The 144,179-nt window shown below is 43.1% G+C and overlaps 3 protein-coding genes across 4 annotated transcripts in view; 2 read left to right on the plus strand and 1 right to left on the minus strand.

The window, feature by feature from the left end:
• LOC308289810 (scavenger receptor cysteine-rich type 1 protein M130-like) overlaps positions 1–14,172 on the plus strand; it is an 18,043-nt gene extending 3,871 nt beyond the window's left edge. Inside the window, exons 2-13 of the mRNA XM_080731571.1 lie at positions 2,516–2,539; positions 2,719–2,940; positions 3,386–3,691; positions 3,784–3,996; positions 4,107–4,310; positions 5,514–5,828; positions 7,246–7,446; positions 7,558–7,776; positions 10,084–10,395; positions 10,766–11,077; positions 13,618–13,648; positions 13,752–14,172. Of these exons, the coding sequence (XP_080587697.1) occupies positions 2,516–2,539; positions 2,719–2,940; positions 3,386–3,691; positions 3,784–3,996; positions 4,107–4,310; positions 5,514–5,828; positions 7,246–7,446; positions 7,558–7,776; positions 10,084–10,395; positions 10,766–11,077; positions 13,618–13,648; positions 13,752–13,758 (2,366 nt within the window). The 3' untranslated portion in view covers positions 13,759–14,172. The remainder of the gene's footprint in view (positions 1–2,515; positions 2,540–2,718; positions 2,941–3,385; positions 3,692–3,783; positions 3,997–4,106; positions 4,311–5,513; positions 5,829–7,245; positions 7,447–7,557; positions 7,777–10,083; positions 10,396–10,765; positions 11,078–13,617; positions 13,649–13,751) is intronic.
• Positions 14,173–34,569: 20,397 nt separating this feature from the next.
• Positions 34,570–68,545, plus strand: LOC308289538 (bifunctional polynucleotide phosphatase/kinase-like). The gene is made up of 20 exons (XM_080731244.1): positions 34,570–34,808; positions 36,192–36,312; positions 38,316–38,362; positions 39,191–39,400; positions 40,653–40,727; positions 41,695–41,820; positions 43,850–44,020; positions 47,965–48,044; positions 49,092–49,149; positions 49,672–49,779; positions 51,260–51,331; positions 52,077–52,125; positions 53,131–53,201; positions 53,620–53,712; positions 62,187–62,283; positions 63,055–63,116; positions 63,868–63,977; positions 65,689–65,776; positions 66,087–66,154; positions 66,540–68,545. The coding sequence occupies exons 1-20, from the start codon at positions 34,716–34,718 to the stop codon at positions 66,658–66,660; spliced, it is 1,920 nt and encodes a 639-aa protein (XP_080587370.1). The 5' UTR covers positions 34,570–34,715; the 3' UTR covers positions 66,661–68,545.
• A 156-nt stretch (positions 68,546–68,701) lies between these two features.
• On the minus strand, positions 68,702–100,845 carry LOC308289537 (complement C2). 2 transcript variants are annotated; one of them, XM_080731243.1, is made up of 20 exons: positions 100,760–100,845; positions 100,407–100,475; positions 99,456–99,553; positions 98,191–98,338; positions 96,465–96,650; positions 95,410–95,589; positions 93,610–93,711; positions 92,767–92,900; positions 84,889–85,027; positions 83,573–83,707; positions 82,803–82,907; positions 80,941–81,078; positions 79,866–79,978; positions 75,847–75,961; positions 74,986–75,133; positions 74,126–74,199; positions 73,573–73,694; positions 72,836–72,968; positions 70,580–70,629; positions 68,702–70,277 (listed from the first exon to the last, which is right to left on the minus strand). In XM_080731243.1, exons 2-20 carry the CDS (start codon positions 100,456–100,458, stop codon positions 70,107–70,109), a joined length of 2,343 nt encoding a protein of 780 aa, XP_080587369.1. In that variant the 5' UTR covers positions 100,459–100,475; positions 100,760–100,845; the 3' UTR covers positions 68,702–70,106. The 2 variants fall into 2 exon arrangements, with proteins under 2 accessions (XP_080587369.1, XP_080587368.1); XM_080731242.1 differs by having other exon boundaries at positions 75,844–75,961.
• Between the last annotated feature and the right edge of the window lie 43,334 nt (positions 100,846–144,179).

Raw genomic sequence — 144,179 nt, forward strand, 5'->3', positions numbered from 1 at the left:
TGGCAGCACTGTTCTGGATGTACTGGAGCCTCTGGATGCTCTTGCCAGGGAAACCCTGATGAGAAGTGTGTTAACAGTAGTATAGCCTTGAGGAGATAAAGAGGTGGACACGTTTTTCGGCATCTGGAAGGGTGAGTGTGGGACGGAGTCTGGCTATGTTTTTGAGGTGGAAAAATGACGTTTTGACGAGGTGTTTAATGTGGGGTTCAAAGGTCAGCTGGTGGTCAATTTTTACACCCAGGTTGGTGATAACTGGTGAGAGGGGGAGGTTCTGGCCGGAAAATGTGATGCTGGTTATTGTGGATGATTTGACCTGATTTGGGGTGCCGATCAGAATGGCTTCTGTTTTGGAACTGTTTGATTGCAGGAAATTGTGAGCCATCCACACCTTTATCTCCTCAAGGCAGGTGGTAAGTGTGGATGCTGATGGGACGACAGGGGAGCAGAGGGGAGTGGGACAGTCCTGAAATACAGTTGGGTGTCTTCAGCATAGCAGTGGAATGAAATCCCATGCCGGCTGATGACACGACCAAGGGGGAGCATGTATATTGTGAAAAAGGGTGGGGCCGAGGATGGAGCCTTGGGGGACAGGTGACGGGCTGTGTCCGGGAATAAACTGTTTACCACCACTTGGTGGTAGACAGGGACAGTTATCGTCTAAACATGTATGTACTATGCCTTTAAGTACAAACATGTTGGCATCTGAATACACTTGCATGGTACCAAGACTACAAGTGTTCACATTTTCTAAATTTTCAATGAACTAACCCACACTGGCAGCGGCAGACCTGCCGCGTCGATACGCAGCTGTTCTAATTTTCCAGCATTGCCTCGCGGAGAAAATGTTCTCCCCACCGGGGGAAATGGGATGCGCCGCCGTCAATACTGAGACGCGCCGCTGCCCAGCCGCCCGTGTCCGGTGTGCGTTCCCCTTTAGCAGATGAAAATAGCAGATGTAAAAAGCTCACGACATGTAACTACATGTAACAAATGCGTTTCTGAGCTTGTCGATCTGCTATGTTTGAATTAGTCAAAGCACAACATATGGGATTAATTGCTTAATATATCTGAATCTACAAAGTAAAGTGTAATCAAATCATTGTAGCAGATTGAAACAAATAAATTTGCCTCTTTAATGTGTAGTGGAGTAGTAGTAGTATGCCCTGAACCTCAAATAAACAAAACTGTGAAAAAAAGGGGGAAAAAAAGAAAAAACATGGAATGACTTGAGTAAAGTATCTAAAATTGTACTTGAGTAATGTGTCACATAGTGCAGTGTTTCTCAAAGTGGGGTCCGGGGACCCCCAGGGGTCCCGGAGCGGGTTCCAGTGTGTCCTCAGGGGATCCGGAGCTGGTTCCAGTGTGTCCTCAGCTTTTTTAAACCTTATACAAACATAAATGGGGGGTACATACATGAACATAAGTTCATTCAAGGGTTTGAGGTCCACAAACATAGTGTGCTCTTCACCAGGGCTGAAGTTGCCTTATATTTGTTCAGTTCTGTTTGTTATTTGCTGAGTATAGGCCTTCTGTCAACATAGTGTCGTTCTCAAAGTGGGGTCCGGGACAGTGTCACAGTCATTTCAACCACTTCAATCTTCTATTTATGAAAGATTACATTTATTGCATATTACGCTATGTAGATGTGTAAATCTTTCCCCCTAGGACAGTGGTTCTCAACCTTTTCAAGCCACGATCCCCCAAAATAAACATTTGAACTGGGGACTCCCATCCCGACAAGCACTTGGAATTGTAGGAGTTGAGGCATTACATTTAGTTGTGAGCTAGTTGATCAGCTATTTTCACAATGTTTGCTTCTTTCATTCTCACTCATCATTTGACAATCTGGCCAATGGTTGACCAGTTTTTATTGTACAGTTTGTTGATTACTTTTGCTGCAGTAACAGTATTTTTTTCATTTATTAATATTATTTATATTAGTTATTACATTTTTATTACAAAATAATCATGGTTGAAAACCAAGGCCCTATTAGAGTTACAGTATGTCACGAGGAAAACGTGAGAGGATTTCCAATAGGACAGATCAAAAATAAAAGTACAATATTGACGTTCAACGACTTGAACCCTCAGCATCCATATTCTGGGTAGAACATACGCCAAAGTGATAGCCTGGCGGATGTGCTTGGGGCAATACCAGTCTGCAGAAGAGACATACCGGTAATAATGTCACCTCACATGGCCGGAAAGAGATTTGGTACACCAAGTACAGAGCAACTCCGGTCCGCTCGATTAAAGGCTTATTTCCCTTTCAAAAAACGTTTGGTCATTTTATCGTCTAATCAGACTTGTGTGAACACCCCCGAAGTTGCTTGATTCAGTATTTAGATATTTGATATTCTTTTGATCAGACACACCCTCTTCCTAACAAACTCATTGTAACTTCAAACTCAATTTTAACCACGGTAGATTCAATAATCTCTCCTCAATGTCTCCCCACCCATGTATACTGTCGGCTGTCGCAATCTTATATATTGAATATTTTCTTTCTCTTCAGCTCTCCAGGTTCAACCAACACCAGGTAAACAAAGATGAACCATCAAGAAATTATACATTGTAGCCTAAAAGGGTTTCTTCTGATCAAAGTAATATGTTCTCTCCTCCCTCTCTCTCTCTCTCTCTCTCTCTCTCTCTCTCTCTCTCTCTCTCTCTCTCTCTCTCTCTCACACACACACTGTTTATTTGGTCGTCTCTGTACAGATTTCAATTTCAGGTTGGCGGGAGGAACCAATCACTGTAATGGCAAACTGCAGGAGAAAAAATGGGGAGAGTGGGAGACAGTTGAGGATAAGAAGAAGGTTGTATATAAGCTGAAAGCGGCACATGAATTGTGTCGACAGCTGGACTGTGGCACTGCTGTTTCAGCAAAAACCATTCCGGTCGAAGGGAAATGGTGGACCATCGTGGAGGTGATCTGCTCAGGTAACAAACAACGACTTCAACAATTGCTTTTCTGTAACTCGTGCTGCTACTGCCTCTTGACGACAGATTTCCCTCTGTGGGATCAATAAAGGTAAATCTATCTGTCATATACGGTAGCTCAGCGCAGCTCAGTTTGTATCAATGCGCCTGTGACATTAGTCCAGGTATTACGGTAGCTGACAGGCGCCAAGCAGACACAGCCGGTAGTACATGTATGTATCGTCATGTGATAGATAGACACAGAGAGAAACACAGACACGTTTGTACCTGCAACTTGTTTAATAAAGCCACGTTCATTATTCGTTTAAAGAGGACTCCTTCCATCTTTTACACTATCTATCTAGAAAATTACATTTAAATTATTTTGCAAACTCTCTCTCTCTCTCTATCTCCCTCTCTCTCTTTCTCTCTCTCTCTCTCTCTCTCTCTCTTTCTCTCTCTTCAGAGTCAGTGAAGTTGGTGAACGGGACTGGTTCTTGTTCAGGAAGAGTGGAGGTGAAGTCTAATCAGTCGTGGGTCTCAGTGTGTGAAGGTGACTTTGACCAGCAGGATGCAGAGGTGATCTGTAGGCAGCTTGGCTGTGGAACTCATCCAATCCTCCTGGGGGCGCTCTATGGAGAAGCCAGTGTTCCAATGTGGAACAAAGAGTTCCAGTGTGAAGGCAACGAGTCTGTTCTCCTGGACTGTAGAACCTCAGACTCAACTAGAAACACCTGCTCACCCGACAAGGCTGTTGGACTCACCTGCTCAGGTAAAACACCAACTACACTTTCACAACTAAAACCTCTCTTCTAATCAAAGTCATATTATTTTCAACTGTCTATTCTGTTGTAATCTGTATAGGGGTCAGGTTGGTGGGAGGAACCAGTCATTGTCAGGGTAAACTAGAGGAGAAACCTGATGGAGAGTGGAGAGAAGTGCATAATGATGATATATGGAAGGTGATGGAAACCCATCAAGTGTGTAGACAGCTGGACTGTGGCTTAACAGGAAAGGGTGATTTCTTTGGGTTCTGGTTCCAGAAGGGTTATCGTGACGTGGAGGTGACGTGTTCAGGTAACAATGACTTCACATTGACACACATATAAACAGTGTCCACCAAACTGCGGTTCAAATCTTCAGGAGGCCAGTCACTACTCAACGAAATGCTCATGTCCACACTACAGATGTCAGGTTGGTGGGAGGAGCCAGTGACTGTACCGGTGTACTGGAGACAAAACACAGTGGAGTGTGGGGACCATTGACTGATGAGTATTATCACTTTGAGCACTTTGAGCAGAGGACAGCAGATGAAGTGTGTCGACAGTTGGACTGCGGATCAGCTGTTTCAACAAAACTGTGGAACACCCAATTGCAGATTATCTGTTCAGGTAAAAAAAAAAAGAAATCACACCCAATGTGAAGTGAGCGGTGGTCGTGCTTGCATAACGTCTTCAATTGGTAATTGGTGATGTAATACAGGCTACACACACGCACATTGCTATGGCAAAACGCTGAGGAAAAAGACTAGGATATAGGTCTAGGATGTAATTCGTGATGTAATATGGCTACACACACACACACACACACACACACACACACACATATTGCTATATGGCATAACGCTGAGGAAAACACATTGCTATGGCAAAAGGCTGAGGAATGGTGGCTACAGATAGTGGCTACAGATAATTGGTGATGTAATATGATGTAATATGGCTACACACACACACACACACACACACACACACACACACACACACACACACACACACACACACACACATATTGCTATGGCAAAACGCTGAGGAAAACACATTGCTATGGCAAAACGCTGAGGAAAAGACGTTGCTATGGCATAACACTGAGGAAAACACATTGCTATGGCAAAACGCTGAGGAAAAGTGGCTACAGATAGTGGCTTACAGATAATTGGTGATGTAATATGATGTAATATGGCTACACACACACCCATATTGCTATGGCCAAACGCTGAGGAAAACACATTGCTATGGCAAAACGCTGATGAAAAAGGCTACAGACACACGCACAGCCACGTATAGGAGCGGTTTACCACCGCTCAGAAACAATGACATCTATGCAGTTGCACTCGGTTGGCGCAGTGGTACAGTCCCTGCCCACCGCCACCGAGGTTGTGGGTCCGAATCCACCGTGGAGCATCTGGCTTTGTTGGGCGTCTACACACAATTGGCCCATGTTCGGGGAGAGAAGCCGGGCGGGTTGGGAGATATGAGCTGGGGCCGCGCCTGTCAGCGGGGATTGTCGGGTGGGAGGAGTAGGACGAAGGCCCTACGTCCTCCCGGTGGGGGCTCCTCACTGGCAGGTGACTCAATAGAATAGGCCTACTACAGCAGTGACAACACATGAGAAATGAAATGTATGTGGGAAGGAATTCATTGGCACAACGATTACATTGGGGAGAAAAGGTGTCTAGAAAAGAATTGGCTAAATCATTTAAAACAAATCTATAGTGTACTTCATCTCTCTCTCTCTCTCTCTCTCTCTCTCTCTCTCTCTCTCTCTCTCTCTCTCTCTCTCTCTCTCTCTCTCTCTCTCTCTCTCTCTCTCTCCAGAGTCAGTGAGGTTGGTGGATGGGACTAGTTGGTGTTCAGGCAGAGTGGAGGTCAAGTCTAATCAGTCGTGGGTCTCACTATGTGAAGGTGACTTTGACCAGCAGGATGCAGAGGTGGTCTGTAGGCAGCTTGGCTGTGGGGTTCCTAAAGTCCTCCAGGGGGCGCCATATGGAGAAGTGAATGGTCCACATGTCCCAATGTGGAACAAAGAGTTCCTGTGTGAAGGCAAAGAGTTTGTTCTCCTGGACTGTAGAACCTCAAACTCACCTAGAAACACCTGCTCACCTGACAAGGCTGTTGGACTCACCTGCTCAGGTAAAACACCAACTACACTTTAGGTTTGGTTTCTTAATGTTCAGGTTCTGTGTTTTTGTATATTATTCTGAAAGTGTATTTTGTGTTTCTGTACCTTATTATGACAACATGGTTTTGTCTTTCCTGCCTTTGTGTAGTTGTTTGCCTGTCTTATAATTGCAAATGTAGTTCACCTGTGTCCTGTTAAGTTCCAGCCAATCCCTGTGTTGATTGTCCCTCTGTAGTTATTTTAACGCATTCACTGCAAGAATATTTAGAATGGTTCAGTTGTTGCTGATATAGGGATTGTTAAGTTTATTGGATCAAAATGTAATTCTAATACAAAGTAATAGCTATATGTTCTTTGATTTTGGCCATATGGCTGCCATCTTGAAGGAAACAGTGATAATATACTGCACAGTATACAATGAGATGGAAGGAAGCTTCTGGCCAATTCCAAAGTTCCAAATTTGAACTCTGCATCATAAAAAATGACTGATTTGACACCGAGATCACCCATATCAGACAGTCATACAAGTGACGGCTGCCATCTTGAAAAATGGCAGCCATCTTGAATATTCAATGACAACTTTTCAATTATCCATAGACATTTACCAAGTACTACTGTATGTATGGTAAATATGTCTAAAATATTATATTATATCCATTAATCATAAGAAAACAGTTGTTGCTGGCGGCCATTTAGAAAAATGGCTGCCATGGGCGCCATGTTGAAAATTCATGATGCCTCCATATCCAGTTCTTTTTGGAATGCCTTTGTATTACTAACTGAACGATTGTTTTGGTTAACTGCTGCACTAATTTAAACATAGCCCTCTCTGTCAGCCATTGTTTTTCCTTATTTTAAAGGAGGACTTCACCACTTTTCAACCTATCTTCATATAATAGGTCCTCACTAATGTTTATAATAAAATAGCGCAATTTTTTTCTACTCTGTCCAAGTCTCCTAGGAGAGCTGTGGGAAGTTCAGAATCCATCGTCTTGTGACATCATCATTTCCCCGCCAAAAAAATTAATCAATATTTTTGAAAAAAATATTTAGATTTTTATTATCGCAAGAACAATGGCTTCCACTTTAACATTGCAACTTTTCAGGAATAGAAAGCCAGCCGTTTCTATTAGCTTGGATTCCCAATCGATGATGTCACAAGACGATGGGTTTCTGACCTGCCCACAGCCCTCCTCAAAAAAAAAGAAAAAAAAAAGAAAAAAAAGCTATTTTTTAGTGAGGACCAATTATATGAAGATAGGTTGAAAAGTGGTGAAGTCCTCCTTTAAGTATATTTCCACCCCCGATCGATCATCCGTTTCCATGAATGTCTGTTGGATCAAAGACTCTGCAGTGGTGGATCACCACTGGCCACCCGAGCGCCGACAATATTCATTTTTTATTTATACCAGTGTTGTCTTTGTCCAGATTACAGGTTGGTGGGAGCAGAAAGTAACTGTGTTGGTCATCTGTACGAGAGACTCAACGAAGGGTGGAGAATTGTGCGGAAGAATGATCACATATGGAATCTGATGCTGGAAAACCAACTGTGTAGACAGCTGGACTGTGGCTCTGCTGCCTCTGGGATATGGTTCTGGAGCAAACCAGGAGTTGAGTTGACCTGTTTAGGTAAGAAACAATGACAGGCATCTATGCCCAAGTGTCTTATCACCAAACTGTGGTTTAAATCTGCAGGAATGTCAATCTCTACTCAACAAAATGTTCATGTCTATACGGCAGATTTCAGGTTGGTGGGAGGAACCAATAATTGTAACGGTATATTGGAGAAGAAAGAAGATGGAGAGTGGGTTACAGTTCGGGATACTTATCGTCACTTTAGTATAAAGGCAGCACATGAAGTGTGCCGACTGCTGGACTGTGGCACTGCTGTTACAGCAGAAAGACTTGAGGATATTCGGGGTTATCGGGTGTATCAATCCACCAAGGTGAACTGTTCAGGTAACAAACATTGACTTCAACAATGACATAAATCTACACAGACTCTTACTTCATCCATCTATCTATTTACTTCATCTATCTATCTATCTATCTATCTATCTATCTATCTATCTATCTATCTATCTATCTATCTATCTTCAATCAATCTATCCGCATAGATCTGTCAGACAGACGTTGGGGAATTTAAGGGGCACGTTTCTACTACGGCAACGTGAGGCGGGACTACGACTGCTATGATGCAATCGCCGTTGCGGTCCAAGCTCTTCAGCAAAGAGTCGTCGGCGACGGGGTCCCACCTCTTTCACTGAACGCTTTGGTTCCCATGGCGACGCGTACATATACAGCAGGCGTTGTAGGCCCAACGTGGAAAGGGACCTTCTGGCGTAGTACAGACGGCTGCTACGGCAGCAGGTTGATCTGCCGTCGCCGTACTAAGCTTAAATAGCCTAGTGTCTCCGCAAGCAGTTGTGGCTGGGTGTTTTTTTTTATTTTTTACATGCTCCGATATTCGCTCCGATATTCAGCAGAAAAAAAACGCAGCAGTGTGCAAATACTTTAACTCTGGGTTTCCCAAGCGGCCGCTCTAACTCTGAGCTACTGTGGTCCTATGTATTCAATTCATAAACATGGCATACATAAATTAACACAATAAAACATGTCATCAACAAATACAAACAAAAGAGATGGACAAAAGTACGATGACCCATTTAAAAAAATAAATGTTGTACCAATTTAAAAAAAACAGTGTTTCAGATCCTTGGATGGTGGCGTCAGTAGGGTGGCCACCAGCAAGACCTCAGAAAGGAGGACACTTTTCCGGGGCGCGCTGTATGGGTCCCCCAAATTGATATGTAGTCGCGGACCCCCTTCTCAAAATATTTTGTGCCAGCTAGGGACCCAGATATTATTCCAAATGTGTACACTTTTTGATAAAAAATTAATAAATAAAATAAAATAAATCAAGCTCATAGCTTGTAGATCGTCTATTTACGAATATTGTGTAAAATAGGTTTAAAGTGGTTTAAACTAAGACTGGGTAGCCAACCTCCTTTATTTATGCACCCAAAGACCCTTCTTGAATTTATTTCATTTTATTATGGGCCTACAGTATAGACTGTATATTTTTTGCAATTATTCTTGAGTTAAATTGTCCCATTTGAAATCTATTCCACATGACTAGCATCAGAAATAATAAAACAGAGAGAGGGGAAGAGAAGGGGAGACCTGTGGACATATGGGTAGGCGCCTACTAGATTGCTCAGCTGCACTTGTGTTACTAGAGACTAGAGGAAAACCTATAGCTGCAGAACATTAAGTTATTGCCTGTCAGTCAAAGCATGCATTGCGTTCTACCTTTCCTTTGCTGACATCAAGCCGTTACGCACAGTGCTGCAAAGTGCATGATACTCTTGAATAGCTGCGCTTCTTTATCAACTAATTTACCTTGCTCCATGTTGGCTAAATGACGTTTCGTTTCGGCGTCTTTTGGGCAAATCTGAGCTGCAGTTCATCCTCTACAACTACTTAACCTTGCCTCAACAGGCTTTCTAACAACTACTCGCCGTCGGTTTTATCCACAAGCGTGGGAGGAGCGACCGGAGCTTTCAGTGTGAGTAACAGTAGTGCAACTTGTGTTTGCTGTGTGTAAACGAAATACACACACACAGCACGCGACAAGCTGCTGCGGTCCGTGTCGCGCTGTGAGCTTGTATATCTGCTAAACGGGAGATTTGCGGAGATGTGTAAATGTAGCCATTAAGCAAACACATGCACTGTAGCCCAAATCCCTCTGAAAGCCGGACAATTAGGTGTCCGACCAGAGGCTGCGCTGGGCGGAGGACTGTCCGGCGTAAATCCGGACGAAAGGCCACCCTAGGTGTCAGGGTATTCCACATTTAGGGGTCTAATTTCTGCCACCTGTTATACCCAGGGGGCAAAACACCCTTTTTCTTAGAGACTTGGAGACCTGCATGAGAGCTGCATTTGCCACAAACACATTTGCATTTGCCACAAACACGATCTTTATGGACTACCCTGTCAACTTACTGCTGGAAATCCAATATGGCCGCCTCAATATTGGCCCCTCAGAAGATAACTTTTCAACCAGATGGGCTAGAAATGAAAACTTGGTGTTTTCATTGGTCTATTTCATAGTTTATGAGCAAGAGAAACTCAATGGAATATGTCACTCACTTTGAGAAGTAACTGGACAGATATGAGGGTATTGATGAGTCTCTCTCTCTCTCTCTCTCTCTCTCTCTCTCTCTCTCTCTCTCTCTCTCTCTCTCTCTCTCTCTCTCTCTCCAGAGTCAGCGAGGTTGGTGAATGGGACTAGTTCAGGCAGGTTTTCAGGCAGAGTGGAGGTGAAGTTGAATCAGTCGTGGGCCCCAGTGTGTGAAGGTGACTTTGGCCAGCAGGAAGCAGAGGTGGTCTGTAGGCAGCTTGGTGGGGGAAGTCATGCCGTCCTCCACGGGGCACCCTATGGAGAAGTGAACGTTCCAATGTGGACCAAAGAGTTCCAGTGTGAAGGCAACGAGTCTGTTCTCTTGGACTGTAGAACCCCAAACTCAACTAGAAACACTTGCTCCCCTGACAAGGCTGTTGGACTCACCTGCTCAGGTAAAACACCAACTACACTTTTACAACTACACTTCATGGCTGTCCTTTAGTCCATTAGTTCATGTCTTCTGATACATATTCCCACCCTGTGAATGTCAAATAAATAGCAGCAAGCAGGAGAAATAAAGGACATCATCTCCTGTAAACCAGAGAGGATCCGTGTTGTTCACTATACACTCACTCATTATTGTTTTAGTCCGTTTTTATTCAGCTTTCCAGGTTCAACAAACACACCACACAACATACTGTATAAACAAATTTAACTTGAAACAACAACTAAACATTATTGATTGTAGCCTGAAAGGTTTTATACTAATCAACGTGATATTACTTCATATTATTTCTTCACTTTTCTGTTGTCTCTGTATAGAGTTCAGGTTGGTGGGAGGAACCAGTAACTGTACTGGTGCACTGGAGCTGGAACTCCAGGTGGAATTCAGGAAAGAGTGGAGACCAACATTTGATCGGTATAGTGACTGGGACATGAAGGCATCACATGTAGTGTGTAGACAGCTGGGCTGTGGCCATGCTCTTGACACATTTAGAAGAAGAGTTTCTGAGCACCATGCTATATGGCACACCATATCTACCTGTCGCGGATCTGAGTCCAAAGCGGAGGACTGTATACGTGGATCGGTTTCTTCTGATCTCACAAACAACGTGCGGGAAATAACATGTTCAGGTAACAAACACTGTTAGAAATACAGAATACTAGTAAGACACCTGAGGGTGACTTGCGACCTCAGGGTGACGTGATTGGCCAACCACAGAAAGGCCCTATCGCCAACCCCACCTAGGGTGTGGGAGCTGATGACGGGAACACGCTGCCCATATTTGTCCTTAATATTGATAACATAATATCCTTAATAATGTCCTTAATATTGACAATATAGGAATCTCCACATGTGCATAAAACGTACATAAGTAATGCCAAGCAGGGCCTTGGTGAGTTAAGGCCTTGGTTTGATGCCTGTGGATCTCCATATATGGGCATAAGGGGGTACCCTAACATTCTCATTTTCGGCCTGGGATTTATGACATCAGAAATCTCCATGTATGGGCATAAACGTTTTTTTTTTTTTTTTCTGGGAATGACCATAGGGACTTTTTATTTTATCCTTTATTAATAATAATATGTATCCATATACATACAATAAATTCTATGCCCATACATGGAGATGGGCATTAAAAAAAACGTACATTCATTAATAATGCCAAGCATTTTCGCCCTGGAATTTATGACTTCAGAAATCTCCATGTATGGACATAAAAAGTTTTTTTTATTTTTTTGGGAATGGCTATATATGGACTTTTATACCCTGAAAATCTTGTAGCTTGTCTATTATATTATTAATATTGGTTGCAGGATCGCAACCAACAACATCTTGTGATGTCACGTGATGTCAGTGAGTCATAGTGATGTGGTACAGAATGACTCATATATGGGCATAAAAAGTATGTCATGTGACATCACTTCCTGTACAGACAGTCAGACAGACAGCCATTTACTCCGGCCTAACAATGGCTACTGTCTATGACGGTAGTCCCATATGACATGATGGACTGGACTATCTCCATATATAGTGTTCTCCACATCTCCATGTTTAGGCCAAACAGGTTCGCTCCATTTCTCCATGTATAGGTCCATATGCCCAACGTTGAGCTTGACAACGAAACGTTCTTAACACAGCTGCCCCTATATTTACTTTAGAAAATATGTTAAATTCTAAGAACGTTTCGAGTACCGGTTTGATACAAGAGCGAATAAGCGCTACACTTCTGGAATCCTGTGCGTCGACTTAAAGTCGGATCCAGGCCTAATAACTTTATCTGGCCGCCCCGTTGCCACCTCCTTGTTACGTTTTATTTTCTCCAGGTGGATGGACATTCTTTCATAGGTGATCTAAGTCCTGCCGCCCCGTATCAGATCGGAGCAGGATACCGCACATTGTACCTCATCCACCCTTTCTTCTCTCTCCTTTTGGTATATTTATCCTCCTCCTCCTTTTTTTCTTTTTTATTCTTCTCTTTTTTGTCTTTCTTAGTCTTGTGTATCCTTCTCTTTTTTTGTCTTTCTTAGTCTTGTGTAGCCGCCCCGTACAGGAAGTGATGTCACGACTCACTGACATCACGCTGACATCACTTCCTGTACAGCCGGACGGCCGGACAGAAGGTCAAACAAGCGACAAGGTTTTTCAGGGTAAATGCGACCTTCGGTCGCAATTATTGCAACCGAAGGTCGCATTATACCCTGAAAAACCTTGTAGCGTGTCTGACTGTCTGGCTGTACAGGAAGTGATGTCACATGATGTCAGTGAGTCACAGTGATGTGGTTCAGAATGAACTACGAGATTTCTCAGGGTATAAAAGTCCATATATGGTCATTCCCAGAAAAAGAAAAAACCTTTTATGCCGATACATGGAGATTTCTGATTTCATAAATCCCAGGCCGAAAATTTGAATGTTAGGGTACCCCCTTATGCCCATATATGGAGATCCATAGGCATCAAACCAAGGCCCTAACTCACCAAGGCCCTGCTTGGCATTATAACGTATACGTTTTTTCTCCATGTATGGGCATAACATATATTGTATGTATATGGATACATATTATTATTAATAAAGGATAAAATAAAATAAAAAGTCCATATATGGTCATTCCCAAAAAAAGAAAAAAACTTGTATGCCCATACATGGAGATTTGTGATGTTATAAATCCCAGGCCGAAAATGAGAATGTTAGGGTACCCCCTTATGCCCATATATGGAGATCCACAGGCATCAAACCAAGGCCCTAACTCACCAAGGCCCTGCTTGGCATTACTTACGTACATTTTATGCCCATATATGGAGATATATGGCCAAGAATTGGCATGTCACCCTGAGGTCGCAAGTCACCCTGAGGTGTCTTACTAGTTTCATCTTGAAGGGGTCTCCATATATGAGTAACTGGTCCCATATACATCACTGGCCATCACTGGCCAGATGGCCAAGAATTGGCATGTCACCCTGAGGTCGCAAGTCACCCTGAGGTGTCTTACTAGTTTCATCTTTATGTCTGTCTGTCTGTCTGTCTGTCTGTCTGTCTGTCTGTCTGTCTGTCTGTCTATGGAGAATTCTGGCTACGGGCATACAAACCAACCCGTTGCACTGATAGAAAGGCTCTATATGCACTCTTGTCACACTCAAACTGATTTATTTTAACATTTTCTTTTCCTCTCAGGTCCCCCGGTTCAGCCAGCACCAAACCCTAGGTAAACAAAGATGAACCAACAACTAAACATGACAGATTTTAGCCTAAAAGGTTTTCCTCACATTTTTTTTTCCATTACTGTTTATGCTGTTGTCTCTATACAGAGCCTGATGACGTCAGGTTGGTGGAAGGAACCAGTAACTGGGCCGGTATACTGGAGATAAAGCACAATTGACAAACTAGATTGGGAACGATGCAAGGCAGGAACAACCAGCTGGTTATGCAATATGTGCACTCGTTAGCGTATATCTGGAGCATTATTGGGCTACATAACCTGTGGAGTATTGTTTGTTTGTGGTCAGGGCAGTGCATACAGAAGAATCAACGTTAACCTTCCTAGATATATATATATATATATATAAAACAAGAAAACACCAATAAGATGTAAAATCCCTTTTGTAGTGTGTGTGTATGTGTTTTGCTGCATGCTAAATAGTAACTATACAGCTATCTGCAGCTCCTTGTTAGACTGTTGTGTGGGGAATAAACACCCGAAACTCTAATAAAAATCACCCAAAACTGGATTTTCCAAAGACTCATTTGTTGCAACACCCTAGATATTGGTCAAATTACACCTCTGGTCTGTCTGTCTGTATGTCTTTGTCTATTGTATGCCCATGCATGGACATGCCTGTATCTGTCTGACTGGAGACATTATATTATATACTGTAAATAATATATATATATATATATATATATATATATATATATATATATATATATATATATATATATATATATATATATTACACTGACTGTATCTCCTTCATAACTAGAGCTTTAAACTGGCATCATGTGATCACATAGATCATAGAGCACATAGAGGTGGGTGTGGCCATATGGAATTTAATGAAACATGGCATTTCAATCTGTGTACCTTTCGCTCAGTTGATTTCTCAAGAGAATCAAGGTTTTATTGTCACTTGCTACTCTACAGGTACAATAAGCTAAATGCAATGTAGTGAGGTTATTATAATATGAAAAAACTAAGATAAAGTAATAAGAATATAATGAGAAGAAGAAGAAAAGCTAAGATAAGGTAAGAATATAATAATAAGATCTCATCTAATGTGATCTTGTCATCACCATCAGTATATAGAACAGTTAATAAACCTCTTAAATGCATTTTACAGATTATATATATATATAGGTCTATATATATATATATATATATATAAGAAAGGCTAGATGGCGCAAGGCGGAGTTGGCGACGTCGTTCACTGGCGGCCATCTTAGATCAGTGGAACATTCCCCCCGGGCACGCTGTATGGTAGTGCATGTAAGATGAGTGATCTGCGCACTTAAATACTCTTTACTCTTTGAAATCTTGACAGATTTACAAACGGTTTGGTTTATTACAAACATTATTAACGTGGCTATGATTCAGGCTGGTTGATATGTTGAAATTTAAGCTTTTCATTTTGAACACATCCCTCCATATATGGAGATAACCGACGAATCTCACTAAGTCTGACCTCACAAGCCCCATATTTGGACACGAACAACATATAACTCCATATATAGAGACATAGCTGCTGACATCAGTATGACATCACACTGCTGACATCAGTATGACATCACACCGTACACAAATGACCCTTATATAAGACCGGCATTATCTACCGACAGATTAGATGCAAGCAGGATCTCGACTCTGACACAACTCATCGGCTCAAAGGCTGGTTCTCCCTCCATATATGGAGATAACCGACGAATCTCACTAAGTCTGACCTCACAAGCCCCATATTTGGACACGAACAACATATAACTTCAAAACCTCCATCGTGTCCAAATATGGGGCTTGTGAGGTCAGACTTAGTGAGATTCGTCGGTTATCTCCATATATGGAGGGATGTGTTGGTTATCTCCATATCTGGAGATTCAACCTTCAACGATTTTGACATCTTGTTACTAATCTGTCGGTAGATAATGCCGGTCTTATATAAGGGTCATTTGTGTACGGTGTGATGTCATACTGATGTCAGCAGTGTGATGTCATACTGATGCGGAGATATGAGCAGGGCAAAGGTGTGACGTGTGACGTGTGACTGACGGACGGACGGCCGGTGGAGGTTTTGATACCAGTAAGACTCCCTAATCGGGAGATAAGCGACCGTTGGTCGCTTATCTCCACAAATATCACAACCTCCACCTCTCACGTCATACGGGCAGCCATAGTTACACCTGGAATGTTGAATCTCCATATATGGAGATAACCTACGCATCACACAAAGTCTGACCTCACCAGCCCATACTTGGGCATGGATGACTTATATCTCCATATACGGAGATGGCCATATATGGAGATACGATGACATCACAGAGTCCACAGCTGATGATGTGGCGTGATGTCATACAATACACATGCCAAACTTTGCAAACACACTCCTTGCCTGCCAATCCACAACCTCCACCTCTCACGTCATACGGGCAGCCATAGTTACACCTGGAATGTTGAATCTCCATATATGGAGATAACCTACGCATCACACAAAGTCTGACCTCACCAGCCCATACTTGGGCATGGACGACTTATATCTCCATATACGGAGATGGCCATATATGGAGATACGATGACATCACAGAGTCCACAGCTGATGATGTGGCGTGATGTCATACAATACACAAACAAGCCCTATATAAAGGGGCAATTCTCACCAGGGAAGAGAGCATTCCCCACTAGCTGAGTATCTTAAGATGGTTGGATGTGATGATAAGCTATAAGCTTAGTTGATCCTGGCGATAAGGTCTGAGTCGAGGAATGCTCTCTTCCCTGGTGAGAATTGCCCCTTTATATAGGGCTTGTTTGTGTATTGTATGACATCACGCCACATCATCAGCTGTGGACTCTGTGATGTCGCCACATCATCAGCTGTGGACTCTGTGATGTCATCGTATCTATGAGTTGGGGAAAAGTGTGACGTGTGACCGACAGACGGACGGCCGGTGGAGGTTTTGGTAGTAAACTGCTCCCTGACGGTCGCAATAAGCGACCGTTGGTCGCTTATCTCCACAAATAGGCCAAAAGTTTGTTTTACCAGTAAGACTCCCTAATCGGGAGATAAGCGACCGTTGGTCGCTTATCTCCACAAATAGGCCAAAAGTTTGTTTTACCAATTATTACACTCTATGTGAACATTTACATCAACAAATCCCAAGTACTGGTTTTTAGGTGTGTAACGAAGGCTCTCAATTGCGTTCAAGACATACGGGCAGTTGACAGTTTGCCATGGTTACTCATTGAAGTTGAATCTCCATATATGGACATAACCTACGCATCACACTAAGTCTGACCTCACCAGCCCATATTTGGGCATGAGCAACTTATGTCTCCATATATGGAGATATGATGACATCACACAGTCCTCAGCCGATGATGTGGCGTGATGTCATACAATACACAAACGAGCCCTACAGTATAAAGGGGCAATTCTTGCCAGGAAAGAAGCATTTCTTCGACTCAGACCTTATCGCCAGGGTTGGCTTATAGCAGCTGTCGGTAGGACCATATATGGATTCTGTTAGTGTGGATCTCCTAAAAGGGCATCAGCTGGGATACAATCCCTTTTATGCCCATACAGTCGTTGTACCTTGAAAGTGCTGCTGGTGGTGGTACCACAATGGCAGTTTGGTGGTACCACCTAATTTTCTATTCTATAGCTCCACCACTAGGTGGTGGCAGAGAGCAACTAATGCCCAGACCCAGGCAGTTTCAGTCAACAAATAGACAATTGAAAAAAAATAAAGTTAAGTTAGCTGTTTTTTCTTCTTTTTTAAAAAGAAAAAGAAAGTGTTGTTTTATACACAACTGTGTTTATAATATTTAACAACAATAAACACACTAAACAATGTTAGACAAAATAAATACAAAAACATATTCATAATTTATCTTTTGAGGCAGAAATAAGCTTGGGTTGTTTATCCCTTTAAAATTATTCAAGGGGTAGCTTGAGTGAGCAATAATATTTTAATTTCATGGATATTTTTAATTAAGTTTAAAATATAACTCTCTGTGGAAACAAGTCCCCAGTACCCAAGGAACAAAATCAAACCAATCAAATCTTTCAGTTGTAATCATTTTTTGGCAGTTGTAAATCTGCATTTTATGAAGCCACTTAAAAGATAGGCCTATATTTAAACGTGGTAAAACATTGGAGCTTTAGCAATGGACAACATTTTAGTGGCTAATGCAAGGATTGAACCCCCAACCCTTGACACACAAGTCTGACTCTCAGCCCACTAGACTACCTTCAACCTGTTGATGAGAGATCATTGTGTTGGCTAAAGTTAGTTCGCCTGCTACAGTGAGTTTGAGATATGGCCCAAAATGTATAGCTTTAGTCATGTGCATGTCATCCAATGTCTACTAAGTATTATAATAACTATAATGTCAAACTAATTGTGTGGAAAGTCGTATATAATGCATGTTATTGAACCGTTTACAATTCTCTCTGCTAACAAATGTGTCCCAATCTCACTGAGAGCCAGTCATCTCGGAAAGTACAGCTTTAGACAGGAACTGAAAATACTTTTTTTTTTTTTTTTTTACTAAAATATGATAAAGCCACTAAAGCATTTCATAGATTTCAGGCTACATTTCACTTAAACGCCAGAGCTTAACTCTGCATGTAAATAAGACTTTTTTTAATTAATGTGAGAGATCGTCAGGTCATTTGCAGGTTAGACATTTATTTAAAACTTGAATATCTCAAAAGTAGTATTTCAGCATGGCATCATTCTATAAGCCATATCTTCAAAACTGTTGGGTCAATCTCCACAACCAATATATCATTTTGTAGCTATGATCCCCAGCTTTCAAATTACACTTTCAAACTAAAAGTTTTACTTTTCAAACTAAAAATTTGAAAAGTAAAAGTAAAAGATTTGAATACTTTCTACACCACTGGTGGTGAAGGGTATACAAATATGACCCTTTGTTTGAGCGGGATCTTGGTTGAACATGTAGAGCACTTCAGTGCCTAAAGCTGGGATCATACTCTGAACCTCTGGCCATCGTGTGTGTGTGTTGGGGAGGGGGGCACAAAACTCCTGGGCTACACAATAAAACAATCTTTTAATGTATCTGAGTGTAGCCTAACAGATATTATCAAATGGATCAACTATAGTGGAGTTACTGGTGTCCGGTGCAAGTCTCTGACATTTGACACTCCCGGTCAAGAGTCCATTGTAATGGCCTAAAGTCTGTGGCCATGAGGCTAACAAAAGCAAGGTGTTAAACCAGTAATTTAGCATATCATTGACTCTGAGCATCCTGAGTTAGAACATGTATCCCCGGTGTTCATTTAACTGTTTCTTAACTTGTCTTTAGTTCCTAACTATTTATTTTTCTGTTAAGTGGAAAATATATTTTTCATACTATTATTAAGAACTCTACATATTTGTTCCTCATCTATTCAGACTTTCCAAGGAGTCGCAGATAAAGGGAGAGATGTTAGGGTTCCATTCCGGCTTGGGGTGCTAACACTATCCAATATCTTGTGTGTTTGCTTTGTCTAAATAACATTGTTCATTGTAATAAACCGTTTTTTATAAAGAAACAAACTCTTCAGTCCCCATGTACTCAAGGAACACCGTACAGGGAAAAAAATCAATACAATAAAATCTCAATATTTATAAGTTGTAATCACTTTTTGTAAACCTGCATTTTATGGAGACTGAAGATTGCCACTTTAAAGACAGGCCTATATTTAAACTGGTTAGAAGTTTGCATAGGAAAAGGTAGACTTTCATGACAGTATACAGTTCACTGGTAAAAAGGTAAATTAAAAGGATAAGCTCAGGAAAGCCCAATGCTGTTTTACATTGAGATCCTTGTTTAACTCATACAACATTGAATGACAGATAGCCTAACCTAGCTTAAGCTAGGTTCATTGTTAGCAGTTTCGAGTGTTTTTTCAAAGCTGTTTTAAAGGATGTTAGGAAGTTACACTCCTTTAAGGCCTTCAGTAGGGTGTTCCACATTTTAGTGGTAGAGCAGGATAACAAATTTGACCCTTTGTTGTTGTTTGCTTGCTCTAACATTGTTTAGTGTAATAAACATAGTTGTTTATAAAGAGGCAATCTCTTTAGAAATCATCCTGACTCATTTTATTTAAACAGTGTCTCTCAGTTTCTGCATTTTGTGCGCAGTGGGTGCAAAGTCTGTTTTCTCTAGAGAGCCAGGTATGCCCATGGCAGCCTTTCTCAATCGCAAGATTAGTGCTCACTCGTACCTAGTTAATAGATGTCTTTTGCTTTGGGTCTCTCCTACTCCCCAACCCCCCATGTGAGACAGTTACAGCAACTTTGCCTCCTTAGAACGGGGGTCGACTCCAGGCCCCAGCTCAGAGCCAAACAGGTTTGGCCTCTGTTTGTTTTTTCATTCATACCAGCAGTGCAGCTGTAGCTATATGGCTAGTGGTTGTGTGACCTCTGTTGAAGTAGCGATCTGTAAATTCAACACAGTTTGTAGACTAAAATGCAGATTAGCTTATTACTAAAAAAAAAGAAAAAAAAAAAAGAAAAAACGTTTTTCAGGCCTTTTTTAAAAAGTAACATTTCAATGAAATGCCTTATAAACAATAAAACAAACAATAAACAATCAAATGCATTTCCATATAATTAGTGTGAAAATATAATTATTATAATGCACAACAACTTAGCAGACTTTGGATGACATGCAAATGAGTAGTTTAGTACCGCCAATTCTCTGTAGCAGGGGCTCAGGGAGCAATAGGGATCTTGCTCACGGACACATCAATTCCTAGCTGGCATGGCCGGGAATCGAACCTGGGACAAACAGGAGCTTAGGCTCTCTAGGCATTCTCACTAACCACTAAGCTACAGCTGTCTAGGCCAGGATATAGATTTGTTAGTCAGGACATCAGGGTTTGATTGTTCCTTTAGCCTCTAAAATGCTGTCCATTCAAACTGTTTCCAATGTTTTTATTTAAACCGTATTTTTCTAATTGTTACCCCTATCGTTAAATCGGTCCACGAAGCCGAGGTCCTAGGGCTGGTGTACACGACAAATTTCCAAACCCCGCTGTGTGTTCCCTGGGGGCGTGAAAAATAAGGGGGTGGGCTCTACATGTCCTCTGGGACCCCATCTACGTATGGACACCACTTGTTCGCCCATCCGTCTTACGGATGCTTTTTTATTCCATTTTATTTGTTTTAGGGTCCTATCTTGCATTTCAAGCCTATTTCCACAGGGTGGCAGGCTACTTTCCCAACCTACTGGAGGTGAACATGCAGGGGCGTCAATTGGGTATGGCAAGCTATGGCAGCTGCCATACCTTGGCTACAGGGGGGAAATAATTAAATGTACTTTTCATCGTGCCTGTTGCTAAGGTATGGCAACATGATTGGTGTCTTGCAAGACACCAGTCATGTTGCCATACCTTAGCCTTTCCTGAACTGACGCCGCTGTGAACATGTGTACACAGCCAGCATATTACTCAATGCCAAACTTTGCACACACACTCCTTGCCTGCCAATCCACAACCTCCACCCCTCCAGGGACCCCCAGGGCTTATCTCCCGATTAGGACACTTTCCAGCATAGTGACATGCAGAACAAACTGTCCATATAGTATGGTTTACATAAAAGTCAGTTGTCTTTCACACACACACACACACACACACACACACACACACACACACACACACACACACACACACACACACACACACACACACACACACATATATATATATATACATATATATATATATATATATATATATATATATATATATATATATTTCATTTATTTATTTCATAAATATTTTTCATCACAATTGGGTTTGTGGGGAGCCATCCCTGCTTCAAGCTGTCACAGCACGGCACCAACACTTCAAACTAGTTAAAAAACCCAATACAGCAGATCTACAAGCACCTCACAGATCTACAAGCACCTCGCACATGCCAGGGACAGAGTAGGTTGGCCTGCATAAGCCTTGCTGTCAACACACTATACTACACCACTCAGGCCACCAAGCCAGGTGTGGTCAATTAGTGCCTTCTTCTGATCAGTGGCTTCTGCTTGATGAGTGGCACCAGTCTGTCTTTGTTCCCTGGTCAGTCAAGTTCACTGGGAGAGAATGTTTCAGATCAGTGCAAGTGTATTTGTTTTCCATTTGGACTTACTGTGTTTTGTTGGTACAGTATGCGTGCGACTAACTAATATTTCTGATAATTCCAATTTGTTTGTTGTTTAATTAGCCGGATTGTGAATGCCCTGCATTTTTCTTTCATCTTTAGAACCACACGTGTGTAACAAAACAGAGTGGTGATCATTTGGTGTGGGTAAAGAGAAGAAAAACATTTCATTAAAGGAGTAGTTCACCCCCAAAGTGACTTTTTTTCTATTGAACTCAAGTCTCCATGGCGTGAGTAATACATTGAAAAAATAAGTCATTTTGGGGGTGAACTACTCCTTGAATGTCAGTTTTGTGGTGTTTTGACTGGACACCCTGAGGATATTGCCAGATAGATAGACAGACAGACAGACAGACAGACAGACAGACAGACAGACAGACAGACAGAGAATTGTAGGCCTTGCATTTATTTGACTTGGTTCCAACAGATGGCGAAAATAGCTAATCTTCAAGCTCACAATGCCTCACTGTTTGGACAAAGAGTTGAGGCGTTACATTTTGTAAAACACGGCCTTGTGAAAATAGCAGATCTACATGCTCACAACACCTCACAACGCAGGGCGGCGTGAGCATGTAGATCTGATATTTTCACAATTTCTGCCCCTAATATTTAATTTATCATTTTAAAAGTATTAAAAAGTCCTTAAATTGTCTCTTTAGAAATGTGCAGATAGCCTCTGTATACTGTTGAGTGGAAAAACAATGTTTCACATTAAGCTAAACATTTGGGACCACCCAAGATCATTTGGAGACCCCTCTAGGGGTCCCATAGTTGAACCACTGACTTATAAGGGGAGTATGGAGACCCCTCTAGGGGTCCCATAGTTGAACCACTGACTTATAAGGGGAGTATATGAGGCTGGATCCGTCTGGAACACTGCACTAGGCTCTCGCCAGCTCTGTAGCTCTCCACACTTGAACAGTTGTGTCCTTAAATTCAATTATAATAATTAACCCCTGTATATACGGGCAATAGTTTTACATGACTTTGTGTACACAGCCAATAGTTTTACATGAACATGTCTAGGCTTTAGTACTGTACTGCCTCGTATAGCCCAACAGAGCCCAGCACAGAACAGCACAGCCCACCAGAGCCCAATACAGCCCCCCAGAGCCCAACAGAGTCCAGCAAACCTAAGTCCAGCCCAGTCCTGCCGAGTAGGAGTATAGACCGGGGAAAGGGGGTAGTTAGATGACTCCACCAGGCCATTACTGTCCAGATCTGGCTTGAATAGGCCAGACCAGGGTAGACAGGACTGCACCAGACTCCACCAGGCTGCTCCAGCCAGCTCTGTAGATCCTTGCACATGCGATTAACCACTGTGTACACGGGCAATAGTTTTAAGTTTTACATGAACCCTCAGAGGGACACTGTGGGCTTATCAAGTGGTCCATGGCCGGTTCTCAAAGTGAGGTCGGGGGGCCCACAGTGTCCCTCTGAGGGGACACGGCACAGACCGTGTACACGAAGGGCAGGAGCAAGTGTTCAAGTCCCATAGAATCTATGGGAAATGTACACAGGCGTGTACAAAGTCACCAGTAGTTTTACATGAACCCTCAGAGGGACACTGTGGGCTTATAAAGTGGTCCATGGTCGGTTCTCAAAGTGAGGTCGGGGGACCCTCAGAGGGACACTGTGGGCTTATCAAGTGGTCCATGGTCGGTTCTCAAAGTGAGGTCGGGGGCCCACAGTGTCCCTCTGAGGGGACACGGCACAGACCGTGTACACGAAGGGCAGGAGCAAGTGTTCAAGTCCCATAGAATCTATGGGAAATGTACACAGGCGTGTACAAAGTCACCAGTAGTTTTACATGAACCCTCAGAGGGACACTGTGGGCTTATCAAGTGGTCCATGGTCGGTTCTCAAAGTGAGGTCGGGGGACCCTCAGAGGGACACTGTGGGCTTATCAAGTGGTCCATGGCCGGTTCTCAAAGTGAGGTCGGGGGGCCCACAATGTCCCTCTGAGGGGACACGGCACAGATTGTGTACACGAAGGGCAGGAGCAAGTGTTCAAGTCCCATAGAATCTATGGGAAATGTACACAGGTGTGTACAAAGTCACCAGTAGTTTTACATGAACCCTCAGAGGGACACTGTGGGCTTATCAAGTGGTCCATGGTCGGTTCTCAAAGTGAGGTCGGGGACCCTCAGAGGGACACTGTGGGCTTATCAAGTGGTCCATGGTCGGTTCTCAAAGTGAGGTCGGGGGACCCTCAGAGGGACACTGTCGGCTTATCAAGTGGTCCATGGTCGGTTCTCAAAGTGAGGTCGGGGGACCCTCAGAGGGACACTGTGGGCTTATCAAGTGGTCCATGGTCGGTTCTCAAAGTGAGGTCGAGGGACCCTCAGAGGGACACCGTGGGCTTATCAAGTGGTCCATGGTCGGTTCTCAAAGTGAGATCGGGGGACCCTCAGAGGGACACTGTGGGCTTATCAAGTGGTCCATGGTCGGTTCTCAAAGTGAGGTACATCCTCAAAGTCCCTCCTTCCCAAACAAAGACGAACCAACCAAGGGTGCACAAGGCAGCGGTGTGCGATGGACTAGAAATATCCATTTAAAACTATTGGTCATGTACACACAAACTAAGGCTCCTGTACACAGTGTTTGGTCTCAATTGTGTGAGCAGCTAAAGGGCAGACAACGGCCTAGAACAACCTAATGGTGCCTATTAAGACTCTAGTACACCCTTTGGCCTCGACAAGCCTGATCATCCTACTATAGCTAGTACCCCCCTCACCAACTTTGTGCTCCCACTTGATAAGCCCAGTGTCCCTCTGAGGGTCCCCCGACCTCACTTTGAGAACCGACCATGGACCACTTGATAAGCCCACGGTGTCCCTCTGAGGGTCCCTCGACCTCACTTTGAGAACCGACCATGGACCACTTGATAAGCCCACAGTGTCCCTCTGAGGGTCCCCCGACCTCACTTTGAGAACTGACCATGGACCACTTGATAAGCCCACAGTGTCCCTCTGAGGGTCCCCCGACCTCACTTTGAGAACCGACCATGGACCACTTGATAAGCCCACAGTGTCCCTCTGAGGGTCCCCGACCTCACTTTGAGAACCGACCATGGACCACTTGATAAGCCCACAGTGTCCCTCTGAGGGTTCATGTAAAACTACTGGTGACTTTGTACACGCCTGTGTACATTTCCCATAGATTCTATGGGACTTGAACACTTGCTCCTGCCCTTCGTGTACACGGTCTGTGCCGTGTCCCCTCAGAGGGACACTGTGGGCCCCCCGACCTCACTTTGAGAACCGGCCATGGACCACTTGATAAGCCCACAGTGTCCCTCTGAGGGTTCATGTAAAACTTAAAACTATTGCCCGTGTACACAGTGGTTAATCGCATGTGCAAGGATCTACAGAGCTGGCTGGAGTAGCCTGGTGGAGTCTGGTGCAGTCCTGTCTACCCTGGTCTGGCCTATTCAAGCCAGATCTGGACAGTAATGGCCTGGTGGAGTCATCTAACTACCCCCTTTCCCCGGTCTATACTCCTACTCGGCAGGACTGGGCTGGACTTAGGTTTGCTGGACTCTGTTGGGCTCTGGGGGGCTGTATTGGGCTCTGGTGGGCTGTGCTGTTCTGTGCTGGGCTCTGTTGGGCTATACGAGGCAGTACAGTACTAAAGCCTAGACATGTTCATGTAAAACTATTGGCCGTGTACACAAAGTCATGTAAAACTATTGCCTGTGTACACAGTGGCTTTTTCCTTGACCTTTCGAGTTAGGAGTGTCGTAGAGATACGAGACCGGGTTTGTTGGATTCAGCGTCAAAAAGTAAGTCAGAATAAGTGTCTTTTATCCGAAAGAATGTGTAATCGTGTTGGTGGCGGTCAAATTTCGTGTCTTTTTCGCAATCATAAAGGGTTCAAAGTGTCGGAGAGACACGAAACCCATTCCATCGGATCAGGCATCCTTCAAATATGAAAAGTGTTTCCTGCGTAAAACAAACAGATTTTTTTAGATTTCTTTATTGATTTTAAGGACAAAAATCCGGGTTTCGGTGTCTTTTTCGCAATCGTAAGGGTTCAAAGTGTCGGAGAGACACGAAACCCATTCCATCAGATCGGGCATGCTTCAAATATGAAACGTGTGTCCTGCCTGAAACAAAACATATTTTTTAGATTTTTTTATTCATTTTAAGGACAAAGGGCCTGTTTTGACGCCTAAAACGACCCTTTTCCTTGACCTTTCGAGTTAGGAGTGCCGTGTACACAGGATCTACAGAGCTGGCTGGAGCATGGAGCAGCCTGGTGGAGTCTGGTGCAGTCATCTAACTACCCCCCTTCCCTGGTCTATACTCCTATTGGGCAGGACTGGGCTGGACTTAGGTTTGCTGGAGTCTATTGGGCTCTGGTAGGCTGTATTGGGCTCTGGTGGGCCGTGTTGTGCTGTGATGGGCTCTGTTGGGCTACACGAGACAGTACAGTACTAAAGCCTGAACATGTTCATGTAAAACTATTGGCTGTGTACACAAAGTCATGTAAAACTATTGCCCGTATATACAGGTGTTAATTATTATAATTGAATTTAAGGACACAACTGTTCAAGTGTGGAGAGCTACAGAGCTGGTGAGAGCCTAGTGCAGTGTTCCAGACGGATCCAGCCTCATATACTCCCCTTATAAGTCAGTGGTTCAACTATGGGACCCCTAGAGGGGTCTCCATACTCCCCTTATAAGTCAGTGGTTCAACTATGGGACCCCTAGAGGGGTCTCCAAATGATCTTGGGTGGTCCCAAATGTTTAGCTTAATGTGAAACATTGTTTTTCCACTCAACAGTATACAGAGGCTATCTGCACATTTCTAAAGAGACAATTTAAGGACTTTTTAATACTTTTAAAATGATAAATTAAATATTAGGGGCAGAAATTGTGAAAATATCAGATCTACATGCTCACGCCGCCCTGCGTTGTGAGGTGTTGTGAGCATGTAGATCTGCTATTTTCACAAGGCCGTGTTTTACAAAATGTAACGCCTCAACTCTTTGTCCAAACAGTGAGGCATTGTGAGCTTGAAGATTAGCTATTTTCGCCATCTGTTGGAACCAAGTCAAATAAATGCAAGGCCTACAATTCTCTGTCTGTCTGTCTGTCTGTCTGTCTGTCTGTCTGTCTATCTATCTGGCAATATCCTCAGGGTGTCCAGTCAAAACACCACAAAACTGACATTCAAGGAGTAGTTCACCCCCAAAATGACTTATTTTTTCAATGTATTACTCACGCCATGGAGACTTGAGTTCAATAGAAAAAAAGTCACTTTGGGGGTGAACTACTCCTTTAATGAAATGTTTTTCTTCTCTTCACCCACACCAAATGATCACCACTCTGTTTTGTTACACACGTGTGGTTCTAAAGATGAAAGAAAAATGCAGGGCATTCACAATCCGGCTAATTAAACAACAAACAAATTGGAATTATCAGAAATATTAGTTAGTCGCACGCATACTGTACCAACAAAACACAGTAAGTCCAAATGGAAAACAAATACACTTGCACTGATCTGAAACATTCTCTCCCAGTGAACTTGACTGACCAGGGAACAAAGACAGACTGGTGCCACTCATCAAGCAGAAGCCACTGATCAGAAGAAGGCACTAATTGACCACACCTGGCTTGGTGGCCTGAGTGGTGTAGTATAGTGTGTTGACAGCAAGGCTTATGCAGGCCAACCTACTCTGTCCCTGGCATGTGCGAGGTGCTTGTAGATCTGTGAGGTGCTTGTAGATCTGCTGTATTGGGTTTTTTAACTAGTTTGAAGTGTTGGTGCCGTGCTGTGACAGCTTGAAGCAGGGATGGCTCCCCACAAACCCAATTGTGATGAAAAATATTTATGAAATAAATAAATGAAATATATATATATATATATATATATATATATATATATATATATATGTATATATATATATGTGTGTGTGTGTGTGTGTGTGTGTGTGTGTGTGTGTGTGTGTGTGTGTGTGTGTGTGTGAAAGACAACTGACTTTTATGTAAACCATACTATATGGACAGTTTGTTCTGCATGTCACTATGCTGGAAAGTGTCCTAATCGGGAGATAAGCCCTGGGGGTCCCTGGAGGGGTGGAGGTTGTGGATTGGCAGGCAAGGAGTGTGTGTGCAAAGTTTGGCATTGAGTAATATGCTGGCTGTGTACACATGTTCACAGCGGCGTCAGTTCAGGAAAGGCTAAGGTATGGCAACATGACTGGTGTCTTGCAAGACACCAATCATGTTGCCATACCTTAGCAACAGGCACGATGAAAAGTACATTTAATTATTTCCCCCCTGTAGCCAAGGTATGGATAAGCCCACAGTGTCCCTCTGAGGGTCCCCCGACCTCACTTTGAGAACCACCACGGACCACTTGATAAGCCCACAGTGTCCCTCTGAGGGTTCATGTAAAACTACTGGTCGTGGACACCACCTAGGGCCTGTGTACATATGGCTCTCTGCTGCCCCCCATTAAGAAACTATAGACGGCACAGACCGTGTACACGAAGGGAAGGAGCAAGTGGTCAAGTCCCATAGAATCTATGGGAAATGTACGAAGTCGTGTACAAAGTCACCGGTTGGTCCACGAGCCATAGTTTTTTCCATTGTAGCTCCCTACAGTGTACACGACTATGATTATTGACTGAATATTTTATGTACTATTATTATTATTATAATTATTATTATTCCTGTCATGGGTCGTGAGGAAATTAGAATTCATTAGCATACTTATTATTACAAATCTAGTTGAGTTCTAGGCGCATCTAGTTTTTCATTTGTCAAATGTTTTTAAGTATAATAAACACAGTTGTGTATAAAGCAACAATTGCATTTCAATTCAACCTGAACTCTGCATTGTCAACAATCACAATGAATCTGTTCACCCTTGCCATGTTGCCAACACTGTAATGTAGGGTTCATGGACTCACATGTGCCTCCCTGTGGCAGATCAGCCACATTACATGCTGTAACACCTCTAAAAAAGGTGGTACCACATTTACTCAGCGGCACTACAGTGGTGCCACAGAGGCAGCCAACTGGTGACACTGCCAATCTTAACTGCTAACCACTGTATATGGAGATCCCTAACAGCATCCCTTTTATGCCCATATATGGAGATCACTAACAGCTAACAGAATCCCTTTTATGCCCATATATGGAGATCCCTAACAGAATCCCTTGTATGCCCATATATGGAGATCCCTAACAGAATCCCTTTTATGCCCATATATGGAGATCCCTAACAGAATCCCTTTTATGCCCATATATGGAGATCCCTAACAGAATCCCTTTTATGCCCATATATGGAGATCCCTAACAGAATCCCTTGTATGCCCATATATGGAGATCCCTAACAGAATCCCTTTTATGCCCATATATGGAGATCCCTAACAGAATCCCTTTTATGCCCATATATTATGGAGAAATCCCTGCTCTGAGTATCTGACATCAGTGTGATGTCACCTGTTTATGCCCATATATGGAGATCCCTGCTCTGCGTATCTGGTTGCTATGGTAAACAGTTGGTTGCTAGGGTAAAAAAACATGGTTGCTATGGTAAACAGTTGGTTGCTAGGGTAAACAGTTGGTTGCTAGGGTAAAACCATGGTTGCTAAGGTGGTTGCTAACGTACACTAACAGACGCTGGTCTGTTAGTGTACGTTAGCAACCACCTTAGCAACAGACTGTTGCCACAGCAACGTACACAAAGGTTTGTGTACACATGTGGTGTGATATCATACTGATGCGGAGATATGAGCAGGGCAAAGGTGTGACGTGTGACGTGTGACCGACGGACGGACGGCCGGTGGAGGTTTTCATAGTAAACTGCTCCCTGACGGTCGCAACTAAACTGCGACCTGACGGCCGCAACCAGTAAGACTCCCTAATCGGGAGATAAGCGACCGTTGATCGCTTATCTCCTGTCACACTGCTGACATCAGTATGACATCACACCGTACACAAATGACCCTTATATAAGACCGGCATTATCTACCGACAGATTAGTAACAAGATGTCAAAATCGTTGAAGGTTGAATCTCCAGATATGGAGATAACCAACACATCCCTCCATATATGGAGATAACCGACGAATCTCACTAAGTCTGACCTCACAAGCCCCATATTTGGACACGAACAACATATAACTCCATATATAGAGACATAGCTGCTGACATCAGTATGACATCACACTGCTGACATCAGTATGACATCACACCGTACACAAATGACCCTTATATAAGACCGGCATTATCTACCGACAGATTAGATGCAAGCAGGATCTCGACTCTGACACAACTCATCGGCTCATAAGCTGGTTCTCCCTCCATATATGGAGATAACCGACGAATCTCACTAAGTCTGACCTCACAAGCCCCATATTTGGACACGAACAACATATAACTCCATATATAGAGACATAGCTGCTGACATCAGTATGACATCACACTGCTGACATCAGTATGACATCACAACGTACACAAATGACCCTGACGGCACACACCAAGCAGTGTGATGTCATACTGATGCGGAGATATGAGCAGGGAAAGGTGTGACGTGTGACCGACGGACGGACGGCCGGTGGAGGTTTTGATACTAAACTGCGACCTGACGGTCGCAACTAAACTGGGACCTGACGGTCGCAATGACATTTCTTCTTTGGATATTGTTGTATTTTTTAGCTGCATGCTAAGATTCAAGAAAGAGGCTATTACAAAGTTGACACAGCAATGTTACAATCAATGGTGGGAGAGGCAGAATTTCATGATTTCCAAGCGGTTTGTTTGTTAAAAATATATTACATTTAGATGCATTAATACAGGGAATTCCCGGCTTTTTGTTTAAGAAATAGGCCTACTGTCTGTGAAGTTTGATTGTGAAGAAGATGCCTGAGAACCTGTGGGATCACCTTCCACAAGTAAGATATGACAATATTATATTATAATTAGGATAACCTTTATGTACAATACAAGTTATGCTGCACAAGAACAGCAGGGCTGTGATATAATAATATTGCAAGATTGTTGTTGACCCTGGCTTTTTAGAAATATTTCTACCACCTGTTTACACCATCCTTGAATCTCTCTTTTGGACGCTTTTTTGGACGGCTAGCTCTAATTTGTCATTTTTTAAAAACCATAAAGATATATTGAATATCTGTAATATAATTGTATACATCTTTTTTTTTTAAGGTGGCTCCTACCACATCGACACATCTACCAACCTGTCGGCTCTAGATTTGTCCTCTGCAGAAGGAGAAGATCTTCCATCCCCATTTGCTGAGGGATGTGCTGCCACTCAGACCCAAAACATAGAATATTTTGTTGGCTATATTTGCATACATTTCGTCCACAATTCCATATCGTATTGATATGGTACCATAGGAGAGATAACTGGCAAACAATTATCAAATATAACATTCTTCTACATTCTATAATTGTGTTCTTCTTATAAACTAAGTAATGCAGATGTTAAACCCTTCATGGCAAAATCACAGTGGGTTCCTTTTCTCAGATGACATTCAGTGCACTACTCATGGGCTCATAAGGTCTTGCTTGGAGTAAACTTTTAAATGTAAAGCCTGAAAGGAGGTAAACCAGACTCAAATACATCCATTGGGGTAAAATGTACCCATTATTAAAAAAGCTGTTGGTCTGACTCTGATCTCAGAGGGAGGGGAGGATTGATCATGTTACCACTGATTATGACTTGCAGTGGTGAAATAAAATGTATTATTTTAGTTAAAAGGGGTCTATTTGGTTTTGTTGTCTATTGTTTTACTTGTTTGCACATTTTGTAATGTCCTTATTAAAATAACCTTGAAGCCCCATCTCTAATCTCATTTTACAGAATGGCAACATGAGACTATATGAGTAACTGGTCAAAGGAGATTCCGTGAGAGACGGTGGATAGACAAATTAGACACAATGTTTCCAGCGGGACTGAACATGAAGGGGAGACTAATGTCCCTAGAGCAGTAGGCAGATAGAAACTCAGCAGAATCATCAACACATCTCACACCTGGAGGGAACAATAGGACAAGTGTCCTGATGGGCCATCAGAGGTCTTTCTCACCCAAGGTGTGATAAGTCAGGACCACTATGCTTAGTCTCCAAGGAGATCTATTGAAATGTAAAGTGAATAGCTGTTGTTGAATAGCTATTGCTACTGTTGAATTGCTGTTGATGTACTGACACATTATCTGGTTTATTATTGTGATGTTTTATTAAGTGTGCCTGCCATGCAATGGCAAAACACTTATTGTAATCCGCCATACTTAAGTCAGTAAGTAAGTAAGTAACGTTCTTGCAAATTTGGAGCCGTAATAACTGCCGCACGATTTATGCCACCGCCGCAATATATACATCAAAACGTGCGGCTCGGCCGGGAATGGTGTGCTATTACTTTTCTAAGAGAAAAGTTGTATCGTTTAATTGATATTAATTTATTAGTGAATTAATTTTACCCATTGACTTATAATGGGAATCGCAAAAACTCACATTCAATATTTTTTTCTCGCAAACCATAGGGGCTACAGTATCAAAACTTGGAGAGGAGATTTATAATGATATCAAGGATTAAATAAAAAATAATTTCGTCAGTTGGCCACATGGTGGCGCTATAACAGTCCACTTTACGTTTTGGCCTATAACTCTTGAACCGTGGGTCCCTGGATTCCTTGGGTCATCACGCATCTCCCCATATAGGCCACGCCCATTTGCGTCAGGATAGATTTTCCGCCATTTTGAATTTTCTTCAAAACACACTTTTTGCTCCTTTTCCTACATATTTTCTCCAAATGTCACAAAAAATCGATACACACGATCTATGGACTCATGCGATAAACATATTTAAACTATATTTTGATAGTCCATACCGTTCTTCCGTAACAGGGTTCCAAAGTTAGCGGGAGGAGCCTGTTTTGTAAGAAGTAAACATAAATCACAAACGAAACATCCAGTCAACACCAAATTTTAACCACAAGTGGGGGGCGCTATACTGAACATATACCCAAAAGCATTTCCACTTCGACCCATAGGGGGCACCACAAACGCGCAAAACGTAACCGTTTCATGCCAAAACGTAACCGTTTCATGCCAAAACGTGTTTTTCAGGGGGAACGACCCTCTCAAAACGAAACACTAACACCAACCGCTACACAAGGTTGCACAGACTTAGCGAGCTGCAGGCACACTTAAAATTTCTTAGAAATTTTCTTTTCTAGTCTGCTTATTGTAAGTAAGTAAATTATCATGGCGTTTATCGTGCGCTTGCCCAGGCCTTACGGCCTGGGCATAAATAGAACGATTACATTCACCAAGGCTTCGTAACTCGCGCGGCGCTCCGCCGGCCGCGCGGCCCTGGCCCGCTCTTCGCGGGCACTCGCGCCTGCGGCGCTCGGGCGCAAGGTCCGCTGGCCTTCGCGCCGCTTGCAATGTCGTGGACAATAACTGTAATCTATTATTGGGGGAGAATAGGGTTGTTAGTTATGAACAATGTATAAATCTGAAAGCCATTGGTATGCGGTCAGAAATAAGAACACTTCTGGCTCACGAAATTTGACCATCGTGCCATGCACAGTCTCACACATAAAACCCACAGGACATAAACTACAAGATGACCTGTAGGATTTTATGAACTAGGGGAACCAGCCCAATTTAAAATTGCAACATTCTTTCTTTTTAAAAACAAGATGGCGAAAGCACTTTTAGCATCTTAGGCCTTGACTTGGCCTAGGACAATATATTGAAGTCTTCACTCCCTAACCTAACCCTAACCCTGAGGTGTTAGTATAGTTAGTAGAAGTGGAGAAGTGGATATAGACCTGTTTAATATAGCCTAAATGTATTCGTGTTTACATTTTCTCCATTGACTTTCAAATATGGAGATGACTGACATCATCGATGTCTGACATCATAGACCACATGAGAGTGACACAGTATGTCCATATATGGGTATTTCGAGATATAGGCTTAATATCGATGACATCAGGGATCTCCATATGGGCATTAGAGGGACAAGGACTGACACAGAGATCTCCATATACGCCATTAATGTATTAGTGAATAGGCCTACATTTCCCCATTGACTTGGATGGGGACAATTCAAATGGTAAGACAATAAGCTTCATTTTCAAGTGTGACCCGTGTCACGGCAACCACACTTGCAATTTCCAATTGCATCTTTCTAGCTTTATATTTGCCTCTGAGATGTGGTGCAGGAGCATGAGTAGCCTATCAAAGAAAATTACATTTTAAATGCTAAAGTAAATTACACACAATAACAGTAGGCAACAACATCAGTGCTATATGCGACCTTCGGTGACTTGTAAATAGACTAAGCCCCCATGCTCCCCCAACCCTTTTTTTCTGCCTTTGTATTTGATGTTATATGCTTTTTCTGCTTTTGAAATTGATATTATCCTAGATAAAGTACTATGTTCTATCCGTCTGTCTTTCATGTTATATGAGATACTTAAAGTGTGGTTCCTGTGGAAATACGCCTCGGCTTTCTAGGATCTCCTTTTAGTTGACCTTGTACCAGTGATTTGTACTTTCATGAAACTGTACTTTTTTCTATTGCAAACTTTTAATAAACTTTCCAATCAATCAATCAATTCGGTCGCAATTATAAAAAAAACTCGCCACCAAAAATGGAAAGCAACACGCGGAACCACTTGGAGAGGAGAGCACGTTCTCCGCACGGTTGCATTTTACCGACGGACCCAGAATGTGCCACATCAACACAGGTCCGCCTGGCAGCAGCTTTGTGTCGTGTCAACAGAAACAGAAGCAGTTTCAATATCCTATAATAATACATTAGTCTACTTAAATAGTTGTAACAACGAACACAGCTTGTTTATCGGAGTGAAAAGCAAGCCTCCTGCACGTTAACCACAAACTACAGCTCTTTATGTTTGGTTGTGTGTGTCTGTTTACAAAGTTAGCTCTCTCACACACTCACAACAGACTCCCACTGCTGCAGTACTCCTCCACAGTGTTGAAGGTACAGTAAACTCATTTATTTGTGTGGGTCATTAATACATAGGACCATTGGTGTAAAGCACGGGTCTTCAACAGGGGGTCCGGGACCCCTAGGGGGTCCTCAGAGTTACTACATGGGGTCCTCCAAATCTTTGAGTGACAGAAACTTTTTTCTCCTTTTTTATATTAACCACTTGAACCCTAGTGTCCTTATTCTGAGAACTTTAGCCAAAAATAGCAGATCTACAAGCTCACACAACGCCTCGCAGCACGAGGCGTTGTGAGCTTGTAGATCTGTTATTTTTGGCAAAGAGCTTTGGTTTAGAGGGGAAAAAGAGCACAGAGCAGACTAAGTACAGAGTGAAAGGTCAAGTTTATTAAAGGACAACTTTGTTTTTTTACAACAAGGGTTAATATTTTAGATTGTAATTAGAGAAAAGAAAAAGTGAGTGTTAAAATGTTTTCATTTGCTTCGTTCTATTGTTTTTTCGTGTTTACCGTGCTAAAATGTGGGGCATGCGTACGCATGGTGGCATGCGTACAAGTGGCTAAATATGTATTTTTAGACACAATAAGCCAGCAGTTTCTTTATTGCTATTTACAGTAACACTTCTAGCCCTCATAAGTCACATCCAACCATGAAAGGTTGCGTTGTATCTTGGGAATGCAGCTATCTATAGCAATGATTACTATTACAATGTAGAGCTATTTAACATAGGGTGACCAGACGTCCCGTTTTACCCGGGACAGTCCCGTTTTCAAGCTGCGTGTCCCAGTGTCCCGACAAATATCTCTAAAACACTAATATGTCCCGGTTTTCAACATTCACTGCAAAATTGTCCCGGTTTTCGCCAGAATTAAAATAATAGTAGCTGTTTTCAGTGTTTGCATAGACATTTATCATGTTCTTTTCATGAAAACATGCTCACCTAACCAATCAGAAAACATGAACAAATTCATTGCGTGTCTGAATTCAACGCTGAGGCTGTTTGTCAATCACTCACTGCCTGTTTGCAACCCTGCGGTGCGTGTGTGCGCGTGCACGAACGTTAGAGAATGGGCAAACGCGTGCGCGGAAATGTGCGCATTGCTTTTAGGGTCCCGGTTTTAGGCAACAGTGTTTCGCGTCCCGGTTTGAGTGGCTGAAAATATGGTCACCCTAATTTAACACTGTTACTGAACAAACACTCTATAGCAATGATTACTATCACTTATAGAGCTATTTAACACTGTTACTGAACAAACACTCAATGATTACTGTCACAATATAGAGCTATTTAACACTGTTACTGAACAAACACTCTATAGCAATGATTACTATCACAATATAGAGCTATTTAGCATAAGATTTGAACAAAAACCTATCACTTAAAGCACATAAAATTTACAGTTGCTCTCTCCTCAGATGTCGTGCACACTGGTGGGAGGGGGCGGGGTCAGCATCTCGTTAGCGGACGGTCGTGCGGTCATTTTGGGCAGAGGACCCGAGACCGGTGTCGCCGACAAGAAGTGTTCCAGACACCAAGGTACTGAGGCCAACATAAGACCTGGTTGGAAAACATGTTTATTTAGTGGTGAAAATTAAGTGGGTGTGTGTGTGTGTGTGTGTGTGTGTGAGTGTGAGTGAGTGTGACTGTGAGGGTGTTGTTTCACTGTAAATGGTAAATGGTGCATTCATATAGCTTAGGACAATAACACCAGCACTCACTTTAAGAATAAATTCTTCTTGTTTGATTGAAGGTTTCCCCCCAGCAGTAGGACGTTTTGGCCCAACAGGCCTTCCATTTAGAGTGCTCCTCTTTTCTCTTCCTGAAGCATTTATATAGTGCCTTTATCCAAGGCGCTTTACATACATTGTGCATTACATTCAACCATTCACACACACATTCACAGACATCCCAAGTTGGCGATCACCATTTCCGGGAGGTCACCTGTGCACGCGTGCGTGTGTGCACCGGGGAAAAAGAACCAACAGCTGTAATGTACTGTTATTTTATTCATATTAAGCAAGACCTGTCAAAAACCTGTCTGTTTACTGTTACAAGCTGATTATATTCTCGCGGTTGAGAGTCTCGACTCTCGAGAGGAGAACCCAGTCTCCATCTCAGACCAGTGATTGGTCACTTTTAGACGCCCACATCTCCCACAGCGAATTACAATCATGCATTTGCCAGATTGACAGTTCGACGACGAATTAGAACCGGATTAGAACACATCGCGGGTCGCAGATCCGCCTTTTTCGACCGGATCCCGCCGGATATGGCAACATTTGCGGGAGCGGCCGGGATTTCCGGGAGGTTTAGTGCCACTCGCGGGTGGCCGGGAGGAGACGCTGATTTCCGGGAGACTCCCGCAACATCCGGGAGACTTGGGATGTCTGCATTCATACACCGATGGCGGAGGAAACCATGCAAGGCACTTCCGCACTAAAGGCCCTTTCCCACTGCGCACGATAAGGATAAATATATGTCGGCGTTCACGTAAATTATGTCGGTGTTATCGTTGTGGTGTGGACACTACCATCCACTCTCATCCACTTAATGGAGAAATATATATTTTATCGTTATCGGGTGCAGTGGGAAAGGGCCTTAACTCTGGTCTTTGGAGGGTCCTATCTATTAGAATTTCAGAGATGGTCAATGTGAGGACAATTGTCCTGGTCCTCCTCACAAAGGTTTTATGGATTAAAACAATTATTTAGATTTTGACCGATTGAATACTTTATTAACCCTTTTACTGCTACGTTGAGGATTTAAGGATGTCTTAAACTGCCATCAAAAGCCCCTTTTTGACTGCAGCTTTAGCACCACATCACACCACACTACACCACACCACACCACACCACACCACACCGCACCACATAAAAATATCTACTTTTTCCATTACACAAAAGTACCCCTATCGGAAAGAAACAAATTGACCCATTTAACTGTGATTATAATACTATAAACATTTGTATTACAACTATCCTAAATTATGATACACTATAATGGATTATAACTGTGATTATAATACACTATAAAGTATTAATGTATTACTATAATAACTCTAATACACTATAATATATTATAATAGTGGTTATAACACAATAGAATCTATTACAACTATATCCTGGTTGTCTAAATGAAAAGTCAGTGAGTGATCAGTCATTATTAAGTGTTTGGCCTAGCTCAGACCTACTCTAGATTGGATACTTTTTAGTACCACGTTTAGTACCACTTTCACACCACTCTACCCAGGTCCTTGTAGTGGAAAACCTGGCATCTAAAAGTGTAGTATGCTTCGGCCCTTAGGGTGGGAGTTTTGGCTGATTAGTAAATCAAACAGAACTAGTAGATGGTTCAAATCCCTCAGGTAAAGTTGGTGCTCATGAAGGTAAGCAGGCAATACTGAGACTTAGTTTCTAGTTTTCTGTAAAATACAAAGGCTGCTTCCCCAAGTTTATGTGTGGTTGTAGGGACAGAAAACATACCAACGTGTGTGTTGATACTGTGTGTGATCAATAACAGCATTGCTCATTGTTTTCTAGTGAAGCTGGTGGCTTGTTACAGAGACCAGGACGCACTGGTTACACAGGTAGGATCACATCTTAACCTCCTAATTATTATTATATTATTAACCTTGTTACAAACATCAGGTATAATCATATCTTAACCTCCTAATTATTATTATATTATTAACCTTGTTACAAACATCAGGTATGATCACATCTTAACTACCTGTTTATTACTTCATTAACATATTCTACATTCTCTAATTGTGTAGACTTCTTGTAGATTAAGTGATGCACATGTTTTACAATAATTTAACTCTAGAGAGTATAACATGAAACCAAATGGACCCTCTCACCAGGGCTGTCAATTGTTACATAATCGTCTAATCGAAATTATTTGAGGTAATCACAATTATTTTGCATAATCGTCATAATAGTTTCCATGTTGAGAAATGTTAATATAGTTACAAATACAAGCAGTGGAAATAGCAGATCTACAAGCTCACAACGTGTCACAATGCGACACGCTGTGAGATTGTAGATCGGCTATTTCCGCTATCAATGTTTTTTTTTTTTCAAGTATAACATTTTCAAATATGTCAGTTGTCAAGTTCTTTGTTTATTTAAGTTATGTGTCATGATTGACATGTGCAACTTCAAAGCCTAAAAGCCAAACAGAAATGTAATTGTCAACGACAAATTCACAATTCAATCGTTAATCGCAATTATTTGAGTGACAATGAATCGTCATGTAAAATGTCATAATCGTGACAGCCCTACCTCTCACACACTCAAGAGTTAAAGATCTATAAGGGTCCATTTGGTTACCAACTCTACATCATTTAGCTGTGGACCACTGGTTCAAAAAACACTGTTTTTTTAACCCAAGCTTTTGTTCCCCTCATCTACAGCTGGGTCCCAACCCCAGTTCCCTGGGCGGTGAGACGCTGGGCAGGGGTCAGTCTGGTAGGCTGTCCCACGGCGGGACCCTGCACCTGGTCAACCAGCAGCACCCCTTCACCCTGCGCTACGCCTCCAGCTCCAACGGGACACCGGCCTCCGCAGAGCAGCACAAGACCCTGAAAGCCCGGGACAAGAGCAAGGAGGGCAGGAACGGCAAGGTAGGGCTGGGACGACAATCGCTGTTATCGTTTATCGTGATTAAAAGAAAACTCACAATAACGGTTTGTGGAGATTGGAATATATTGTGAAATTGTCCTCCGTCATAAGCTGGGATCAATTCACATTTGATCCACTTAAACCCTCTACAATTGGTATTAACACCTTTGTTGCTATCAATTTAATCTCTTTGAAGGTCCAAGATGCCATGGTCTCCATAGACTGTAATAGATTTCTAATGAAATGTAATACTTGTTTTACATGTGCAGTAATGTGTCTGTCACTTTACCCCAGTAAGTTAAGAATAGTACTTGGCACAAAAAGACTGACTCAACAAACAGCTGTCTATCGGGACAGTGGCTCCACGCTTGCTACGACGTCACCGGTCCATACATGGAAGACTCTTCACAGTCGTATCTTTAGACACTGTTTAGGAGACACCCTTTCACCTATTCTTGTCACACTGTCTGTGTATAAATGAGAGACGCTGCTGGGGAAACGGGAGGCAACACTTGGCATGCGTGTTGTCTCAGAACTCTTGACTATATTGTTAATAAATATTGTACTCATCGTCACTCCACCCTCTGGAAATTCAACTTATTATATTAGTATAGTATGTTTGAAGAATTCTATTACAAGACTTCCATGTAATTCATAGTGCACGGATCATGCACTCCCATGCCTAGATCATGCACCACGTGTGCATGCTGTTCACAGCTTTCAAACAAAAAAATCTGCTTGGAAATCCGTTCAGGCATTCATGAGATATCAGCCATTATGTTTATGTCAACAAACATGGCTGCCATGTTTGAAAGATGGGGTTTGTTATGGGGGTTAAACATGCAATTTCGCAATCGTGATCATGCCTAATACATTTTTGGATTTTTTTTTCTTCAAAAACTGCCCAAACTCGGGAAACTCGGGGTTGGCACAGGTAGGGTACCTATATAAACTCGGGAAACTCGGGGTTGGCACCATATTTGTTAACACAACTGTAAACATACTTGATACAGTCTTTTTTTTTCTTGACCAAATCTTTGCCAAAAAAGAGCTGATCTACAAGCTTACAACGCATCGCGACGAGTTGTGAGCCTGTAGATGGGCTATTGTTGGCAAAGGGGGTTCAAATGGTTAATAAAAAGGACATTTTAAGAGTATTAGGCATAATTTGACAATCGCGATAATATCGTAAATTGCAATCATTGGTCACAATAATCCTGACATGCCATTTTCATATGGTCCCATCCCTCCTAGGACAGAGACCCTCCTCCGTCCAGTGTGGGCTCCAAGCGCAACATCAAGGATTTCTTCTCCGCTTCTCCCAGGAAGGTAATACTGTGTGAGGAGGAGAGAGTGCTTTAACTGAAGGTGTAATCCACATGTGATGTTTAACTAATGTGAGCCCTGCGATGAGATGCCAGAGTGCTGTCCAGCTCTTGTCCAGCCAACACCAACTCAGGACTCCTGAATTGTTGCTGTCCACACTCTCCTATCTAGGGCAGTGGCTTAGGGGTAGAACACGGAGGGTTCCCAGTTCGATCCCGGGCTCCCCCAGAGTTAGTGTCGAAGAGTCCTTGAGCAAGACTCTGAACCCCTAGTTGCTCCCGGTGAGCAGGCTGGTGCCTTGCATGGTTTCCTCTGCCATCGGTGTATGAATGTATGTGTGAATGGGCACCATTTACCATTTACCTAACATGAAGACCTACATGTGGGGATATAGAGCAGGGCCGCTTCCTCTGAATGCTTCTTAACTCATCTACTGCAGAGATCTGAAGAGAGTCACTGGTTCACACAGAGCACCACAGACAGCATTTGACAAGATTCCCTTTTGGGCCACTAGAGGGTGCTGTTCACTAAACTATGAGTCAAACTTATGCTTCCTACCTCCACTGAGAGACATGCAGCCATATCGATCACATGACTGTGACTGTGTGTGTGTGTGTGTGTGTGTGTGTCAACACACAGTTTGTCTCCAGTATACAGTGTCTAACACACAGTTTGTCTCCAGTATACAGTGTCTAACACACAGTTTGTCTCCAGTATACAGTGTCTAACACACAGTTTGTCTCCAGTATACAGTGTCTAACACACAGTTTGTCTCCAGTATACAGTGTCTAACACACAGTTTGTCTCCAGTATACAGTGTCTAACACACAGTTTGTCTCCAGTATACAGTGTCTAACACACAGTTTGTCTTCAGTATACAGTGTCTAACACACAGTTTGTCTCCAGTATACAGTGTCTAACACACAGTTTGTCTTCAGTGTACAGTGTCTAACACACAGTTTGTCTCCAGTCCTCCAAGAGGCCACTGAGCCCAGAGGGGAGAGATGAGGAGGAGGTGAAACGCCAGAGGAGAAACCAGGAGGATTCTGATGAGGAGGAGGAGAGACTGGCTGAGGAGAAGCTGAGACACTTGCAGGTATGGTAGGGGTGGGCGATATGGTGATAATTATCGTGGAGATGATACGATGTCTCCACGATATGCCTTTTTCAGAGATATTGTATATATCGTGATACAATTGAGGGAGCCTTGTAAAAAATCCTGTTTAATCGTTAATACAGAGATTCATTGCAGAATTCAATTTAAACCTGCATTTTGGTCTAAATCAGTAGTTCTCAAACTTTACAATGTCAAGGTCTCCACTTAACTCCGACAGTTTACGGGTCCATTTGGTTTCATTTGTATACTGTCAGAGTTACATACTTGTAAAGTTCAATTTAGACCTCCCAAAAGGAACCCAGAGTCTAGTTTTTGTCAAGTAACTTGAAAAATAACTATAAAAAACAACGTGAAAAAGAATCATGATAAAATCGTGTATCGTGATACAGCTTGGGAAAATATCGTGATATTGTATTTTTCCATATCGCCCACCCCTAAGGTATGGGTTGGGTATCGAACATGTGGGTGTCCGAAAGGTAGATTGTGATCTGCCAGTAGATCACAAGATTGATTGACATCAAGAAGGGCCTGTCAGCTCCCTTCGCGGCCAAAGGTGACAAGCAAACTTTGGAATGCTCTTCCACAAGCCTCGGGAGTTGCAGCCTCTGTGGACATTTTTAAACGCAACCTCAAAACGCTACTATTTGAACAGGCGTTTGTCGTTGGTACATGATTTAAATTTATATGCCCGTATTGTTGTCCTAGAAACTAATTGTACAACCTTTTTGTTAATTACCTTTGTTTTTTCACTGTATGTAAAGCACCTTGCTGAGATCTTGCTGTGAGAGGTGCTATATAAATAAAATGTACTTACTTAGGCCTACTTCTAAAGTGGCAAACCCACTAATGCAACATTTTGTTTTCAATAGTCAGTAGCATTACAAAGAACCTGAAAACCTACCACTTCCATACAGAATGGGATGAAGACTTTATTCCCCCACTATTTCTCGTTCCAAGCGTGTTTGTCTCATATGTAACGCCAGCGCTGCATGCTATTCCAAAACCCCCTCAGGTAAACATTTTTTAGGTGCGTAGATCATGCTGAGATGGTCGTTTTAAAAGTAGCTCTCAAGTAAAAAAAGAAAATGTGGGCACGCTTGTTGTAAGTGATAAGAAGGCAGACACTCTTAATGCAAAGTGATTTACAGTAAGCAAGGACAAGCACAAGGTAATACATAAATACATCATTGCGTAGAAATTCATAGAAAATGTCATCTAAAAAACATAGGTAGACCAAGAACCTATTCTATAAAATCAATAAAATCAAAAACAATCAAAACATCAATAATCTGTACATCAAAGCCTTACACACTAGACCAGGGGTGCCCACACTATTTTGACTTGAGGGCTACTTTTAGACCATTGGTTGGAGAATAATTGCTGACCCCTCTCATGTTCTGCATTCAGAATACGAACGGCTACCCTCGGGTAGACGAGTCCCAGTTAAAAACAAGAAAAGACATTTGAACAGATACAAATACTCATTCATTCCCATATCCGTTAATCTGCTAAACTCAGGCCGTTAGTAGGGGTGATGACTGGTGTAATGTAATGTAATGTATGCACTTGACCTGTATGTCAGCACTGTGTGTTGTGCACTATTCGTTGTAATTTACTTTCTGTCTGTCCTGTTGTATGTTATGTAGCAGCCTACATGTCCAAGACAAATTTCCTTCGGGACAAAATAAATTGATCTTGATCTTGATTCCCAAACATTTTAGCTTGTGACCCAAAAGAGAAATTAGACGTTTGCCCCGGGACCCAAACTAGTGAAAACAGCAGATCTGCAAGCTCACAACACGTCTTTATGCGTCGCGTTGTGAGCTTGTAGATCGGCTATTTTCATTACTTCTTAAACATTAACTCTTTTACCGCTTCGAACGTTAACGCTCGTCCCAATTTTGACGGCCCATCCCTAGTCAGCATCCCTATAAGTTAGCTGATCTGAGTGAACGGGTGGGCTTGTAGGGGTGGATCAGGCTTTGAAGGTGTGATCCCTATCCAACAGGAGATGGCAGAGCAGGCCATGGGGGGCAGCAGCAGCAGCGCTGGCAGTGCCCAGCAGGCATCATCTTCATCATCATCTTCATCTTCATCAGCCTGCACCAAGAGCAACTGGCAGCAGATAGGAGCTACCCTGATGCTTTACACTGCAGCTGGAGTCAGAGGCAGCGACAAGGTGTGTGTGTGTGTGTGTGTGTGTGTGTGTGTGTGTGTGTGTGTGTGTGTGTGTGTGTGTGTGTGTGTGTGTGTGTGTGTGTGTGTGTGTGTGTGTGTGTGTGTGTGTGTGTGTGTGTGTGTGTGTGTGTGTGTGTGTTGACTGCCACTATTTTCTAGGAGCAGTAGGAGCAGTGTTAGCTAGTTGTTACTATCAAAACCTACACCGGCTGTCAATCTGTCTGTCACACGTCACGCCACACTTTTGCCCTACTCATATCTCTGCCACCGTTGCCCCTATCCATGCCAAACTTTGCACACACTCCTTAGCTGCCAAACCACAACCTCCACATTTCTCACGTGGCCCTCTTCTAGCGCCACCATGAGGCCGATTCTTGCAAAACACATTTTTTGGACACTGCTCCTACAGATTTTGCCCTAAAATCACGCATGTCGTCAACATGGATCTGTCCCATTTCCCATATTCCCTCCTGATTGGCTACCATTGCGGTCGCTTATCTCCCGATTAGGGAGTCTGGTAAATAGGTTTTTCCGGCGAATCCGGAAGCACTGTCTTTGGGGCATTTAGGCACCTTGGATCGGCGATCCGATTTTGGATTGTTTTTAATCAAATTGTTAATATACTTGTGAGGGCCAAGTGTCCCCACAAGTATTCTAGACTCTGAGAGCAGACATTGTAAGCACAATGTTCCTGGTTAAGTTTAGGGGTTAGGAAGGGGGTTGTAGCTCACACTGAGCACATTAACTATAACTATAGAAATATAGTTTTAAAAATCATTCTAAGTCAAGTGGATTGCAGTGTTCACACAGACTATTAAGTGCCGATCCCGCGAATACTCGTGAAATATTAAAAGTAGGGGTGTGTATCCATCCCCTACAAGGCGATTCGATACGTATCCGATACATGGGCTAACGATTCGATTCGGAAACGATACGGCTTACATACAGAACGATTCGATACGATTCGATTTGGTACAATTTCGATACAATTTCGATTTTGTGGAATTTGATTCGATTCGATCCGATTCGATTCGATTCGATACGATTCGATGCGATACGGTGTGATCTGATACTTACGTTTAATGAAACATACATTTTCCATTTTTAATTAAGAAACTTGATCTATAAAGTAGCATGGCTGACCTTCAAATAATGGATATCTCATAAAAGACCAAGGAATAACATAAAATTGTAAAGAAAGATGGATGACAAATCATTTTAGTATCATGACATTGTTGTGTTCATTCTAAATAGACACAGACATGTAGATACAAAAAATAATTAATGTAAACTACAAAGCCTACTGACATGGTTTGAAAATCTGTCTCACACACCCATTTCTAAGAGCTTCACTTTAGCAGTTACAGTTGGTCAGGTGGAGAAATATAAAACAAACACACAAAAGGCCTGGCCCTTCAGGCTTCAGTACAGTGCAATAATTGTACTTTGCAAAGCTGCTATAATAACACTGAAAAACTAAAATACATCCTCACCAATGCCACAGATCAGATCAATCCTCAGCAATGCCACAGATCAGATCACCAAATAAAACTAGTAAAAGAGCCTGCTGTTATTCAGTCAATAAGATCATTTCAAAGAGATCCACTTTACAACAGTAACAACAACAGTATAAAGTAAGTGCAACATTTGAAGTCTGGCACACATCATGTCTACTTGTTATCTTATGGCTCTACTGCAGTAGTTCTAAAAAAAATCAATGTCAAGGACCCCCAGTTTGACATATGGATCAGGCTCTTGTCTTAAGTTTAAATGGAACCAAATGGACCCATTAGGGTCCATTTGGTTCCATTTGTACACTCCATTGAGTTACACATACCCAAGGGTTCATTAGGGTCCATTTGGTTCCATTTGTACACTCCCCTGCTGAGTTACACATACCCAAGGGTCCATTTGGTTCCTATCATTTTGTCGAGGACCCCCTAGAACTCCCTCAAGGACCCTTGGGGGTCCCCGGACCCCACTTTGAAAACCAATACTCTATAGTCGCCCTTTGCAATAAAAGCTGATGCTGTGATTATTACCTTTGCTGTCGACAAGCGCGGGGACTTCTGATGGTTCTACTGGGAAAGGTGTTATCCAATCCATTACTGTCGCATTCTTATAAAATCCAAACTTGCGTTTCTCCACTGGAATAACCCATAGTGAATAGTGATGGAACTAGTCTACCACGTTGTTGGTTTGTTTACAAGTCGCTGTGTGTCGCACATGCGAGCGTCATACACGCACCAGTGTGCTATGTCGGAAGTAGCAGATCTATACGTTTACAACTCATCCACATGCAACACCCTGTGGGCTTGTAGATCTGCGGCTTCCCGCAGGACAGTGACTGCAGTACGCAGAAACCCAGCTCTATTTGGAGGACAGAGCAGCAGGCAGCTTTTTCTTTTTTTTTCTTTCCATTGCACTGCAGCACTGACTGCTAGCAGCGCTCACTTTTGAAGTAATGATTTGTAACAGTAAACGATGAGTAAGTAAGTTCAGAATTTCACAGCAGGTTAATTATTTAATGCTAAAATCCGATTAATAACTTTAGGACCGATACATCGACCGATACGGCCGCGATTTGGACCGATCCGGGTAAACGCGCATCGATGCGGCCGTATCGCTAGTGTTGAAACCGATAATCGATTCATATCGATTTTTTTCGACACCCTTAATTAAAAGGTATCCAGCCTGCCGATCACGCGATGACTCGCGAAATATACTGTATATACAGTAAAGCTGGCACTTGCTACCTACCGTCTGGTGAAAAGCCCTGGCACGGGTGGAGTCGCCGATTCATCATCATCGCGCATCCACGAGCACACAATAGTGATCCCATAACATTGAAACCAACGGTCTTTCTCATCTTTACAGTCCATTTTCTCCAAAAAACACAATTTCTGTGCCAAGGATGGCATTGGATTCTCGCTAAAATAGCACAAGCATAAAGGCATCCATCTTAGATCACTGTTTACGTTTTGGACCAGAACTACTTCCAGGTGAATCTCCGTCAAGTAGGACTTCGTTTAGTTAGCTCAATCTACTTCCGGCCTTCAAAATAAGAGACTGGCCGTGGACGGAGCAAGCTGCCGGCACGCTGGAAAATTAACCCTTTCATGTCTGAGGCACTAAATGAGTTGTTTAACTCATCCAGAGCCCAGGACATTAACGGATTAGGGGGTCCAGAGTGCCCCCTCCCGGCCCCATTAACGGCCATTGTCTTATTTTGAAGGCCAGAAGTCTAGACCGGAAGTACTTCCGGTCTGACGTCATCGGATCCTGCGACGGAACCGAACATTGTTTACGTGGTGCCATGCTGGATTGCATAGGAGCGTTTATACATGTGTTTTATAAGCGAGCATCTGCCTCCATCTTCGCTTCTAAAGTGTTGTTTTGAGATAATGGACATTAAAGATGAGATCGGCCGTCCACCTCAATGTTATGGGATGACTATTGTGTGCTCGTGGAGCCGTGATGATGACAAATCAGCGCGGATTTCGTCTCCGGAGCGTCGGCCATTGTACTAGGTATTTTTACTCGCCGTTACAGTAATATATTACTTTTCGCGCGACATCACGCATTCGGCACTATACGTACTCTAGTACTTATCGCGTGACATCACGCGAAAGGCACTAGATGAGTTAAAAAGAAAATACAATAGTGAACGATAGTTATAGTTATCTTATGCCCAGTAGGAATGGCGCTTTATACTACTTCATACTTAGTACACTTAGAAACTAGCTGATCTACAAGCTCACAACACGCCACGCCGAGAGACGACGTGAGCTTGTAGATCAGTCATGCGCAACACCTCAAGATCACAGTTAAAAATGGCAAACAAAGAGTGTCTGTTCTTAAATGTCCTCACGAGTATAGTTCTGTGTGCCAGTCTGTCTAAAACACTTAGTTAAACTTGGTATCTCTGGTATTGTCTCTTCTCAGATTGCAGGCTTTGACATTGACGGTTGCATCATCACCACCAAGTCAGGAAAAGTGTTCCCTACAGCGCCAGATGACTGGAAGTACGTCAGCTACAACCAGCACTTCTTAACTCATTTTCTCTTTTCAACAAATGTAAAGACGTTTCATTTATTTCATAAATTGGTAACATTTCGAGCCTCACCTTCCCACAGCCAGTCTTCTGAACCCGTTTGGCTGGAAGGTTTTCATAAATGAATGGCCTACTTTGTCATTCACAAAAGGTGCAAAAATAGCCGATGTATAAGCCCAAACCCCACCGCGTTATGAGCTTGTAGATATGATATTTTTGTGAGGAAGAAAAATAATCGTTTTTGGATATGCAGTATGAGGTTTCCACAATGATATGATTCATATTGCAGTATATAACAGCCCTCTGATGTTGTTAGGCTTGTAGGACTCCTCACAGGGCTTTATCTGTTTATTAAATCTCAATCTGTAACTTCATTTATTTATCAATGCATTCTATCTTTGTCCATCTTCATTGTTGATTTTATTGTTGTTAGCATTGGTCTTTGCTGACCTTGGCCACAGTCAGACCTTTCACTGCTTGTACACAGGGGTGTCGCACCAAGTTCTGGGCCCTGGCCTGGGTTCAAGGATTCACTGCGCATGAATGTTCTTCATAGGGGGGAGGGGGTTTAACCCGTTTAGACTGGGAACACATTATTTTGTGCTTTAACTATTGAAAAATAGCAGGTGCGGTGCGAGCTTGTAGATCTGCTATTTTTGAAAAATCATGAAAATGTGTGCAAGTCGTTGAATATTTCAAATCCTTCTAAGGTTTTTTGAAAAACCTATGTTTCTGTCATTGGTGCTCAAAACCTTTCATGTGAAGGACCCCCAAAATGATATGTATTTGGCCACGGACCCCCATCTCAAAATATTTAGTTCCAGGGACCCCCCAGAAGCAAACTTTGAGTTAAAAAATACATATATTCAAAGATTTACTAAAATCTTCACAACTTTTCAAAAATAGCAAATCTAAAAGCTGCGAGCTTGTATATCTGCTATTTTTCAATGCCCTAGTAACTCGGTCCCACTCCCACTGAGTGGTGAGCAATAAAATAAACCCTGTTGATTCTCAACAGGATTCTGTTCTCGGAGATCCAACCCAGGCTGGCCAGCTTGTTGAAGAAAGGATTCAAGGTGAGGAGAGAAGGAAACACCCAGATGTTGTCAATGAAGGAGACACATCAGTTTCCATTCTTGAAGTGGCTGCACCTTTGATTCTAGCTTAGAGGAAGCCTTTATGACCAAAGTCATTAAATAACAGCCGCTCCTACGAACCATCACATACGCAGGTTGGTTGTAAGAGGCTTCCAACAACTTAGATGCCAAAAGAAAGCAGCTAAACGCTACTCTCTCTTCTACTATTGGTAGCCGCCACATATGGCGAAGGCGTTGTTACTTGTACCCTTGAGTGGTGTGTGGGTAATGGACAATTGTTCAGAATTTGCTGACTGTACATTATTTACAGCACCTTGTAATATTTTCTCCTTGTATTGTATCTCTTATGTGGACATGAATACATATTAAAATGTGTGTGTGTGTGTGTGTGTGTGTGTGTGTGTGTGTGTGTGTGTGTGTGTGTGTGTGTGTGTGTGTGTGTGTGTGTGTGTGTGTGTGTGTGTGTGTGTGTGTGTGTGTGTGTGTGTGTGTGTGTCTCAGGTTGTGTTCTTCACCAACCAGATGGGCATCGCTAGAGGGAAACTGAGACCAGAGGTGTTCAAGTCTAAAGTAGAGGACATCCTAGACACTCTGCAACTACCTATACAGGTACTACTATAGAGGGTATGCGCATGCCATGCATGAAGTGAATGTCAAATCGAGTGGCAAAGTGAGTTTAACGTTGTTCAACATCATTTAATGCAATCAGATAGGACTTCTGTCCTCTCTCCTATCTGATCTGTTTGGATGTATGGGCTGTCAAGGCCAGAAAGTAGTTCTTTGCCACTCAGTAGGCATTCCCGCATAACTTCCGGGTATGATGATGATGTCATGTGCATACCCTCTATTTACTATTTACAATTTAGACATTTAGCAGACGCTCTTAATCCAGAGCGACTTACAATAAGCAAGGTAATCAACATCCCTACAGGGTACATAAATTAAAAAAAGATATATAAAAACTACTATCTAAATTACATATCGTCACTGTCTGGTCAAAACCTCCGAAATCCATTTTTGATGTTTTTGATTTTTTTGGGCATAAATCAGGGCTATGGTACACCCTTTACGTCTGTGTGTTGGTTAAAATAATATTGAACCAATGGAAAGTAGTAAAAAGTGCTTTGGACAAAACTTCCCAAGTCCACACTTTCTGCCAAACCATCTAACTCCACTCGTTTGGCCAACTCTTTTTTTCATAAATCTGTGCTATTGAACACCCTTTACGTCTGTGTGTTGTTTACAATAATATTGAACCAATGAAAAGTAGTAAAAAGTGCTTCGGTCAAAACCTCTTAACTCCACTTATTTTCTCGAAAATGAACATTTTGGAGTTAGGAGGTTTCGGCCCGACAGCAGAGATATATATTCATTGGGGGGTAGGCAAGTGCTACGGTAAGTGCGATGGGCTGAGGTGGAGACTAAAGAGGTGAGTCTTCAGACCACGGTGGAAGCTAGGGAGTGAGTCTGTAGTTCTAAGTGCGACAGGGAGATAATGCCACTGTTTGGGAGCCAGGAGGGTGAAGAGTCCGCATTCCTCGCTCCCAGCTGATCTGAGTGAACGGGTGGGGGTTTAGGAATCAATCAGGCTTTGAAGGTATGGAGGCACTAAAAATAAAAAGTAGAGTACAACTACCTATACACTGTATAGGTAGTTGTATACAGGAAATAATACAAATCTTCTCGTTCTCTACTGTAATTGAAGCCCCAGCCAGCCAGTCTGTAGGTATGTAGTCTTGCGTAGCCAGACAACTATTCCACAATCTATGAATGTTATATATATACTCTGGAACTACACCTCCTGAACGGCGAGTAATGGAACTCCTATTGTACAACAGCAGTTGTCCAGTTATCTTCAAACTTGCCACAGTAATGGCTCATTAATGTGGCATGACTAGCCATGTACCTTTCCACCTTTACATGTGTCTCCACTTTTAGTAATGTGTGTGTGTGTGTGTGTGTGTGTGTGTGTGTGTGTGTGTGTGTGTGTGTGTGTGTGTGTGTGTGTGTGTGTGTGTGTGTGTGTGCGTGCGCGTGCGTGTGCGTGCGCACGCGTGTGTGTCTGTGCGCGTGTGCGTGCATGTTTCAGGTGTTTGTAGCAGCTGGTCCAGGTATCTACAGGAAACCAGTGACGGGGATGTGGGATTATCTGTGTGAGAAGGTACACACACACACACACACACACACACACACACACACACACACACACACACACACACACACACACACACACACTATGGAGACCACAACTCAATGATACATATTAAGCCACGGACGGAAGTGATACACATGGACCTCCATATTAATAGATTATTAATATGTTTCCCTAAAGAGAAGAAGAGTTTTTATATTAAATGATTACACAGAAATATATGACTATCTGTGAGATCATCAAAAAGATTAAATATCGCCATCAAGGTCTCTTGGCTCTTGGGCTGTCATATAGGGGTGACGTTAGCTCAGGGATAGAGAAACCGCCATTAGAACACAGAGGGTTCCCGAAGGGCTCCCAGTTTGAATCCTGGTCTCCCCCAGAGTTGGTGTCGAAGAGTCCTTGAGCAAGACTCTGAACCCCTAGTTGCTCCCGGTTAGCAGGTTGGTGCCTTGCATGGTTTCCTCCGCCATCGGTGTATGAATGTGTGTGTGAATGGGTGAATGTAATGTACAATCTATGTAAAGCGCCCGCTGTATAAATGCACCATTTACCATTTATATCTCAGGAATGAAGAGATGTAGAACAACCTCCAGCTGCAATTATAGCTGTGTGTGTGTGTGTGTGTGTGTGTGTGTGTGTGTGTGTGTGTGTGTGTGTGTGTGTGTGTGTGTGTGTGTGTGTGTGTGTGTGTGTGTGTGTGTGTGTGTGTGTGTGTGTGTGTGTGTGTGCGTGTCTCTCTCTCTCTCTTCAGGCTAATGGTGGAGTGTCCGTTGACAACGCACAGAGTTTCTATGTGGGAGGTAAGAACATGTTTATTATTATAACTAATGTTGTTACAGTAACAGCTCACTGTGACATCAATGTATGTATGAGACCCTGGTACTTGCTGTATATTAGCCCATTCTCTGCCAAATATCGTTTTTCCTGCCGGGCTTTTCTTACCTATTAAACTCATTTACTGCCTATGACTAGTTTGACGAGTTATATAAATGGGTCCACTCTGCCTATGACTAGTATGACGAGTTATCAATTAGCTTTAATAACTATAAAACAAAAAAGTATGATCGCCGATTCGCCGTCCATAGCGCTCTATGGAAGGGCCCTACAGTATTCACAAAAACCGGATCCAGATCTTCCAAAACGGAAATGGGGGGGCGGGACAACGACGCCTGTATCCTGTCTGCCGAAATCCCATCCGGTATAATGTTATGCAACACCCACGCTGGGCTCAATCGGTTTCGCTTTGGGAAATGGCAGGCTCTTGGCTTTTGTAGCTTACCGTGAATGGATCGTATTGTGAATGGAATCGGTGAACCATCGCGCAATGGATTCGCGCGCGCGCCCACGTTAAAGGTAGGCAAAATCCTGGCGGTGTGGACCCTCAGAAGGGGTCTTAAAATGGGGGTAAATGAGTTAACGTGGGTGCGTGCGTGTCCATCGTGCACGGATCATGCTTGGAAATCCGTCCCTCCGTTCTCGAGTTAGCTGCAGCTGTGTTTACACAGTATGCAAATGGAAACAGGACCAGGAAGTCGATATGCAATTATGTCCCGCCTACCAGGAATGTGTTTCCGTATCCACTTCCGGCAGAAACCGTAAGCACATTTAAAGTCAAGGAATGAGTTTAAAAGAGGAAAAGTATTACTAATGATGGAATTCACCCACTATTACTGTACTGTCAACTACACAAACAAACGGACAAAAAAACAACAACAACATTAAAGATGAATTATTAGCGATAACATGCTGTATTGTCAGATGCAGCAGGCAGGCCAGTCATAGTGTACATTATAATGTGTTGTTAGACGCAGCGGGCAGACCAGTCAACTGGGCTCCTGGGAAAAAGAAGAAGGACTTCTCCTGCAGTGACCGACTGGTAAGCAGTGGGGGAGAGAGAACTACATTTACTCTTTTACTGTGGGCGGCCGTAGCTCAGGAGGTAGAGCACGTTGACCAATGATCCGTGGGTTGGTGGTTCAAATCCCAGCTCCTCCTGTCTACATGCCGAAGAGTCCTTGAGCAAGACTCTGAACCCCTAGTTGCTCCCGGTGAGCAGGTTGGTGCCTTGCATGGTTTCCTCTGCCATCTGTGTATGAATGTGTGTGTGTGAATGGGTGAATGTAATGCACAATCTATGTAAAGCGCCTTAGATAAAGGCGCTATATAAATGCACCATTTACCAAGTACTTTTACTCAAGAATTTCCTTTAAATTCAATTAAATTCTCATTCTCTCTCTCTCTCTCTCTCTCTCTCTCTCTCTCTCTCTCCCCCCCCCCCCCCCCCCCCTTTGTAGTTTGCTCTGAACATTGGACTACAGTTCCACACACCAGAGGAGTACTTCCTGGGCTGGAAGAGCGCCCCCTACAGCATGCCTGAATTTGACCCGGTGAGCAATGACATCATAACTGTATCCACGAGTTTATGGCCTCCCGTCGTGCAATGTGGCTGAAGGTGTGCGGCGGTTCCGTCTCGCAGCCGCGTCGCATCCAGGTGTGACGTAATCGCGTAATCCCGACCGTCATTGACAGGGCTCTGGTCATCGACGGTCCCAGAATACCCGGATGTGTCCCACAGTGTTGATTTCGTCGACTAAAACTATGACGAAAAATGTTTGTCGACTACGTTTTTTACACTATTTTCAGCACGCAACCAAGTGTAAAATCATTACGATGCCATCAAGGCATCTTATGATATTTAGTCGACTAAAATTTGACTAAAACTAAAACTGTTCAGGTGACTAAATTATGACACGGTTATAGGACTAGTATCCAACGATGATGAGAGGGCCTATAGGAGGGAAATTGAAGAGCTAACCCTATGGTGCCAGAATAACAATCTCTCTCTAAATGTTAGTAAAACAAAAGAGATCATCGTTGACTTTAGGAAATCTGAAGTCAATCACAGTCCCGTAACCATAAATGGTTCACCTGTAGACATAGTGGACAGTTTCAAATTCCTGGGTGTTCACATAACAAACTCACTCACATGGTCTCAAAACAGCGAAGGTATCCTTAAGAAAGCGCAGCAGCGATTGTACTTTCTGCGGCGCCTCAGGAGATTTGGCCTAAGCACCAAGGCTCTTGTTAATTTCTATCGCTGTACCATAGAAAGTGTATTGACAGGATGCATAACAGTGTGGTTTGGTAACGTGACTGCTCAAGACAGTAAACAGTTACAGAGAATTGTGAAGAGAGCTGCCAAAATCATTGGCACAGAATTACCACAGCTACACACAATCTATAACACACGCTGTAAGAAAAAGACAGAGAACATCTTAAAGGACAGCTGTCATCCCGCCCATTCCCTGTTCTATCTCCTCCCTTCAAAAAAACGTTACCAGAGCATCAAATCTCACACCACCCGTTTCAGTAATAGTTTTTATGCTCAAGCAATCAGGCTGCTTAACGAAGAGATGGAAGCGAGACGTAGGTAGTCATGTACAATATACGCAGTTTTTAAACTGTACACTGTCACACTGTATGGTTGTTTTGTTGTTTTTTGGGTTGTCCTGGGTGACCTGTTGTTGTCGTATTGTTTTGTGTGCAATAAGGCTGAGAGTGCTCTTGGCACAAGCATTTCATTGTTTGTCTGTACTTGTATGGATACGCATTTGACTAATAAACCGAACCTGAACCTGAACCTGAACCTGAACTAAAACTAAGACATTTTATTCAAAAGACTGACTAAAACTAAATCAAAATGTGCTGTCAAAAACAACACTACAACACTGGTGTCCCACACATGATTCTATCAGTGTCTTAGCAGGTCCTCATTTGGGTTTGTCCCCAGTTAAGATATGATTATTTTGGGGGTCGCGGCCTGAAAAGATTGAGAACCACTGCCTTACGGGATTATAAGACACCAAAACATAAGTAAACAATTCCACATTCACTTCCTGGATACAGAAACAGAAACTGCACAAAATAAGTAAATACAAATAAATGAAAATAAAGAAAAAGACAATGTTTGGTTAATATCCAAAATAGGGTTGTGGCCTACCGCGGTGTCAGGGTCCTTACCGCTGTCAAAAAAGACAATAAAGAGGCTATTTTTTATTGAGAACGAGCGAGTTTTAAAGCAAGGACCTCATGCGCTCCATGCCGCTCTGCTCTGGGTCGCGTACCACATGTTTGGAAGCTTAATGGGCCATCAGTTTCATTTTCATCGAAAATGAACGCTAGACCCTAGGTTTTGCCGTCACACGGAGACAGAGAAATCCCCACTGGACACTGACTGGAGCAGCAGTCTCGTAGCAGGCAGCAGCATTAAACTTTGTCCATTATCCACACGACACAAGTATGTTTATACATACCTTGTGGCAGTTTCTTTTTTATTCATACGGACAGAGCGCGAGCCGCGAGGACTAAAACCGAAAATGAAACTAGCTTTTACTTTTTCCACCACGTCGCTGACTCCAATTGCAGGAGCGCGTTGTGCTCCGTCGGCGATTTTACAACCTTTTGTGTCAAGTCTTTGTAACTAAAACCTGTCACTCAATCAATAATAATAATAATAATAAAACTTTATTTGTATAGCACCTTTCATGACATGAAATGCAGCTCAAAGTGCTTTACAGAGCATAAAATGAAGCACAAGTGCTTAACACTTTCAGTGCCAGGGCGTCATATGACGTCCGACACGACCTTGGCAATGATGCCAGAAAATAATATTGGCGTCATATGACGCCAGATGCTTTTTTTTCATATTACAGTAGTACAGTGTTGGATCTATGCGGTAACCAAGATACAGCCCTTTTGGACGATGGGACGGTCGTCATGCATGACAATTCAGTGGCGTCAGTTCAGAACAAGCTAAGGTATGGCAACATGACTGGTGTCTGGTGAAGACACCAGTCATGTTGCCATACCTTAGCAACAGGCACGATGAAAAGTACATTTTTATTATTTCCCCCTGTCAAGGTATGGCAGCTGCATACCCCTGCCATACCCAATTGACGCCCCTGCATGACATCACACGCTTATGTGACCAAATTCAAGCATGCTGATTGGCCGGTTCCCCCCAGAAACAAGGGTCTCAAAGACGAGTTCAGTGACTTTTACCGTCCGGACACACAGCAATCAGAGGGAGAGAGAGATATATTGAGAGAATGAGCTAGAATTAGTTATAAAATCATTAGATGTAGTATTATTTAGAGAGATAGAGATAGAGAGAGAGATCGGAAGGTAGAGGTTTTACCTCCGCTGATCAGAGAGCAAGTCATGGCCGCACATGGAGACCAAGCAGGCAGCCGAACCATGCCCCGTGGCCGTGGACACCACCAAGCCCGCAGCCTGCTGCTGCCCAGCGCCGCCACCGACCATAATCAAAACCCGAAGCACCAGTTGGACTTTCGTTTGTTGCTGCGCGGCTGCGTTTGGGACTTGACTGAGGCGACGCGTGAGGATGAACGGTGATGCCGTTGAACGCTGATGCCGGCGATTTGAAGAGAATTCTGTGTTTTTGCTGCTGTGTCGGGGGAGCCAAGGAACGTCGCCAGCCATCCACAGTGGACGGAGGAGCTACGGCGGTGATCCGGACCGGAGGCAGGCTGTTTGGAGCAGTGTATCATCTTACGGCGCCCACCGGCTGCACCGATAGGTATGGCCCCGGAGAGCGGAGTTGCAGCGGGCGCTAATACACCCAAATGAGGCCGTTGGTGGACTTAGCCAAGGAGGACGACCCGGTCGCTGCGGTGCTCTGTCTCCAACCCTGCCCTGAAGGAAGCACTGCTAGGGTGTGCTGCGATCAGCGAACCGGGTAAGCATTATAAAGCTATGCTTTTTACGTTTCAATATGTTCTATACGTCTGTCTGTCTTTCAATGTTATATGAGATCAGTGCTGTGTTCTGGGGACTCACCGGGGACTACCCTCCACACCTCGCCCGACTTGGGACACCCTCGCAGGCACGGCGCCGCCAGGCGCCGGCCTCTATACCTCCGTGATGGAGGAACAATAAAATATGAACGGCGTCTGCCCTCGTGAACCTTTCAAAGTAGCGTATTTGATAGGGATTATGTACTATAGCGTCTGCCCTGGCCAAACGAATAGTAGCTGATCGTATGCCCTCAAAAAAAGTCTAGAACACACCACTGTATGATATGCATAAAGTGTGTTCCTGTGGAAATGAGCCATGAATCTGTAGGTCTACTCTAATGCAAGCTTGTAATACATTCTTCAATCAATCAATAACCGATGTCAATAAGCCTGACCTGCTATTGTTTTTTTTCCACGTAGGGTGCATTTGGTAATATACAATTCAATTCAAAGGAGCGTTATTGGCATGAGAAAACATACGTTTACATTGCCAAAGCAAGTATCACACATACAATAAAACTAGACCAGGTCAACCTGGTTGTGCCAGACCCCCTGTCTGTCATCATCATTTATGACATCATGCCTTTTGTAGGCATGTCATCATCATGTCATCATCATATATACCCTTTATATAGAAAACCAGGACAGACAGACCGACATTTGCTTATGTAGGCCTACCCATTTCATGGGTCTGGCAAAAAACAGTTGAAAATATACAGTTGGAGGGGGTACAGCATTGTTCAAACAGAGCTATGTCGCATTGTCATTGCCAGACCCATGAAATGGGTAGGCCTACATAAGCAAATGTCGGTCTGTCCGGTTTTTCTCCATAGATGGTCATGATGATGACATGATGATGACATGAGGGAGGGATAGACCGACAGACAAAGCCTTCATGTCATCACAATGTCACAAATGATGATGACATGAGGGAGGGACAGACAGCCTATAAAGGGACAGACAGCCTATAAATGTACCATTAAATTTATAGGCCCAGAGGGTTGGCAGAACCGGGGTCTGGCACAACCAGGTTGACCTGGTCTAGTTTTATATATATACAGGGTACAAATAGCAGCATTATTTTCCTCATAGTACATAAAGGTATCAGCTCTGTTTCATACTGTATGTGCAGTAGGTCTAGATGTCAATCCATGGTTTGTAGTAGGTGTATGAAGTTCCTCCAACTTCTTCCAGTAAGAATACATTTCTTTATAGTTTAGTTTTTTATTGTGTGTGTATACCTAGATAGATAGTTTAGTAATACAATCAGTGTGTGTGTGTGTGTGTGTGTGTGTGTGTGTGTGTGTGTGTGTTAGGGCTGTAATCTAGCCCTGTTTTAGGGATTCGAACTTCGGGGGGATTTTCCGAACGAACCATCGAACCTTAGATGGTTCGTTCAATTGATTAAAAACCGAACGTTCGAACCTCCGAACCATCGAACGTACTGTACCTTTAACCAGCTAAAAGTGTAGGAAATGTTTTAAATGCGCTGTTTTATCCATTGACGCGTGGATGCGTGGCTGCATTAACACCTAGGCTAACACTTGGAAAATCCAACCCACTCGGGAGAAAATGTTGTGCAGTTTGTTGACGAACAGGCTCAATGTATAGCGGAGTTGCACGGATGATGATTAGACTTGGTGACTGCGTCGGAGCGCGTCGCGTTCGGGCTGAACTGGTCTCGATGTAACAACCCCAGAAATCGCATTATAATCCTTTAGGGGGTTGCAATGAAATCCATCTTTGCTCATGCTTAGGAGAAAGGCTGTTTAATCTGTGGGTGCATGGATGGGTGTTCGCTGTTCAGAGCACAGCAGCACACACGTCTGTCTCTGCCCAGCTCAGCTGCAGCTGCTCTCACTCTACTGTCATCAAGCGTGTGTGCGCGGCCCCAAATTGGAGCGGAATTGGAGCGGAGGACGGTCCTTGATCGCTCCAAGCTGTTCTGGTGCGTTTTATAACTACTATAACGTCACCATTAACTGTTAGTGTTTACCGGTAGGCCTAACTTATTTCGTATTTGGCTATCTCTACTACTGTGATATTCTGAATAGGCCTATCACATTCTGATAATTATTTTTCGTGTAAAAAAAAAGAAGAAAAAAAAAAGAAAAAAACCTGAACCCATTAATTTCGAACTTCGATTGCCAACGTAACGAACGAACGTTCGAATCCCCGAAGGTTCGCTTGCAGCCCTAGTGTGTGTGTGTGTGTGTGTGTGTGTGTGTGTGTGTGTGTGTGTGTGTGTGTGTGTGTGTGTGTGTGTGTGTGTGTGTGTGTGTGTGACATAATAATCTATCAAATCGATCTCAAATCTGTATCAAATTTGTATCAAAGCAGAGCCTATAGAATTCAGTGGCCACGTATATATACATATATACATTTGAAATTATTTAGACTAGTGAAAACAGCCGATCTACAAGCACACAACGCCTCGCTTGTAGATCTGCTGTTTTCACTACTTTTGTGCGACAGCCTTTGCTAAAGAACATACAAATTATACAGAAGCACGTTCATTTAGTATTTTGTATTTATTTCTATCATATACAGGGCCCGTGGAGTCTGACTGGATGGAGGAAGGATGGGAGCCCGATCTGCAACCAGACCAATGACAACGCAGAGGACAGTATGATGGCGGAGATAGCGAGAGCGGAGGAGTCAGGCATAGGTCATACACACTGTAGGTTCGCTGCCTGGACCAATGTCACTCTAGGGGAGCTGAAGAACTTTCTGGGACTTCTCTTCCTCACAGCTATCGTTCACAAGCCGGAGATTGCCATGCAGTGGTCAAAAAAACATTGCCATGCCGTACTTTCCCAGAACAATGGCAAGGAACAGGTACCAGGCCATTTTGAGGCACCTGAGGTACACACACGCGCACGCACACACACACACACACACACACACACAACACACACACACACACACACACACACACACACACACACACACACACACACACACACACACACACACACACACACACGGTGAACAGTACCATCTTTGACCTTTATTTGTGGTGCCTTTGACTCCTGAATGTTGGCTTGTTGAATGCCTTTTTTTGAGAATACAGTACAGTACAGTACTGACTTTTATATTATTTTATTTATTCTTTATTTGCTGCACATTTATTTTATTTTACTTTTATCCAGTTATATTTTATTTTTGTGAAGTCATATTTGTGATTTCTTTTTTTTTGGAAATATTTGTAAATATTGTTGAACATAAATATGTTCATGCTGGATGTGTGAGGTACTCACCAGGGTTAGGGTTCGATGTTGCCATAAAATAAAAGGTTGACATCGCTTTTCTGACTTTTTGTCTTCCTGACCTTCTAGACCAGGTAAAAACACAGTGAATTCACAGTGCATAGTTCTATCAAAATGTAAGGCAATTTCTACCTTCTGAGTCATTTCATACTTTTTCACTTTGCCCCCTTGAAACTAGACGATGGTACAATATTTTTTTAACTTTTTTTGCACATAATGAAAGTAGGCATGTCATTCTTTCTGTCAAGGGTACTTGTGTTCCGTTACCATTTACCAATTTGTTGCTATGGCTTCCTAAAGTTTTTTTTCTTTGAACTCAAATATCTCAGAATCTAGATTTCTGAGGTTATTGACTGGTTTGCGCAGTGCGCACTCTCGAGCACCTATCTCCAAAACCGCTCACCGAAATCACTCCAAAAATTTTTGGGTAAAAAAAAAAATCCTCTTTTACCAAACCTCCCATTTTTGTTCCGATGTGAATATCGGATCATTTCCAATTTATTCCCTGGAATTGGGGCAGAAACGAATGGGACCTAATGGTGGCACTGGTAAGGGACGGGGGGCAGGGGGGGCTGGCACTCAAAGTGTTAACAGAGAAAAGTAAAATAAAATAAAAAATACATAATAAAAAGAAATAATTAAAATGATTACAATAAAGCAGAAAAATAAAAACATAAAACATTGAAGAACAATTTCAGAGCAGTGCGGACGTCAGTAGCAGCACAGGGATTTAAACATTCAGCTAAAAGCAAGAGTAAAGAAATAGGTCTTGAGCTGTGCTTTAAAGCTATCCACCGAGGCTGCCTGTCTTAGGTGTAGTGGGAGTTTATTCCAAGCTGTCGGTCCATAGAAGCAGAAAGCTGCTTCACCATATTTTTTATATGTCATTGTTGGCGCCTCAAGTAGGTCTGCACTAGAGGACCTGAGTTGAGTATGCGATTTGAGACGGGAGTTTACAGAAACACTGTACACAATCTACCCGTCTCTCATCTCATGTGGTTGTTGTTCGCACACCGCGTACTTCTGTCTGAAAAGCCCCAGTAGCCTACGTTACTATAGTAACCCGACAGTGCACAGATCTACAAGCTCAGAACGCGTCGCGGATGCGACGTGTTGTGAGCTTGTAGATCTGCTCTTTTCAAAGCCAGACCCGCTGTGCTGTACGGGGATGTATAACTCGGGCTGTGGAGCGGCGAATTTTGGGCAGATGATTGGAATATTTTGGCTTATCGCCGAACCTTAATTGATAGATACGGGGGTGCGGTAATTACCGCAATACCGTCGGTAATGGGAAGACGATAACCGCGATAATAAAATGTCCATACCGCCCCAAACCTAATCCCAAAATCAACATACGTCATGTATAAGGTTTCTTTGTCCGTTTGTCCCAGGCTTTCTCTAAATATTCTGCGTGAATATCTTAGTTTAAGTAAGTCCAACAAAGTCTCTCTGCGTCACTCAACCACATCAAATGTAGGTTTTTACACTTATTAAACAGCCTTTTATGTAGCTCATGATACAAAGGGCAGTAGAACAAAAAGTGGAACTCATTCTCAATATAATTTATGTAACAATAAATGCAAACCCTCTCTTCCTCTACGACTACGACGGCAACGATCAACGACAAGTTGAGCGCATAGAGATCTTTGTCTTTTGGATAATGGAGCACAAACATACTTTTCACTAGCATAACTGTGTGTGTGTGTGTGTGTGTGTGTGTGTGTGTGTGTGTGTGTGCGTGTGCGTGTGCGTGTGTGTGTGTGTGTGTGTCTTCAGAGGAAGCTGGACTCCAGAGGAAACCTCTACGACCCCCCCAACTCCTCCCTCACCGTCAAGATGACTGAGGTGATCGTAGCGGTGGGCTTCCCTGCTTGTAAGTAGACCTACAACCATACATGATTGTTATGTATTGTAATGCAGGGGTCTTCAACAGGGGGTCCGGGACCCTTAGGGGGGTCCTCAGAGTTATTACAGGGGGTCCTCCAAGTTTTTGTGTGATAGAAACTCCCCCTTTTTTATATTAACCACTTGAACCCTTTAGGTCCATAAAAATCTGCCACGGGGTCTCCTCCCAGTGGGATGTGCATCGAGGACCTTCCTAGGAAGGCACTCGGGAGGCATCCGTACGACCGTGCTAGATGCCTGAACAAACTAAGCTGACTCCTTTCCAAGTGTAGGAGCAGCGGTTCTACTCTAAGTCTCTCTCGGGTGACTGAACTCTTCACCCTATCTCTAAGGGAGATACCAGCCACCCGTCTGAGAAAACTCATTTCGGCCGCTTGTACCCACGACCTTATACTTTCGGTCATGACCCACACTTCATGACCATAGGTGAGAGTAGGCACGAAGATTGCAACAACGCCGGTCATCAGGAACGTGACAAAAACAACTCCATAAATTCAGACTGCATGGGGTGTGTAGGTTACAGAGTAAGTCATTTTTTGGGGGGTGAACTACTATTTAACCCATTTAGACCTGCATCCGTGTCACTCTTGATTTGAACCACTTTAATCATTAATTTATGCTATCAAAAAATAGCAGATCTACAAGCTCGCAGCACGGCACTGAGTGCTGTGTGAACTACTCATTAGATGATCTAAGAAGGGATGATCTAAGATTAAAACTTCTTCTTGTTGTTTTCCAGCTGGTAAATCCACCTTCTTCCACTCCCACATCATTCCAAAGGGCTACGTCTATGTCAACAGGGTGAGTGGAGGGATAAAATGTCATTAATGTAACGTCAACAGAGTGAGTGGAGGGATTTACATACACTGAATAGGCGTGGAACCGGCTCTAGTGTAGCCTGACAGCGCAACGCGTTGTTCGAGTCCTGTTCCCGACGATCTTTTCTACATGTGTCTCTCCCCATCTCTCTCCTTTTTTTTTTCTTTTTTTCCCCCCGTTTTAGTGATTTTATACTTAGACTCTCTTTTTGGTCCCAACCTGAAAAGTTTGGGAACCACTGTCATCATCAACAAATACAAACAGCTACATTTACAGAGGAGAAAAGGGAAAATCAACGGCAGTCTACGTATGAGCCCTCATTTCAAGAAGATTTAATAAACGGTAAATGGTGCATTTATATAGGGCTTTATTTCATACCGCTCTACATAGATTGTGTATTACATTCACAAACACATTCATACACCGATGGCGGAGGAAACCATGCAAGGCACCAACCTGGTCATCAGGAGCAGTTAGGGGTTTAGCCACTGACGCCCCTATACAATATCTATCTCTGCTTAGTTTAGAAGGCCAGTTAGACAGGCCAGTTTAGAGAAGCCAGTGATTCACATCCTTGGAATGGATGATGCCTGTCAGGGCATTATTCCACATTATGGTCGAAGAGTTGTAGAATGAATGTTTCCCCTTGTCTGTTCATTGAATAATAATGGGGTATTCGTTCGTGCGTGTGTGCGTGCACGTGTGTGTGCGTGCGTGCGTGTGTGTCCATCAGGACACTCTGGGTTCGTGGCAGAGTTGTGTGTCGGCGTGTGAACGCGCTCTGAAGGAGGGCCGCAGCGTTGCCGTGGACAACACCAACCCAGACGTGGAATCTCGCAAACGGTAACACCCAATTCACCGTTTGTCAGCCTTCTGATTGGTCCCTGAGACTCCCTGACTGGCCAACCAGAAAAAAATCATTCACTTTTTGGAGTTGTGCAGTGGGAGAATGTTGCTTCAGTCATTCAGCACGGTGCGCACTGCGGAGCACGGCGAGCGTGCAGTACGGCGCTGTGCGGCCATAGCGATTTCGATCATTATAATGAATAAGCTTCAACAGACTAGTTCACATGAACAATATCAATGTAACTAAGAGTTTCGATTGGGTACATATATTTTAAATTGGCAGAATTACGACAGCCAGCCTATTTTGCAGTGGATTTATAGGCTGGCTGACTGCTTCCTACCCAAGATGCACTGCGCTTTCTCTCTCTGTATCTCTCCGCCGATTTTTTCAGAGGATTAAACTAATTAAAACATGTATTTTTGGGGGCAAACCATGGTGATTCTGTCCCACTGGGATTAAAAAAATTAAAACACATATTTTCGGGGGAAACCCCCTGTTTTGCAATGAAACTACTGTACCTTTGTCTTCCCTTTTTATTAATATCACCTAGATGTTTTTCCTTTGGTACTTTAAATAGCAATAATGAGGCAATGAAAATACCCCCTCCCCCCATTCACTGCCACTATAAAAACAATCTGCCCTGGGTATTTTGTACTACTTAGTAACAGAGCAGAATGGGGAGGGATTTGACAAACAGTGAATTATTAACTCATTTACTGCCACCACAAATCGACTTTGAGGGTTCCTTGGCACGATTTTCTTACCTTTCGGCGTGGGCACGTGCGTGTCCATCGTGCACGATCTGCATGCACACCACGGTCTGTTCGCAGTGTGCACGCTTTAGTTTTGCTACACTGCCTGTCTTTGGGCATTGCACATAGGAGTAAGTGACTCGTTATTGCGCTGAATTATTGTTATATAGTCCTGGAAATTGGGTTAAATATTCTGGAAACGTTTTGGAAATTCATTGGTAAAAATGTGTGGCAACCCTATATTTCTGTCGGCTAAATATATCCTCCTGTGTGTATTACTCTGGCTGTGCATGTGCGTCTATTTTCCTCTGTATACTAACTTTTTGCATTTTTAAAATTATTCTGCATTTGCCACCAGAATCTATTGCTTTTACAGATTTTCTGAGCTCTGGCCCATGGACTGTGTTCTTATGTAACCAGTCCTGTCATGTGTGCATCTTCTTAACCGATTTAGTGCCATTCCCGAGATATCTCGCGAAATGTACTCGAGTATCTCGAGTGCCATTCCCGAGATATCTCGCGAAAAGTAATATATTACTGTAACGGCTGATTTCTCATCATCACGGCTCCACGAGCACAAAATAGTAATCCCATAACATTGAGGCAGACGGGGGATCTCATCTTTAATGTCCATTATCTCAAAACTACACTTTAGAAGCGAAGATGGAGGCAGATGCTCGCTTATAACACATGTATAAAAGCACTGATCCGAGCCGCCATGACACCACGTAAACAACGATCGATTCCGGCGCATGACGCGATGACGTCAGACCGGAAGTGTTACTGCTATGGACTTCTGGCCTTCAAAATAAGACAACGGGAGTGAATGGGGCCTGAGGGAGGCACTCTGGACATTATAATCCGTTAATGTCTGGGGCTCAGAATGGTTTAAGATATGTGAACGTGGCTATTAACAATATAACAATTATTTAATAATAATTGCTCATATTTCCAGATACGTCGACGTAGCGAGGGCAGCAGGAGTTTTCTGTCGCTGTTTCTACTTCTCTGCCACTATGGATCAGGCTCGACACAACAACAGGGTAGGAACACCCCTAAATTGTTCCCCTAAATTGTTGTATCCTTCTTTTCTTTTTTCATGACTTGAAAACTAATTCATATTCCAAGAAATGCCATGAATTAGAAGAAGAAAGAAAAAAAAACACATTTCAAATAAGTAGTGAAAATGGCACGCGTTGTGAGCTTGTAGATCTGCAATTTTCACTTGTTTGGGTCCCAAAACATCAAATGTCTGTTTTCGGTCTTGAGCTAAAACATTTAGGAACCCCTGAATTAAACCATATATATAAGTCCTTCATGTGTGTGTTTAATTAAAGTCTATGTTGTCCACAGTTCCGTGAGATGACGCCTTTAGACACCAAACATGTCAAAGTGAACGACATGATATTCCACAGCTACAAGTAAGACTTAAGTATATTTACTCAACTACTGTACTTTAACTTTTTATATACTCTACTCCACTACATCGCAGAGAATTTGTTTTTATGTCATCATTACTATTATTTGAAAGCTTTAATTACTAGTTACCTTAGATTACAGATTACTGTAGATTTAGATTATCACTAAAAACATACATCAACCAGTTATCTCTTTTCTAGAGCTTGTAGAAGGGCTAATTTCACTACTTTAGCAAGACACAGTTGCAGATGAAATATACAATTTAATGTAACATTACCAGTATCTTATCATTTCCATAACATTCATTTTAATGGTGAATGTCAACGTGATTTAATGGCATGTTTTCCATTGTCCAATCAGACGGTGATTTTTCCCTCCTTTTTTCAGGAAACATTTTGTAGCTCCTGACCTATCAGAGGGCTTCTCAGAGATCCTCCGCATTCACTTCGTCCCACGCTTCAAAGACAGCCAATCAGAGGCTCTGTTCCGCCAGTTCTCCGAAGGCTGATTGGACAAGCGGCGCCCTAGTACACACTGGTTCTCAACATAGGGCCCGGGGACCCCCCCCAGGGGGCTCCAAATGGACCCTTACAGGTCTGTAACTCTGAGAGTGTACAAAAGGAACCAAATGGACCCTTACTGGTCTGTAACTCTGAGAGTGTACACATTGAACCAAATGGACCCTTACAGGTCTGTAACTCAGAGTGTACAAATGGAACTTTATGGGTCTGTATCAACCTTACAGGTCCATTTGGTTCATGTTTTATCACTATCGGATTTAAATACATAGTGAGGATTTTACAGTGTAGATTGGGGTTCCAGTGTAGTGTACGACCCCCATTTTGATATTTCATTTTATATATATTTTTTAATCTCTGGGACCCCAATCAACACTATATGATCCTCGGTGTGTTCCATTTGTACACTCTCAGAGTTACAGACCTGTAAGGTTGACGCGGACGTTCCTGTTTTGATCAGTGGGTATCGCGCCGCTCGGGATCATGGCCAAACACACGTACTCGCTCTGAGTAAACGCCGGGCGATATTACGCTAGCAGCAATTGTTGTTGTCCTCCTGTGCGCCAGCTGTCAAGCGTGGAAAAAAGATGACCACAATCCAGCTCTTGAAAATGAATTACTATTATGGCAACCGCGCCCTGACGGAAAGGCGCATTAGAGTACAGTTAAATGGAACATTTGGTTCCATTTGTACACTCTCAGAGTTACAGCCCCATAAGAGTCCATTTGGTTCCATTTGTACACTATCAGAGTTAGACCCTACAGCCCCATAGGAGTCCATTTGGTTCCATTTGTACACTCTCAGAGTTACAGCCCCATAAGAGTCCATTTGGTTCCATTTATACACTTTCAGAGTTACAGCCCCATAAGAGTCCATTTGGTTCCATTTGTACACTCAGAGTTTCAGCCCCATAGGAGTCCATTTGGTTCCATTTGTACACTCTCAGAGTTACAGACCTTTAAGCGTCCATTTGGTTCCATTTGTACACTCTCAGAGTTACAGACCTGTAAGAGTCCATTTGGTTCCATTTGTACACTCTCAGAGTTACAGCCCCATAAGAGTCCATTTGGTTCCATTTGTACACTCTCAGAGTTACAGCCCCATAGGAGTCCATTTGGTTCCATTTGTACACTCTCAGAGTTACAGCCCCATAAGAGTCCATTTGGTTCCATTTGTACACTATCAGAGTTAGACCCCTAAGGGTCTATTTGGTTCCATTTGTACACTCTCAGAGTTACAGACCTGTAAGCGTCCATTTGGTTCCACGTGTTCTCCAGGGATTTGTACTAGGGCTGCCAGTAATTCCCCCTCTACATCAAATCTAGCATTCTACAAGCTCACATTCAACGCATCAAGCATTGTGAGCTTGTAGATCGGCTCTTTTCCGCCCAATGTTTGCATCCAGGATAACAGACACTAACGGTTCATTTGGTTAAAACGATGTACACTGACTGTATTGGTACAATATGAAAGAAGATATGGTTTGTTTTTTAAATGTATGCCTGGGATATGCTTTAATGTCTAGGCCTTTGAATTCAGCTCATTAGAACAACTATGTGCTATAAATTAGTGCTTCTCAACTTTTTCAGGCAGCGATCCTCAAAATAATCATATTTGAACTGGGAACCCCCCAAAATAATCATATTTGAACTGGGAACCTCCCAAAATAATCATATTTGAACTGGGAACCCCCCAAAATAATCATATTTGAACTGGGAACCCCCACTCTGACTAGCACTTGGAATTGTAGGAGTTGAGGCATTACATTTAGTTTGACTCAGTTCCACAGATAAACATTGTGAAAATAGCAGATCTACAAGCTTTTAGAGCAGCTATTTTGAAAACGGGTTTGTCTTTTTTTTTTTTTTTTTTTTACAATGTGGTCAATATTGGACCAGTTTTTATAGTTTAGTTTGTTTAAATTAGTTTAGTTTTTGTCTTTAAATTGTCACTTTGCTGTCATCAGGTTGAGAAGCACTGATCTAAAGCATCCAGGAAACAAGTTAAGAGCAAAACAAGATGGTCTAAAATGTGTGTATATCTGTCTTTAATAAAGCCATTGAAAACATGTATAACATACTGGTTGTTTATGCGAAGTACACATCATTTGTAGCAGTGTAAATGAGGATGAAATCCATGTGATGTATTGTCTAAATTCTAAACAACATAATCCCCAAATACATATTCATATGATAAATAGTTAAACCATCTACAAGATCACAATGTGTCGAGCGAGAGTTTGTAGATCGTCTATTTTTGATTTTTGAAAATGTGCCCTATATAGATACACCAGGGTTAATGTAACATATCGTCACTGTCTGGCCAAAACAAACTAAATTTTTGAGGTTTTAGATTTTCGAGGTTTTCGAAAATGAACATTTTGGAATTTTGGCCCGACGGCAGAGATATTTTACGTTATCCTGTGATATCAAACATAATGTCAAACGTTATCAGTGTACGTTGGCCCAAAAGGAAATCCTATCAATCCCATCCACTTTATGTAGAAAGCACAATTAAAACACCAGCGTTGAACCAACGCACAGTAAACTCAGCAAACTAAATTATATTGTTTGTAAAGGAAATGTGTGTATTTAAATCAATTCAGTTTGACCAGAAGAAGGGATAAAACATTTCACCACTGGACAAAAAAGAATGATAATATTGAGCAGAGAGAATATCAAAAGCAAAGTTACATAGTCTTTTAAGTATTAGAGCCTTAAAGGAGCAGTTCACCCTTTTTCAACTCATCTTCATACAGTGTTATTGGTCTTAACACTCATTATAATGATGGCACCATTTCTGTCTACTTACTAAGGAGGGCTGTGGACCAGGCACGTGCACACATAGACATCAAAGGGGGCTTGAGCCCCTGCCCTTTTACCCGTCTGTAAAAGGTGCCCTCTCCAGACTGTGAATGCAGTTTTTACTATGGTGAAAGAAAGGCAAATGCCCTCTTTCCATGCCATATCTGAAGGCAGCATTCAAGAGAAATTGCCTTGCCCAAACTCTCCTGAACTTGAACGCAGCATCTTATGTTGAAAGAATGGCCCTCTCTGGGTAGAAATCCATGCTGTACGCCACATTGCCTTTTTTATGCTTTGTTTAGTGTGGTATCAAGGACTGAATAGACGACCTCCAAGCTCACAACGCGTCGCAGTACAACGCAAGAACAATAGCTTCTATTATAACATTCTAACTTTCCAGGAATAGAAAGCCTGCGATTTCTATTAACTTGAATTCCCCAGCGATGATGTTGCTGGTAGACAGGTTTCTGAACTGTCTACTTTGAGAACCTAGTAGACAAAGAAATGGCACCATATTATTATGAGCCTTAGAGAGGACCAATTATATGAAGACAAGGTTGAAAATGGGTGAAGTGGTGCTCGTTTTAGCTAAATAATATGAAGTACTACTTCTTCCACCGTTGGTCGTGTGTCAGTTGACAGATGGCAGGAACTGGAGGTCTTCACTCAGGTGTTGTTTTAACCAGGGCATCAGGCTGAACACGTTGATGTGGAAGTCACGGGCCTCTGGTGAGGGTCTCTCACTGCTGTGTGGACCACTGCCACTGCACACGTCCACAGTACCCCAGCTCACTACCCCCACCTGCGGGCGACAGCTTGTTAGAGCAGCCATGTTGGTTTCACATGTTGGTCTTGAATACATTTCTGTTTAGTTTTAGTCGGCTGAAATGTTTTGCTATCTTGTTTGCTGACAAAAATGTATTTGGGCAGGCCTTGATGGCTGATTTTACACTTGCATGATTTTACACTTGCATGCTGAAAATAGCAGATCTACACTGAGCTTGTAGATCTTCAGAGCGCACCCAAAAATAAAATGACTACACAAAGACTCCCAGTTCACAATGGTTTAGTTGTTGTGCCATGGAGGGTTCCAGGGTTACTGACCTGAAAGTAGCGCTTTCTCTTTTGAAGGAACAGAGATCCACCAGAATCACCTGTGATAAAACAAAACGTTACAGAGATTACAATTTAAAATTGGATCCTAATTTTCTTCTTTTTCTTTCAGCTGTTTATCCCTTCAGGCAGGGCCGGTTCCTGGTATGAGAAACATAAGTGGTCGCTTGGGGCCACAAGCACTAGGGGAAGCCACATCACAGGGAGAAGTTACGTTATGTCACCAAGACTCACCATGTATCCCTTATCCAAAAACTAGTGTTATTATTTTAATATGCAAGAAAACAAAGATGTCACACAAGACACAACAGAGAAATTTGAAAACATGCCACATGCAGTTGAAGGCAAGTTGCAAATTGCATTATGCAATCCACAGGTGGATGGAGGAACTGCTACTGTGGCCCCCTTCCTCCTTCATAGTCTTTTAGTCTTTCCTTATTCGGTTGTGTCTGTGTGCCGATGCTGTGCTGCAGTGGTTATGACTTTGAGAATAGATTGTGCGTCGTCTGATTATATTGATATCTAGCTCTTAATGAAACATTAGGATACTGGATAGCTGTAGGAGTCTGGATGTCTCACTAGGCCTGAGTAGCTATTGTTTTGGTAAAGCTTATCTTCTTGTTATGGTTCAGCTCGTCCTGTAGTACAGTATAACTGTGTGTCTAACCTGTGCTTCGGCCGGGGCAGAACTACTTTAACCCTAACACTGAATTGAGTGTTTTCTGACCATGATATCATGTTTACATAAACTTGACCACCACCACCACCTAATACATTCAGAACTTAAGGTGATGGAGTTTGCTAGTTAGATGTTATATCAGACATTAAAGTGATGGAGTTATGATAGTTAGATGTTCAGACATTAACTCTTCTAGTGCCAATCCCGAACTAGTTTGGCTCTATTTGTCGGCTAGCAACGCAATTTAGAGTGCCAATCCCGAACTAGTTCGGCTCTTTTGTCGGCAAGCGACGCTGTCCTTACCATGAGCTAATTCTGGAAAACGTAGGTGGTCCGAGTCGTCCTACGTTTACTAACGTTAGTATCGTCATATTCCGCCGATTTATTCAATGTAATCCAATGCAGATGGCCAACTTTGAAGCCCATTTTCTCTGAATCTATGCTTTTCTGGAAGAGGACAGCCTTTATTCGCGGCAAAGTAGCCAAAAAATGTGCTTCTAACAATAACATTAGCTTAGAGGTAATGGAAGCCAAGGCCTTCCGGGGCATTGGGTTGACACGCACGAAAGTGATCGCGCACGCCATGGCTGTGCAGGGCTTGCGCAGCTACAGCGTTGGTCAATAGGCTATATTCCGGCTACCCAGCAGGAGTTGGCTCCATCTAGTGGTGACACTAGATGAGTTAAGGTGATGGAGTTATGATAGTTTGATGTTATATCAGACATTAAGGTGATGGAGTTATGATAGATGTTATATCAGACATTAAGGTGATGGAGTTATGGTAGCGTATCAGACCTTAAGGTGATGGAGTTATGGTAGCGTATCAGACCTTAAGGTGATGGAGTTATGGTAGCGTATCAGACCTTAAGGTGACGGAGTTATGGTAGCGTATCAGACCTTAAGGTGATGGAGTTATGGTAGCGTATCAGACCTTAAGGTGATGGAGTTATGGTAGTGTATCAGACCTTAAGATGATGGAGTTATGGTAGCGTATCAGACCTTAAGGTGATGGAGTTATGGTAGCGTATCAGACCTTAAAGCTATACTGTGTAAGATGCCCAACTAGTGGTCATTAGCCCTATAGCAAACCGCGGTCGCGTCCGCGTCTTTCGGCCGTTTTTCGTACCTTCAGACCCCCGCGTCTGCCTCCACCTCGCTGAGATCTATCTTTAGAGGGGTCCCTTGTTCCTGTGCGTTCAGTAATTCCAGAGATATGGACTCCTTCACCCTGCCTGGTAGGCGAAATTACCTAGAGACGGGATGGTACAAACGGGTGACAACAAATATGGCAGCCATAGCGACCCCACTTCAAGATGCGCTGTGATTGGCCGGCAGTTGTATAACCCTCGCTGTGATTGGCCGGTAGTGTGATGACGCAATTTTGGCGCGAGATCCGGTCCCCGGCAAGGATCACAGTTTACATATATAGAGAAGGCTTTACAGGCTGAAATTCACGGCGCGGATCTTCTAAAACTTTTGTGATTTAATAGTTAGGAGAATTTTAAGATTTATAAAAAAAGTTACATAGTACAACTTTAAGGTGATGGAGTTATGGTAGCGTATCAGACCTTTACAGCTGATGGTGTCCTGGTGTCCTTGGGTTCCTCCAGAGCAGAGGAACCTGTCAGGAACGTACTCTTCTAGAGTCACATCAGTGGGACGCTTCAGGATCTGCAGGGCCTTCTTCACACAGCCTGGCCTCTGCAACAAAGCAAATTTACTTGAGTACTGGACTTCAATTACGACTTTCACTCCACTACATTTCAAAGACGAGCTTTGCCCTTTTGACTCCACTACTTTTCTAGGAATTGAAAAAGTACGTGATGAATAAAGCCAACCCAGCAAAGCACGTCAGGACCTGGACCAATCAGTGACATCTCGATTGGGGCCAGATCACAGCCCATATGGGGATGATCTTGATGTCATTACCAGGACGTCATATGGATTTTTTAGTTTGACGGGATTATTGTTATTGTTTGTAATGTTGAAATATGAGCATATAAGGTTATATTCTGGGAAATATCTAACTAGTTATATTTTTTCTGGCCTAGAATATTACCTGATTTCAACCAACATAAATCCTGTCAAACAAAAAAGTCCATCTTTACATCACAATGTGTCTCAAAATATGAGGGCTTGTGAGCTTGTAGATCTGCGATGTTCTCTAACCTTGAAACTTTCGGGAAGGCTTTTGGAATGTTATTTATTTCATTATAATTATTCACATGAAAAATGTATCTCTTCTCAATTAACACAATTGCTAAAGAAGAAGATTATGTGAAAGAAATAATAGTAACAAACTCACCTGACTCCCGGTGTGAATGTGTGTTTGTTTACGTTCGGACTTGGTTTTGCTTGGCTCATACTCTGATTGACTTTTATGGATAAAGAAGGCAGCGGTCTCCTTGTGCGACAACAACTCCTCCTCTGCACGTACGCACGCACGCACACACACACACACACACACACACACACACACACTTTTTGTTACGTTTTTTTCTTGAATACAAAAAATAGCTCTATATCGTGACTGTAGAGTGTTTGTTCAGTAACAGTGTTAATAGCTCTATATTGTGATAGTAATCATTGCTATAGAGTGTGTGTTCAGTAACAGTGTTAAATAGCTCTATATTGTCATAGTAATCATTGCTATAGAGTGTGTGTTCAGTAACAGTGTTAAATAACTCTATATTGTCATAGTAATCATTGCTATAGAGTGTGTGTTCAGTAACAGTGTTAAATATCTCTATATTGTCATAGTAATCATTGCTATAGTGTTTGTTCAGTAACAGTGTTAAATAGCTCTATACTGTCATAGTAATCATGTGAGAGTGCAAAGGTCATAGGTCAGGTCTTACTGTGTTGGTCACAGGTCAAGCTCAGTTTCTTCAGGGCTCGGTTGGCAGGAACGGTGCATGGCAGGCAGATTGGTCTATACGCACAGTCGCACATGCATGCAGGCACACATGCGTGCACACACACACAGACACGACCCCCAAAAGAATCATATTTGAATTTTAGGAGTTGGCATTACATTTAGTTTGACTTGATCTTTTCCTTTGTGAAAATAGCCTATCTACATGCTCACAATGTGAGCATGTAGAATGTAGATCAGCTATTTTCACAATTTCTGCCTCTAATATTTGACAATTTGACCAATGTTTGACCAGAGGTACTACAAAGGTCTTTAAAGTCCTTAAATTGTCACTTAACAAATGTGCAGATACCCTCTATACACTTATACTGTATGTTGGTCTGTTTACTGTTGAGTGAGAAACCAATGTTAACATTTAGCTAATCATCTGGGGACCCCCCCAAAATAATTTGGGGACCCCTCTGGGGGTCCTGACCCACAGGTTGAGAACCACTGGTTTAGGCAACTCGGGTCCAATTTTCCAAATGTTCCACTCTGGTCACTAATATGAATATTTACCTTGCTGTTTATTTGCGAGGGTTCATGTTAACTTATGTTAGCTTATTCTGATCTCATACTTTTAACCCAGTAAGACCTGGTATGCAATTGTGTCACTCTTTTTAACCACTTAACCACTTTAACCATTATTTTATGCTTTTAACTATTAAAAAACAGCGGATATACAAGCTCACAGCGCGGCACCGAGTGCTGTGCTGCGAGCTTGTAGATCTGCTGTTTTTGAGAAAGTCTTTGAATATTAAACTCCCTAATGGTGTGGAGGAGGAGGGGTTAGTGTAGTCTCACCTGGCCCTCCTGGACAGAGGGATGCCGCTGTTGACCTGAACCAGAGCCACGTCGTAGTCATAGAACTCTGACACGTTCCTGCTCTTCAGGGCTCTGGCGTCGTACAGGGGGTGAATGATCACCTGCCCGGCTTTGACTGTACCATCACCTAGAGAAATAAACACCATAATAGTTGTACAGGGGGTTAATGATCACCTGCCCTCTGACACTACCATCAACCTTTTCAGGCTGTGACCCTTAAAATAATCGTCATAATGACGAGCACTAAGAGTTGAGGTATTGCATTTTGTGTAACACAGTTCTATTGGGAAAATAGCCCATCTATATGCTCATAACGCCTAATCATCTATTTTCACAATTTCTGACTCTAATACCACATGACAATTTGGCTAATGTTTAATTTGTCATTTTAGAGATATTAAAAAATCCTTAAATTGTCACTTTAGAAATGTGCCCATACCCTCTATACATACAATGTTTCATATTAAGATAATCATCTGGGGACCACCCAAAATAATTTGGGGACCCCCCTGGGGGTCCCGACCCAAAGGTTGAGAACCAATGACCAAGAGGAATAAACACAACATTATAGTTGTGCAGGGGGTGAATGATTATTTTTGTTTTATTTTTTTGTCCCAATATTTTTTGACCCATTTTTCACCCTGTGCCAATTGCCTGAGCAGTAATCATGGGCGCTGCTCTCCCTCTGCCAACCTGCGGAGGGCCCCGAACTGAGCTCATGCTTCCTTCAGTGCATGAGGAGTGAGCAGCCCGCATTTTATCACCTGACAGGGGGGAGTTTCCCCGGTTGGACTGCACTCACGTTTAATAACGCATCACATCAAAATTCACACTGACCACCATGCTCTATGTCCACTGTCTTGGGCACCGTGTCGCTGGCATTTATGGCAAAGCAGTGAGCCGCAGTCAGCACCCAGTTTCTGCTCACGATGGAGCCCACACATGTAGTGAAAACCTGCAGAGGAGAGAGGGCGCCAAAACACATGTTGGCCTTTGGAATGTGCCATGCCACAGTAGTAGTGACACAACAGCTCATCCGCACTGCATGCAAGCGTTCTGGCTGCGATGTCGCGCAAAACTGTCCTCATATGGAGCGCCATTGTGTTGCGACGTAGCCTGATCATTGGCAGTTTTCACCTCCAATTCTGAGTACTTTAGTTGATCGAATAGGGTTTTTGTGAGGCTGAAGATGCTTTCCAGCATAAAAAAGGTACAGTTTTATAGTATGGTTTACATAGAAGTCAGTCAATTGTCTTTCACATATATATATTTAATTTATTGCGACCGAAGGTCGCATATACTCTGAAGAACCGTGTCGCTTGAGTGTCCTTCCTTCCGTATCCTCGTGACCGTCCGTATCCTCTGTGATGTCAGTGTGATGTCAGCGAGTTGTGACATCACCTCCTGTACAGGGCGGCTACACGAAATGTGGATAACACTATATATGGAGATAGTCCAGTCCATCATGTCATATGGGACTACCGTCATAGAAAGTAGCCATTGTTAGGCCGGAGTCATTGGCTGTCTAAACATGGAGATGTGGATAACACTATATATGGAGATAGTCTAGTCCAATATGTCATATGGGACTACCGTCATAGACAGTAGCCATTGTTAATCCGGAGTCAATGGCTGACTGTCTGTACAGGAAGTGATGTCACATGACATACTTTTTATGCCCATATATGAGTCCTAACATGGAGATGTGGATAACACTATATATGGAGATAGTCTAGTCCAATATGTCATATGGAACTACCGTCATAGACAGTAGCTATTGTTAGGTCGGAGTCAATGGCTGTCTGTCTGACTGTCTGTACAGGAAGTGATGTCACATGACATACTTTTTATGCCCATATATGAGTCCTTCTGTACCACATCTCCATGTTTAGGCAAACTCCACACAGAAAGGCCCTATCGCCAACCCTTACTAAGTAGCATACATTTACAACATACCTTCTCCAAAAACATCAATATTGAACTCCATATGTATATGGATACATACATGTATTTTTATTAATAAAGGATAAAATAAAATTAAAATGCCATAGATGGGCATTCCCAAAAGCAAAATCCCTTTATGCCCATATATGGGGATTTCTGATGTCATCAATCTCTGGCCCTAACTAGCTCAAAAGCCTGCTTTACTCTGATTTACACCCTACCTTTCCAGATGATGACCTATTGGGTATACACTTATGTCCAAATATAGAAATCCCAAGGCATCAAACCCAAGCTTGGCTTTACTAATTAACATACGTTTTATGCCCATATATGGAGATCCCTGTCCCAATGTTATCAATATTAAGGACATATCTGGAAATGCCCATATTTGGTAATGTCCACATATGGGCATGTTTTGACATAACATAGTCAGGGCCCTATCGCTCACACCCTAGGTTGGGTTGGCGTGTTCTCCCCGTGTCTCCTAGGGTTGATATCCTCACAAAATTGGTGCAAGTCAATGGCAGCGTTTCCAGAATATCAACAATACCAAGGGCCACCAGGACCGTAGGGCTGTGGACAAGGACTTGCAGCGCATGAACGCCGCACTGGAGCGTGAAAACCAACAGGCCTGATGGAAAGTCAGAGAAACGCTGTGGTTGGCCAGATTGTCAAGAATTGGCGCGACCTCGCCCTTTAGGGCGAGGTTGCATGTCACCCTGAGGTCGCATTCCACCCTTGGGTGTCTTACTAGTTTGTTCCTTAAATATTTAAGGCTTCAGAAATCAGTATAAGGGGGTACTGCAGCCGAAAAAAGTTTGAGAACCACATGCCCTAAAGCTTATTGTGCAGGTTCGTTCCCATACCAGGGGCACTAAATATACTTTGCTTCATAAAAAGATCTATTGGTAGTAAGTAACTCCATGAGTCAACAAAGTAGGTTATTCACTTGCTATTCTGTCTGGTGACAAAAAAATCCACCATCACATAAAAACCCTTGCCGTGTTCAAAGCCTCCCTCAAAACCCACCTGTTTAAACTTGCTTTCCCTAGTAACTCTACTCTCAGGCTACATCACTGATGATACGTCCCAGCTGCATCCTTGTGATGTTTTTTACACTATTAGTTCTATTTATAGTGGCTCATAGGAATAGACTATGTGACAACCAGGAATAGTTTGGTGACCACCGGAGACTCGGTTGACGGCCGGAATTTAGACGGCACCCGGGAGCAGGTTGGGTTAGCGCCCCAGCCTGTGTCTTCCGTGAGGAAGAAGCCCAACAAATCCACGGTGAGGCCTTTAGGAGGGCCATTGAACTGCAGCAGCTGAATGGAATGTTTGGATTGGGGTCTGGTGCAACGCACAGGTTCTGAACCTGGTGAGAGCAGGAGGGGACCTGGTAAGACGTAGGAGGAGCCCGGCCAGGAGTCAACCCATAGAGCCTAGTTCTTCCACGCGCCAGAATGGCTCCCCAATCCTGGCAGAGTAGTTCCGGTGCTGCACATTGAGTGACCCTGTCTTTCCCTAATAGGACTGATCGTGGATAGCTACTGGGACGTAAGTCGGGACTTGATCAACCCCGGCTGGGTCACCTGGGCGAGGGTGTATGATGTTGCGAGACCCGAAACACCCGTCGACCCCAGGCTACATCACTGATGATACGTCCCAGCTGCATCCTTGTGATGTTTTTTACACTATTAGTTCTATTTATAGTGGCTCATAGGAATAGACTATGTGACAACCAGGAATAGTTTGGTGACCACCGGAGACTCGGTTGACGGCCGGAATTTAGACGGCACCCGGGAGCAGGTTGGGTTAGCGCCCCAGCCTGTGTCTTCCGTGAGGAAGAAGCCCAACAAATCCACGGTGAGGCCTTTAGGAGGGCCATTGAACTGCAGCAGCTGAATGGAATGTTTGGATTGGGGTCTGGTGCAACGCACAGGTTCTGAACCTGGTGAGAGCAGGAGGGGACCTGGTAAGACGTAGGAGGAGCCCGGCCAGGAGTCAACCCATAGAGCCTAGTTCTTCCACGCGCCAGAATGGCTCCCCAATCCTGGCAGAGTAGTTCCGGTGCTGCACATTGAGTGACCCTGTCTTTCCCTAATAGGACTGATCGTGGATAGCTACTGGGACGTAAGTCGGGACTTGATCAACCCCGGCTGGGTCACCTGGGCGAGGGTGTATGATGTTGCGAGACCCGAAACACCCGTCGACCCCAGGCTACATCACTGATGATACGTCCCAGCTGCATCCTTGTGATGTTTTTTACACTACTCTCCCTCTGTGCTTTCAATCTGTTCTGTGTTGTTGTTCTTTTTTGTTTGTCAAATTTCTTTTTAACTTTTAGCCTTCAAACATTTTCTCTTTAAGTTGTTTTTATTTCTGCTTTGTAAAGCGACTTTGGGTACCATAAAAGTGCTATATAAGTCTGATGTATTATTATTACTTGCCCTTACCCGTTCGAAGATATGAGCTCCGAAATGATGTGCAGTGTGTGGGTTATGGGGTGTGCACTGTGCACACAGTATATGAGGGATGGAAAGTAACTTTAACTGGTGCTTGCATGATAATATGTAGGAGCATCAATGTAAGAAATACCCGTTTCGTTTAATGGCTATAGAGATACTGTGTACCGATCAGCATGATTTTTGGACAAAATCTGTAGGAGTACTGTCCAAAAATGTGTTTTACTGAAACCCGCCTCCTGGTGGTGCTGTAAGAGGGCCAAACACTCAGACAGACACCAAAGGTGTGTAACCGCAATGCTAATGGTCATGCGGATTCAGATCAATTGCTCCAGCAACCGAGGAGAAACAGTCGGACAGACAGACAGACAGACACTCAGACAGACATTCGGAGAATTATATGTTTGATTATATAAGTATTATCCCAGTGAGTGAGGAGGCCAGACATACATTGTTTCTCATGGTTTTGATGGTGACGTGCCAGGGGTTGGTATAGGCCTTTCCACCTGCGTCTTCAGAGACCTTCTCCTGGGCCACCCCACACATGGTCACACTCTCATCACCTGTCACAATATGTCACACAAATAACACTGGTGAGAACAGGCACAGTGCACAAGTACATTGTATAAAGCACCTTTTGAAGCGATGTTACAAGGTGCTGTACAATGGACAGCAATAAAAACAAACCATATAAACAATCAGTTAAAACAAGATAAAACAGGGCACATAAGACAGCTAAAAACTTCATAGCATATAAGGCATTCAAAACAAATTAGTTTTCAACAAGTTCTTAAAAACTTCAATTGACATTTTTTACCACCAATGGGAGGGTGTTCTAGCCTAGTTCCAGACCCTGAATCGCTAGCCACACCCCTTTAATTTTGAAACGAAATGTCAATTCAGGCTGAGTGTCAGGCTAAGGGCGTTCCATAGTGTAAGAGCAGCAACTGCAAACACCCGGTCACCCTTGGTTTTTAGTTTGGACACAGGGATGTCCAGAAGGCATTTGTTAGAGGACTAATTCAAAACTGGTTATATGAGCTCTGCGATTTGTGTTAGTGAGGATTCTGGCAGCCTTTGTTCTGTACTAGTTGAATTCGGTGAATGGCCTTATCATAGTCTGAGGTGAAGAGCTATCACCTCAACTATTAGGTGATAAGCTAACACCTGTTAGGGTTTAAGCGCAATCAAGGTGAAACACCAAGGAATGGGTGGGTGGGTGAATGGTGGATTCATGGGTGAATGGATTCATGGGTGGTGATTAGATTCACGGGATTCATAGGCACCTACTATTTCTTTCCATTTGATGCACTGATGTTGATGTACCTTGCGTATTGTATGTCGCTCTGGATCAAGAGCGTCTGCTAAATGCTTAAATTGTGCGGATTCATGGGTGGGTGGATGTTGATTGGGTGGCGGATTCATGGGTGGATCTATACCAAATCTCTTCACCAAAAATAGACGGTCTACAAACGTGTGAGCTCGTAGATCGTGCCATTTTTTGGCCAGAACAGAAACGACTTACTGATCATGTTATTGAACACCTCTCCCAGTTGTTGGTAATCTCCCATCAGAAACAGGTGTTCTTCGCCGTTCTTCTTCGAGTCGAGGGTGTTGAGCATCTTTCTGTTCACGTCATTCCCAACACCAAACACGTACACATCTGACAACACACAGAAAGCGAGAAAACTATATAAAGCCTGGGGTTAAACTAGAAAGATGCAATGAACCATTCGCAAAAACCCCTCCCCTACTGTGATGATTGGACCACATTGCAGCTAAACACAGCCGTCCGACAAGTTAGCCCCTCCTTCCATTGGATCATGCATTGGACTCATGTTATTTAGCCTTGTTTCAGATGATGATGGGCGATATTAATATCAAGAACATTTATATTACAGCAATGACATGGTGAAATGTTGCTTCTGGGGACTTGCAACAGTGATTATAGTGACACAGAACGTTTGAAGGGAACTTTATAAATGTAATTTTCCAAAGCCAAAATCTGCCTGCAGGCTTTGGATTAAGTTGTGTCTGTCTGGTCAACAGCTAAATAAACCTTTGGGGAAGGGCGACCATTTCACGCCAGAGATATCAAATGTTTTATAGATTTATAAGCAATCGGCCAGCCTACATTTGAAGCAGTTTATTCTTGAGGACATACCGGTATCCATGAATTGTAAAGTGTTGGTTGTAGTGTAGTGGAGAGTTGATCTAATTTAATTGTTTCTATAAGTAGGCTACTACATTTGAAGCTCAACACACCATCATCAAATAGAAAAATTAACACACCGTTTTTAAATTCAATTAGGTATATTTATTAAGTGCTGCTATTTGTTGTCTTGCTTACCTTGTGGTACACAAATGTCCAGTGATAAGTTGACTGATATTAGATAAAGTAAATCCATAGTGCTTCTTGATAAACACATATGTGTATTTTGTTTGTTAAAATAGGTATTTTCCCAGTTCATATGACAAGATTTTATAGAAACTCACATGCCGCCCAGGTGATGTCAATAACACTAATCATTAATCATTATAATGGTACAAATGTCATAAACGAATAAAGTCTGTAATGATGTCGGCATGCATATATATATATACATACATGGCTACTACAGAAAAATCAAATGGGTCGTAGACATGGGGCATAATAAATAATAAATCAGTGGGAATAATTGAGTGGGACTCCATAGACCATAATAACAACTCAATTCTAATACAGACAGCCTATACAACCTCACTTCGATAGCATTGTTGGCACGTTCCTGTTCATTCAGCCTTATATTCCTTAATCAGTAGCTATAACAAAACAATTAACGTGTTTGTAGTCATGGCGTTTCCAATACAGTGTATTCATATTTAAATCGATCTGAGTCAGTGTAAAATGGCTCTGTGTAGCCTATGCAGGTCCTGCCAGAGGGTTTTATTTTCCTTATATGATAAAACACTGTTGTTTTGTTTAGTCGTGCACATATTTTTCCAATGCATGCCAGGCCTTGTTGACGGATTTGGAAGAGATTTCAAAGCTCTGGGTCCAAAACTGAATTAATATTTAATGTGTAAAAATCTGCATCATTTACATTGGAATGGATGAGGCGGCCTGTGATACTGTCGGACGTCGAGGCGGAGACTGCAATCTGGGCCCAGAATCTCCTGAGGTTAAAACCACTACTCTACCTCCCACAATGACGGCAATGACCTCGCCATCATCATATTACCGACAGTATGACTACACTGTTAAAAACAATGATATTAAGAGAGTAGAGTTTCGTCCGTATGGTCCATGAAGGTGTTTCTATAACCCTGTTGTCTGATCATCATCATCATCATCATCATCATCATCATCATCATCATCATACAATAACAATGAAATTAAGAGTGTACCCAGTAGAGTTTCGTCCATATGGTCCTTGGAGTTGTTTCTGTAACCCAGTAGATGTCTGATCTGTGTCAGAGCATTCTTTGGCTGTGGACCTGTGTTGGAGAAACCTGAAGGAGAAGAGAGAAATCAGAAACAAATCTTCCTTGTTTTTTTTGTTGTTGTTTTTTTACCCTTTTTTAATCTTACCCATTTATTAGTGTGGTTGCTGTAGGCAACACATTATAGTTCTAGCCCAGCTTTCTTATTTTCCTGGATACATGTATTAGCTTGCTTATTGTGACCGTCAGGTCGCAGTTACTATCAAAACCTCCACCGGCTGTCTGTCAGTCACATGTCACACTTTTGCCCTTCTCATATCTCCGGCCGCCACCGTTGCCCCGATCCATGCCAAAGTTTGCACACACACTCCTTGCCTGCCAAACCACTACCTCCACCCATTTCTCACATGGCCCTCTTCTAGCACCACCATGAGGCCAATTCTTTCAAAACACATTTTTGGACACTGCTCCTACATATTTTGCCCTAAAATCACGCAAATCAGTACACAGTATGTCTACACTCATCCTCAACATGGATCTGTCCCATATAAGAGCCGAGTTTTTCAAACACATTTTTGGACCCTGCTCCTACATATTTTGCCCTAAAATCATGCTGCGACCTGGCAGTCGCTTTTAGACTGATTAGCACGAAATGACCATTCTATCTCCCTAAGAAGATCAACAAAGCTGGATGCCTCACGGTGGATTCAAACCCACAGTCTTGGGCAGCTTACCGTCCGTTGCTATGATGATGATGTTCTGTGTCTCGTTGAAACGGTTCTGCTTGTTGACCTGCTTCAAAAAGGCCAGGGTTTCGTAGACGTTCTGCAGTGCGGCGAACAGATTGGTTCCCTTCTTATTGCCGTGACCTGTGCACAGTATGAACAACATGAAGGGTAGTGGCGAAAAAGAAAAACTAACTTTGAGTGAGATGGTCTGTGAATTCATAGATGGATGGATGGATGGATGGATGGATGGATGGATACATTCAGTACATACAGTACATACTAGGGGTGTAAGTAACTGGGGTGTACAGTAACTGCATCAAAATATCGATTTTAATTTCAATTATTTTTACTATGTATGTATCGTGTCGTTTTGCAATGCAAATAATCAATCGTATCAATATGCCTACTAAGAACTGCATTGTATTTAGCAATTTTAAGAAGAAGAAGAAAGAAAAAGATGGGTTTAAATACTTTTCCATTCCATATTGATACACTTGGTCTATCGATAAATGTGTGTATTCCCTGTGTTCATGTCAAGTTGCGGGTTTGTCCATAATGTGTTCAAATACAATGTTCATGTGTATTTGCCAGATAATCTATTTATATACATAGCCTAATAATACATGTTACCCTGCACTATCCATACTGTACGTTTCACACTTTGCTAAATAGTTACTGTATCACTTTTCAATAATTGAATCGTATCGCCATGAATGAACCAATATCTTCCATGAATCGTGTCTTCAAACATGTATTGATGACACAATTGTATTGTGATGCATATTGTATCACTGTTAAAATGCTTTGTTACACCCCTACTACATACAACAGGGACGTGCAGAGAATGCTATAGAGGCAGAGGCTGAAATTCCAAATGGGGACTTTTGGTGAAAATGAATCCAAATTCACAATGCGTCGCGCTTTGGCGCGTTATGAGATCTTTGAGAGATAGACTATTTTCGGTGTGTTGATACCTCACTGAACAAAAAAAATCAAGCCAATACTGGAGATGTGCGGCAAGGATTTCTACACAGAGAGGGCAATTCTTATTTTGAAATTCTTTCAACATAAGAAGCTGCATTCAAGTTCAGTAGAGTTTGGACAAGGCAATTTTCATGAATATTGCATTCAGTTACTGCATGGAAAGGGGGAGGGGGCATTTGCATTTCTTTCTCCATAGTAAAAACTGCATCCATGGTCTGGAGCAACACTCTGGAGAGGGCATTTTTACAGACACTTAAAAGAGCATGATGTCTATGTGTGCACGTGCCAGTACATAAATACATATGAATGAAGGAATGCAGATGGCATGGTCGTCTTACTTTTGTAGTTGAACTTCATCAGCTTCCATTCGACCTCCTCTGCGTCGCTGGACAATTCTTCCTGGATGCTGACGACTTCTATCGTTTCGGAGGCAAACGATAACACATGGAACTTCATCTGCACCTCGTAGCTGTCCAACTATACAAACAATGGTCCGGAGGATTGAGACCAGATCTTTGGTGAATCGTTCACTTTTTCATAAAAGCGAGAAATTTGGTACACTTTTACAGTTTGGGGCCCTGAACATTTTCAGATATGGAGCCATCATGTGTCCATGAGCGCTACACTAGAAGCCAGCCGTGTGTGTGTGTGTGTGTGTGTGTGTGTGTGTGTGTGTGTGTGTGTGTGTGTGTGTGTGTGTGTGTGTGTGTGTGTGACACAGTTCTCGAGGTAGGCTCTAGCATTGCAGCTACACACCAGTTTTATGAATTAAATTAATTAAATCACGTGACAACCTGGGCATTCACTGATTCACTGATGTTAAATATTGTAACATACTGTGGTGGTTCGTTCAGACACCGCCCGCCAGGTAGGCCCCGCACGTCGGAGAAGCGCACCCTGGATGGGAGAGCGAGGCCCAGCAGAGCAACGCATGCTGTGGGGCAAGTCATTGAAGGGCGTTACCTGCCGGCACACATGCTTCATCAGGCACAAGCATATGCACCTGTGGGCTATTCCAAACACAGGGTGCATAAATAGAAGCCTCGCTCTCTCCGCCAGTCTGTGCTGGGACTCCGACAGGCGAACATGGGCAAACAGGCGGTAAGAAACCACCATACTTCTCCCTCCACCGCATATTTCTGTGTAAAGCGCATTATAGTAATATCCTTTCTACTCATTACTTCTAGGCTGGACCGGGAGCGGACCGACACTGAGGAGTGTGTACCTTTCACTGAGGAGTGTGTACCTTTCACTGAGGAGTGGGTACCTTCCACTGGAGAGTGAGTACTCGGGCGACCTGTGGAGATGGACCTGGAAAAGGACAAAGCAGCCTTACCAACCGGACCCCCAGGGAGCCACCACCCGTCCCGTTTTGTTGAGTAGATCTCACTTCCCTTTAAAACTTACCTTGTATCCGACAATTCTCTGGCCCTAGGTCCCTTAATCCCCGTGTTCATTTTATTTAGAAGATAGAGAATTAGTCGGATTTAATTGAGAGCGGGCGCCCTACTTACCTGTCACCTGTAGAGAGAAATACTCACCTATTATCTGTGGGAAAGAGATACTTTACCTGTCACCTATGGAGAAGAATACTCACCTATTACCTGTGGGAAAGAGATACTTTACCTGTCACCTATGGAGAAGAATACTCACCTATTACCTGTGGGAAAGAGATACTTTACCTGTCACCTGTAGAGAGGAATACGCACCTATTACCTGTGGGAAAGAAAGACTTTGCTAGAACCATACTCACCTATTACCTGTGGAAAGAAGCCCCCCTAATTGACTCTTACCTACCCCTGGCCCCCGAAGAGGAGAGACGGCAGCCCCCGTCCGGGGAAGAACCTATGTTGACCTATTAATGATTATTTGAGTTATTCACATTTCTGTTGCACATTCATGCTACGTTGCATCATACTGCTGTTGTAAATTAAGAACTGTTCAATAAATGCCCGAGTTGGCAACACTGTTTACGCTCTCTTGTGTCTGGTTTGGGTTCAGTCGCCACACATGGTGGAGAATACGGGTACTGAACCTCACCTAGACGCAATATGACAACCACACCGGCTCTAAATGCTCTGTTACAGAGCCAAGCCGAATTACAACAGGCGGTGACTAAACTGATAGAGAAAATCCAAATTGACCAAGACGTTAATCCCACGCGACCGCCCGGGGAAGTTTTGACAAAGCTATCCCCCGAAGATGATATTGAAGCGTTCCTGGAGGTGTTCGAGCGCACCGCTGCCCGAGAGCGGTGGCCTGTCCCCGACTGGGGCGGGATCATTGCCCCATTTCTTTCTGGAGAAGCTCAACGAGTGTGCCGTGATCTCCCCCTGGCGGAGGCCCGTGAGTACAGGCGCCTGAAAGCAGCTATTTTAGCTAGTCAAGGTTATAGTATGCCGGCCCGAGCCCAGCGCTTCCATGGTTGGAACATGCAAGCGGCGCTGCCGCCTCGGCCCCAGATAGCCGCTCTCCTCCGCCTAACACACGGCTGGCTGACTACGGCCGGTGACCCGCCACTAATTGAGAGGATTGTCATAGACAAATGTATACGCTCCCTGCCGCCTGATGCCCGCCGCTACGCCTCACAAGTAAGCCCAAGCTCTGTGGAGGCTCTTATTGCGCTCCTAGAGAATCACCAAGTGAGTACAGAGATGATGAAAAGTACAAGGTCGGAGATTCCCAGAGGGACAGGGGAGGTACGTTACAGCCGGGACCGCTCGCGGCCCTCGGCTACTCCCCCGTCTCCCCCTGCTACGAAACGAGCCGCCACAGAGCGGACTGCCCGAAGCCAGCCGCAGATGACACGCCGGTGCTACGTCTGCGGAAAAAGTGATCATATCGCATGGTTCTGTCCGGATCGGGACCGGGATGTATCCATGCCCTCCGCCGCCGCGGCTTCTGACGGCCGGCGCCCCTGTCTGCACTCAGGGAGCCAACAGCCGCGCCACTATAATCTGCCGGTGAAAATCGAAGGGGTGGACACCCGGGCTCTACTAGACTCGGGGAGCGTTGTCACGCTGGTCCACGCTAGCTATGCCGGGCGTTCCACCTCCAGCCGGATGCCGGTCAGCTGTGTACACGGGGATGTACGGTCCTATCCGGTGACGCTGATCCGCGTACAGACAACCAGAGGAGATGTTGATGTGGAGGCTGGCGTCGTCCCCAACCTACCGGTCCCCTTGCTCATCGGCACGGACTGTGTGCTGTTTGAAAGACATTGGAACCCGGGCGGCGGTGGCCCGCCTCACCCGCGACGGAGAAGAAGGATCCGGCCGGGTCCCCGGGGGAGAAACCCCTTACCCGCGTGCCCGGTCTTCCGCGCCGAGACGGAGGGTCCACAGACTGAAGCCTCGCCAGACGAGGAGTCGCCAAGAGACGAACCCGAAGCGGACGAGCCGCCCCGGGACCCCTCATCCGAGGACCCTGAGCCGGTGAGATGGCCCGACTTTCCCGAAGAGGAGGATGAGAGCGCCGTGCTCAGAGGAGACTTTGCCACACAGCAGTGGAGTGACCCGAACTTAGAAAATGCTCGGAAAAACATCAGTGCAGTTGACGGAAAACTATGTGACGGGGTGAGTGAACTAATTTCCCCATATTTCTTTGTACGGAGAGATTTATTATATCGAGGGTGGCAGAATAACACTGGGGTCATTGTAGAACAACTGCTCGTGCCAAAAGACTACGTGACTAGAGTGTTGTACCTGGCCCATACTCATCAGCTGGGGGCGCACCTAGGCATTAAAAAAACTAGCGATCGAATTAATGCACGGTTTTATTGGCCGGGAATAAAGCGGGCAGTAGAAGACTTCTGTAAAGGATGCGGTGTTTGCCAGCTCACCGCACCCCGTCCCTTCCAGCGTAATCCACTCATCCCCATGCCGATAATTTCCACTCCGTTCAGCCGCATTGGCATGGACATAGTTGGCCCCCTCCCCAAGTCAGCCCGGGGGCACAAATATATATTAGTCATTGTGGACTATGCAACTCGGTACCCCGAGGCAATACCATTGAGAGCCGCTACAGCCAGAGCAGTGGCGCACGAGCTCTTTATGCTATTTAGCCGAGTTGGAATAGCCGATGCCATTTTATCGGATCAAGGCACCTGCTTCATGTCTCGCGTCATCACTGAACTCTATAAATGGTTAAAAATAGATAAGATAAAGACCTCTATCTTTCACCCGCAATCGGACGGATTAGTTGAACGCTTTAATAAAAGTTTAAAGCAAATGTTAAAGAAATTGATCGATATAGATGGCAAAGATTGGGATCGCTTGATTCCCTTCGTCTTGTTCGCCATACGGGAGGTGCCACAAGCGTCCAAGGGGTTTTCCCCCTTTGAGTTACTATACGGACGGCAGCCACGGGGGTTACTGGACATAGCGAAGGAGACATGGGAAAGCCAGCCATCTCCTCACCGCTCTGTCATTGACCATGTTGAACAGTTGCAGGAGAGAGCCAAGAAGGTCTGGCCGCTCGTCCGTGAACACATGGAGCAAGCTCAACGCGCCCAGTGCAAAGTGTACAACAGAGGCGCCACGCTGCGGAGCTTTGAGGTGGGCGAAAAGGTACTAGTGCTCATTCCCACCAGTGAATGCAAATTCCTCGCAAAATGGCAGGGCCCTTATGAAATTGTGGAGAAGCTTGGCCCTGTGAACTACCGGGTGCGCCAAGTAGGGCGGCGGAAAACCATGCAGATATACCATATCAATCTATTGAAAAAGTGGCACGCCGCTCCTCCTGTCGCTCTCCCAGCGTTACTAACCACTCTCTCCTCCCAGAACCCGCCGCCAGTCCCTATTGGAGAGGAACTGTCTCCGGCTCAGGTGCAAGATATACGCGAGCTCCTGAACAGAAATGCAGACCGATTCTCAGAGCTGCCGGGCCGAACCCACGCTATAAAGCACGACATCCAAACCCTTCCGGGGAAAATAGTGCGGCAGCGGCCTTACCGCATCCCGGAGGCCAGGCGGGAAGCCGTGAAAGAGGAGGTAAAAAGCATGCTACAGCTGGGAGTAATAGAGGAATCACACAGTGCCTGGTCAAGCCCCATCGTGCTGGTCCCTAAACCGGACGGCACGATCCGATTCTGTAATGATTTCCGAAAGTTAAATGAGATATCAAATTTTGATGCGTACCCCATGCCCAGGGTAGACGAATTAATTGAGCGGCTAGGCCCCGCTCGATTCGTAAGTACGCTGGATTTGACAAAAGGCTATTGGCAAGTGCCCCTAACAAACGAAACGAAAGAGAAAACGGCCTTTTCTACCCCTGAAGGGCTGTTCCAATATACAGTCTTACCCTTTGGTGTGCATGGCGCTCCCGCGACATTTCAGAGACTCATGGACCGAGTGTTAAGGCCTCACCATCTTTATGCAGCAGCATATTTAGATGACATTGTGATTCACAGCAGCACCTGGGAGAATCACCTCCATCACATCGAGGCGGTCCTGGAAGCCCTTCGCAGAGCGGGTCTGACCGCCAACGCCAAGAAATGCCGCATAGCTCCTTTGTACGAGATGACCCGACAAAGTCGGCCCAATGTGCTGCACTGGACAGAGGAGACGGAGGCCGTCTTCCGAGGCCTCAAACTGAAGCTCTGTGATGAGCCGGTCCTAAAAGCCCCCGACTTCGGTAAGAATTTTCTACTCCACACCGACGCCTCGAACACGGGCCTCGGGGCCGTGCTCTCGCAAATCATTGACAACGAAGAGCATCCTGTCACTTTTATTAGCCGAAAGCTCTTAAAGCATGAACTTAATTATGCAACGATAGAGAAAGAAGCTCTTGCCATAAAATGGTCCATACACCATCTACGCTATTATCTGTGGGGGAGACGTTTTACACTGATAACGGACCACGCACCATTAAAGTGGATGGCTAGAAGTAAAGATACAAATAAGAGAATAACACGTTGGTTTCTGGAGTTGCAGGACTACAACTTCGAAGTGGAGCATAGGCCGGGGAAGGATATCCCCCATGCCGATGCATTGTCCCGGCTCTATGAGGAAGAGCAGCAAGTTTGCGGACCGGGAGCGGACCGACACTGAGGAGTGTGTACCTTTCACTGAGGAGTGTGTACCTTTCACTGAGGAGTGGGTACCTTCCACTGGAGAGTGAGTACTCGGGCGACCTGTGGAGATGGACCTGGAAAAGGACAAAGCAGCCTTACCAACCGGACCCCCAGGGAGCCACCACCCGTCCCGTTTTGTTGAGTAGATCTCACTTCCCTTTAAAACTTACCTTGTATCCGACAATTCTCTGGCCCTAGGTCCCTTAATCCCCGTGTTCATTTTATTTAGAAGATAGAGAATTAGTCGGATTTAATTGAGAGCGGGCGCCCTACTTACCTGTCACCTGTAGAGAGAAATACTCACCTATTATCTGTGGGAAAGAGATACTTTACCTGTCACCTATGGAGAAGAATACTCACCTATTACCTGTGGGAAAGAGATACTTTACCTGTCACCTATGGAGAAGAATACTCACCTATTACCTGTGGGAAAGAGATACTTTACCTGTCACCTGTAGAGAGGAATACGCACCTATTACCTGTGGGAAAGAAAGACTTTGCTAGAACCATACTCACCTATTACCTGTGGAAAGAAGCCCCCCTAATTGACTCTTACCTACCCCTGGCCCCCGAAGAGGAGAGACGGCAGCCCCCGTCCGGGGAAGAACCTATGTTGACCTATTAATGATTATTTGAGTTATTCACATTTCTGTTGCACATTCATGCTACGTTGCATCATACTGCTGTTGTAAATTAAGAACTGTTCAATAAATGCCCGAGTTGGCAACACTGTTTACGCTCTCTTGTGTCTGGTTTGGGTTCAGTCGCCACAATACATACAGAATTAGATTCTGATTGCAACCAGACAACAATAGAACATATAGCCTATAGCACCAGGGAACTCCGTAAGACTAACTCAAATGTTTGTTTGTTTGTATTACAGATGAACCGCTGGGGAGCCACTGTTCTTTTTACCTTATTTTTTTATAGTTTATTTTAGTTTTATGCTGATACTTAGTGTTTTTGTACTGTAGATACAGTGATAGCCCAAGCGGTGTTAAACTAACTTCATATTTAACTGTCTATGACTTTGTCATATTGACTGGTTGTTTTGGCTACTCTAAGATACTTGGTTAATGGTTATACTGCAGATTGGCACATCATCGATTTCTCTCTGTGTTTGCTGTGGGGCATTAATGGCTTTTAGTAGGGGTGTAACGATACATTTTAACAGCAATACGATACGCATCACGATACATGGTTAACGATACGATACATGGATGATATTGGTTCATTCATGGCGAATCGATACGATTCGATTCAATGATTTAAAATCAATATAGTAACTATTTAGCAAAGAAATTAAATCTGTAAAACGTGTAAAAAAATCTATTATTATGGAAGTAAACGCTGTGATTATCTAGCAAATATATGGACATTATAATTTCAACACATGAACACATGGACAAACCCACCTTGACATAAACACAGAGATTACACAGATTTATCGATAGACCAAGAGTAGCTATAATTATGGAATGGAAAGGTAATTAGACCCTTCTTTTTCATTTTCCATTTTAAAATTGCTAAATACAAGGCACTAATACTTAGTTTCCATATAATCAATTATTTGCATTGCAAAATGATTCGATACCGATTACCGCATTTTAAAACGGTACGATACGATACAAAGCCAAAACGGTATGATATTTTACTTTTGTAAACGATATAGTAGATCATTGAAAATTAAAATCAATTTTTCGATTCAGTTACTATATCGTTACACCCCTAGCTTTTAGCCTTTTTGAGAGTGTAGTTGCAGTGATCTTTTGCCGTGTTTTTTAATGCCAAGTTAAATGCCAAGTGCTCTTTGGTGCGCTGTGGAACACTGTGGAAAGAAATAATGAAACACCTGGGTTTGATAAACTGATTCAAGGTGTGGGTTATAGTGGGTTATAGTCTCATATACCACAGCAACCAGCCAATCAGAATCAAGGAATGAAACTAGCCGTTTTAGAAATAGAGACATGGAACCTCATCTGTACCTCGTAGCTATCCAGCTTTTAGTGGGTGATCTGTAGCTCATAAATGTTGAACTATAGGACACAATTGTTAATTTGAAGGCAAACTTTGACAGTCATATCCTTTTTTTTTATAGAATAGGGTACAGTACAGTATAAAGTGGAGTAGATGTGAGCCAGACCTTCCTGATGAGCTTGACGGTAGCGTCTCTGCTCTTGTTGAATTCCTCCTCGCTGATGCTGCCTGACGTGTCCAATAGGATGAAGACGTTCATACGGCTCTCATCAGACACACGTATGCTCCTCCCCCATGACTCTATAGGACCACAAGGATCATGAAAGAATAAACATCTATCAACTGTCTCTCTCACACACACTATACACTATAGGCCTACACACTATGGGGCGGCAGTGGCTCAGGCGGTAGAGTGGCCGCTTGAGAACCAGAAGGTTCCCAGTTCAAACCCGGGCTCCCCCAGAGATAGGGCCGATTCATACCCCACTTTAGAGCCAATTTGGGTCGGCTCTGTCCGAACTACAATATGAGGGGTGGTGGTGTCTCTCTCGGGTGACTTCTCACCCTATCTCTAAGGGAGATACCAGCCACCCGTCTGAGGAAACTCATTTTGGCTGCTTGCACCCGTGACCTTATACTTTCGGTCATGACCCACACTTCATGACCATAAGTGAGAGTAGGAACGAAGATTGCTCGGTAGACAGAGAGCTTTGCCTTCCGGTTCAACTCTTTTTTCTTCACAACAGTACGATTTAGCAACTGCAAAACCGCTCCTGCTGCTCCGATTCTCCGATTCTCCGTCTGATCTCCTTCTCCGTCTTCCCCTTTCTCTCATTCGTGAACAAGACTCAGAGATACTTAAACTCCTTCACCTGGAGTAAAGCCTCATTCCCTACTTGGACTGCTTGGACCGCAGCTGTTCTTAGAGGCTGCGTACGAAAAGACCCGCCCCCTCGTCTATGGGTCACTGTGGCTCAGGTTAATTCACACACTTTCTGGTTGAACCCACCTTCCTTCTTCTTGAAGTCGGGAGACAGAACATCCATGACCCCAGACAGAGAGCCTCCCATGGCCTCTGCTACAGCTTGAGGGGAGTCGAAAACATAGCGTGCTGCAGACAAAAATATATAAGTGAAAACATGCTGCAGACATAAATCACCCGTTTCGAATGATATCAACGCACTTAATGCGAAATATTCACGTGTTTTCAGACGCTTCAATGCAGAGGTATCCGTAGATACCGGATACTGGGTATCCCAGTATCTCACCAATGCAGAGATATTAGTAGTAAAATGTCGACATCTAGTGGTCAAACTCAGAGGTGCACAATAATAAAAACTGAGCTGAATCCCAGCATCGAACCAGATGCCATGGATTCTCTGTTCCCCGGTGTAACGCTCCACGCCACAGACCCCGACGGAGCAGCGCGGTATTGGGCGCCGATGACCCCCGTGAGTCGCCACCGAGGCGAGCGCTAGCGAGCCGAGTTGCCGCGACGAGCGGTGGGAACGGCGACCAATCCCACTCAGCCGCGTTACCGAGATATGTGCCGTTATGGACAGAATAGTAAATATTCAGTCCCTCACTATCCACGTCTACCCCACTGCACGTCTACCCCACTATCCACATCAAAGATAAATGCACAAAAAAGGAGTCACATCATCCGTTCATTAGCTCAGTCAGTAGAGCACGGATGCAACAAACCCTCGGCTTGGGTTCGATTCCCGTGAGGGGAATATAATATTCGAGGCGACAGATATCGGCGCATGCGTACATCAAAGTGCACGGAAACGAGTATCCCGTGGATACTCCGTGGATACCCTGTGGATACTCTCTGCATTCAAATGCATGATAAATGGTGAAAAAGTCCGATTGAATGCGAAGAGAGCAGTCGAAGCCGATGCATAAATACATACATGAAAACATTAAAAACATGCTGCACTACAGACAAAGCCACATACATGAAAACATGCTGCTCGTAAAAGGCGCTATAGCCCTTGTTTTTAATGTAATCTTTCGCTATCAGTCCATACCCTAGCATTGTGGCGCGGTCCTGGCTGCTACACCACTAAGATACCCATGTACCTGACAAAATACTTCCTAAACGTCAAGCATGTCCACAATTACAACACCAGAGGCAGCTCCACAGATCACGTTCAACCCAGATTTGGCTCTAAAAAACGGTTCAAATTCGTTCTCCTGCGTCTTTCTTTTGCAGTTGATATTAACCCCTGCATAGTACTGTCTGTGTTCATCTCTCTTTCATTCAATGTTATGGGGCTGTTAAGTCTGACATCATTTTGTAGGCAGAGGAGAACTTTTGCCCCCCAAAAAAGCGAATCTTTTTACTATTTTTACTATTTACTTTTTCTTCTCTTTGTTGTTGAAAGGAAAGTGGTAGAATTATACTTTAGTCGTTATTTTTGTCTCGGATCTGTTGAAATAGCGAGGGACAGATATTGACAATAAATCTGCTTGGAGGTCTGACTACAAAATGATGTCACAGCTTTAAAGCCCCTATACATTAAGGGTTCCTGTGTAAAGAGACTGAAGAGCTTACTAGGATCTCCTTTTACAATTTAGGCATTTAGTAGGTCCACTCCCTGCTCCACTCCTTGCTCTCCAGACACTGTCTGTTACATCAGCCGATATCCCCATTGTCATCCCTTAGCTAAGGCTCAGTGTCTCCTGGTAGCTCAGTGTCTCCTGGTAGCTCAGTCTGTCTACTGGCTACCAGGATGCTGGTAGACCGGTTATCACCCATCATCCCACGTACTCATAGTACATACAGTACATTATACATCCATACCCTGGCATCGCGGGGTGGTCCCGCTCCACTCTCTGTTCTCCAGACACTGTCTCTCTGCAGAGCCCAGCAGGTCCAGGCCGGCCTCACAGCGGTACCAGACCCTCTCTCCTGTCCGGAACCAGGAGGCCCCCGATGTCCTGTGGGCCCCTGGGGGCACCCCGGGGTCCCCACAGTCATCAGCTGCATGGAGAGAGAGAGAGAGAGAGAGAGAGAGAGAGAGAGAGAGAGAGAGAGAGAGAGAGAGAGAGAGAGAGAGATGTCTACATGTTAATACAAGGAAAACTATGCACTGACGAAGGTCCTATGACCGAATGGTGTGATGCTTTTTTTTGCACCTGTCACTTTGAGCACAGACCACTTTATGAGCAAGCATGATAAAAATGAAATACAACTATTTTTGTAGTCTCTGAATAAGGTGTGAGACTTTTTGTGCCAGTTTTCTTCTATATTTTCGAGACCACCGGTGCGGCGGTCAACCCTGGCCTGAACACATAGGACAAAGAAGGGCGCAACACTTAACCCTGGACGTTTTCAGAGAGCAATGAATTGAAAAATGCGAAAGAAAAATCTTAGGATTTAGAACAGTATTTCTCAAAAATAGCAGATCTACAAGCTCACAAGATGTTTTTACAGAGTTTGTTCTTTCTGTTTGTTTGAGAAACATATTGAACTGAATAATTCTCAAAATTCTCTCCTGGGGTGTCCTGTAACGAAAGAAATTCAGATGGATTGTCTGTGTGACCAACTACACATCATTTAAATACATATAATTGAAATACATATCATTTTGGGGGTCCTTGACACAAAACAGATTGAGAACTACTGATTTAGAAGGTATTTGTAGAATCCCAGGTCTTAATGGTTCAGACTTTAGAAAAATAAACCCTTTAGCGAATGCTTGTCACAGACAGACAGTAATAATAAAGGATAATGCTTGTTCCAGTCACCCTGGTTGTCACAGACAGACAGTAATAATAAAGGATAATGCTTGTTCCAGTCACCCTGGTTGTCACAGACAGACAGTAATAATAAAGGATAATGCTTGTTCCAGTCACCCTGGTTGTCACAGACAGGCGTGCTCCCGTTCCACAGCCCAGACAGGGTGCAGGTCCTCTGGGTGGACCCAGACAGGGTGAAGCCCTCCTGGCAGGAGAAGCTCTGGACCTGGCCTGAACGGAACCACTGGTCCCTGGGAGACATGTCCCCGTTGTCCACCTGCAGCTGACCTGGACACAACACCACTGGGACAGAGAGACAGAGACAGAGACAGAGAGAGAGAGAGAGAGAATAAACAAGTACAACACAAGGTATTATATCAACATCAATACATCAAATGCATAGGAATGGTAATCTAAAAAACGTAGGTGGACCAAGAACCTATTCAATAAATTCAAAACATCAATAATCTGTACATGGAAGCGATACACACTAGCTTCGATGTATGATAGGATGACAAGTGGAAAATGACCTGACATCGGCCTATATAAAAACTGCCATCAGCCTACATTATAGTAGGCCTTACAGTACAGTATATAGGCCTACTTAGTTTATGGCTAAGATTCATATACCTGACGAAGACATCGAAATGTTATCATTCCTGCCTTGCCTAATAAATACTGTAGCCAGGGGCGGTTTTTATAAACTGGGGGCTCCCCACAAAGGTAGTAAAAGAGGCCCCGAGAAGTCAAAAGAGCACGCACATCTTATAAATATTTTCCGGGTGCAGAGCTAAAAAAACATACCGAGTAGAGAGGAGGAGGCTCGCACACCGCCTTATGCTCCCAAATAGATAGCCTCCTCCTCTCTACTCAGTAAAAGAGGCCCCCCCATGAGCGCGCGTGAAAAATAGGTATATGCGCGAAAAACAGTATGCACGCGCGCAAAGCGCAGGAATTAAAAATGCCACCCTCCAACTCAATACCTATTCTGAAAAAGTGATGATTTAGCATGACAAGACAATGAACTTGACAGGACAATGAAGAGCAGAGGCAGAGGAAGCCTATTTGTTGTCATTATTGTTGGTTTTAAATACCTAACCACAATCATTTTGGATCTATTTGATTAATTTAAGAAGAGTACAGTAAGGTAAGTAAGGTGGTATATAGAGTAGGCCTAGGCCTATATTTATATTTTTATACACGACATATTTGATGCAGGACAATAATTATTTTAATAACAATAAGGGAATATCAGTGAATAATAATACTTTAAAATTTATATTTTTACAATTTCTTTTTAATTATTATTTTTCAAAATTTAGATAAAATCATTTATTTTCTTAACATCATTAATTCTCAAGCCTAATATGTGTAATCTTTGAGTACAGTTTGGATATTGCACGTATGTACAGGAAATTCATAGAGAGACAAGAGAGAGAGCTGATCACTTAACATTCCAATCAATCAACTCAATTGTCGCCAGCTGGTCTCTGTGTGAAATCTATTGACTCCAGTGAGCAGTTGGTCAATTCTTTAAAAACAAATCATAACTTTTGACAGGAATGGGCTAGAGACTTACTTTTTTTTTCAGCAGGGGGGCCCCTCTGCCTAGGGGCTCTAAGCAGTTGCGTAGTCTGCGTAGAGCAAATGCCCGCCCCTGACTGTAGCCTATTAATAATGAGTTGTGAGCCCTTGCTTACTTCAATGTTGCATAAAACCACTTTCAATTTCAAAATATAAAAAAGCGATCTAAAATAGCTGATCTACAAGGTCACAAAGCGTAACTTTGCGATTTGTTCGTAGATCAGATGTTTATCATAAATCCTGTCGTCTGACACGTTACCTTTACAGGTGGCCCGGGATACCGGTCTGCCATTGGCTGATCTCATGGTGGACCACTCCCCCTGGGCTTCACACAGCCTATGGCTAACAGGGTAAGGGTAGAACCCAGGAGCACAGCGATAGGTCAGAACACTGCCCGGCTCACCTGCCTTCGGACAAGAAAACATCTGATAAATGATAAAATGAAACACTACATAATTGTCTTGATTAAACATATTTTCATAGATTTCATAGATAGCGTCATAGACTCGTTTTGACAGTTTTCAGACCTCTTGAACTTGACTTTTACTCTGAACTGCTCGATTTTCCATTTACACCAAACGCCTTTGCCATATAGTCGATTTACAAGATCACAAAGTTGGGAGCTGTAGATTGTTCTTCTCAAAATAGGGATGCTAGGGTTCAAAACAAGTGGTTAAAAATACCCATCTCACAGAGATTTAGTGGGTCCCCTTGACAGGGACTCAAGGGGGTCCCCGGACATGCTCTGAAAAACTGAAAAAAGTTAGGGTTAGGGTTAGTTAAATAAATGATCACAAACACTTTCAAGATTTTCAACAGTGCCCTGATCCAGAAAAGGTCTCAAATCCTTTGTTCACAAGCATTTTTTATGTTTCTTTTTTCTTTTTCTGCATTTATTGATAGTGAACAGCAGACAGACAGGATATGGGACGAGATTGCAGAATGCAGACATCAGCAGAATAGATGTCACGCACACGGCTACCAAATATAAAGAAAAGAGAAGTGTTCTTTCTTTCGTTTCATCTTACATGAACCACAGCGACTCATTCTGAAACGAAGCTGATGAACCGTTATGTGTGTTAACTCAGCAACTGTCTGTCAGCAATTCTATCCACATAGTGGGAGAAGTAATCTGGTTTTGTTGTCAACAGTACAACATAGTGGTACAAGTAAAAGGCTTCTATTCAAGGTTTTACTTGAAAATGAAAGTACAAATTAATGGCATCAAAATGATACTTCCCGTAGCAAAGTAAGAGTACTCATTATGAAAAAATAAAAATAAATAAAAGAATAACAAATGAATAAATGTATAAATAAATAAATAAAAGAAGAAAAATCCCCCTTATTATTATGTTCTAATTTGTCAATAATAACTCATCTACAAGCTCACAATGTGTCATGATGCCGCACATTGTGAGCTTGCAGATCGGCTATATTTCACAATTTGTAGAAAACAACTCCCTAAAATCAATTATGGGTCATTTTCTTCCAAGCCTAATCAATAACATGTATTATGTTGATTACCTGTGAGTAGGTGACGTTCCCATCTCTGATGCTCTCCGTGGTGGGACAGCTGACCTGATCTTCATCCTCATACTCATAGTCTTCCTCCTGCAGATCAGCTGACAGGAGCATGCTGGGTTATGGTATGGATGTACACTGTATCTGATCCATTGGTGATCTAAATGTGAACCAGGGCCCACTTGTGGTGGGCTGTGAGGGCCCCCAAATAATTGCCAAAACACTGAGATTCTTTCTTTCAAATTTTATCCCATGATTTTGTAACCGATTTTTTTCACCCAGTGCCAATTGCCTAAGCTGTAATCCTGGGTGCTGCTCTCCCTCTGCCAACCTGCGGAGGGCCCCGAACTGAGCTCATGCTTCCTTCAGTGCATGAGGAGTGAGCAGGCCGCTTCTTTTCACCTGACAGGGGGGAGCTTCCCCGGTTGGACGTAGCGCGTGGAAGGAACACGTTATTCCAACCAGTTCCTTTCCCCTTCATCAGGCACCCCGGCCAGGGGGGAGGCAGTATAATATAGACCAGGATTACTGCATGTTTTTGTGAGGGTACATACCCTAGGGGACACAGGGAGAACATGCAAACTCCACACAGAAAGGCCCTTTTGCCAACCCCACCTTGGGTGTGTGCATAGTTGACGCGGAGGAGAGAACACGCCTTCAGCGCCCACAGCACCACCCGGCGGGAATCAAACCCATGGGACCTTCTAGCTGTGAGGCGACAGCGGTACCGACTGTGTCACTGTGCCCCAAAGCACTAAGATTTTAATGATAATATCAAATCATTTTATTGATAATATCAATTTAATTATTAATCGATCATTAATTAGTTTGGGGTTCCTTGGCATGAAAAAGTTTGGGAACCACTGATCTAACAAAGCAGAAATAATTGTTAAAGAAAAACAGATGCTAGATATAAAGCACATACAGTATAGTAGGTGTAGACATCAGACTCACCATGTAGAACACAGCTGAGCAGAAGGACACACAGCACCGCTACAACACTCATGACCTCGGGAGAACTGACTGCAAGAACGTTTAATTACAACAATTCAATTACACTTCTGTTATTTCAGTCAGTGTGCTTTACACAAAACACATATTTTCAACATTTCAATTCTGTAAAACAAAGTTAAACACCACATCCTTAATACGAAACTCCTAGCCTATTCAGAAACACAGAGCAAAAGAAATAAGGATATTTGACTGCAGTGAAAACATTATAAACCAAATTACAGCGCTGAAAATACATTAAAGAATGTCAATAACAGAAAGGGTTTTAGTTGTGATTTAAAAAGAAGTGAACTTACTCTGGTGAGAGAGTGAGAACAACTGAGTTTATGTGGAGTCCACGACGATAGTGTTTGTATGCTGACCAGACTACTGTTTGATTTGACCAATGATTACCCATTAATACACACACACGCACGCACGTGCACGCACACACGCACACTCACTCAAGTGCGCGCACACGCACAAGTGCGCACACACACAAACACACACACACACACACACACACACACACACACACACACACACACACACACACATGCGCACACACACACATGCGCGCACACACACACACACACACACACACAGAGCACGGGACAACAGGCGTTGAGCAATTTAGGACAGAACCTGTGACCTTGTATTCTTTCACTTTCTTTTCTGATACTTTTCTGATTTTATTTTTCTTTTCTTTTTTTAGATAAATTGTCGGTGGATTTGTATTTTGCACACACACACACACACACACACACACACACACACACACACACACACACACACACACACACACACACACACACACACACACACACATACAAACACACACACACACACACGCGCGCGCGCGCTCGTGCGCACACACTATACGTGCATGTGCGTGAATGAAGTTTGAATTCCATATGAATGTGGCAGGTTTAAAGGACAACTTCACCACTTTTCAACCCATCTTCATATAATTGGTCCTCATAATGTTTATGATAAATAGCACCATTTTGTTGTACTCGGTCTGTGTCTCATAGGAAGGCTGTGGGCAGGCAGATATATTAATAAAAGATACAATACAATAAAAGTCCATATATGGGTATTCTCAGATGATGCCTTGTTAGGTGAACCACCCTAACAGAATCCATATATGGCCAAGACAGATGATGAAATCTGCCTAACGATGATGTCGCTGACAGACAGGTTTTGAACTGCCCACAGCAGTCGTCCTTTAATGTGTGAATTCCCTCGGCAGCTGCCTGAGGGGAGGAGAGGGGAGATAGGAGGGGAGGGGAGGTTGTTTGCTCAATGATTTGTAGCTGTTCTTTCACCACACGCATGTGCACGCACGTACACACACACACGCACACACGCACACACGCACACACGCACGCACGCACGCACGCACGCACGCACGCACGCACGCACACACACACACACACACACACACACACACACACACACACACACAACACCCATGCACACCCACGCACACCCACGCGCACACACGCACGCACGCACGCACGCACGCACGCACGCACGCACGCACACACACACACACACACACACACACACACACACACACACACACACACACACACACACACACAGTGAACATCCCTAATAGTTCATATTTGTTTTTCTTTGTTGTTTCTTTTGTTTGTGCACTTATAGTGGAGGGTGAGAGGAGCTGAGAACTATAGCTGCCTTGCTGTCATATTAAAAAGACATCCCTCATGTATAGCATTGGATAGTCTATTTATTATCAAAGCTGAGTTGCAGTGCTGTTGTAACATTGCCCCCTGGCCTGCACTTAATTATTGACATTTGGCAGTGTGAACCTTATCACCTAAAGACAAAGCCCTAGCCTATAAATGTGCATGTCTATGGGAGCGCGCTACAGGCTGCTACGGGAGTGCGCCTCACCAATGAGTGGACAGGTTGTTCAAGCGAATGGGAGAGCTACTGTAATGGTAATGTGAAGATCTGTCAGAGTGAGACTGTGACTGTGTGAGAGTGCAGGCCATTATAACTGGGTGCTTGAGCCTGCGGCCACACACGTTGTCACTAGCCTATGATTATAGCATTCTTTACTGAGAATGTCCTTGCATGGACAGGTCACCTGTCAAGTCCTGGGAGTGCTGTGAAGACGAGTTGATACTGGTCAGTTGCATACCTGCACCGCAGGTCTTCAGACGTCTGCTTGCAGCACAACAACACAGGCTAAGACCACTGGTTACTAAGTAAGCGGCGTCAAGTTCAGAAAAAGCTAAGGTATGGCAACATGACTGGTGTCTTGCACGCGCGCCCTCGCGCGTGCAAGACACCAGTCATGTTGCCATACCTTAGCAACAGGCACGATTACAGTCCATTTTATTATTTCCCCCTGTAGCCAAGGTATGGCAGCTGCCATAGCTTGCCATACCCAATTGACGCCTCTGCATTTACTTAAGTACAATATTGAGGTATTTGTACTTTACATGAGTATTTCCAATTTCCAATACTTTTACTTCTACTCCACTACATCTCGGATCCAAATATTGTACTTTTACTCCACTATATTTATTTGAAAACTTTAGTTACTAGTTACTTAGCAGATATAAATGATAAAATTATAAAACGTACACTAATCCATTTTAGCCTTATTCTATACCTATTTGGATAGGCTATATACGATCTACAAGCTCACAACGCGCCCCGATGCGACACGTTGTGAGCTTCTAGATCTGCTATTTTCAAACATTTTGTACTTTTACTTTTGGTACTTTAAGTATATTCTGATGCCAATGCTTTTGTACTTTTACTCAAGTGCATGTTTAATTCCGTACTTTTACTTGTAACAAAGTATTATATACTATTGATATATATACAATATTGATACTTTTACTTGAGTAAAAAAGAATGTGAGTACTTTTTCCACCACTGGGTAAGACTTTGATTTCCTTGGAATGATAAAAAATTAAATAAGTGAATACAATCAGCAGGGGTTAATTCATATTCAACCTTGGTTGAGTATCGTTGAGATTGTGAATTTGGGGGAGTTGCAGTGATGTGTATACTCGTTGATAAAAATGGATCAGCGCAGCTCAGGTATAATCAAATAATTGTTAAAACAACTTTTTTTTTATACTTTATTGTGTCAAAACATGCACATCATAAACTTTCTTCAAAAATGTTAACATGTTATGTCCTTTTTTTTGTTTCCAAGGACATTTTGACACATTTTTATGTATTTTTTTTCCCACCACCACGTAGAGCAAAGGAAAAAAAACACAAAAAACTGTAAACAGAAACTTTACAAAAAAGAAACTGAAAAAAAAAAGAGGAGAATTTGTTATGTAATTGTTGTCATTTCATAAAAACAGAGAAAAAGCTGCTATTGTTTAAATTAATATTTGTTAAAACAACTTTGATCAAATTGTTATATTGGAGTGTTTTAGAATGGAATATAGAATAGATATTTGTTGTCATTGTCACATGTACAACACAATTAAAAGTGCCAAACAATCAGTGCATCAACACATTTAAAAGATCACTAAAATATAGCAAAAGAAACAATACAACAAAACACACACATAATAACCATACTTCCTATCATTGCACAACCCCTAACATGCTCTGCACAGACATGTAATTGCAGCTGTTATTGCACAACCCCTATTGCACTTAAGCCAAAACAGCATCACAAGTCATGTATGCAGCAGCAGATCATTTCTTAGCAGCATTGAGTGTAACTACCGCTGTGGGATAGAAGCTGTTACTGAATCTGCTGGTCCCTGATTTGATCGATCTGTACAGTCTGCCTGATGGCATCAGTTGGAAGTGGAACAGGGAGTGACCGGGGTCACGGGGTGGGAATAATGTTGTGACAGCAGGATCTGTGTAGGTCTTCCAGTGTGGGGAGAGTGCAGCCAACGATCCTCTGTGTTTATGACCCTCTGGAGCCTTAACCTCTGAGCCGTCATGCAGCTTGTGTACCACACACATGTATGTTGCTGAGTTATTGGGCCTCTGCCAGACACATGTACAGTATGTTGCTGAGTTATTGGGCCTCTGCCAGACACATATACAGTACGTTAGTATGCTGGTGTACCACACACATATACAGTATGTTAGTCTACTGTCCTTAGCTCTTAGGTCAGCCTTGACAGGGAGTTAAACAGTGGAATCCCATGCAAAAGAAACAATTAGGCAGTTCTTCAGTTTCCTTTATGGAACTCTTTACTTTGTGAAACTGTAAATAAGCACAAAAGTACAGAAAACAAATCACAATGAGCTAACATACAGTACTAATAACACTTCTCATCTAAACACAGAACACACAGGCACAGAGAACAGGCAGGCACACATCAAAGGGGTCACCATGACAACACAATTGCTTTCAATTGAGCCCTCACTGGGCACAGGCAGCTGATTAGGCCAGGTGTGTACATTCACCAAACAAACTTTTTAAACACCATGAAATGTCCCCTTAAAGCTATACTGTGTAAGTTGCTCAACTAGTGGTCAGTAGCAGTAGAGCAAACCACGGTCGCGTCTGCTTTTTTCGGCCGTTTTTCGCCGCGGACCGGGCATTCAGACCACCGCGCGCCCGCCTCGCCTCGCCGAGACCTATCCATAGAGGTCTTTCGTGTCCCTCTACGAGCCTCGGTTGGGGAGTTACATGCTAGACTCCTAGCCCAGTGTAAACACTGCAGTGTACTTCCTGAAGAGCTCAGCAGTGTATGATCTGGGCTTTGATTGGCCGGTAGGGAGACACGTGTACAGAATGATGCATATGACGTAATTTTGCCGGGAAAAACAGCCCCGGTCACGGCCACCAGGGCTCAGTAGAACACATATAAAGAAAAGGCTTTGGGAGCTGAAATTAACAGAGTGGGGGTTCTAAAACTTTAGCGATTTAATAGTTAGGACAATTTTAAGATATGTTTTATAAAAAAAGTTACATAGTATAACTTTAAACATGAATTAAACCCCCAAAATGACATGAAATAGAGAAACAAAACATAAATACACAACAAAGGTGCATGAACATACAGATTGTGCCGGAATCAAGGGCACACATTCAAGAGAGTGCAGTGGCAGCATTACACTCCTTCCCTCTCTGTGTCTGGGTGAGGAATGAGGAATTTCAACAACTGAGGGCTTAAATACCAAACAGTAGGGGCAGTGTTTTTCACTTTTACAGGTACAGAAATATAACACTATGGGGCCAGAATAGTTAGTATGCTGGTTTTGTTTTTGTCATAGTTCGGGGCCGGGTGGTTTTGAGGGACTATCTGGAAATTTTTCTGTTATTTGCTGTGTTTTCTTTTTGGCTGCCTCATTATTGACTGCCACTCCTCCTTGTTTACCACCTCACCTGTGCCCCTGATTGCCTATTGTTTGCCTGAGTATTTAAACCCTGCCTTCTCCTCTGTTCAGTGCTTAGTGTTTGAGTTATCAACACAGTGTTTGGCATCTGTCCTCCCTCCTAATGAGAGTTTTGGACTTATTGTCGTGAAGCCTTTTTGTGTGTTTTTGAACCAAGTTATGAAGAACTGTGAACTTTTGGGACTTTGAGATTAAAGCCTTTGTTCTATTCTGGAATTTGATTGGGCCTCTGCACCTGGGTTACCTACCACTCATTTTGTGAACATCTTTTGGTTAATTTTTTCCCTCAGCCTGTTAGTGCTGAGGCCAGGTTTTTTCCCCGGGCGTAGGTTTAACACACACATACAGTATATACAGTATGTTATTGCACGGCTTGTTTAAATGCTTGATTCTGATTGGTCAATCGTTGAAATCAGCGGTCTGATATTTCCAGACCGCTCCGCTTGATAACAGACCGCTGCCTAATCAACGGCTCAGAACACCTGCTGCGCTGAGGCTGCACTGTGTGAATTTTGTGCCGTATCCAACATGTCAGCCATGTAAACAAACACACAGCGACATTTACAACTAAACATTGCTCTCATGAAAACATTTGAAGCAAGAAATAGACAATGCAGTAACAAAATATGGATTGTGTTTGATCAACACTTCCTTGTTTTGCGTCAAGGTGACGTTGTGCTCTGCGGACGGCCAGTACAACACTTTCACTAGTCTGTAAGCAAGGATTTCTTTTTTTTAAATTGGGTCACTGTATTCATTTATTTAGTAAGTAACGAAATAAATGAATATGTAATTTAAATGTTGATGTAATTTGTGTTCTGGTGAATTTTGGGAGTTTGATACCAAATCCAGGAGAAATCCAGGTGAAATGACAATCATCAAACAGAGACAGTCATCACATCTCATTATTATTTTTTTATCCTGAAATGTTACATTTTTATTTAATTTCAAATGCATTTATTGTAGCTATACTGATGTTAACTTTTTACGGGCTCCTATCACTCGATAACGACCGCTGAGCGAGATGTTATCCCTTACTTAGTATGCTCTCTAGAGCAGTGGTTCTCAACCTGATTAACTTAATGTGCAACATTGTTTTCTCACTCAACAGTAAACAAACCAACATAAAGTTTAAGTGTATAGAGCCTACAGTATCTGCACGTTTCTAATGTGACAATTTAAGGATTTGGCCATACATTGGCCAAATTGTCAAATAGTGGAGGCAGAAATTGTGAAAATAGCCGATCTACATGCTCACAACACCTGGCAAGCGGTGTGAGCATGTAGATCGGCTATTTTCACAATAGAACTGTGTTATACAATATTTAATTGCTCAACTATGGCTCCCCAGTTCAAATATGATATTGGGGGTCGCTGCCTGAAAAGGTTGAGAGCCACTGCTCTAGAGCACAGATAAAAGGACACCAGCAGTGAGTCTCTGTTAGATGTTATTCCTGCTGAGCACCCTCAGGAAGTAGAGTCTCTGCTGGGCCCTTTTCAGCATTTTTTCCATTGTTTTTTTCTTTGCTGGGAATCAGCACCAGTAATTTGGCTCTACACTTTTAAGTAGTTAGGTATTATTGCATGTCTTGGTGCAGACACTTACTGTATGTATATAATATGTCTATATTTTGTGGCACTGCATTGATAAGTATTTCCCAATCTTTGAATGAATGGACCATTGTACAGTAAGTGCTTTGAGTTTGCAACATTCAGGTTGTTCTCTCTGCACTTTCCTGGTGTTGCCAGCCTCTATCACACACTTCGTTTTGGGAAGAGAGTCTGGGATTTCAGAAAGAGTTTTCATTTCTGTGGTTTTGCCCCAAACCACGTGCCCCAATGATGACATATTGATAAACTTGGTGTGAGCCTGATCATTGCTAGTCCAAATTACCGGTTGTTGTTTGAATGTTGTTTGACATGAAAAATGGACTGGTTTTGGCAACCATGTTGAAAATAAATAAGCTCAGTGCTCAGGGGGCACCGTTTGGAACTCTTTCACTGCATTTAATTCACTATGGTTTTAATTGCTGTTTTATGAGCAAAATGTTGTCGGGCTCAGTACGCAACCCCTGTGGGGAGCCGGTACTGAGGCTGAGGGATGTGGACGTGTGAGGGCCCACTCTCACCCTCTGGCTGCAAACGGACAAAAAGCTCTTAATCCACATACAGGTGTTGTGAGGGAGTACAGTGTTGAAAGCAGAGATTAAAGGCCACTCCATACTTCGACAGAACCGAACTTTTCGGTTGAAAAATACCCTTTTTTATTTTTTATCTTTTCCGAAAAAAAAAGCGTCGGATGTTCATACTTCGCTCCTGTTCGGGGGGTTCGGGGAAAAGCGTACACCACGCTGCGTGTGGTGTAGGAGGCGGCGAGACGCATTGTGAGGAGAAAGAGAACAGGAGAGAAGAGAGAGAGAGAGAGAGAGAGAGACAACAACAGCAGCGACGGCGGAGATGGAAAAGTTGGAAGCGGTGGCACGTATTGTGGAGGTTATGGAGGAGGATAGGAAGACGAGGAGGCAGAGGAGGAGGAGGATTTTGCCCTGCTTTGTGCAGCTGAGGAGGAGGCGAGCACATCTAGCCGGCGGGGGTCCGAGCCACTGCAGCTGGATGAACAGCTTTGGGACAGTGTTGTGGCCACCAGCACCCGTCTTCTTGTGAACACACATGTAATCCAACCAACCAATCACGTTTGCCGTTTCACCGAACTAGATTTCGGCGAGTCACAACATCTCCTTGTGCAAATTTCAGAACTATTGTTCTGAGAAAAAGCATTCCAGAACTTTCGAGGAATTTAATTTTATAGTTGAAAAGGACCTTTTGACCGAAAACGGCGGTTTCGGTCAAAGTATGGACAGGCCTTAAGTCCACAAAGAGCATCCACACATAGCTCCCCGACTGCTCCAGGTGGGACAGTGAAGCAAGCAAACTGGTGGGGCTCAAAGCCTCTGGGCAGGAGTGATGTAATGTGACCCCGGGTCGGCTTTTCAAAGAATTTCATTACCACTGGGGTGACTGCCATATGGCAGTCATTTAGACTGGAGATGTGGCGTTTCTTGGGCAGAGGGACTATGGTGGAGGATTTCAGACAGAGTGGGACAGTGGACTGGGCCAGGGACAGGTTGAAAGTCCTGGTGAAGACCCCAGCCAGCTGGTCCGCGCAGTCCTTCAGTACACGTCTGGTGACGCCGTCACAACCTGCAGCCTTCCTTGGGTTGATGGCCCGCAGCGTGCGCCTCACCTCATGCTCCTCCACTATGAGGGTGAGAGTGTTTTAGTGCTATCCAGTATACAGTATATTGAGATATTGAACACGCGTTGTGCACATGCAAACGTGTGCGCACACACTGCAGGGAGAGCTGGAGAGGAGAGGGTGAGGGGAGAGAGAAGGGGTGGGGGAACAGAGAGGAGGATGTGTAAACACACGCACGCCCACACAAACGCACATGCTCACATGTGCGTTCAAGCGTGCACACACATGCAGTGGCTGCCAACATCGGAGAGTCAGAATGCAGGAGATTCCTCCACCCGCCCCCGAAAACTTTTAACAGAGTAGATGTATTTTCTTGTTTCCTGGTGAATTTTATCAGGCTTGCTGTTCTCACAGTGGAAAATGATGGGTAGAATTTCTCAGCCATTAAAAAGTAGGCTCACTCATTTGATAACTGAATCGATGAAAGACCCATCTGTAATAATAACAACCATTCTACTACTTCAGTGAACCCACACCCTCTAAGCGGGGGTCTGGGGGTCCCCCCGGTCCCCCCGTCCCCCCCCCCCCCCCCAGATAATGTTGAACATAGTAGATGTAATTTATGTTCTAGTGAATTTTGGGAGTGTGAAATGCAGGTGAAATGACAATCACCAAACCGATTTTTCAAATGCATTTACAGTAGCTATACTTATGTTAACTTAAAAAAAACTCATTTTTAATAGTAGTCATTAATCTACTAATATAAACTGAAGTAATTAAAGCGGGTCATGTTTGGAATTGTAACAGCTGAAATAACAATAATATATCAGTATTCTGATATTAACCCGCAGGCCGCATTATGTGAAGGTGGGGGCCGCATGTGGAATGCATTGGAGTCTATGAGGGGAATGTGACATTTCGAGTTACATGAACCACGTGACCGGTATTGGCAGAACTCTCTATACAAGGCTCTGGTTGAAACCCCACAGCCCCTACATACTGATAGGTGGCCGCTAGGGGCCAATACCAGCCCCTCCCCCCTCCTTGCTGCTCTCTTCCCCTCAAATAGAATGTGTTTACTTTCATGAACAGGTTGTGTCATGTTAGCCTAGCTCAGCTATACCATCCACCCATGTTAAAACAAGGAGGGGATAGTTAGCTGCATTAGTATAGAGTCTGGCCAAGCCAGGCTAGTGTCATGTTCCGTCAGACCTTGTGACGACCAGCAGACCCTCCGTTGGAGACCTGCACTGAGACACTGCAGACATCTTCAAGACACCAGGTAATAAATTCTTATCATTGGAATGAAAACATGGAGTCCATTCAGAACTGGAGTCATATTTATATTCAACCTGGGTTGTGTATCATTGAAATTATTATGAGTGAATGTGTTGGAGTTGAGTGAGGTGTAAATACATCAGCAGCTCAGGTTTAATCAAACCGTTAAAATATTGAGATATATTGAAAATAATTATCCACATGATCTCCATACAAGTGTGTGAATGTGTGGTTCATGTCTATTGTAATGATTCATGTCTGTTAATGAGTGAGTGAACGTCACATTTGCTGTCTGTAAGTTGCATATTGGCTGACTGTGAGGGCTGGAGAAAAGGGGAAGTGAGGAGAGGACATGTGGGCTGTTTACAAACACACACACGGGCACGCGCGCGTGCGCACACACACACACACACACACACACACACACACACACACACACACACACACACACACACACACACACACACAGAGGAAAGAGGAAGAGAAGAGGAGAGGGTGGTAGGAGGAACAGAGGCTATTTCGACACATTTGAACAATTTATTCATGTCCACTTGAGAGAATAGCCTACAGTGACACAAATATTAAAGTTACACTTATGTTTACATTCCTATAAGGCACATGTCTTCACGATACAATAAGCATGTCTCTCAGTACTTAACATTAACATACTGACAGCGTCTCCGCCATATGTGGCGGCTGCCAATCATAGCAGAGACAGACCAGTACTTTGCCAGTCTTTTTGCCACAACCAGTCTGTGGGTATAATGTCCTATACTGTATGTCAAATATAAAACCAAGCAGCCGTTGTGAGCTTGTAGATCTGCCATTTTCAAACATTTTGTACTTTTACTTTTGGTACTTTAAGTACATGTTTTATGGCAATACTTTCTTACTTTTACTCATGTTCATTTTGAATTCTGGACTTGTACTTGTAACAGAGTATTTCTACACTGCAGTATTGATACATACATGATCTTTAGGGGTCCACAGATGACAGTAAAATATAGCACTTTAAGATGTTAACAAACTAATATAAGAAAGAGGCAAACATTGTGAAAATAGCCAATCTACGGTACAAGCTCACAACTCCTCACAACACAAGGCATTGTAAGCTTGTAGATCTGCTATTTTCACAATATCTATCTGTTATGTCATGCCTCAACGCCTACTATTAAGTGGTTGTCAGGGAGGGTTTAACCAGTTCAAATATGATTATTTTGGGGGTCACCAGTTGCGTCAGGTTCAGACTTTTTTCATACGTTTGCCTCAGGAGCTGTATCACTGCTGTAGCCTCCATAGTCCATACTACATGTGTTCAATGTATTCCTGAATGGTTTTGGTGTCACTATGTTCTCATGTCAAATTCCTGAACAGTGTTCATGGCACATTCTCCTGGCTCCAAGGCTTTGTTTTTAAAAACAGGTTGTGTCTGTTCATCGATAGCTGGAAGCACTGGCCGGAATGGCCATACCTCAGCGTTGTCCTATAAAGCAGTCTCATCTCAACTGAGAGTATGTTGTCTTGTATTGACAGGTACTGTGTCCAGTCCTGTGTGAGAGTTGCAGCATGAAGACATCGCTTCCCACTGGTCAACCACTGGATCTCTACTGGACCACGGCTGCACTGAGACTCAATGCTCTTCACACCACAAACAGCACAGGTAAGATATGGAGACAGTTTGAAGGAGTTGAGTAATATGACAAATTACTTCTTGGGAACCCGCAGCTCAGATAATGACCTGCAGGCATTGTTGAGTTCAGGCACTAAACTGGGCAGGGCCATAGAAATAGATGCTCTCTGCTTTCATTTGGTACTGTAGTAACAAGCTATAATCTCCCTATTCCCTTAATCTGCATAGTATTTCAAGTACTTAGTATTTGTGGTTTTGCGACCGAAGGTCGCAGTTTACGAGAAACGGCACATCATGTTTCAAGCCGTCTGTCTGTGTACACGTTTTTACGGTCTATGGGTTTGCCGCTCTGACATCACGCTCTGGGGGAACCGCACTAACAGAATACCTTCGGAGATCCCCGATGTCATCAATATTAAGCCCATATCTAGGACTTCATATGGGAATGCCCATATGGCGGCCACATTGGCCACATACCACACTAACAGAATCCATATATGGCCAAGACAGATGGCCAAGACAGCCCATATCGGTGTGGCTGGTTCTACAGACAGGGACTCCATGTATTGGCATAAAAGGGATTGTAAATATATGATGTCAGAAGTCATAGACGTCATAGGACTTTCAGGTAAAACTTTCGTCAACATAACGAATAACTGAGTGAGCATGTTTGGGTTCTCACAGCATATCTCCATATACAGTAGGCTACCTGGATCTCCATATATGGATACCAGGGGTCTCCATATATGGGTAACTGGTTCGATATACATCACTGGCCAGACGGCCAAGGCATGGCATGACCTCGCCCCCTTTAGGCGTCTTACTGGTAATTCATACTGTGTGTGTGTGTGTGTGTGTGTGTGTGTGTGTGTGTGTGTGTGTGTGTGTGTGTGTGTGTGTGTGTGTGTGTGTGTGCGCGCGCGCGCGCGCGTGTGGATATGAGCTGCAGGTTTTCATAGTACAGGGTTTCTCAAAGTGGGTTTCACATGGGAATTCAGTGGCCAAGGCATGGCACGACCTCGCCCCCTTTAGGCGTCTTACTGGTAATTAATACTGTGTGTGTGTGTGTGTGTGTGTGTGTGTGTGTGTGTGTGTGTGTGTGTGTGTGTGTGTGTGTGTGTGTGTGTGTGTGTGTGTGCGTGTGTGTGTGTGCGTGTGTGGATATGAGCTGCAGGTTTTCATATAGTACAGGGTTTCTCAAAGTGGGTTTCACATTGGAATTCAGTGACACTCAAATCAACCTTTTGGATGTTTTGGTGCTAAAAGAGGGGGATAGGCCTACTCTGCAGACTGACCTATTTAGAAAACCCACTGATAGAAACACTTTACTTGGCAGGGATAGCTTTCACCCTAGACATCTCATCAAGAGTCTCCCTATTAGCCATTTTCACTAGAAGGGTGTGTAGCTCAGATGAGCACCATAAGAGACAAGCTGATGATAGATTTCGTGTACAGGGTTACACACCAGAAAGGATAAATATAATGTTTTTAATCTGTTTCACAGGAGGAATGTCTGAACCCCATTAGACAGACACAACAGAGGAACAATTCACCTTATTGTGTCACCAGGTATTCACCGATGGGCTTTGAGTTCAGGAAAATCCTGCTCAAACATTGGCATATAGTTGAATCTGATCCCAGACTTAAGCATGTTTTAAGGAACCCCCCAGGCCCCAAATTAGTGTTCAGACGCCCCCCCCCCCCTAACCTGAGAGACCTGTTGGTCCATTCTCACACTAAACCTATCAATTCAAATGTTCTGTCAGACATTCCTCCAGGCAACTACACGTGTTCAAACTGTGCACAGTGTCAGTGTGGTTATACCACTAGATGCATGCACTTTACACACCCACATAATGGAAAAGAGAGCCATACCTGGAGCTATTACATGCTCAACCACGTTTGTAGTTTATCTTATTAAATGTCCATGTGGCATGTATAAGACTAATAGAGCTCTTTGCACAAGAATCAGTGAACATAGGAGTAATATCAGATGTGGGGATGAATGCAACCCGGTTGCAGCACATTTTAAAAAGTGTGGACACAGCATTGCCTCTTTCCGTTATTGGGGAATTGAAAGGGTAGACAAACCTCCCCGTGGTTGGGGACCATAACCGTCCCCTCCAACGTGAAGCTTACCATATTTACACACTCAATACTATGGGCCCCTGTGGACTGAATGAAGAGTTTGATATCAAACCATTTCTGTGATTTGTTTCTGTTTTAAATATAGATAGTTTTATCCTTGTGTACATTTGTGATTTTTGCCATTATTATTCTGTTGTTACTTGTGTCCCTTACATCTTTTGTACCTTTATATTGTATAGGCTTTTATTGAGGAACCTTTTATTCAAACATATGTTACATGTAGCCTACCCAGATACAGAGTATAGCTGGTAGATTTGGCTTCCTCTTCTTAGTGATTATTAGCCCAGATCTCTTAGCCCATAACATGGCACTGTGTTACTCCACATTAACATACAGATCTGGTGGGTGTGTCTATTGTGACAATTGTGACAATCATCTCAGCTGTTGCTCATCGGTGTGTTCCTCTTTCCGGTTGTATTTAACCTGTTTACCCAATGCCTACTGTGTACTTGTTACTAGACCCCTGAAGGGGATCGCAATGTTGTCGATGCCTTAAAATAAATTGCCTCTGGGAGTGAAAAGTCAGTGTGCGGACATCCTCTTCTTGTTTTTCTTCTTGGGTACATATTTTTGTCCAGTACCTGTTAATATTTTTTGGGGGATGTGCGTGCCTCCACTTGATTTCTCAAAGTGGGTGCCATGGCACCCAAGGGTGCCGTGACTCAAGACCAGGGGTGCCTCAGAATACTTTGATAATATTTGGAATTCATCAACATCACTTCAGCTTAACCATTTATACTTAGAAAAACTATTTTTCGGATCTGCAGTGTGGATTCCGCACAGCCTTGCACTGCACACCAAATCCAATGCGTTTTAGTCATGCAACAAACGGAAAAAACGCAATGGTTGAAAATCGCACCTGTGTGCAAAGCCCTTTACTGGTAATTAATATGTTTGTGTGTGTGTGTGTGTGTGTGTGTGTGTGTGTGTGTGTGTGTGTGTGTGTGTGTGTGTGTGTGTGTGTGTGTGTGTGTGTGTGCGTGCGCGCGCGCGCGTGCGTGCGTGCGTGTGTGTGTGTGTGTGTGTGTGTGTGTGTGTGTGTGTGTGTGTGTGTGTGTGTGTGTGGATATGAGCTGAAGGTTTTCATAGTACAGGGTTTCTCAAAGTAGGTTTCACATTGGAATTCAGTGACACTCAAATCAACCTTTTGGATGTTTTGGTGCTAAAAGAGGTTGATACTCTGCAGACTGACCTATTTAGAAAACCCACTGATAGAAACACTTTCATCCTAGACATCTCATCAAGAGTCTCCCTATTAGACATTTTCACTAGAAGGGTGTGTAGCTCAGATGAGCACTATAAGAGACAAGCTGATGATAGATTTATTGTACAAGGTTACAAACCAGAATTGATAAATATAACGTTTTGAATCTGTTTCACTGGAGGTATGTCTGAACCCCATTAGACACAACAGAGGAACAATTCACCTTATTGTGTCACCAGGTATTCACCGATGGGCTTTGAGTTCAGGAAAATCCTGCTCAAACATTGGCATATAGTTGAATCTGATCCCAGACTTAAGCATGTTTTAAGGAACCCCCCAGGCCCCAAATTAGTGTTCAGACGCCCCCCCCCCCTAACCTGAGAGACCTGTTGGTCCATTCTCACACTAAACCTATCAATTCAAATGTTCTGTCAGACAATCCTCCCGGCAGCTACAAGTGTTCAAACTGTGCACAGTGTGGTTATACCACTATGCATGCACTTTACACCCACATAATGGAAAAGAGAGCCATACCTGGAGCTATTACATGCTCAACCACGTTTGTAGTTTATCTTATTAAATGTCTATGACTATGTGGCATGTATAAGACTAATAGAGCTCTTTGCACAAGAATCCGTGAACATAGGAGCAATATCAGATGTGGGGATGAATGCAACCCGGTTGCAGCACATTTTAAAAAGTGTGGACACAGCATTGCCTCTTTCCGTTATTGGGGAATTGAAAAGGTAGACAAACCTCCGCGTGGTTGGGGACCATAACCGTCTCCTCCAACGTGAAGCTTACCATATTTACACACTCAATACTATGGCCCCCTGTGGACTGAATGAAGAGTTTGATATCAAACCATTTCTGTGATTTGTTTCTGTTTTAAATATAGATAGTTTTATCCTTGTGTACATTTGTGATTTTTGCCATTATTATTCTGTTGTTACTTGTGTCCCTTATATTGTCTTTACTGGGTTAGGGTTAGGCTTTACTACTAATGTAATTACATCTTTTGTACCTTTATATATTTCTTTTGGTCTTTTGTATAGGCTTTTATTGAGGAACCTTTTATTCAAACATATGTTACATGTAGCCTACCCAGATACACCCAGAGTATATACTGGTAGATTTGTCTCCTGTATTTGACTGTAGGCTTCTTCGCCTTAGTGATTATTAGTCCAGATCTCTTAGCCCATAACATGGCTCTGTGTTACTCCACATTAACATACAGATCTGGTGGGCGTGTCTATTGTGACAATTGTGACAATCATCTCAGCTGTTGCTCATCGGTGTGTTCCTCTTTCTGGTTGTATTTAACCTGCTTGCCCAATGCCTACTGTGTACTTGTTACTAGACCTGATGAAGACCCCTGAAGAGGATCGCAATGTTGTCGATGCCTTAAAATAAATTGCCTCTGGGAGTGAAAAGTCAGTGTGCGGACATCCTCTTCTTCTTTTTCTTCTTAAGGCTACATATTTTTGTCCAGTACCTGTTAATACTTTTTTGGGGATGTGCGTGCCTCCACTTGATTTCTCAAAGTGGGTGCCATGGCACCCAAGGGTTCCGTGACTCAAGACCAGGGGTGCCTCAGAATACTTTGATAATATTTGGAATTCATCAACATCACTTCAGCTTAACCATTTATACTTAGTAAAACAACTTTCTACTTAGTAAAACAAACCTGATTTGCACTGTACTTGGTGCGTTCTTTATTCAGCCTACAGTACGCAGAGGCTCTTCGTCACAGGGTGACACGTTGTGAGCTTGTAGATCTGCTTTTTTTGGTGATGTTCCCCCCCAGAATAGGGATGACACGGTTTTAAATGGATTTCTTTTTTCTTTTTGGGGGGCTATCATGCCTTTATTGATAGGACAGTAGACTGACAGGAAACGGGGGGAGAGATGGGGAGTGACTCGCGGCAAAGGTCGTCCAGATCGGAAATGGAACCGCCGACACTGCCAGGCATCCATGCCTATGTGGCAATGCCTAAGTGGTATATGCGTCTGGACCAGTAGGCCAGCGAGTGCCCCAAATGTAAAGTTTTCTAAATGTCCTAAATGGAAAGTTTTCCTTGTGACATACTTTTCCCGTGACATAGGCCTACTGTGTCTCAGGGGGAATGATTTACATTCATGACATATTTATCTATGTATTTATTTGTCAGGGACAAAGCACATTAATCAACATGTCAGTTTTCACATCAATGTAAATGAGCCAGAGTTAGCCATGAGCTCATTTTCATCTGTAGTCCCTGGGCAGGCTGTACAAAAGTGATGGTAAGGCTATCCATACAAAACATACAATACATACAATAATACAAAACAGTACGATACAACATTATAGCCCGTTTAATCCCACCGGTCACAATAGTGACCGTAATTATTTTCTTCATTTATGAGGCTATAAAATGTTATTGAATGATATATTCATGCATTTCCAGCAATTATTGAAAAGGTTAAAGGGTCCCAATCAAATATGTGCAGTGTCACATGTTAACTTTAAATTGTCACATGACCAGAGCTGTTTACTTCCTGTCTGCACCAAGAGGAGAGGATGGAAGCATCAAAGCCCCAAAAGAAAATGTTAGTAAAGTATCTTAACATAAAGATAGGACCATGATTTTTGGTACACATCTTCTTTAAGATGTCTAGTATTGGTGTATGCCTTTGCAATTACTCAAATGTGTTCAGTGTGGTCATAAAACGAACAAACATATCGACGGCAACAATAGTGGCCGGTGGGATAATACATTAGCAACTAATGTAGCTATACACATAGCAAAATATTCTCTTTCTGCTGTTTTCTTTTACTGTAACTGGGGAATTCCTGGGGACCACCGACTCCTGGTGCTCCAGAATGGATGCAAAAGTGGTCGCGCCCCCTAGTGGAGGACCCCCGCCACTGCAGCGCACATAACATGCCGGCAGCGCACATAAAATGCTGTAACTCAGGCTAGGAGCGAACGGGAGAGCTGGGGCCGGTACCCACGCGTCCGCCTCGGCGGCGCGGAGACACCTTGTGGCACTCTATTTTAGCGGGCTGCCACTGCAGCCCGCTAAAAAGGCCCCAGAGCCACCTGACGGTCGCTTATCTCCCAATTATTGCGTCTTACTGGTATGTTGGATGTAAATTAGCTCCCAGACAAGGCATGCAACATTGCAGTGTCTCAAAGTGAGAAAGATGCTGTCCTCAGTGATTGTGATGTGTCAGACATGGACTACTAGGGGCAAACAGGTTATTAGGGGCAAGCCAGGCTGTGTGTTGAATGCACGTGCTGAATTTATGCAAGTAGATGAGTGGAACGATGACTTACTAGTAAAAAGCCTAAGGGCGACAAGCGACCTTGCCATGAAGGGTGAGGTCACGCCATGTCTTGGCCATCTGACCAGTTATGTATGTATATTGGACCAGTTACCCATATATGGAGACCCCTGGTACCCATATGGAGATCCTTGTACTGTATGCTGTGAGACCACAAACATGCTTATACTCAGTTATTTGTTATATGTGAAAGTCCTATGACGTCTATGACATCTGACATCATACATACAATCCCTTTTATGCCCATATATGGAGATCCCTGTCTGTAGAACCAGCCACACAGATGGTGGTAGGTAAGTAGTAAGATGAGGGATGCAGTATTGTGGATGGTAAGTACTGTAGGTAGTTAGATGATGGATGCGGTATGGTGGTTGGTAGTTAGTAGATGAAGGACACTGTATGGTGGTAGGTAGGTAGTAGATGGGGGATGCAATATGTTGGTGGTACTGTTGTTAGTTAGATGAGGGATGATGGTAGTAGGTTGGTAGGTAGACAACAGTATGCACACACATCACATCTTATGCAACCAAAATACGCACGGTGACGGCGCAGCCGCGCGCGCGCGCGCGCACACACACACACACACACACACACACACACACACACACACACACACACACACACACACACACACACACACACAATTATTCTGTTGATACAGGCTTTCAGCTGATAGAGAGGAGAAGTCCTAACAGTTGACCTGTTCAGGCAATAATACTCACAGATGAAGTGTTCCACTTCCAGAATCAGAAAGTATCTGTGATGATGATAATATCATTGTATAGTTTCCTCGCTGGCGTAATTGTCCAATGTCGACGTCATGATTAATGCCTTTGTTTGCTTGTGCATCGCTGCCTGTCTCATTTGAAAGTGTCTGTGGTATATTTTAGTTGAAATTACAAAAGGTTTTGAAAGTGCGCGGTCCACTGCAGCCATCATCACTACACTTCTCACTAAACGTAAACAAAACAACATTGTCTGTCTGTGAATGCTCTTCCTGTTGTCCTTCACAATAAAGTGTCCCCCTTTACTTCTTCCCAATGCTTGACATTTTACTCAGAAAAATAACAGGAAATAGGTGTAACAGAGGCAGCGCGATGACGGTCAGGCAGATTGACGTTCATTTGGACTGAGACTGACTGTCAGTCGGAGGCTGACGGCCGGGCCCCCGCGGTTCATATATTATATAATTTGCAAAATACCCAGCGTAGCATTTGGGAAGGCACAGCCTACCCTGGCCTTATTGACCCGCCGCCTATGGTAGGTAGGTAGGTAGGTAGGTAGGTAGGTAGGTAGGTAGGTGCTGTAAGGTGGTAGGTATGTAGTTAGATGATGGATGCAGTTTGGTGTTAGGTAGGTATGTACAGTAGGTAGATGAGGGATTCATTATGGTGGTAGGTAGGTAGTTAGATGATGGATGCAATATGATGATAAGAGGGTAGTTAGATGCGGGATGCAGTATGGTGTGGTATAGTTGGATGAGGGATGCAATATGGTGATTGGTATGTATGTGGTTAGATGAAGGGATGCTGTATGGTGGTAGGTAGGTAGTTAGATAAGGGACCCAGTATGGTGGTAGATACTGTAGGTCTTTAAATGAAGGATGCATTATCATGGTATGTAGATAGTTAAATGGTGGATGGTTGAAACCACAGTTTATTATGAAAAACGGCACATCATGTCCGTGTCTGTCCGTCCGTCACGTTTTTTACGGTCTATGGGTTTGCTGCTCTGACATCATGCTGACTCTCACACTCTGACATCACGCTCTGACATCACTGTGATGTGAGGGGAACCAAATCCCTTTTATGCCCATATATGGAGATCCCTGTGATGCCAGGGGAACCAAATCCCTTTTATTGATGATGTCATCAATATTGATGATGATGACATCATCAATATCATCATCAATATTGATGATGTCATCAATATTAAGCCCATATCTGTTAATAGCTATGGGTACCAGGGGTCTCTATATATGGGTAACTGGTCCGATATATATCACTGGCCAGATGACCAAGATATGGTGCGACCTCGAGGTCGCTTTTCACCCTTAGGTGTCTTACTGGTAGGTAGTTTAATGAGGGATGCAGCATGGTGGTAGGTAGGTAGTTATGGCCTTTGGTGTAAGATTTTCACTTTATAGGATAACTATATTGACTATATAGAGCATCGCAGCGGAAGTGGATGCCTGGACCCACTTTCACTTTCACCATTAATTTTCGCCATAGACTTTTACAAAAATATTTATAACAATTATGTTAAGCCTCGAACCAAGCCATCCAGGATGGAGGTGAATCATGATCATACAACCTTTTTTTCTATGAAAAGAACATTTTGAAAATCGCTAAACAAAGGGTAGTTATTAAATGTAGTATATCAAATAATGTAATATTAAAATATGTTTTCACATAGGATCAAAGGTTATATGATCATGATTCACCTCCATCCTGGATGGCTTGGTTCGAGGCTTAACATAATTGTTATAAATATTTTTGTAAAAGTCTATGGCGAAAATGAATGGTGAAAGTGAAAGTGGGTCCAGGCATCCACTTCCGCTGCGATGCTCTATACTCTATATATAGGTTGATACAACACATTATCCCACCGGTCACAATTGTGACCGGTCATAAAACACACCTTTTCACCTACTTTTTCATGAAAATATCAAAAAAATATGATTGATTATTTCAAAGGGTTACTAATGACACAATATTTGAATATTCTTATGTCTGGGAAAAATTCGGGATTAGGCATAATTATTATAGCAAGTTGAGTGACTCCAGTGACAAATGGAGCAGATAGTTACCCATGATTGTAAGTTTGACTTGCTTTAAGCCACCTCTTACGGCCGTAGCCGACAACAGTAACATTGTAAATAAATGTAAGGTACCATAAAGTAACAGGAATGCTGTGGATGAAAACTGTATTTACAGGGTTAGGTTAAGGTTAAGACTTTAATTACAGGGTTAGCTCAGTCCTGAGCCAAAAACAAACCCCTGCTATTAGTTTGACTGTCACTAGCTTGCCTCTCGCCTGGGTGAACGCAGTGGTGTGAACTGAAGTAACTAAGTACATTTACTTTAAGTAGGACCTACAGTTTTGAGCTATTTGAACTTTACTTGAGTATTTCCACTTTCCAATACTTTTAATTTACGTCTACTCCACTACATCTCAGATCCAAATATTGCACTTTTACTCCACTACATGTATTTGAAAACATTAATTACTAATGACTTTGTAGATTGGTTATTATTACAAAACAATCATTATAACCACTTCAACCCTAAATACATTTCAGCCATTTAAAAATAGCTGATTGTATCTATGTTTTTTCATAGTGAGATACAACAGATGAGAGTTAATTGTCATCTTGTGCCACAGCAACCAAAACATGTCCATTAACATTGAAGCAAAAAACAAACAGCTAAAGTACATTCCTTTTCATGATGCAGTAACTAGTAAAGTAAGTTACATTTTGACAGCAGTAACTAGTAATTATAACAACATTACGGGCATACCCGGCCCGTGGTAGGCCTACAGGCGAGACAGTTGTCCGCCTGGGGCAGACAAGAGGCACTATTTAGCCCTAAAAATAAAATAAAAATACATACAATAAAATAAAATCGCTTTTAGGCCCCAGGCTCTCCCAATAGAACAAACTAGAATTTCGCAGCCCTTCGAGCCACTCACATCTATCGCACCCGTTTCGCGGGCACTCACAGCTACATTGCAGCAGTGATCCAACTGATATGGCCATAAATGTCTCTTTATCTGTCAGTCCTTGCGCACTGTCAGAGAAACATAAGTTTCATGGTGCTCTCATCTAGAGAATTAAAAAAATCCTGTAAAAAGTACAAAACTGGGTATATATATATATATATATATATATATATATATATATATATATATATATATATATATATATATATATACCCAGTGCCCAGATATCCCTAGTATCCAGTTTTCCAGATGCCCACCTCTCCAAGTTCCCACATCTCCATATAGTGCCCAGTTTTCCACGTTCCCCTAGTGCCCAGTTGTCCAGGTGCCCACACCTCCAAGTTCCCACATGTCCCTATTGCGTAGTTGTCCAGGTTCCCACCTCTCCAAGTGCCCACATGTCCCTAGTGCCCAGATGGTTTTGATGGTCAGTTGTCCAGATGCCCTCTTCTCCAAGTGCCCCACATGCCCCTAGTGCCCAGATAGTTTTGGTGGCCAGTTGTCCAAGTGCCCACTTCTCCAAGTGCCCAAATGTCCCTAGTGCCCAGTTGTCCAGGTGCCCACATGACCCATGTGTCCAAATGTCCCTAGTGCCCAGTTGTCCAGGTGCCCACTTCCTCAAGTGCCCATATGTCCACCTTAGCAAGTGCCCACATGTCCCTCGTGCCAAGTTGTCCAGCTGTATCACTTCAAAGAACTGGTTCGCTCACTCGTTGCAGACTTGCCATATTTCTGGGTCCCTTAGGCCATCATCAGTGTTGATGGCCTAAGGGCCGAAACGCATCTGTTCATTCATGTCCTGACTACTGCTGCTGCTGTTTCGAAATTAAAAAGACTCTTAATGAACAAGTGAGTGCGGGTTGCGTCTCTTCATACAGTTGTCCAGATGCCCACCTCTCCAAGTGCCCATTTTTTTGATTGATTGAAGACTTTATTCGAAGTTTGCATAGGAAAAGGTACAGTTTCATGACGGTACAGTTCACTGTTAAAAGGTCTACTAAGGTTCATTGATACAAGGTCTACTAAAAGGAGATCCATGAAAAGACTAAGCTTTTTTCCACAGGAAACCATTAAAGTATCACATGTCCCTATTGCCCAGTTGTCCAGGATGCCCACCTCTCCAAGTGCCCACATGTCCCTAGTTCCCTAGTGCCTACCTCTAAAATGAGATCCAAGAAAGCCTTTCGGCTTATTTACATAGAACATGAACAACATAGTCATAAAACATGAACAAAGGTATACAGTAGAAAGGGGGAATCTTTCAACAGTTTCAAGTTGCAGCCGTTTGTAAGTGACGTTTCAGAGCATTTTTAAAAGTGCCTAAATGGTGCCTAAATAGAGCATCGCAGCAAGTGGTTTACTGGTCCCACAAAAAAATCTCCCATTAATTTTCCCCATAGACTTTTACAAATATACATATAACAATTATGTTAAGCCTAGAAACAAGCCATCCAGGATTGCAGTGAATCGTGACCATAAAACCTTTGATCCTATGTGAAAACATATTTTAATATTAAATGATTTGATATACTACATTTAATAACTACCCTTTGTTCAGCGATTTTCAAAATGTTTTATGGTCATGATTCACTGCAATCCTGGATGGCTTGGTTCTAGGCTTAACATAATTGTTATAAATATTTTCGTGAAAGTCTATGAGGAAAATGAACAGGATATTTTTTTGTGGGACCAGTAAACCACACCCACTGCGATGCTCTATGGGGGATGTACGCACTTAACGGGCAAACCAAAAGATGTGCTTAGTTCTGTGGCTGTGTGGTGCGCTGCACTGATGAGGAGAGAAGTGCTGTTTAACTTGTGCAATGTTTTAGACCAGGGGTCTTCAACGTTTTCAGGCCAAGGACCCCTTAGTTGGGAGAGAGATGAAGCAGGGACCCCCACAACCTGTTCATAGATTCCACATCATTCATCGTTTGACAGCACAGTCAGTGTATTTGTCAATTTGTGTTTTCAAATATTTAACCACTTGAACCGTCATTACTTAATATACTTGACCTTTCACACTCTGTTCTTTTCCCCCTCTGCACCAAAGCTCTTATAGCCGATCTACAAGCTCACAACGCCTCGCAGCGCGAGGCGTTGTGAGCTTGTAGATCAGCTATGTTTGGCTAAAGTTCTCAGAATTTGGACACTATATGGTTCGAGTGGTTAATATAAAAAGGAGAAAAAAAAAAGTTTCTATCACACAAAGATTTGGAGGACCCCCTACAGTAACTCTGAGGACCCCCTAGGGGTCCGGACCCCCTGTTGAAGACCCCTGTTTTAGACTGGTTTAGAATCAGATTACTGCTTCGCAACGACAACAAAAAAAGTTGAGCTACGCTGCACAATACATGCGACATGCATACCGGTATCATTCTGCGAAGCAAGCCAGCTGCCAGACTGATCAGAAAACACAGACGTACAATCATGACAAACAAACCAAAAATGACGTACCTCAGGACTTCATACAATACTCCTAAAGCCATCCTTTCTCCCTTTTGTTTTGATGTTGATATTATTATAGATTCCATGGCAACCAGCAACATTTGACAATAATCTGATTTCGGAACCAATTTAATGGGTTACGTTATGGAAATAATTAAAAATAGACAGTGACAGAGTCTATATTATTATTCCAAAAGTTGCACAAGCAAGTTGCACATCGCACGCCCATCATTAGGCATTTGTGGGGCGTCCAAATGCCAATCTCTGCAAACTGTATAAAGGCGGGTCATAATGCCTGGAGGAAACTGTTGTTTATGTTTGAACTGGATCATGGCATCAAGCATCCTGGTAACAGTCAATAGTTCGTCTTTCCTGGTAACAGTCAATAGTTCGTCTTTCCCTTGTTTTCACCAATAAGGCACTGAAAACAGCAGTAATCAGGACTTGTTTAACCATAGATGAGAAGTTTTTTACTTTTTACAGGATTTTTGTGTCTATGAAGTACATAACAGTAGCGTAGGGACCCCCTGTCGGGCCCCAATGCGAGGTTTTCACCTCCACACTTCCGACACCAGAGTGAGGGCGGGGCGGGGCTTAAACTGTGATGCTCTATATGGATATATGACAGTCTTGTATCAAAGCTAGTTGCTAGCTATCTGAAGAAATGTTAACCAGCAAACTCTGCATGGTGTGTGACGGCCCGAAATGGTTCCCGAGCCGGCTGTTCCTCACCCCGCTGTCCCCCCTTCTGTATGGGACCTTTCGTTTGAGAGTGAGAGTGGGAGTGGGAGTCGGTGAGAGTGGGACTGAGTTACCAGGGCCCAAGATGGAGGGGCTTTAATTATTTTATACTTTAACTATTGAATAAAAGCAGATCTACAAGCTCACAGTGCGAGCTTGTAGATCTGCTATTTTTGAAAATGTGTGGAAATCTTTGAATATATGTAATTTTTAAGCGGACATTGTAACTCAAATGTTGCTTCTGGGGGGTCCATGGAACTAAATATTTCGAGATGGGGGTCCGTGGCCAAATACATATCATTTTGGGGGTCCTTCAAATGAAAAAGTTTGAGCACCACTGACATATAGAAACATATTTTTTTTCAAAAAACCTTAGAATCATCTGAAATATTCAAAGACTTCAAAATAGCACATAATTATACAAGCTCACAACGCGGCACTCGGTGCCGCGCTGTGAGCTTGTATATCTGTTGTTTCAATAGTTAAAGCACAAAATAATGAGTTCCCATTCTAAATGGGTTAAACCCCCTCCCCCTATGAAGAACGTTCATGGGGGGCCCGCAGTGAATCCTTTGTACCCTGGGCCCAGATTTGGTGCAACACCCCTGGCAAGGAGCTACTTGCACCCCAAACCGGAGCTTTAAACAGCGGCACGATTCGGCGCTGGAGATGTTGTTAAAGGAACAACATTGTTCTGTCAACTTGTCAACTTGACCACCGCCACCACTCAATGGAGGGAGCTGTTCAGACTCCCAGATGATCCCTCCGCTGTGCAGGATGGATTATTGTTATTTTTGAGGAGGTTGAATTTCATGTTGATTTCTTGGTTGTTGTTTTGGTAGGGAAACTGACAACTTCCTCTGCGAAGTGGAGTGACAGGACATTTAAAAGCCTGCATTTGTACAAGATGATGGCTATGTATTTGGTGTTCATTCATTGAACTGTCATGGGTTGTTGTGGGTTGATATCTGTGTGGTTGGTTCTGGACCGTACCTACAGTATGTTCCCCAGGTTCTATGTTCCCCAGGTTCTATGTTCCCCATCTCCTTACCCCCACAAAAAAAGTTCTATGTTCCCCACTCATCCAAAAATGCAGGAAACATAACTCTAAACCCACACACATAATGAATTCTAGTGGGTCAGGGTGGAACTAAGTACATCTGATCTGGCACCATATTTGTGTTATGACTGGGCATCTGGATGAGTGGGCACCTAGACTAGGTAGGGACATGTGGGCATTTGGACGAGTGGGCACCTGGAAAAGTAGGCACTTAGGGGTGGAGACATCTGGGCACTAGGGGCACCTGGACAACTGGACGAGTGCCCACATGTTCTTAGTGCCTAGATGTCCACCATTTCCTGCATTTGAGTTGTGAACATATAGCCTACCTTTGTTTGGGGTGGGGAACACAGATTCTTTGTTGGTTTAGTGGGGAACATGGAACTTTTGTTGGTGGAGGATGCGTTGGGAACATAGAACCTGGGGAACATGGTTCTACAGACAGGGATTTCCATGTATGGTCATAAAAGGGATTGTATGTATTATGTCATATGTCATAGACGTCATAGGACTTTCACATAACGAATAGCTGAGTAAGCATGTTTGGGCATTCACAGCATATCCGATATGGTCCGATATACATCACTGATGGCCAAGGCACGGCGCGACCTCGCTTGTCGCCCTGAGGCGTCTTAATACTGTGTGTGTGTGTGTGTGTGCGTGTGCGTGTGCGTGTGCGTGTGTGTGTGTGTGCATGTGTGTGTGTGCACGTGTGCATGTGCGGATATGAGCTGCAGGTTTTCATAGTAACAGGGTTTCTCAAAGTGGGGGTCATCGCACCCTTGACTCAAGACCATGGGTGCCTAATCAAAACAGACCTGATTTGCACTGTACTTGGTGCATTCTTTTTTCAGCCTACAGTACGCAGAGGCTCTTCGTCACAGGGTGACGCGTTGTGAGCTTGTAGATCTGCTATTTTTGGTGATGTTCCCCCCCAGAATAGGGATGACACGGTTTTAAATGCAACACTTTCCTTGTGACATACTTTTCTTGTGACATACTGTACTGTGTCTCAGGGGGAATGAATGATTTACATTTATGACATAAATGTAAGGTACTTTAAAGTAATAGGAATGCTGTGGATGCAGGGTGAGGGTCAGGGTTAAGGTTAGGGTTAAGACTTTAATTACAGGGTTAGCTCAGCCCTGAGGCAAAAAACAAACTCCTGCTATTAGTTTGACTGTTACTAGCTTTCGCCTGGGTGCATGCAGTGGTGTGAAGTAACTAAGTACATTTACTTAAGTACTTTATTTAGTACAGTTTTGAGCTATTTGAGTATTTCCACTTCCACTTCTCCAATACTTTTACGTCTACTCCACTACATCTCAAACACCGAAGCAAAAAACAAACCTTTCATGATGCAGTAACTAGCAAAGTTACTTTTTGACAGCAGTAACTATAACTAGTTAACAGGTCGGCTAGGTAGCGCTATGTAGCCCTAAAAATTAAATAAAAATACATACAATAAAAGTGGGTAAATAAACAAGAATAAATACACTTTGCTGCGTGTGGCTGGTGCCTAAATTGGGGATGTGCGCACTTAACCGGCAACCCAAAAGACGTGCTTAGTACTGTGACTGTGTGTGTGGCGGGCTGCACTGATGAGGAGAGAAACCCAATGAAGTGCTATTTAACTTGTGCAGTGTTTTAGACTGGTTTAGGATCAGATTATATACTGCAGCACAACTACATTGACTAAAGTTGAATTACGCTGCACAATACATTCGACATACGTACAATACTGCAAGGCAAGCCAGCTGCCAGACTGATCAGAAAACACTGGCAATCATGACAAACAATCTGAAAATGACTTTTACTTCTGGACTTCATAGAATACTCATAAAGCCTTCCTTTCTCCCTTTTGTTTTGATGTTGATATTATAGATTCTGTTGCAACCAGCAACATTGGACAATAAAAAACCTACATTAAGTGTGCAGCTTCTGTTCTGACTTCTGACATTACCTGTCAATCAATAGGACAGCTGCAGTGAGTGAGTGGTACAAAGGCACGCACAAGGAGCTTTAATAATCCTGAATATGTCGTCGGGTCTCTCGGAATCTCGGAAGTAATCTGATTTCGGGACCAATTTCATGTTGTTACATTATGGAAATAATGAAAGATAGTCAGTGACAGTGTATTATTGCAACAATTGCACAAGCACAAGTAAGTTGCACAACAGCACACACCATTATTTGGCATTTGTGGGGCACCCAAATGCCAATCTCGCCAGGGGCGCCAAACTGTATAAAGGCAGCCCTGATTACGGGTCTTAATGCCTGGAGGAAACTGTTACATCCCAGTTGTTGTTGATGTTTGAACTGCATCATGGCATCAAGCATCCTGGTAACAGTCCATAGTTCGTCTCTCACTTGTTTTCACCAATAAGGCACTGAAAACAGCAGGACTTTGTACTTTTTTCTGGATTTTTGAATGTGTCTATGAAGTTCATAGAATACTGTACCTAGAGAACTATTAGACATCTTGGTGTGGTTATATTTGTCTTCCCTGTGTATTTTTGGTTTACTCCTGTCAGGTCTTCATTAGGCATCTGGCATATGGACGGTATACCACTAATCTGGTGGACCGCCAAAAAATATATAGCCTACACATTTTGCCCTGTTTTAGAATCATTGTGGTAATCTGGCCCAATTTTTGTCCGCCCCCGGTTTTGGATAATTAACGTAATATTCCGTCAGCCTCGGCCCTCTGGTTTGTCTCTCATCTTAAATGGCCAATCGTTCAGTAGCACCAGCCTACAGAGCAGAGGCACCACATGATGGGCCACTGGCTTGTCTATCATCTGAATACCGGCCTATAGTGGCCCACCCAAACATATTAACAGCTGATCTACAAGCCGCCATTCTATTGTGGGCTTAGTTTAGGAGGTTAAGTGGTGAGCACAACAGAATGACTGTATGCCTCCCTTATATGGATATATGACAGACTTGTATCAAAGCTAGTTGCTAGCTATCTGAAGAATGTTAACCAGCAAGCTCAGCATGGTGTGTTGCAAGTTGTGACGCAAGAAATGGCCCCGAGCCGTAATACAGAAAGTTGTTCCTGTGTAAATAAGCCGTAAAGCTTACTAGGATCTCCTTTTAGTTTACCTTGTACCAGTGATTTGTGCTGTTATGTAACTGTACTTGTTCCTATTGCAAAATTCTAATACATTCTTCAATCAATCAATCAAAACCGCTGTCCCCTCCTTCTGAAATGCGACCTTTCGTTTGCCAACGAGTCTGATCAGTGTGTATCTATTCTGCATCTAACTTAAGGCAAGACAAAAATTCAGAGTGAACATTTTTATCTCAAGACTCAAATCTATGCCTCTGGGGTCCTTGGAATAACATATTCTGAGATGGCGGTCCGCGGCCAAATACATATCATTTTTGCGGGTCCTCGACGTGACAACTGACAATTAAAGTTTGAGAACCACGATATAGGCAGATTCTAGTACAAATGTCTTCTAAATCCTAACAGTTTTCTGAAAAGAAGAAGATATATATATATATATCAGTGGTTCTCAAACTTTGGTAAAAGGGGAAGACCACCCATTTTCAATATTGAACTATGTAATTAATATACCTTAGAGGAGTTGTGTGGAAATAAAAATAAAAAAGTTCCCCCCCTTCTGGGTTGCCTAGAACTGGAGTGATTTGGAGGTTTGTATTGTAAAGTACACCGGTGTGATGTCATCACGGTGTGAATGACTGTCCATGGGGTCTGTTAGGCAGAAATTCCCCTGTTGTCCAGTTTCCTTGTGGTCAAAATTGATTATTTTGTTCATGAACATGTTAGTTGTCATTAAAAACACATCCATTCCATGGTTGTCATTGGTTGTCATTCCATGTTAGGCTGTTTTGTGTTCTGTTTTGCCAAGTCACGGAAAAGACACGCTGTGATTGGCCAGTACAGTCACTTTGATAGGCAGTTGTGCCGAATGCTCACCCCAAAACATGATTTACAATTGATTGATTGAATAATGTATTAGAAGTTTGCATAGGAAAAAGTACAGTTTCACTCCACTCCACTCTAAAGCTACGAGGGCTGCTGGGTTCTGCTGGGGAAAAAGGACAACAGGAGCATTTCTGCCTAATAGACCCCATTGTCTTTTGGGATCAATATAAGTAGGAATATGAGCCTAGATGATACTTAGGGCGGAGTTGTCCTTTAAGCCATCATGTTCACATTATAGTCCACTTGCCAGAATGTGAACCCTGGCATATTGAGTACACCAAGGTTTTATGTTAGAAATGTTGAGTATGGGTCCCCAGCATGTAGAAACTGCCGGATGCTAACTTGCATATGTTGAGCAATTTTCATAATTTGTATAATTAGCTTTAATTAGCATAGGGGAGAGTGGGGTAAACTGAGACACCAGGTAAACGGAGACACCCCCTGTATCTAGGCAATGGAACACATTTGTGGTCATGTGACCATTATATTTTCAAGCCCCTTGAATTTCCCACTTGTCATGAAAAGAGAGACCTGATAGTGCTGTAGAAAACATGCTTTTTTCACAAAAAATTGTTTTTTGCATGTAAAAGTAAATTTTCTTGCTGTCAACATAATCAGCTGTTGTGTCAAAGCAAATTGGTGCAGGGAGAACATTTTATATCATACATGTTGATGAACTACCAACTTATAAATCCATGTGATAGATGCTAGCTGAAGATTACCCTGAAATGATAAAAATATCCCTTTTCCCAAAATGTGGCTGTGGGGTAAAGTGAGACAATTGCTTCGGGGTAAAGTGAGACACTATCTCACATTATCCCAACATGATAGACAGGGAGAAAGCTGTAAAAACCTGATTAAAGGGTGTACCAAACTAGTCCCAGTTGATTCTTATGTATTTTCCCCTGCGGAATCCATTTCTGATATATATTTCTTTGTATTGTGCATAATTAATGAGATAATTTAATAGCATATTTGACTACATTTGACTAAATATGCCAATTCATATACAACAATATACTTTGCAGAAATAGATTCTACAGGAAGAATTACATAAGGATCAACTGAGGAAAGTTTGGTAAACCCTTCTATCAATTTTTTATAGGGTTTTTAGTTTTTTCCTTCTGCCCATCATATATTTACAATTGAGTAAAAGCTGCATCCCACTTCCAAGGCCATTCACGCCCACTTCGCATCCAACTCAACGGTAGGGAGAACGGTAGGGAGAACGTACAGAATAATACCGCCCATAACTCTATGCCGTCTGCTCATTTGCTAGCCGTCGCCATGGTGCCAGCCTATAGAATAAACCTTCCGCGCTCCCAGTCTATGGGAGTCTTGGGACCAGTGCTGATTCGCTAGGATCCCGTCGTCATGGTGACAAGATATTCCGAAGCAGCTACGCTACTTCTGCGTCTTGAAAGCCTTGGATCGGGCAATCATCTGATTGTCAATGCCAGCGCATGTGTGCAAATCAAAGTAGGCTGCGCAACCCATGTCAGATGAACAGCAGAATAAATGTGACAAAATACAGTAACATCCCCACATTAATAGACACTTAATATCCAGCAAGCAATAGACATTAAACAAATTCAAGCTTAGGCATCATTCAAATAAGAGAGAAGCCCCTGTAACCTTACTGTTCTGAAGGACAATAAGTTATAGGCTAATCCTTTTGCAAAAAAATAAATGTTACTTTTTTAGACAAGATCCAAATAGGACGTTTTTAGCTGTTAGATTTATGACAGTTTGACATTGTTAAGCAGTTGTTTTTGTGAGTTGTTATGTGAGCTGTGTACTGCAGGGGAATATCCCTGCCAGGCCAGGTTTTCTACCCAGGCCTGTGAAATTCATAGGCAGTCAGTGCTGCTGTGCACTAGCCTGGTGAGCTGTGCACAGCAGTGGAATATCTAAGCCAGGCCAGGTTGTCCACAAGTGGCCAATTGTAATGGAATCTGCTCAAAGCCACCCTGTGCCTGAGGGGTTTGTCGGTGACACTAGATGATCGGCCGGCAAAGCCGGCCGAACCTCTAGTGTGTCACATTATTTGACACATGGGTGGAAATGACAGGACAAAGCCTATTAAAAGAATGTCTGCTATGTACATTTTTGTATTGCGCATATTTAACCCGGTTAACCGGGTTTTTGTGTTTTTATGGTAGTTTTAAAGTGAAAAAAGTGAGTGGATCACTTTACCCCGTTGATTTCTCTGGTCTGTCTCAGACCACTTTTTTTAAAACAATCATATTTTCTCTGCCTTTTGTCTTGAATATGTTCTGATATCTTCCATTGTTAGGAAACATCCAAAATTACTGGGAAATGTGTACATTTTTACTGATATATCTTTTAGTTCGCCTAGAGGGGAGCAAATGTAAAAAGTGTCTCAGTTTACCCCGCTCTCCCCTAGTCACCTATAATAATGGAAAATATGTCAAAAACTGATTGGCCGATTTGAACAATATTGGAGTGGTTTTGGGGGTTATTGAGGATGCTGAATCCATTTCTGACATTTTCTAAATTCAAAATGGCCGTTTTAAACCGGAAATGGTCCTATACCAACTTAAATTGGGATGATTTTGATACTTTTTGGTTGATTTTGATAATGAATTAAATTATAAATGTGGTTATTTATATGCTTATATTATCTGCATTTCAAAAGCAAAATATAGAAAATCTACACTAATTATTAGAACAAGGACTTCCACAATAGCCTATCAAAAATAGTCACATCATCATTTGGAAAATCAACAAAAAAGTATCAAAATCATCCCAATTTAAGTTGGTATATGGCCATTTCCGGTTTAAAACGGCCATTTTAAATTTAGAAAATGTCAGAAATGGATTCAGCATCCTCAATAACCCCCAAAACCACTCCAATATTGTTCAAATCGGCCAATCAGTTTTTGACATATTTTCCATTATTATAGGTGACTATGCTAATTAAAGCTAATTATGGAAATTATGAAAATTGCTCAACATATGCAAGTTAGCATCCGGCAGTTTCTAAATGCTGGGGACCCATACTCAACATTTCTAACATAAAACATTGGTGTACTCAACATGTCCGGGTTCACAATGGGGCTCTATGGGCTGGCAAGTAGACTATTATGAAAAGCCAAGCTAAAAAAGCAAGCATAAAAAAACATGCAGCTTGGTCAAAACCAAGCAGTTTTTTTTTCATCAATAAATGGGCGTGTCACTCAACTCTACGCTGGTCAATCTGCTTTGTTTGAGACAAAACAGGACTGGTCCTTTTAACAGGAGCGCATTCGAAAATATATAATCTAAATAATGTCTGTAGGTGAGAATTACGCCTTTAGTTACTACATAACCTATTTCTGGATACAAAATAATAACACAATGTTAAAACAAGCTGTTAAATAACTTAACAAGACGCTTTTTCGGTACCGCTGCCTGTGGTCTCTAGGGAGACGGCTGTGGCAATTCACCTTGCCACTAACTACTTGACTGGTGTTTTTCCCCCATTTTAAACTGCAATTATTTCACCATAGTCCGGCTGCCAGCTTAGCATTTATGCTAAGTTGGTATCATAGGTATGATATTTGGTATATAGTTTTTTTTATTGGCCTAAAATGTTGTCTATATATATACGTTCATGAAACCACCTGCTGACAGCCTGTCAGCATTGAGCAATTTCTTTTATAGGGGGTAAAAGTTTGGGCCCATCACTTACTATACACTATACTATAAAGGAAAAAAATACCCCCCAAAAATCTGCTTTAAGTAGCATGTGAGGGGTCAAACTAGGGGTTTATAATTATTCTGAATCCATTGCAACATTGGTTTGGCATGAAAAACATTCCTTGGCCTAAAAACAGACGCACAAAAATATGATTTTGTGATGAGTCATCACTTTTGTCGGGGCTGAGGTGGGGTATGGAATGTGGTATATAATTTTTTTTATTGGCCTAAAATATTGTCTATATACATACAGTCATGAATCCACCTGCTGACCGCCTATCAGCATTGAGCAATTTCTTTTATGGGGGTAAAAGTGTGGGGCCCATTCATTTACTATACACTATACATAAAAGGAAAGAAATACCCCCAAAAATCTGCTTTAAGTAGCATGTGAGGGCCTGAGGGGTCAAACTAGGGGTTTATAATTATTCTGAATCCATTGCAAGCATTGGCCTAAAAACAGACAAACAAAAATATGGTTTAGTGATGAGTGATCACTTTTCACAAATTTCTTGGGGGGCTTTTTAAGCCCAAGGAAGTTTTTCATGCAAAACAAATGCTTGCAATGGATTCAGAATAATTATAAACCCCTAGTTTGACCCCTCACATGCTACTTAAAGCAGATTTCTTTAGGGGTATAGTATAGTGTAGGCCTATAGTAAGTGATGGGCCCAAACTTTTACCCCCTATAAAAGAAATTGCTCAATGCTGACAGGCCGTCAGCAGGTGGTTTCATGAACGTATATATATAGACAACATTTTAGGCCAATAAAAAAAACTATATACCAAATATCATACCTATGATACCAACTTAGCATAAATGCTAAGCTGACAGCCGGACTACCACACAGGTTTCACCATGCAAGTTTGAGTTGCGCTGTATAGCTTGTAACAGAGAATGTTTTTCTATTGATATATTGTTTGTCATTGATGTATTGTCATTGAGTTAATTACCTCCAATGTAGGGAGCATGCTCATTGCTCAATCACACCTGATTATCTGAATGCTTTAAGAGTGGATTAGGGTAAAGTGGGAAATTGGGTCTATGTGATGTGAGTCATTATTTGATAATATATGTGAGGAATTATGTGAGATATGTGATGAGCCTTTAAATGTGGATGTATTGTCCTTGGACATGGAATGATACTGGTTTATTTAAAGTTGTGGACCTACCGGCTCTGGTGCATATGCATCGGGGACCAAGGGAATCCGTGTGTATCGCTTCGAATGGCATGAACCTGTAGACACTGGAAGTTGCGGAAGTGTTGCGGTTAACGGAAGTTACGTCATGCGTTGCAGTCTGTTTACATACGCCAGCGAAACAAACCTAAATAGATTGTAGCCAGGGGCGTCACACCACATTCTGGGCCCTGGGTACAAGGATTCACTGCGAGCCCCCCATGAACGTTAACTATTGAAAAATAGCAGATATACAAGCTCACAGCGCGGCACCGAGTGCAGCGCTGCAAGCTTGTATATCTGCTATTTTTTTTAAATCGTGAAATGTGTGCAAGAAACCTATGTTTCCATGTCAGTGGTGCTCAAACTTTTTCATGTGAAGGACCCCCAAGATGATATGTATTTGGCCACGGACCCCCATCTCAAAAATATTTAGTTCCAGGGACCCCCCAGAAGCAATGTTCGTTTAAAAAATAGGGCCTAGCCTACATAATTCAAAGATTTTCACACATTTTCCCGACTTTTCAAAAATAGCAGATCTACAAACTTGTATATCTGCTATTTCTCAATAGCTAAAGTTACTAGGGCCCCTCCACCTTGGGCCCTAGTAACTCACTAAAAATATCTATATATGTCGCCATTTCTTCATCTCCGTGTCTGTGGTCAGACGAGTTGACTTTTGGGGGGGCTGCTGAATCCCCGCCGACTCAGATCATGCTGTGCTCTGATTGGCTAGGCAAAAAAGCAAGCTGCTTCCAGTCTGAACAAAAAACAAAGCTTCAAAACTGAGGTCTAGTAAGAAATAAAGCAAGCTTTTTATTTCCATACTTTTTTTCAAGCATGGCCATTTTAAAAGCTGGTTTCAGATTACATTGAATTACCATGCTGATTAACTAGCTTGGCTTCTATGTTGTGCACGAGGCATTACTGTACCTTGGTGTTTTACATTTCTGACTAATAAAGTATTCAATAAATCAAAAAAGACAATGCAGCGAACTGTATTCCAGTGGAAAGACACTCATGTTGCGTATCTTTCTCTCTCTCTCTGTCTCTCTTTTGTCTCTCTCTCTCTCTCTCTCTCTCAGGACGTTGCTATTGAGGAGTTTCAGAGCCACTAAGTAAGAATACATCTTCTACATTGTTCTACATTAAGCATCCTGTTACAGTGATCATTTAACTTCATAATCATGATCACCTTTCTTCTCTCTCTCTCTCTCTCTCTCTCTCTCTCTCTCTCTCTCTCTCTCTCTCTCTCTCTCTCTCTCTCTCTCTTTTAAAAGTTGTCTCAATTGCTGTCCATCGATGTGGATTTTACACACATTTTGACTTGGTGAGTTCTGTGTACAATCCATGCAACTCTGTTTTATATTGTATTTAATTGGGTAATAATAATAATAATAACTAGTAAGACGCCTCAGGGCGACAGTGATGTGGACATCAGGATCACAGGGATTTCCATATATCCATTTATGGGCATAAAAGGGATTTGTTCTCCCTGGCATCACAGGGATCTCTCTTACAGGACATCATTAATATTGATGACATCAGGGAACTCCATATATGGGCATAAAAGGGATTCTGTTAGTGTGACATCACAGTGAAGCCAGAGCATGATGTCAGAGCGGCAAACCCATAGACTGTAAAAATGTGTACGCGCCTACACAAGGACAAGCTGTGACGTTTCTCAAAGTAAACTGCGACATTCGGTCGCAATAATAATAATACCAGTAAGACTCCCTAATCGGGAGATAAGCGACCGTTGGTCGCTTATCTCCTGTCACACTGCTGACATCAGTGTGACATCACACCGTACACAAATGACCCTTATATAAGACCGGCATTATCTACCGACAGATTAGTAACAAGATGTCAAAATCGTTGAAGGTTGAATCTCCAGATATGGAGATAACCAACACATCCCTCCATATATGGAGATAACCGACGAATCTCACTAAGTCTGACCTCACAAGCCCCATATTTGGACACGAACAACATATAACTCCATATATAGAGACATAGCTGCTGACATCAGTATGACATCACACTGCTGACATCAGTATGACATCACACCGTACACAAATGACCCTTATATAAGACCGGCATTATCTACCGACAGATTAGATGCAAGCAGGATCTCGACTCTGACACAACTCATCGGCTCATAAGCTGGTTCTCCCTCCATATATGGAGATAACCGACGAATCTCACTAAGTCTGACCTCACAAGCCCCATATTTGGACACGAACAACATATAACTCCATATATAGAGACATAGCTGCTGACATCAGTATGACATCACACTGCTGACATCAGTATGACATCACACCGTACACAAATGACCCTGACGGCACACACCAAGCAGTGTGATGTCATACTGATGCGGAGATATGAGCAGGGCAAAGGTGTGACGTGTGACGTGTGACCGACGGACGGACGGCCGGTGGAGGTTTTGATACTAAACTGCGACCTGACGGTCGCAAATATTCCATTAAATGTACTGCAGGCATAAAGTATACTGTATAAACACAGTCAGCATAAATATCATTGTAATTGTTGTCACTTGTCAACAGAAGAAGCAACGAGGAAGACATCAAAATGGGGAAAACCCATTCACGCAAACAGAGCCTATACATGGTATGTATTTTTTTTATTTTTGGGGAAAAAATAAATACATCATATCTGTGCGGTTTCCATAGTATGTACTGTATAGTGATTGACAGCATGCATGAAGAGTGACATTAGTTGAACCCAGACACCAAAGTGAAGCCATTCAAGCGACTAGAACGATCATTATGAACACAGCTTTAGAGAATAAAGATAATTATTGTATATTTAAGTGTGAACACAGCTTTAGAGAATAAAGATCATTTATCTTTCAGTGTGAACACAGCTTTAGAGCAGGGGTCTTCAACAGGGCGTCCGGGACCCCTAGGGGTTCCTCAGAGTTACTACAGGGGAGCGCCAAATCTTTGTGTGATAGGATCATGTTTTTTACATTAACCATTTGAACCCTAGCATCCTGATTCTGAGTGGAACATTAGCCAAAAATAGCAGATCTACAAGCTTACGACGCTAGCCAAAAATAGCAGATCTACAAACTTACAACGCCTCGCGCTGTGAGGCATTATAAACTTGTAGATCGGCTATTTTTGGCTAAGAGGTTTGTAGAGGGAAAAGAAGAGCAGACTAAAGTATTTGACGGTTCAAGTGGTTAAATGTCTGAAAACACACATTACTCCAACATGATGACAGTGCTGTCAAACAAGTCTAAGCTGTCTCAGAAATCTATGAAAATGTTTAATCTGCAACACAATTTTATATAATACGTAGCTGAGATTTTAACATTCTCTGTTTGTACCAGGAACCAACCATGGATTTACTTCAGGAGCACATATTGAAAATTCTGAAGAAGCTGAAGGCCAAGGAATTCGAGAATTTCAAGGTTCATTTGAGACACCCTGATATTCTCGAAGGCCAAAATCCAATCGCAAAGAGGCTTCTGGAGAAGTTTAACAAGAATACCATTGCTGGTCTGATTGTGTGCACCTATCCCAGTCAGGTATCAGTAGTAGTAAATCTTTATTTCAGTCCATTTAAAAGAGAGAAGAAAAAATACATACATACAGCTTATGCACAAAAGGTGCAGGATGAAGCCAAGGCTTATTTTTCCTTACCTTTTTCAGGCAACTATTATTGTGGTGAAAATCCTGAAGAGCATCCACAGGGATGATCTACTGGAGAGGTTTCAATACGTATCAAAAGGTAAGTGAAGTCTCCCTGGCCAAAGGGAGATTTCCCTTCCCCTTCAAGACAATAATCATAGACCTAGAAGGTTTTAATCAGGATCAAAAGCAGCTTCCTGGAAACATGTTGTACTGGTGTACTCGCTTGACCCACACAAGTACATTCTTCTTGTGTTTGAATATACTGTATCTACATTCCAGTTGTGAGAAGAACGCTATGCATTATTATAGTTGTTTGATACTTTTTAGTCATTTGAGTGGTGGGTTATCTTTCCTGCTGCAATAACAGTTATTTCCTTACTAAACACTAATGTAATAATTTTAATATCAAGATAATTACTGCCAGGTTTCTTACACACGTCCATTGACTTTTCTGACTCAATAGTTGGAACATCAGAGGCTGCAGACGCTGGCCCACCAATGTCAAGTTCATCAACGATTCAAGGAGTGTCTAAAGGTGAGCTGACACTATGAATAGATGTCTTCAATATACTGATTAACCACTTGAACCCCAGCATCCATATCCTGGGCGGAACATTATATGAGATTAGATTAGAGATTCTCTATCCAAAAAGGTCTCTGGGGGCTTTGTGCCGTTATTTGCTTGTAGATTGGCTATTTTGGCAAATGTTTGCTCCAGAATAGAGACATGGTTAAACATTAAATACTCATCATGACAAACACTTAATGTGTTTTTGAACCCCTCGTTGTTTCTATTTCTGTGGCTCAGTTTGTGTCCATTTAGAACATGTATTGGTGTGTCATAGAATCTTGTTTTTTTTACCCCAGCAGAGATGTCTACTAGGCCAAAGACCACCTCTGGTTCCCAGAAGGCTGTCCCAGATGCTACAGATGTTCAAGGTAAGAGAAGTGAGATTGTAAGATATTGATTTGTCTTTCCTAAATTAACATGTTTACAATCTCAATGTTTTTGCATTTTAAAACACAGACTATTCCGAAAATGAGTTTGTATAGCATTATTTTACAGTGCATTAAGATTACAAAAAATAAGAAAATACTTGGTAAATTGCAGTGCGACACATCTTGAAAACTCTGAAGAAGCTGAAGGCCAAGGAGTTCGAGGATTTCAAGGTTCATTTGGGACACCCTGATACCCTTGAAGGCCTCATTCCAATTCCACAGCGCCTTCTGGAGAAGAATAACAAGAAGACCATTGCTTGTCTGATCGTGTGCACCTATCCCAGTCAGGTAGTAGTAGTAGTAAATCTTTATTTTGGTCTATTTAAAAGAGAAAAAAGAATACATACATAAATACTGTACATCTTATGTACCAAACAGTTGTAGGCTGAAGCCAAGGCTTATTTTACCCACCCTTTTACAGGCATCAATGATCATGGTGAAAGTCCTGAAGAACATCCACAGGGATGATCTACTGGAGAGGTTTCAAGACGTATCAAAAGGTAAGTGAAGTCTCCCTGGCCAAAGGGAGAATTCCCCTTCAGGCGCGTGGTTAATGTTTGCTTTCGGCCTGGGAGAAAGTTCAAAGAGGAGATTGTGTGCACAGCTATACTGTACATGTACCGGTATTTAGGGAAGGTGCAGGACAGCAAGGCAATCATCAAATAGAAGGTTTTAATCAGGATCAAAAGCAGCTTCCTTGAAACATTTTGTTCTGGTGTACTCGCTTTACCCACACAAGTACATTCTTCTTGTGTTTGAATATACTGTATCTACATTCCAGTTGTGAGAAGAACACTAAGCATTAGTTGTTTTGATACTTTTTTGTCATTTGAGTTGTGGGTTATCTTTCCTGCTGTAATAACAGTTAATTACCTTACTAAACACTAATGTAATAATTCTAATATCAGGATAATTCTTACACACGCCTGTTGTCTTTTCTGACTCAATAGTTGGAACATCAGACCTGCATAAGCTGAGGCATTCAGGCCACTCTGGCCTCAGGGCATGCCATTGTATTTAGAGACACAATGCTAAACTGAGGGGTGAACTGAGCATCTGGCATACAACTGGGCCTGTGGGCAAAAAATAAATAAAAATAAAATAAGAAAATAGAATAGTTACAGTAATCTTTGGGCTGGGCATCCACTAAGTGGAGAGGGACAATCCTTCAGTAGCACCGGCCCACAGAGCAGAGAGACATCACATGATTGGCCCACTGGCTTGTCTATCATCTGAATACTGGCCTAGTAGTCCAATCGCAGGCTACTGCGCCCCAGGAGTCCCACCCAAACATTTAACAGTCCACAACGCTCCGCTGCCTCGATGCGCTGTGGGCTTGTAGATCTTCTATGTTCGTTTGCGCTGGTTGTGGTGGGCTGGTCTGGGCAAAGATGCTATGGCTGAATTCATGTTCCAGTCTGGCCCTGTTATTTTAGCAAATGTTTGTTCCAGAATGGAGAATGTTTTTAGGATTAAAACGTCTACTGTATAGTTATGAACATTAAATACTCATCATTACAAACGTTTAATGTGTTTTAAACCCCTTGTTGTTTCTATCTCAGTGGCTCAGTTTGTGTCCATTTAGATAGAACATGTATTGGTGTGTCATAGAATCGTATTTCTTTCCCTAGCAGTGATGTCTACTAGGCCGAAGACCACCTCTGGTTCCGAGAAGGCTGTCCCAGATGCTACAGATGTTCAAGGTGAGAGTAGTGAGATTGTAAGACCTTGTTTTGTCTTTGTCCATTTACAATCCCAATGTTTTTGCATGTTAAAACACAGAATACTCAGAAAATGAGTTGGTATAGAATTATTTTACAGTAAAAAAATCACCAAGTTACTATGAAAACCTCCACCGGTCAGTCCATCAGTCTGTCCCTCTGTCTGTTCATCACGTCACACTTTTGGCCCTACTCTTATCTCCGTCACCGTTGCCCCTGTCCATGCCTAACTTTGCACACACACTCATTGGCTGGCAAAGCACAACCTCCGCCCCTGATTTCTCACATGCCCCTCTTCTAGCGCCACCATGAGGTTGCTTTTTGCAGACGGAGATAAGCGACCTGGCAGCCGCTTATCTCCCCATTAGGAACTCTTACTGGTAGTTAGTCATCTAGGATCATAGGTAGAAAGTGAGCTCCTCTAAGCACAGGTCTCCTCCAGGCCAAGTTGCCTACATGGAGCGTCGGATATTGCGTTGCGACCAGTAAGACGCCCTAATTATTTCCCCAAAAATGGAAATGACTGACGTCTGACATCATAGATGTCTTATGTTATAAACCACATGAGACTCACACAATATGTCCATATATGGGCATTCCAAGCTATGGTCTTAATATTGATGACATCAGGGCTCTCCATGAATGGGCATACAATGGCAGGGGTTTCACAAGGGGGGGAAAAGTGGGACTGAGTTACTAGAGGCCTGGAATTATTTTATACTTCAGCTATTGAAAAATAGCAGATCTACCAGCTTGCTGCGAGCTTGTATATTTGCTATTATTCAATAGTTAAAGCACAAAATAATGTGTAATAATGCGTTACCAGTCTAAATGGGTTAGCAAAATGGCAAATGGTCACGCCTCCATCTCTTAATGTGAAAGCCGGCATGGGCGCGACGTTGGTGTAGTGGTTAGTGCATATGCCCTTCATGCGGAAGGTGAGTGGTTCAAACCCTGCCTAAGCCGACGTCAGCAAGGGTAGAAGACGACAGCCAGCCCCATGGCCTCCCCTAAGTAACAAGCAATCTTGTGAAATAAAATGTTGTCAACCAATCATCAAGGATGATGATACACGAAAGAAGAAATTCAATTCAATTCAATTCAATTTTATTAAAGTGTCAAATCATAACAAGTTATCTCAAGACACTTTACAAAGGCTAAAGAGCCATGAGAGAGAGAGAGGAGAGAGGGAGAAACAAGGGAGAGACAAGGGAAAGACAACAAGGGGCACACGCAAACACATACACAGGTCCCGCATGCGTATGTACAAGAACGAACGAACGAACGCACACACACACACACAGGCGCTGCATGCGCACGCGTGTGTAGGGGGAGGGGAAGGGGAGGGGAGGGGGAGGTAAGGGTAGGGGGGGTGGGGGGAGGAGAGAGAGAACCCGAGCAGAACCTGTACCTGTGAGGTACCCCCCCGAGAGAACTCGAGTGGATACCTCACAGGCCCGAGGCCCCCACCCTGAGCAAGCAATTTGCTACAATGGTAACGAAAAACCCCCTCTTAAGGAGGAGGAAACGTCAGGCAGATCCTGACTCTGGGGTGGACAGCCGTGCTGCCTCGACCGAGTCGGGGGGACAGTAAGGAACAAAGAGAGAACAAGAGATAGACACAGAGAGATCCAGGCAGGTCCACAGGTGTGCTTCATGGAGGCCTGGTCCGGGGTCACACTCTTGGTCTGCAGCTGAGTAGTCGGGTTTTAGTAGCAATCCCAGCAGCTGAGTTGTCGAGTTTTAGGTATTTAGGTTGTCGAGTTTCCAGGAACTGGAACTGTGGAGTGGGAGACAGAAAAGAAACTCCGGGGATGATCCCCGGAGTTCGAATTAGTGGCAGGCCTTATAATGGCAGGCACAGTGCTAGTTACAATTGCAATGATGTGACACAAACCCACACAACCAAAAGGGGGAAGAGAGGGAGGAGGGTTCCCCCTCCCCTCTGACCCATTATTCAGCCCAACCCAGTGACTTTGTAGGTTGGGATTAGGAGTGACTGTACGCTGTCTCACAGAGCCACGGCCTTTTGCCAGCCCGGCCACTGGTCCCAACATGCACCCGGACAGCCTGAGGGAGGTAATTTAGTCAGCAACGAACGAACGAACAAACGAAGCAACGAGCGAAGCAACGAACGAACAAGCGAACGAAGCACGAGCGAAGCAACGAATGAACGAACGAACGAAGCAACGAACGAACGAACGAACGAAGCAGCGAACGAACGAAGCAACGAACAAGCGAAGCAACGAACGAACGAACGAACGAACGAAGCAACGAACGAACGAACGAAGCAACGGTCTGTACTTAAGGGGACGAAGGCTCCGGAGAGCCTGCGACGCCCCAGCCGCGGAGGAGCGAGTCCTCCGAATTGATCGACACAAAGCAAC

This window comes from Nannobrachium achirus (genome assembly GCF_963921795.1).
Source record: "Nannobrachium achirus genome assembly, chromosome: 8".
NCBI classification, from domain to species: Eukaryota; Metazoa; Chordata; class Actinopteri; order Myctophiformes; family Myctophidae; genus Nannobrachium; species Nannobrachium achirus.

Coding starts and splice junctions, on each gene's coding strand:
- LOC308289538 (XM_080731244.1), top strand. CDS start 34,716: ATGTTTGGTTGTGTGTGTCTGTTTACAAAGTTAGCTCTCTCACACACT. Junction 39,401..40,652: donor AGGAGGGCAGGAACGGCAAG/GTAGGGCTGGGA, acceptor CATCCCTCCTAG/GACAGAGACCCTCCTCCGTC. Junction 63,117..63,867: donor GCTACGTCTATGTCAACAGG/GTGAGTGGAGGG, acceptor TGTGTCCATCAG/GACACTCTGGGTTCGTGGCA.
- LOC308289537 (XM_080731242.1), bottom strand. CDS start 100,458: ATGAGTGTTGTAGCGGTGCTGTGTGTCCTTCTGCTCAGCTGTGTTCTA. Junction 83,708..84,888: donor GATGAAGTTCAACTACAAAA/GTAAGACGACCA, acceptor TACTGTGCACAG/GTCACGGCAATAAGAAGGGA. Junction 82,908..83,572: donor CATCATCATAGCAACGGACG/GTAAGCTGCCCA, acceptor CTTCTCCTTCAG/GTTTCTCCAACACAGGTCCA.